Source organism: Manis javanica, chromosome 14 (genome assembly GCF_040802235.1).
Source record: "Manis javanica isolate MJ-LG chromosome 14, MJ_LKY, whole genome shotgun sequence".
Classification (NCBI taxonomy): domain Eukaryota; kingdom Metazoa; phylum Chordata; class Mammalia; order Pholidota; family Manidae; genus Manis; species Manis javanica.
This window is the reverse complement of record NC_133169.1, coordinates 20,268,005-20,412,183: the sequence shown is the minus strand read 5'-3', so window position 1 is coordinate 20,412,183 and position 144,179 is coordinate 20,268,005. Positions and strand designations below refer to the sequence as shown.

Below are 144,179 nucleotides of genomic sequence, written 5' to 3'. Positions count from 1 at the left end.
TATTCCCTAGCATGTGAGTCATTCCCCTGGTTCCTCATTGGTTGAGTACTACAGGGTTTACATTCTTTACTAGATGTCACCTAAGCAAGTTATATCTATATTAGGATTTCCCTTACATTGGTCTTAATTTTATTGGCTGGTTTAAAACTTCTCTCTTTTCCCAAATAGTCACAGCCCATTCCTTATTAGTTTCCTCCCTCCTTTCCCAGCCAGAGCAACTTCCTGGCATGTATTTCACCACATGGCCCTTTGTCAATACCTTACTGTTAAAATATTTAAACCTCCTGGTAGGAATAAATCACATTTAGGTTTTATGCTTTTCTGACATAAGGGTAGAATAAAGTGGTTTCTAAGACAAAGACTCAAAGAAGGGTCAGAACTAAAAGAGGAAATCAAATAAAGTTATTGTCTAGAATATGAAGGAGGAAGTGTTTTCAAGGATGGTGAGAGATAATGATTACATTTCCAAACTATGTACTAATCTTAAAAATGAACTTTTTCCTTAAAGTGCATCACACATATTACTTTTTAGTATAACTGGAACATAATTTAAGTTTTTATACTCTCAAGAATCATCACTATAAATAGTAATAATATCAATTTTCTATGTTTATTTTCTTAGCTTTAATTGACACTGGTATTACAATCCTTAAAATAATCCTTTTTTAACTTATGCAGTTGGCTCTTATTTATGTTCAGTGAGTTAAGTAATGACAGAGCCAAAATTAACAATGCATCTTAAAAAATCTGCTCTTAGTGGAGATCCATGGTTTCTCTAAAGAATGAGACACCTTTATGCTCTGCCGATGGTGCCCTTTGCTGTATGAAAGATTTGTAGCTTGTTGTGCCACTGCTCATTTTTTATTTTGTTTCCCTTGCCTGAGGAGCTATGTCCAGAAATAAGTGCTCATCCTTATGGTCCAGAGATTATTGCTTATGTTTTCTTCTAAGAGTTTTATGGCTTCATGTCTGACATTTAGGTCATCTTTAATCCATTTGGAGTTAGCTTTTCTGTATAGAGTTAGACAGTAACCAGCTTCATTTTCTTGCATGTAGCTGTTCATTTTTCCCAACACTAGTTGTTGAAGATATTGTCTTTTTTCCATTTGTATATTCATGGCTACTTTATTATATACTAATTGGCAATATATGCCTTGGTTTGTAACTGGGCTGTCTATTCTGTTTCACTGATCTATGGGTCTGTTCTTATGCCAGTACCATACTCTTTTGATTATTGTAACTTTTTAGTATAGCTTGAAGTTAGGGAACATACTACCCCCAGCTTTGTTTTTCTTTCTTAGGATTGATTTGGCTATTCAAGGTCTTTAGTAGCTCCATATGAATTTCAGAATTACTTGCTCATGCTCATTGAAAAATGCCATGAGAGAATATATTCATAAATGATTTATCTGATAAGGGGTTAATATCCAAAATATATGTATAAAGAACTTATATGACTCAACACCAAAAAACACTAATAGCCTAATTTTAAAATGGGCAGAGGACCTGAAAAAACATTTTTCCAAAGAAGAACTACAGATGGCCAACAGGCACATGAAAAGATGTTCCACATCATTAATCATCAGGGAAATGCAAATCAAATCCAGAAGGATCTATCACCTCACACCAATTAGAATGGACACTATCCAAAAGAAAAAAAAATAACAAGTGTTTGCAAGGATGTGGAAAGAAGGGATCCCCTCCTATATTATTGTTGGGAATGTAAATTGGTGCAGCCATTATAGAAAGCAGTATGGAGGGTCCTCAAAAAACTAAAAATAGAAATATCATTCAACCCAGTAATTCCACTTCTAGAAATTTACATAAAGAAAAGAAAATCCCTGATTTGAAAACATATATGCACCCATATGTTAATTTCCACATTATTTACATAAACCAAGATATGATGGCAATCAAAACATCCACAATAGATGAATGGATAAAGAAATGGTACATATACATTATGGAATATTATTCAGCAATAAAAAAGAAAAGAATTTGTGACATGTGCAAAAACATGGATGTACCTAGAGGGTATTATGCTAAGTGAAATAAACCAGGTGGAAAAAGACAAATACCATATGATTTCATTTACTTGTAGAATCTAAAAAGAAAACAAAAGATAAACAAAATAGCCCTAGACTCATAGACACTTAGAAGTGCCTAGTCATTGCCATGTGGGTGGGTTGGGATGAGTGAGTGGGGAAGGTGAGGGTGATAAATGGGTCACAAAATCCTCAATCATAATATAAGCTGGTCACAAGTATGGTAGTAGAGCACGGAGGATATAGTTAGTGATTCTGTAACGTATTTCTATGTTGGCAGATAGTAACTGCGCTAGTTAGGATGAGGATTTAATAACATGGGGAACTGTTGAATCACTGTTCTGTATCCTAGAAACCCATACAAGATTGTATATCAGGTATGTATCAATAATAAAAATAGAATAAGACATGTGTAGTTTAATATATTGAAATGAGAGGGGAATTTAAGTAGAAGGAGGCATTTAAAAATGCCATCATATTTGGCAGCTTACGAATCACCTGTGTTATTTGGTTTAAGTAGTTGTAATGTAGGAAGAAGAGAAGGCAGAACACAGGAGTGAAGGAGAATGAAGAAAAGGGATGTGGGGAGTGTGCTAAGGAAGAGGACAGCCAGTAAGATACAGCCTTGAGTGAGGTATTTGGAATTGTTAACTTTAAAAAGCATGACCTTTTAAAGATGATCAAATTTAAAAGATGCTGAAATACCATGCCACTCTCACCCCATCGCCCACTCAGAAAGAGTAGCAGTAATGTAACAGAGCAGATCCCCAAAGACAGATTTGGCATGGGATGTAAGGCACCAATGATGAGGTTGGTGAGAATCACAAGTATTCATCATTTAGATAGAAAAAAGGATGGATACAGGTCATGTATACAAAGGGAAGAATGCTCAGAGTCCCCTTGTGATACATATTTTCTCTTTGAAATGTTTGGTGTGTTCAAGTGACAAGAGTATATATGGAATTAAGGGAGTAAAGCACCTTTGAAGAGTGAAAAGTAGCCACTATGGAAAAAAATTAATAATATCAGATAATATAATTGGACGTTAAAAACAACCTATGCTTTGTTATTTAATCCAAATCCCAATATTACTTTATTGTTCATTCCAAGTGAAGACTTTGGCCCACAGATACACCTCTGTTGAATAAAGGAGATGAGTTTCGATTGCACAGCCTCTGACTTGAAATCTCATACTCTTCTTAAAATCCTATATTAGAATATCAAAGTGTCTTGTTCTTTAGGATTAGTAATGTAGAGCAAAGGATACAGGGTTCATTATGAACTGGAGTTTACATTTGGGGTGGCACTAGTTGTGCCCTTCAGGTTAGTTCTCAGAAGTGCTCAGCATCTTTCCTGGAACTGAAAGGGAAGAAGACAGAAATTCTCCCTGGCTGATGGGAGGTAGGTCAGTTCTCTAGAAGCATAAGGGAGCAAGTCCTCTGAGAGTAACAACGAGAGAGTGATTACAGTCATGAATTGTTAGGGCCCTCTTGGGTGGGACTGAAGTGAAAGTTGATTGAAAACTTGACAAAATATAAAAGTTTAATATTTTTTAAAATTAGCTTAAAGCACAGGTGTAATGAATAAAGGAATAAGAATAAAGGAATGAATAAAAGAATATAATGAATAAAAGAATAAAGAGGGATGAAAAGATCAGATATTGCAAAGAAGCTTTGACTGTACTGTTCATGATTTTGTGGCTTACTGAGGATCACTTGAAATCATTTGTGTAATGAAATAACAAATAGAAATATATGTCAATAATTACTGGTATTTTTAGAAATTTTGCAGATTAAAATATTTTAATGTATTTGGATAACATTAATATTTAAGAAAAGAGTTGAAAAGGGGAATTAAATATTGCATGCATGTGTGAAATGTAGGCTATTTTTATTCAAACTATTACTGCAGATTCTCCTACACCTGCAGCTTTCTAGTCATATCTGTGATTCACATTTTTAATAGTATCATAATGGCAACTAATTTGCAGAGATTAATTGAAGCTAATATTTAAACAATATGAGAATTTTAAGAAAAACTAAGCAAGTTTTCTTTTCAACAACATAAAACAGATTGAATGCCCCTGAATAAAGTTGTTGTTTCTGTCTTCCGTAATTGGATAGGCCCTAGTTTTCTGCTTTGTAAAGTCCTACTCAACTTTCAAAAACAAATTCATGTTTATTCTTCTATAAATTCCTGAATAGTCCAAGACACTTCATTAGCTGCATCTCAAGTGTGAGTTAAATCCTTGCATTGTAGAAATTCCTGCCATTTCAATTGTGATATTTTTATATATTTATTCATATGTGCTTTCTTTTAATGTGTTTTACTAATAGTTGGTTAACTATTTGAATTCATTGGTGGTAGCTTATTTATTTTTTGTCATGAACATCATAAGCATTTGATAAGTATTTCTTTAATGGTTCAGAATTTAAGAGGTTAAATTAGAAGAACAGAAACAAGAGAGATACTGTGTGTGCATATGTTTGTAGGCAGAGCAAAACCTTGAAATCTCAGTCCTATCTAAGGTCCTAGTTATATCCTGACCAATGATCTTTATTACCTCAAAAGACTAACAACAAAATTAAATATAGCAAATAACAAGTTATTTAATGGAGACATAAAAATGGAATTGGTTCCCATCACCTATTAAATATGTCAGGTCAATAAAAGGAATAAGAGGGAGCTTCTATTTTAGCACTATTTTATTAGTTCATATCTGTCACAATGGACATACTAATTAAAAAATAATTATTATTTTCATTATTTTCATGGGGGTTAATTTCAGAAATTTAGGTAAATAATATAATCTTAAATAATATTTAGACTAACCCTTTGTACAGTTTTCTTCTGCATAATTTCCCTGATTTTGAGGTTTTCCAGATTATATTTTAAGACCATTACATATTAAAATAATCGAACTTAAATCTATTTTTAATTACAAGATATTTATACAAAGAACCACTGATGATACACACTTTGTTTCTATAAAAAGTGCCAAAAACATAAAAAATTTAAATTCAAAAAATATTTTGATTTGATATAAACTTAGGATGACAACACAAAAATTTTGAGATTTAAAAATTATTTAAATGCCCCAATTAAAAAAAATGTTCTAGTGAATAATATAGAAATCTGGACAATTAATTGGGGAAGGAAGACATAACAATTTTTATGCCCAGTTTTAAAGGGTGCTTGTGGTTATAATGGATACACATTATAAATCCTAGGCCTGTGTTGCTTACCAAGGTGGCAAAAGAATAATGTACAAGTGGTAAGGACAATAAACCTTCCCATACATGCCCAACACATCTTTCTTTCCACCTGGGGCTTTACTGTTAACACCTAGGCAAGGGGCACCAGGTCCATCTTCAGAGGCTGTACATGCACATTCTAAAAGGGCCAGGGACTTAACACCTGGTAGGATTAATCTTTGAAAGGTAGGATAATAGAATCCATAGGTTAAACAACAATCAGTAGGATATATGAACCCATAGTTTACTCTGTTCCCTTTTCTCTATAAATTATCTTTCTTGATACATAGTCAATTAATTGGCTTTTCTGTTACTATTATATTTTATTGAAATATAGTTGACATGCAATATTATATTCATTTCAAGTACCCAGCATAGTGATTCAATAGTTAGCTACATTATTAAATACTCACCATATCTCGGGTAGTTCCTTTCAACATAGAATGATGTTACGGAACTATTGACTATACTCTCTCTGCCGTACTTTCAACCCCGTGACTAATTTATATTATAATTGAGATTTTGTGCCTCTTTATTCCCTTCACCTTCTTCATCCCCTTAACTCCTCCTCCATGGTAACCATCAGGCCCTTCTCAGTCTTGTGAGTCTATTTTTGTTTTGTTCATTTGTTATGTTTTTTTTTTCCAGATTCCACATAAACACATAAGTGAAATCATGTGGTATGTGTATATTTCTGTCTGGCTTATTTATCTTAGCATAACACCCTCTATGCCCACCCATGTTGAAAATGGCAAAATTTATTTCTTCTTTATGACTGAATAATATTCCATTGTGTATATGTACCACATCTTTTTTATCCATTCATCTATTGATGGAAAATTTGGTTGCTTCCATATCTCAGTTGTTGTAAATAATGTGTCAATAAACATAGGAATTTTATATCTTTTTGAATCAGCAATCTTGTTTTCTCCAGGTTTATACCCAAAAGCTGGAATTACTGGGTCATATGTTTTTCTATTTCTAGTTTTTTAAGGAATGCCTATACGGCTTTCCATAGTGACTGCATGAATTTACATGCCCACCAACACTGTAGTTGGGTTGCCTTTCCTCCACATCCTTGCCGACACTTTTGTGATTTCTTATTTCTTGTCTTTTAGATAGTGTCCCTTTTAACTGGTGTGAGATAAAATCTTGCTGTGGTTTTGATTTGCATTTCTCTGATTATCAGTGATGTGGAGCATCTTTTCATGTGCTTGTTGGCTTTCTGTATGTCTCAGTTAATTGGTTTTTATCAGGCCCAATTGCATGCTATAGCAATCCATCACACTGACTTAGGGATGGCTTGAAAATATATGTTTAAATAGTCTCAACTTCATTGTTGCTTCAATTCCTTTGACTTTTTACCTTCTCTGAGAGTGTGCTCACTAATAAAATAGTTGGACATAGCCTTTACTGAGACACTGATAGATAATTTATCTAATTGGACAGTTGAAGTCAGAAGTAGATTGGAATCTCTATTATGTTTACAATGATTACCACGGTAACTCTGTTGCTATCCTTGTGATAGTTACCATCAGTTTAATCCCTGACATTCAACAGGCTGAATTTGAGTCAAGTGAGTATATTTTGAACTGGGAAAATCAGGGTCAAGACAATGTAGCAGTGGAGTAGTGGTGATACTCATTTTATAAAGTGCAGTGAAATTTTATTCAGAAATAGCTGATCTATTGACTTGTCCTACTGACAATGATTCTAACACCAATTACAGATACCATCATTTACGGCCTGTTCAGATCTCGTTGTTTCCTACCTGCCCCAAACTCCCTTTGAAGAAGAAAGGCAATAATGCATTACAACATTTATGGAAACTGTGTTTATGGATTCTGTGTTTACGGGCATCATTACTGAACTTTTGCTTATTAGGGTTTATTTTTCTTTGTTTTTGCTTCTTAGTCAAAAGAAGAGTGTTATCAGGGATAATTCAATATATATCATTCAGTTATTTGCAAGTGAGTTGAATTAAAAAATATTTGAAAAAGAATAGTTACTTCAAAATTTACTATGCTTAATGATTTCAAAACTTAATATAAAGCCACAGTAACAGACCTCTCTCTGTACTATGGCAAAATGGTACACAAGATGGTCTCTGAACAAAGGAATTTGTCGTAAAGTAGACACACACTAATATGACAATCTATTTTTGAAAATTGAGCTAGAGGAAATTAATAAGAAAAGGAAGGATTTTCCAACAACTCGTGCTGGAATAATAGCATATCCATAAAATAAAACACAAATCCATACAAATATGCCCCTTTTATAAAATAAAATGATTTTAAATATTTATGTATTTATTTAATATAATTATTATGTAATATTTAAATAAATCTAAAAATACATTTATTAAAAAAATTTTAAATCCATCAAAATAATCTCAATCACTACCCCATGACATGAAAAAGTTAACATGAAATGATCACAGACCAAATATAATAACTAAAATTATAAAGATTCTAATGTCTCCTTTATTGGATGATTAGTTTTTCTATAGCTACTCTGTAGTGTCCTTTAACTTGCTATATTTATTTTGAGGTTCTCTGTGTGTAACCATTCCAATGTATCACTTGACAAAGCAGATTCCAAGGAATTAGGAAATAGACATTTATTTATTTATTCAGCATAACATAATATAAATTGAAGGTGTACAATTTTCAAGACCTTACAGGAACAGTCCCTGGCCTCATGAAGACTTAATTCATATAATATATATATATATATATATATATATATATATATATATATATATATATGTGTGTGTGTGTGTATACATATATATATATATATATATATATATATATATATATATATCACAAAATAGTAAATTAAAATTAAGAAATGAAGAACTACTGTTCATCTTGATCAAAATATTCCAAGGGATGGTAAGGGGCATGAAATATAATACAAGTTTGTTAGAAGAGAAAAAATAATGTGGATGGAGGGTTGGGATTACTGTTTCAGATAACTGTTAGGAGGTGGCTTCTTTGATTAGATCGTATTTGGGAAGGGACTTGATTGAATTGAAGGAGAAGATTATCATGCTATCTGTAAAGGAGAAGTTTCACAGGCTAAAGGAATATTGCATACTATAGCCCGCAGGCACGAGGGCAATCTTTGTATGTTTTGGAACTGGGAAGAGATCATCCATCCCTGTAAGAGGAAGACTGGTAAACGATACAGACAGAGAGACTGAGGAAATACCATCTTGTATTTCAAGGCATATGATGATTTTAGATCAGATTCTGAGAGAGTTGGCCAATTATTTTGAGCAGAGAATTGGCATCATTTGCTATCTTCAGTAAAAGTGAATTTTTATTTGGTAGAGAGTATGGACTATATGAGACAAAATGGAAAATAGGAAGCCTAATTAAAAAGCTAATTACAAGTGTAAGTAAGATACTGTGGTGGCCTAAACTCTGATGGCAGTGGTAAAGAAAATGTTTGACTTTACATATTATTTCTAAATGTGTTTTGGAAATAGCATGGAATATATTTAAATGGAAAATTCAGATTTAATTGTGGTACATTTTGGTGTATTTACATTTGCAGATTAGCATGGGGAAAACCAAGAACCAAGAATCACTTTATAAAATTAATGTAATTTGCTCTCACACTGAAAATATCCAAATACAGAATATCATTTTGTTTGAACAGATATGCTTTCAGAAATACCTATTCTTCTGATGAATTGTCTTAAATAAATAAGCTATTTTTTCATTCAGTAAAGATGACTTATGTGATACAACTTTTAATAGCTCCCTTCTAAGATTAGCTGAGTTATTTCACCTGTGGTAAAAAGAAAATACTGTTCCCTAATAGTAGGTGCAAATTTGTCAAGGGTTTTAGGAGAAGGGTTTCCATGTTGGAGGAGACCAAACTGAATTGCTTACTTATCCCTTGCTGTTATCAACATTCTGAAGGCTGATGCTTTTAGCAAGTGGCTTTTATTTAGCACTGAAAACTCTTATTGTATGTTTCCTCTTTTCACTGACAGGATCTCTTGGATCAAAACCTAAACTTTTGTTTTCTAAACTAGGAGTGATCTTTATAAAATTTGCTTATGGACAGAAAGTTTATAAAGGTTCTCTTTCTTCACTGGAAAATATATTTCATAGCAGTGCTTCAAGATAATAAATTGTTAACTGATTTTATTTACTGTAGTTTAACTTGGATGTTTTGTCAAAACATGAAAACTAAAGTGAAAAGCTGAGGAAGGTGCAGCTAAAGATAGAATCCAAACCTCCAAGACTCTTTCTACTGATCCATCAAGTATTTACTGTCTCCTATTTTAGACCCCAGGTCTTCAGCAGTTACTAACCCAAGTATCTATGGTCACATGACAATTACTTTTGAATTATTTATCCAGATTTAGTAATCATATCTTTTGTTTGAGTTATATAGGGACTTGCCTAAATGTTTTACGTTTTTTTCTGACATATAGATGCATATTCTAACTATGTTCTCATGGGACTATGCATTCAATTTCAATAAACAAAATTTTATTTTTCCTACTAGATAAATTCCCCAATGCAAATATTTGAATTATTTAAGTAGTGGTTGTTAGTCTTTAGTGTAGCGTTATGATAACGTTATGGGCTGAAATGCTGTTTTTTCCCAACATCTTGAGGCAATGAAAAATGAAGCCAACAGACAAGAGCACAGAACAACCTGCTAAGCTTTTAATGAGGGGTAAAAAGAGAAATGATCCTGCTAATCAGAAGACATTTGGGTGGCTGGTGTCTAGGGGATTATAAACACTGGAAAGGAGGAAGTCCACATGGTTGTTGTGGGTAAAATTGTAATATTTCCAGAATGTCTCACCTGGCTTAGTACATCTGCATATCAACAGATGCTCAAGGGTGGAGAAAAGTATGACTTTAGGGCATTTGCATCATTCCTCAGGGGTGGAGAGAAGTTCATGTCTGTATGAATGGGTAATTACCTAGGCAACCGAGGGCGCCTCTGAACCTGAGAGGTTAAGGGGAGGGGGCTGGCTTACTTGCTGGCTTGCTTCTTCCAGAGCAGAGGAGAGAGATGGCCCCAGACTGAAGTTTGTAGGTGAGGGGGAGGGCCAGTTTTGCCTCTGCTGGAGCAGGAAAGAGAGAAGGAAGTTTGTAAGCAATAAACAGATTTTAAATTTTATTTATCCCTTTGACTGATTTTGGTTTTTAGAGGTATTTTGCCCAGGGATTTCCTCTACCTGGATTTACAGTTTCCTAGGACTTGTTGCTAGGAATGGGCTGAAATCAGAAATTTCCATTGTCTCTCAGGCTGGCTATTCTAGGGAGTGGTTTCTTACTGGTTTCTTACATGTCATGCTTGGCTGGCGGACCACAATAGCTGATGTCAGCATCCTGCTTTTCTGATCTCCACCAAAACAATACATCCGGTTCTACCTATCCCACTGGTTACCTCCTGCCTCAACAGTGCTGTCGCTTCACTAGTGTAAAAGGAAGTTTTTCATTTGAACCATTACACCCTTATGTCTCATGACACATTTCTTTGCTCCCTTTCAGAGTAAAACACTTTTCCTAGAGCTATTTATGCTCAGTTCTCCAATTATTCATCTGCCAGTTTTTCTTCAGGCCATTCTGTTGGGGTGGTGAGTATTCTCTTCAGTCCCCATCACAACAAAGAACTGAAGGGCAGAGACACAGTAGGGAAACAGAATGAAATTTTATTTGAATATATTCTAAGGGAGGAACGGGCTAGAGTCAAGGTAGATTAAAGGCAGGTTTACTTGCTTATCTGGAGTAGTACAGGGAGAGTGAAGACTAAAGTCTGGAAAATAGAACAAATAGCAAAGTGACAAAGACACCACTGGGAAGAGCACAGAGACAAAGTGTAATAAGGAGCAGTAAGAAGTCTTTTGAAAATACACACTGCAAGAAAGGGGAGTGTGGGCAACCTCAGAGAGGAGGAGGCAGGGTGAAGGGCTTAGAATTCTATCTTTTAAGGCTTTCAAGAATAAAGATAAAGGGTCAAGGGGCATAGGCTTTTCAGGTGGTCTCATGACATTTATCTCTGGTAAATAGGACACATTGACATATAGACAATATGCCATTGTCCATAGCCAGTCCTCTAGGTAATTCAGTAAGGCAAACCTTTTGTTCCTCCCTAAGATAGTGACCACTCCCAAGTATTGGGAACACATCAGTTAATACTACTTGCTTTGGCTTAAAGTAAGTTGGCAGAGTCTAACTTCCTAATTTTCTTTCAAAAGTGGAATTTTAGCCTTAAGATAAGTTTCTCTTGTTCTTATTATGTTAACCTCAGCATTTTTTAGGAAAATTAATCATAGTGCTTGTGCCTTGTCTCTGCCCTATCTCACCTGCATTAGCTAGAACAAATCTCAATGTCAGCCCAGATTCAGAGCATGCGGAATGAACTCACATGCAAAGGGTACGAATCCTTTCCGGCTCTCTGGCTTAATCTGATTAACTCCCTGAGTTCTTGGTGGGCCCCACTCTCTTTTCATCCCACTCATATCTGTCTTTCTGTCTAATAATTCCAATTAGGCTTTAACTCCTAAGACTCAAACTAAACTTTACTTATTAATCTGGCTCCAAAGAGGAAATGAAAGCCACATGGAAATTTGAACAGGAAAAGATTAACATTGAAAAATTATTAACTATGCCATCATATTGGAGTAAAAAGGAACTGGGTATTAGGAAGTAAGTGATCTCTAAAAAGTATGAGCATATCAGATATAAGCAGCAGCCGATACCCTGATACCCCAGGGTTGAGATGAGGGGCCAAAGTTACAGTTTCCCCACTAGACCTTCAGGACTGAGATCTTTACCTTGTTGGCAAGGATAGAACTTACCTTGTTGGATGACAGAACAATCACAGTGATGCTGTCCTGGCAGAACTTGCTGGCATTTTCTGCCTTCAGGCATTTGCTGGAAGTAGGATGCCTATAACGCTGAGTAAAGCATTCATGAGAATGGCTGAGTAAAGCCATTCATTAAGAAAATCTGCTGCAAAATTTCATAATGGGAATGACCAAGAAAGGAAAGGAGGTACTGGGGGAAACTACCTGCCATGGGTCCTGCTGGCTGCCTGACTGCAGGAGCTAGAACTGGGAAAACCTTGAGTGCTGCAGGAGCCTGGTGCTGGACAAAAACATGAATGCAGAAGAAGCAGAACCAGAAAGCAAAACGTCTCCCTCCTGCAATGTCTCTTTAGTACCCTCCAGATTCAAAGTTTCAGGACCAACTCCCAAAGGATGAAATATTTAAAGAACCCAGATCCATTTCACAAAGTCATCAAAAAGTCAAGAAAAAGACAATAAATGGATAACCAGCACAATCACCAATATTCTCTGATGGTCTACAATGGCCAGTTGCTTTTAGTATCTTTTCAGTGTAGAGAAGTCCCTTTAACGTCTTTTGTAAGGCTGATTTGGTGGTGCTGAACTCCTTAAGCTTTTGATTGTTTGGAAATTTATCATCTCTCCTTTGATTCTGAATAGTAAGATTGCTGGATACAATATTCTTAGAACTTTCTTTAGGGAGCTACCTTGAATGTAAACAATTGTTTTTCTCAATGCTTTTAAGATTCTCCCTTTATCTTTAACTATTGAAATTTTAATTATAATATATCTGGTTTGCATCTCTTTGAGTTCATCTAATTTGGAACTTTTTAGGATTCCTGACATTGGACATTTGTTTCCTTCACCAGGTAAGGGAAGTTTGTAGCTATTATTACTTCAAATAAATTTTCAGCCCTTTTCTCTCTCTCTTCTCCTTCTTGGACTCCTATAATGTGGATGATATTCTACTTGATGTTATACTGTAGGTCCCTGTAACTCCAGGGAAAGGAAATCCCAGTGCAAAATACCTCTAAAACCAAAATCAGTCAAGGGAGAAATAAAGTTTAAAACCCACTTGCTGCTTACAAACTGCAGTCTGGGACTGTTTCTCTTTCCTGCTCTGGCAGAAGCAAACCAACCCTCCCCCTAACCTCTCAGGTTCAGATAAGCCCGTAGTCACCCAGGTAATTACCCACTGATATGGAGATGAATTACCTTCTCCTCCCCTGAGGAACACTTGTTGATATGCAGATACACTAAAAATCAGGTGAGATATGCTGGAAGTATTACAATTTTACCCACAGTCCCTTGAACTATTTTCACTCTTTAAATTTTTTTTTCTGCTTTATTTGAGTAAGTCCCACTGCCTTGTCTTTTAGGTGACAGATCCTTTCTTTTTGCTTCATCTAGTCTGATGTTGAACTCTTCTAGTATATTTTTAGTTCTGCTATTGTATTCTGCTCTGTGACTTCTGTTTCGCACTTTCTTTATTTTCCTTCTCTTTGTTGAAGTTCTGTATTCATCCATTCTTGAGTTCTGTTAGCACCTTTATTACCATCACTTTAAACTCTTTATTACTTATCTCTGTTTCATTAATTCTTTACTGAGTTTTTTCTTGTTCTCTTATTTGGAACATATTCCTCTGTTTCTGTATTTTGTTGGACTCCTGTTGCTTGTTTCTATGTATTAGGCAAAACAGCAACCTCTCCCAATCTTGAAGGAGTGGCCTTGTGTAGGAGATAAACCTTATTTTATTTCCTTGTCTTAGCTTGATTGTATCTTAAACTTTGTGATTTTCTAAGTAGCCTGGTTTATTCTTGATAGGTTCCAGTTGTTGAGGGTATCTAAAGACCTGCCAGTGTTTCAAAGAGAGTGATTTCCGTCAGAACCTAGTTTTAGTCCAGCGAAAACCAGATCCTCAGGCAGCAGCTTTTAAAGTATGCAAATACAGTCCTGTAGGACGAAGTCATAACCTCATTGATCTCCAGACTAGGAGATCTAGAGATGTCCCCTAAGCAATAGTTGTAAAAATCAGGGCTTTGATTTTTACAACTGCTTTTTTATTTTTTTGAGTGTATAAACTCCTTTCTGAAAACACCAGAAAGCTGTAGTGGGACCAAGGGGGATTTAAAATGGTGTCTCACTGCCTATGTTCCCTTATGGTGCTTCTGTATCCTCTAGATGTGTGGCAAACCTGAATCCTGTTCCTGAGGTTGAAGCTCCAGGACAAGTAGATGGGTGCTTTTCACAGGCAGACTGTGGTGTGTTTTAGTCTGCTGTCTGTGCAGTGCCCTGAGTGTGGTAGCCTGCCCATAACTATTTTCTATTGTTATAGTCTCATGGGACCCATCAATGTAAGCCTTTTTGACCACCAGGGCCAGGAGATTGAGTGATGTCCCCTGTGTGGACTGTACTTGCCTGATGGCTTTAGTAAGGCCACAGTAGAGGGCTGTAGGTAGGGTATGCCTGTGGAAGCACATCCCATGGCTTCAGGGATGCAGGGGAAGAGTGCTGGGTAGATTTCTGCCTCTTCTACCCATCACAATTTGGCTCTTTTATGCCTTGTTGTGGTAAGAGCTGTTCAATTAATTTTGAATTATTTTTCAGCAGGAATTATTCCATATGTAGCTTTACGTTTGGTGTGTCCATGGGAGGAGGTGAGTTCAAGGACTTCCTCCTCTGCCATCTTGGACTGTCTCCTCTTCTGTTAGTTTTTATTTCAAGACATTCACTACTACCCAGAGATAGCTCATTTTTTCTAATCTTTACTCATTGTAAATAATGTTATAATGAACACCCATCTACATATATCACTGCAGGTAATGAAGCATACTTCTGACAGATAGCTTCCCAGAAATGGAGTTGCTGATCTAAAGTAAATGAACATGTTATAATATTATCATTGCTTCCAAACTGCTCTCAGATATGCTGTTAAATTCATACTTCCATTTATTTTATATGAATACCAATCCCAATTTACCCACACCCATACTATAATTGTACACTTTCAATTCAATTAATCATTATCCACCTTATAAGCATCAAAATCAACTCATTTCTATCACAGCCTGAAATTTCTGATTCTAAATATTCCCTGTCATATTCTATAGGTTATATTAATTCTTTGTCTGTGAACTGTACTCCCAATATATTCACTACAAAATTCAAATGGAATATGTAAAGAAACAAAATTTGTTTTATGTAAAAATATCTTTTCCTTGTCTAATTGCTTGAATTAGGAAAGGACAAATCACAAATTTACCAAAACAATACAATGTCTTTTTCATTATAGCAATACAATATGGCTACAATCACTCTCATAAATATCTCCCATGGCAAAACAAATGCCTTCTGTATAACAGTCATTCATTTTGCATTGACAAATCTTTTTTTTTACCAGCTACATATGGTCAATTTATTCTTTTTTTTATGTTGTATCTTTTTCAATTGCACCTAAGAGTCATTTTAATATAGATAATTGAATTGCAGTTAATTCTCCATCTGGTGTTCCAGATTGGGTACTTACTACTTCTGATTTGAGGCTGATATTTTTCATTTATACTACTTGATCATTTTATTCACTGTCACATGTCTAACAGTATGTGACATTTACAAAGCATATCATGTAAACACAGCTTAAAATTCCCAGAGTATAATTCCTTTTTTAAACACTTGGTGGTCTTACATAAGCCCTTACATGGTGTATGCTTCTACTTTCAAATTACCATAGCTTATAATTTACTTGTGAAATGTAATCTTAAAAAAATTTCATAAGTGAAAAGATGTTTGGAAACTAGCATGTGGTCCATTATGTTTAGTGTACTACATTAACAGAATACATGATTGACACAGTAGACCCTATAAGCTGCATTACCTTTTGATTATTTAGGAATCCTGACATTATTTTGTTAGAAAACTGCATGTTGAAAACATTGCCTCATTAGACATAGACTTAGTATTTTGGATTTAACTGTGCTATGCATAAATAAACATTTTTAATGTGTGAAAGTGAATTATAGTTTAAAAGTACTTTGACTTGATTTGATCCTGTTAGGTAAGTAAACGATTTGCCATTTTTGTGAAAGAATTACCTTTGAGTCAAGGAAAGGTTAATTTATTATTAGGAATTTTAATAAGTTGGAAATTAGATATTTATGCCTCACTTTCAAAATTGTGTTAACTGTATTTTCATTTTAAGATTTTTTGGTACTAAATGAGATAATTTGTTAAGAATAAATTAAATTCAACATGTGTTTGTTGTTACATTACCCACTTTATCATTTCCCATTTCAAGGTAGATGAATCAAATCTCGTAGAAGTTTGAATTACTTGCCAAATTCAAAATATTTCAGAATCAGCAAGAATCTGTGTTCCTCATTCTAAAAACTACTCTGTAAATTGTGTTATAGATGGTAGACAGTAGGTCTCATCAAATCTAATCTGTTTATTTTACACCAGAGAAATTTGAGTTGCAGTGGTTTCAATGGATTAGCCCATGTGCAGGACACCAGGTTTTAACCAGGTCACAAATAATGATGACAACTTAGTGGTATGTTTTGAGATTTTTGATATTCTAAATACAGAAAGGGTTGCTTGATAATAGCTGAGTACATACAGTTCTAGCAAAATACATTAGATACTGAAATTTTGAGGAATGTGAACAATTTTCTTTTGCTTTAACTTATGTAAAATGCTGCATCTCACACTTATCTGACTTGAAATGTACATGTATATGTTTCCTTCATTATTTCCATTAATTTAGATTGAAGAGCCACTTCCTCCTGTTTAAATTTGCATGAAAAAACCTGAAAATGACCATATTGTGTCTATGAGACTTGATTCATAAACCCTGAAATGATCATATTATATCAAGCATCTCTATACCAGGTTTCTCCAAACCAGGAACTCTTCTCTACCCTTAAAATTATTGTATATGTTTTTTTTTGCCGTTATATGTATTATTTATATTATATGTATGATAATATAAGTTCATTAGCTCTATTCAGTATTTATTATTATTGCCACAGCTTTCCAAGTATAACTTAGCTATCTAATGTATCTCAATGACATATAATTTCTTGTTAAACAATTACATGTGGGAAATCATAAGGTCTTATAGAGAAAATAGCATTTTTACCTTGAATCAGATTTTGAAAAAAATTTAGTTGTGCTTTAAATATGCAAAATAGTTACTTAGTTTAAGTCTGCATATTTAAAAAATCCTAAAAAATGAATATCATAATTATTCACTAAATGCTCCTTTGAGTATATCTTGAAATACATGTCTACTTTTAAATACTGACACACACATAAAAACCCTTTTTATGGAATCCAAGTACTAATTGTAAAGAAATCCTGAGGCCTTGATTTTTCTCAAAAGGCAGTTTTGAACATCTATTCAATGCCAGGAAACTAAAATTATAAAAAGTCTTGCTTTCCTTGAAAAAATAGAGCATTCAGCAAAATTATTGTTTTATTATGATGTTTTTTCTATTTATAAATGCAATAGAAAATTCAATGTATTTTAATCTTCTTTCTAATTTTTTGTAAGTTTTTTAAATGTACTTTATAATATAAAGTCCAGCAATAATGCCTGTATTATCATAAGGTAATATATTGGATATTTGAACTTACATATATTTCCTAAATTTATTTTAACTTTCATTCACTAAAATAAATCATATAGATAATTTCCATTTCTATTTTTCTTCTGAAAGCATTGTTGCATCTAAAAAGCACACAAATAAAGAAGCACAAAACAAATGTTCAAGTACTAAGGAAATACTGTTAAGTTATCATACAATAAAGCAAATTATCAGGGGCTTTAAACTAAGGAGTTTTTCTATCTTGTGAAGGATTTGGGACATCAATGATTTATAGTGGAAACTGCCACATGTCAGCACTATATATCTTTGGAGGGGGCTTTATTTGTTGATTTTGGGAAGATCAGTTAACATATTTCTGACATTCAAAGCACTGGTATTTCTGGTTTCTAACCTATTTTTTCCTCATTAATCTTGCAAGTTCCACATTCTCACTGTTGCTTCCCCACATGTTATCAGTGGACTTGAGACTTATGGATATGATTTCCACAAGATGTGTTCATAAGAGCACATGAATCTCTATATTCACAAACAAAGCTATAGCAAATATTTATAAATACAAATAGAGGAATAATGTGTGAATTAATTACTCTAAGGCAAAGAGTAATACTGTTTTTGAAAATATGGCTCTCAAGTATTACATTATATCATACCACTGGGCATTCCTGCCATTCATGTTCAGCTGCTCTTATTTTTTACACTGTTAGCTATTGTGTGTCCATTTTTCTTAAATAAATATTTTCAATATTAAATTAGATAAGATCTTTCTCTTAAATCAGAATCTGAGAAGGTATATTCAAAATATATGAGATCATCTAACAAATTATTCTTTTTCTAAGGCTCAGACTGGCATATCCAGAACGGTTGTGGATTTGTACTGTGTTGATTTAGCAATGGCGGATGGGCTGTTTCCTGAGATTCTATCCTTATGGAGAAGTAGCCACACAGATGAGTTACAGAACATTTGAAATGTGGTGTTGAAGCATCAGAAATACTCTTTTCGTGCCAGGAAATTCAGTGCAGGGTCATGTGTTAGAGCAGTTCGCACTTGTTTTCCTTGATTTTCTGTCTTTTCTTGTTTGCATGGGCAGCAGCCAGACTTACACCTCTCCCAGCTCCTCTGGAAGTTTTCCATTATCTTCTTTCAGAGGCATGTTTAGATTCACAACAAATGGTGCCAGGTTCTCCTGTAGATCACTCATCATTGATGGTGGAGGTTTTGAGACAGCAAGTGACCAAAATGGATCTGAGATCATTCTCAGGGGCTCCATTTTTTGTTGGCTTCCGTAATTTTTCCTTCCCCATTATCTACCACGCTGACTCAGGCCCAGCACCAAATGAAAAAGTAATGGCTGTGTATAAACTGATTAATCATCTCCCACAATTGCATAAAATCCAATCCTGGTAATAAATCTATGTATCTATATATTTGGTATATGTATGAATATATAACATCTATCGTCAATCTATCATCAGATTAGTTGTTTTGTTTGGCATCCCTTGAACTTGAAATGATATAGTAGTTTCATAATAATAGAATGAAAGTTCCAAAGTTTGCATGTGCCTTCTAATAGATAATACCAGAGACTGAGGTCCAAAAACCTAACTACACTTTCATCATTATTAAGAGACCTGCTCTTTGGTATTAGATTAGATGGCATAGAATATGTATCAAAATTGAATTTGAGCATATCATGCATGGAAAATACTACTGATACTCCCCCACCCCCGCCAATCTCCTCATAGCTTTGCTATAGTTTTTATGCATTGATCCCATATCTTTACTGTGATTTGCATCTTAATCTATAATATTTTTCTGAAAACTGTGTTTGGGCTGTTGGAACTGTGTTGCCTGTATGACAAAGAAATGAAATTGCTTGGAAGTTTACAATCCACCCTATCAACTCAAATCCAATTACTGATTGCCTATAAAAACCCAGCTGTTTTCTCTCAATAGAAGCCAAATTTTGATGTACAATTTGTGCTTCAGAACTGCATTCTCATCTCCTCATAAAATCTGGCTGTAGATGGAACTTTCCTTGAATTTCCACTCATTTGGATTCTTCCCTGTCCAGCTTCCCATCTTGATTAGTCTCATTATTAGAAAAATTTCTTGATAAATTACTCATACATGAATTCTCATTCCTATATTAGATTTTGGTGAACCTGGTTTAAGATACCATGGAATAGACAAATAAAGATTGGGTATTCATTCTTAAAGAAGAATACATGAAAACAGGCCCTTGTAATAAATGTGGCCTTAACCATGTTTAATGGGTATTATGGTAACTTAACAAGAATTCTGGCAAGCAACACGTTTTTTTTTTTTTTAGGAAGTACTTTAAAAGTGTTTAGTTTAAAAACAAAATGAAATACAACCCAGAAAAATCTCTTTAAAAGTCAATGATATTTAAAAAATGTTTCATTTTGAAACATTGATGAAACTATATTATTATACCTCAACATATTGACAATGACAATTAATAGTATTGAATCAAAAATGATTTATTTAGTCAATACCATATGCAAAATGCATACCATTTATGTATTATTTAGTTATAGCTTGCATTTCTTTTCTAATATTATCCTTATGAGATGCAAAATGTATTTTCCATTTGTAAACAGAATTTGTTATTTAATCAAATATTAAATATATGGGAACATCATTATTTTCCTTTGTTAGTAAATTGTGCTATGATTTGATAAAGATGATGACATAATTTACCAAGATCACCTTGAATTTCTTTTAGCCCATATATATTCATTCTTTGTCCTTTTGAAGTTGCTTGTTTACAAGTAATGATTTCATTAAAAGTTTTCTCATTATTAATGGATCAGTGTACTTAATTATTAATGCTTTTTCATTTAGTATATTTGTTAAAAGTCTTTTTATTATGTGATTCCTTTGTCTAACATTGAATAATTTGAAATGCAAATGTTATTCAGTCTTTCATGGGACAAGGAAATGAGATGACAGCTAATCAATGACTGACTTTGTCCTTAAGTTGTTCAACTGTCAAGTATGAAACATGTCAATCAGTGAGAACAAAGGCACCATCAGTTATAGTTACCTAAGCAAAAAAGTCACAAGTGTACCATCAGCTCCCAAGTATTAAAGCTAAGTAATTGAATGTTCAATACATTTGTCTTGTATTTTACTTTAATTAACAAAAAGAAAAATTGAGTTAATTCTATATCTCAGGCCTAACCATTGATTTTTATAGGAGTATTTTCTTGTCCTTGACTTAGTAGTCAAGAGATTTTTAGCCTTTAATTATATACATAGATTAAAAACATATACCAATCTATTTAATGGAATGGTGTCAGTGGGAATGGTCATGAAGCTTGGAATTAGAAAACACTGCCACTTACTGCTTGTATGGCCTTGGGTGATTACTAAACAGTTGTCTAAACCTGTTTTCCCATTTCTACCATGATGGTTAATAATTCAAAATTCAAGAATTGTTTTGGAATATAAAGGAGACGTACAAGTGAAAACATCCAACACCAGTGCTATTCTGGGAAGTAAGAATAGATGCTGAGTGAATAAATACTTTTATGTGACAGATATTTTAATATAGTTCTTGATACTAAACCAAAGGCATTAGATAGGTAAATTTAACCCATCTTCCTGTAATGATTTACTTATATGTTCATGATTCAAAGAAAAGAAGCAAAAACAAAAAATAAAAACTTCATTTTACATTATAAACCTTACATAAATAGCACACACACACATATGCATGCACGTACACACAGGAGACATAGAGTTTTCAATAAAAAATGGAATGACAGATTATTTTTCCTCTGGAAGGTAAACCAAATCTTTCATGATTTCCATGAATATTGTGACCTTAAATTGATACTAGTTTATAAACTTTAAGTATTTTGCATTTTTTATATTGCTGTTGTTTAACATTCTTGGTTTTCTTGATAAAATATACTTAAACAATTTACTTAGTTAAAATTATTTATTTTTCCAAACATTTCAAGGTAGACACATTTATCTGTATGTGAATATAAACTTTTTCTCGAAGGTAACGCCTTGGAGTAATTTGTGGAGCAATTTGCAGCCTTGCAGAGTATAATTCATCATGTCAAATGCTCGCCATTCAGTCCCCCATGGGTTTGTAGTCCAAGGTTCTGAGCATGAGAGCTCTTGAGTATCATCAGGAGACAGAGGATTACAGAAATAGGCAGGCACTCTCCATCTTTGCTTCTAGACAGCCGACACATATGGTTGCTGTCACAAGGAAGCTTTTAGTGACCACTGGAGCCTTTCTAATGGTAATCCAGTGACCTTGAGCATACAGTTTGCCAACATCAGTACTTATTTAGAAATATCTTTGAGTGATTTTGAAGTGACTCAAAACATTGTAACTTAAGGCAAATTTTCAACCATGGGTCAAAGGGAAAACAATTAAAAGTTAGTGAAAGAAATAACTTAGCAGTTAACTGTGGAAAATTGACGAAGCATATATTCTTTGATACAAATGGAATTAAGTGTTATACCTATGATGGATAAAAAAAGATGAAGAAATGGATATTTGTGCTGTGGTAGAAATTACATAACACCATTTGGATACATGCTTTTGCTTTTTCTCTGCTGTATCCCAGAAATCAACTTAACAGGTATTTTCATTGATTGTTGTGACACAGTCAGGTCTGGGGTTAGGAAACAAGTGAGCTAATTTTAGAAGTAAGTAGTTTGCTGTTTCTAGGATATCTCCTCTTTCTCTTCTCCAACCTCTTGAATTGTAATTTCTATGGTTTCTGGGTTTAATGAAATAAGAACAGATAGCAATCTACACTGTAAGAAATTTAAAAAAACAAAACAGTATAACACAGCCCCAAGTTTTCTGGCATCATGCACAGTTTCAAGGCACACTTAGAGTAAATTTGGATGAAATATCTCTTTTCTGCCTCCTTTTTACATTAAAGTTGTTTTGTAGACTCCTTATAGTTTATGTCTGTCCCATTACCATAAAAGGCCACATCACTTAGTAGGCAATGGTGGGGTACATAGGGTTTTTGCTTTCTATTAAGAAACACTTGTACTAGATATTTTATCTTCTCATAGGCTCTTAGAGTCATAATGTCTAGTTACAGCTCACTGACTGGATAATTCCCCAGTGGGTGTGTACTCAAATGCCATGGCACCAATGGATATAGCTTAGATAGCATAGGTTGCCTGCCCTATTGCCAGTCATGATTAAAATAGGGCAATATTTAAATATAGTTTGCTCAACATTTCAAACAGGAAAAATAAGAATCCCATCGTCTACTTATACCCTAAATGTAAAAAGAAATATCCATGAACATACTTTTAGATGGATTAACTATACCCAAAACTTTTCAAAGAAGGAAAACAAGGAATTATCCAAATAAGAAAAAAGAAAAGGACCACAGAGCAAAAGGTAAACTGCTAAATCCCTTCATATCTCTTTTATAAAGGAATTATTCTAATGGTTAGTCCAGTTAAAAATTGAGCCTTTAAATATTTAAGGTCCTAAGAAATTAGAGGAACAGGAAAAAATTTTGCAGCTTCTTATGTTCCTTACACATAACATAATTTTGCAAAAGCAGAAGGGCAGCATTATGAAGCTCCATTCAACAATATTTTACTTTCATGATGAGAAGGACAAAGTAGGATTTTATTGGACTAGTAAGTATAGTTTCATTAAGTGATTTTATAGACTGTTCACCTAATGCTGGCACAAATGAAGCACCATGTCCAGAAAAATTATGCTGTTAGATAACACATGTGCCATTACTTTTTTTTTCTGATGTAGACACAACTTAATAAAGCTACTGTCAAGTAAACTACACACATCTTAGCTAAACATATTTCAAGACTGCTGAACCTAGCAAAACTTTGTTCAATCTTCTGTATTGCCTATATTGCAGGTTCATTCTTGCAGTATATTACCTATTATCTCAGTCTAAGTGCTGGATGCATTTTCTAGCATGCATTGACATTATCCTCTTATATAAATTCTAATGGGATGAACTGATAATTTAGAGCCTGTGACTGCATAAAGCCAAAGCTCTTGCCTAGGTGAAAGACAAGAATGTGCAATTATATAAGTGGTAAAAGAACTCAATATATATTTACATGTGATGTAACTTCAGAGAAAATTATTTTTTATCTAAAAATAAACAACATTTTGAAGTTTCCATCAACTTTTTAAATGCTTCACCTAACCAAAAGATAATGAGTTAGAATATTTTTCTGCTTATAGTACAAATTAATAATAATAATTATGAGGGAAGATTTTTAGAGGATATCTGAATTAAATAGACCAACAAATATAAAGCTATATTAAATATATTTCACAAGACATATTCTACTGTTTAAAATATTTTTTATACCTTGATAACTCAAAATGGTTTTGCCAAACAAATCAAATTTAGAGGAAGAACTTTATCCAGGTCACAGGTATTTTGTAGAAGAATTTTCATTGATTTAAAAAGTATATAATTAAAAATTATTTTTAATTGTGGTAAAATATACATAACATAAAATTTACAGTCCTAACCATTTTTTTTTTTTGAAGTTGAGTAAAATCTTTTTTTTTTTTTTTTTTTTTTTGAGAGTGCATCTCTCATATTTATTGATCAAATGGTTGTTAACAACAATAAAATTCAGTATAGGGGGGTTAACGCTCAATGTACAATCATTAATCCATCTCAAGCCTAATTCTCGTCAGTCTCCAATCTTCTGAAGCATAACGAACAAGTTCTTACATGGTGAACGAATTCTTACATAGTGAATAAATTCTTACATGGTGAACAGTACAAGGGCAGTCATCACAGAAACTTTCGGTTTTGATCATGCAATATGACCTATAAACCATCAGGTCAAATATGAATATTCGTTTGATTTTTGTACTTGATTTATATGTTGATCCCACATTTCTCCTATTATTATTATTATTTTTATTTTTAATAAAATGCTGAAGTGGTAGGTAGATGCAAGATAAAGGTAGAAAACATAGTTTAGTGCTGTAAGAAGGCAAATGTAGATGATCAGATGATCAGGTGTGTGCCTATGGACTAAGTATTAATCCAGGCTAGACAAGGGCAGCAAGACATCCACGGATGCAGAAGATTTCTCTCAAAGCAGGGGGGGTGAGGTTCTGAGCCTCACCTCTGTTGATCCCCAAATTCTCACCTGATGGCCCCCCTGCGACTGTGCCTGTCTTAGGTTGTTCCTCCCTTGAGGAATCTTACCCGTCTCTGGCTAACCAGTCATCTTCCGGGGCCATACAGGGAAATGTAAAGTTGGTAAGTGAGAGAGAAGCCATATTGTTTGCAAAGGTTAGCTTTTTACTTCTTTGCAGATTTATGCCCTGTGGCTTCTATGCCCAGCACTTGTCTCGAGGTATCTTTACCACCTGGAGGAATTATGATACTCGGTAAATTCGATATGAGGCACGAATTCTATTTAAGGGTTGTAATTAGGAAGGAAGAAGAAAAGCTATAGATGTAGCATATGAAGGAAACTTGGGAGGATTGATTATTTCTTTGACATATCTTCTTGTATAGTACCTTAAGTATGTATAGGTTTTAAACTACTAACTAATTTGCACACACATATTAACATAATAGCAGTCCTAACCATTTTTAAGTGCACAGTTTATAAGAACATTTATACTGGTGGCTGTGAAACCAATATCTAGAAATTTTTTCATCTTGCAAAACTAAAAGTCTACTCCCATGAAGCAATTCTCCATTCTCCCCTGCCCTTAGGCTCTGGCAACCATCCTCTTATTTTCTGCCCCTATGATATTGATTATTCTAAGTTCCACATTTAAGTGGAATCATACAATATTTGTCTTTCTGTGGTTGGTTTATTTCACTTAGTATATAGCCTCAAGGGTCATCATTTGTTTTGCAGTTAGGTATGTAATCTATTTTTAGGTAAATTTTGTGGAAACTGTAATGTCTGTATCTGGATTAATTTTTTCATGTGGGTTTTTCAACACCATTTGCTGAAAAGACTCTTTGTTCCATTATGCTGCCTTTCCTCTTTTAACTGTTAGAGATCAGTTGACTATATTTACAGGTGTCTGTTTCTGGACTTTGTATTCTGTTACATTGATCCATTTGCCTATTCTTCCGCCAATACCACACTACCTGATTACTGCAAGTTTATAGTAATCTTGAAATTGGGTAGTGTCAACCCTCCAACTTTATTATTCTCCTTTAATATTGTGTTGGTTATTCTGTGTTGTTCTCCATCCATATAAACGTTAGAATCAGTTTGTGCACATCTAGAATAAAACTTGCTGTTATTTGGACTGGGATTACATTTTAGATCAAGATGGGGAGAACTGATACCTTGGGAAGAACTGACATATTGATTCTTCCTAAGTGTGAACATGGACTCTCTTTCCATTTATTTAGTTCTGTATATTAACCTTGAATACAGCAAACCTGTTATAGATGCTTATTAGTTGCAGGAGGTTGTTGTTGTTTTTTTGGATTGTCTACCTGGACAATCATGTCATGTGCAAAGACAATTTATTTCTTCTTTTCTAATCAGTATACCTTTGCTTTCCTTTTCTTGCTTTATTGCATCAGCTAGAACATAAAGTACAGTGTTGAAAAAGAGTTGTGAGAAAGGACATACTTGCATTGTACTTAGTTTCAGAAGGAAAGATTCCAGTTACTCATTATTAAGTATGATGCTAGCTGTAGGTTATTTCTAAATATTCGTTATCAAAATGAGGATGCTCTCCTCAATTGCTAGTTTACTGAGAATTTCTATCAATAATTTGTGTTGGATTTTTTCAATTACTTTTTCAGCATCTATTGATATAATGAAGTGATTTTTCATTCTTAGTCTGCAATGTGATAGATTATATTAATTGAGTTTTGAACACTGAATCAGATTTGTGATACATCTGATTATAATATGATCATTATAAATGCCACTTGGTCAGGGTGAATACTTTTTTTATATGGTGTTGGATTCAATTTCATAATATTTTTTGGGGGATTTTTGCATTTGTGGTCATGAGAGATATTGTTCAATAGTTTTCTTTTCTTAGAATGTCTGGTTTTGGTATTAGTGTAATGCTGGCCTCATAGAATGAATTAAGAAGTATTCCCTCTGCTTCTATTCTCTGAAAGAGATTACAGAGAACTGGTATGATTTCTTTCTTAAATGTTTAGTGAATGCAACTGAGCCTGGTATTCTCTGTTTTGGAAGGTAAATTTTTAAATTCAATTCCCTCAGTAGATATTGGTCTATTTAGATTGTATATATCTTGTGTGAGTTTTACAAATTGTTTATTTCAAGGAATTGGTCCATTTCATCTAAGTTATCATATCTGTGGGCATAGAGCTGTTCATTATATCCATTATTCTTTTAATGTCCCTAAGATTTGTAGTGCTGTCCCTACTTTTATTTTTGATATTAGTAATTTGTATGCTCTTTCTTTTCTCATTGGCTAACGGCTTATTAATTTTATTGAGCTTTACAAAAAAACCAGTGTTTGGTTTCATTGATTTTTTTCTATTGATTTCTGTTTTCAGTTTCATCAATTTGTACCCAAATTCTTATTTGCTGATATCTTGAAACTTCATTTTTGTAGCTTTGATTCCTTAACTTTACACATTTATTTTAAATTTTTCTTTTCAATTGGCAAATTATTAAAAAGCTAAAAATAGAAAATAATAATCAGTTAAGAAAACAAACAATATTTTGAGTTATGCAACCTAAGCATAAAAGTTCTTGTTAGTTTCCCTATAATTATTCACATCAGAATTTTATTTTCTCAAAAAACCTAATGTTTTAGTATATTTCTTAACTATGTGCATAGTTTTGTTATTCTTTGTATTTGCTATAAAATGGTATGCTGTATGAAAAAAACACACTTTATTAAACTACTATACACAATAGATTTTCTTTATAAATTTTTTGCTATCAGAAGCACTATTGGCATGATTATTCTTGCAGTTATTTTAATGCATATTTTAATGTACTTTTATGAGATGGATTTCAACCAAGACTATTTTATAATCTGGCATGAGCATACTTCCACTCTAAGAGGGAAGACATGATTATTTCCCCAACCTGATTGCTGCGTAGTCAATGTCACTTCAGATCCTATATCCTTTGAAATCATTTATGTAATGTTCAGGTAAATGGCTGCCATATCCCTTTGGAGAAGGAATAAATAGATAGTTATTGTACATGGCAGAGTTTCAAAGATTTTTATCATGAAGAACTGGCTTCCCTTTCAATAGATGAGATCAGGGTTGGAAAACAATGTCAGTTCTGAAAATCAAGCAGAGGATGTGATTTTTCTAAGCTGCTCATCCACCCTTGATTGTATTATATTGGTTTTACAGATTATAGCAATTTTTGACTGCCATTTGGTCCTCTGGACTATTATGGTTAATACAACTATGATTCCTTTCATTTCAGAATCCTATCATCATTAAGATCAGTCTTACAGCAGAATCTTTATTGTCAACACATGGCCAACAAATGATAGCTCACGCCTAACTTCTTAACAATGCTGGAGCACTTTATCCATCACATTTTTTATAGCATAGGTGAAGTGAGTGGCTTTCTGAGGATCTCAGTTACCTGGTTGGTTTCCTGATCATACAGAACAAATCCATTCTAACAGACTCAGTTCTCTGAGTTTATTGTTTCTTTCTCAAAACTTTGTCACATTTTGAAATCTCTTTTCTTCCTCTCTCTCTCTCTCTCTCTCTCTCTCTCTCTGTATCGTGTGACATAAATATATGATAGCTCTTGTATTCCTTCTCAAAGTTTGATGGGGCCACCCCAACAGTGTGTTAGGTTTGACTGCAGGTGCACTTGAAAATATGTTAAATCCTGAATGTAGGTAAAATTTACACACACAAACACACACATACACAACCTGTGTAAAATAAAGCTCAAATTTGCCTTATCATTGCTTTGTAGTGGCACTGCTGTTAGTTACAATAATGGGAGATTAGTATGTGGGCAAAAGGGATTGCAAAAGGCTCTGCGATGCTCTGACAAGTGATTTCCTGTAGAAATAAACTTAAATGATCCTGTAGCTGTCAGAATGAAGCAGATTACACCAATAAATTATCTCAATATTGAAATGGCTATAAACAGCAAAGGTTCATTTTCTTACATTCCATGTCCATCCTTTTCCGCCTGGAGGCTATGATCCTTGCAGCCTTCAACTGGGGATGAAAACTGAGAGAAGCCTCCACACATGGACCTCAGCTCTCGTCAAAGCAGGGGAAAGAAACTGACCCATACAAGCCTCTGCTTACAGTTTATTGGCTGAGACAAGAGAGTAACACGACTAAATTAAAAGGGAGAGGACAGATACAATTCTCTTGTGCATTTGGAAGAAAAATAGTGGGAAATGCTGGTGAGAACAATATTTCTATTATGGGCTCGGAGTATTGTGGAGTCTAACTTATAACTCATGCTAGGCTAGCAAGGTATTGTAACAACAATAAATTCATTATAGTAATGCTAATATTATAAAGGCAGTGAATTTAAAAAAAAAAGATTAAATTTTCCCTGGTGCTAAAAGGGAAAAAGAGACCTTTTCTCCTCCTTCTTTTCTTGGAGAATTTCTGTGAGAAAATTTGTAAATGTAAATATTTTCTCTGTTTCTTTGATATGTAAGTCTTTTTAAAGCTTAAAAATCCTCTTACTAGTTTTACAACCTCAGCCATACCTTTGAAATGTAAACATTAAGGAAGATAGCATCCCTGTATTGTAATATTTGTTATAAAGACAGGATAAATTTTAATTTTCTTTTGGATAAAGGTAATTAACCCAGATGTTTATCCCAAATACCAGGTGAAATTCAGATGAACTGTGTAGAGAAAATGGTGTTGTCAAGTCTTCTCATATGAAGACAAGTTTTTAGTTATACTGAGAATGTGCATATAATGGATTGTGTCTGCCTGGCTACATAAAGAGATAAGATTTCATTCTGCAATCTCATTAACAGATTACCTGTGATGCTCATAACAGTTTGGCTTAAGACTTACTCAATAATAAGTGGAGAGGTCTTTTTTTTTTTAATTGCCAAAAATTTTTTTTTAAATTTTCCCCAACAGAATGATAGTTGAGTGAATACATACATGTCATTTATATACAGCTATATGAGGTATATCTAGAAGTCAGAAACTAATGGTTTTGAAAAATGAAGTTTCTTGTACATGACTTGTCAATAAACAAAATTTCCTTTTAATATTTGTGGTCTTATTCACACTGCATGCATACTAAGAACACAGTAATAATATGGAGCCTAAATAAAAATACAAAAATCTAATATGTTCATATATTAGTAAACTATTATGCATAATCAGACAGAATAATGATAGTAATATTGATAATTATATTAATATTCAGTTCATAATTTTTAAATGTATATGGAAAAAATCACATATATGGATAAATAAAACATGTATCTTTAAATCTGTGAATGCATACATGATATATATATATATATATATATATATATATATATATATATATATATATTGACTACACAAGAACATATGTGATGATATAATATAACAGGACACTAATTATTATCATTTCTGGTCATCATTATAACTAACATTTTTGACATTATTAGTTTTGCTTGTAAATAAAATATTTATATTTATATATAAAAACATACAGATAAATACAGAGAGAGAGATTTACAAAGTAAATGTGTTCCTATATTATAAAGCAAATGTATTTCAGAACAAGAATTAGGATATAGTTTTGTTTGACTCCACAGTACATTATACTTTCAAATATAGTGCACTAGGCAGAATAATGCCTGAAATATATTTGCTTTATAATATAGGAACACCTTTACTTTGTAAATCTCTCTCTCTCTGTATTTCGAGATACCTAAGCACAACCTGTAAATATGCTTTAGTGTATGTCTGTTTAATGAAAGGTACTTTGTATATGTGCACAAATTAAGAATTTTGAATTGGAATGATTATAGTACATTATTCATGTGGGCCTGATGAAATCACATGATGAAAGAGGGGACAGGAGAACTAGAGTCAGGGAAGGTGATGTGAGGATGGAAGCAGAGGTCAAAGTCAGGGAAGAGATGGCAAAAGCTTTGTTGTCGGCATTGAACACGGGGTGCAATAACACAAACCAGTGAATGGAGGAGGCATCTAGAAGCTGATACAGGCAGGGAAACAGATTCCTGTGTGGAGCCTCATGAAGGAATGCAGCCATACCGACGTCTTGATTTTAGCACAGTGCGAGTAATTGTAGACTTCTTCCCTTCAGAATTGTGATACTAATTGTGTGATAAATTTGTATTGTGTTAAGCTGTTTGTATTAATTTGTTACAGAAGTGCCAGAAAGCTAACACCTAGTGTGTGTTGAATGCTGCCATATACACTTCCCATGCATTCTTCTTTCTTCCCCAGCATCCTCTTTGCCCTGCATAGTTTTGCCTAATAATCATTTCTTTAGCTTTCATTTGGATAACCAAATTGGAGAGCATAGTAAGACATTCTTAGCATGAGAAGCAGGTGGCTTGAAGGGGTTTTCCTGTAAGCTCCCTCCTGTCAGCTCGCACACAGGTTGTATTCTTCCAATGAGGGTCATACAATTTCTCAAGTGGCATGTTATTCATATCTGTATTTGATTACCATCTATTACCTCTTCTCTCCTTTCCTCTTAAGGCTTAAGGGTACAAAGATCTCCCTGTTGTTATTGCACCGCATTATTCCTTAGATGGTTTCATTATACTCTGAGTCCTTGTAAAAAGTCTTTTTATTAACTACCTGAAATAACCCATTCATCAGCAAAATGGTACTACCTTCAAATTGTATCCTGAATTCAACTACTGTCCTGTCACTATCACAATCCTTCAGCATTCATAACTTGAAATATATCTGTACTTGGAGTAACTTGTCTAAAGTCCTATATACTTGCTTTCACTACCTAGAACCTGTGGCCCCAAACATAAGTTATTCTGCCCCAGTTAATACTGATGATTTATATTTACATGAGTAAATCCTTTCTAGAGATGACTTTTTTCACTCCTGTTTGGATCTTCTTTCCAGTTCTGAAACAAAAGAAAAGCTTTCATGATCAATTCTTCCTTTCAAAGTAAAACTGCCACTGCTTTAAGGCAGAAGTTTATTTTCTACTTGCTTCATGCCAAATGAAGTCCTTGGACTGGTTTATTAGCTTCTTTCTTCCACACTCTGCCAAGTAATGAGACTCAAATAGCTATGTAAATTCATTAATCTCATAAAGCAATTAGTGTAAAATCCGATGAGTGTTAAATTATTTCAAAACGAATTAGTTACAACATAACTTTTCATTTTCATGATAACCCTCATTTATTTACACAATATGATAATTTTGATTAAATAAATGCAAAGATGTATTAAACAGAGCAGCCAAAAGCTTGGTCATCCCTTGTAAAAGTGCTTTCTAAGACCTATGGCTAAGTGAATTAATGTATATAAGACATTTAGTATACTGGCTGCCAAATAGTCATCATAAACTGTGCAAGCCTCCTTCTTTCACCTACTGTAGGTAGTCAACACGGCTTGTTAAGAATGAAGTGAAATTTTCTGGTTCAGTGTATTCTGGAGAGATCTCATTTCACAACTCTTAAGAAGAAAAAAATACAAACTCCAGAAATTCCTCTAATATTTCACTTTTTATCCCTTTTACTGTGTTTCTTTTTATAATGTTTATACCACTCTAAGGTTGAAAATGATAATGTTGATAAAGCAGGATAACCCGATTTGAATGAGATATGGGAGTAATATGCAATGAGTGTTCAATTTCTTTAATTATTTGAAACAACCTAGCATGTGTTCAATCAACATATTTATTTAGCACTTCTGCTCTGATATAAATCATGACACATACAGCACTTAGATTATAGAAAAACTGATTACAATATATGCGTAATACAAAAAGCAGCATATATTCAGTGAGATTTGGGTATAAGCCTTGGCTCTCTCACTTAACCAAACAACATACCATTTATATCTTGATTTCCTCCTTTATAAAATGAATTATGGTGAGTGTGATGAATGCCAGGATGATCATATTCTTATATTTTATCTAGTGGCTGTGATTCATAGCTAGCATGCTTATTAAAATCCAATAAAGCAATATATGTGAAAGAAGTCTGTAAACTTTAGAGTATTTGCATGCTATAAATACTGGTTTGCTGTTTTTAGGGAATTAAATGTTCAGTTAGCTGAATGGAAACTAATCTGAAAAATATTTTTAGAAGATATTCTAGTTGTGAGTTGAGTTATTTTACTTTGAATGGTATGAGGTTTGGCTGGAGAAAGTGGATGATGACATGGTAGATGAGTTAAAATGCAATTACATAATATTTTCATGGTTTATAGGAAAAATAAATGCAGTAATTTAGTTATATTTGGTTCTTTTTCCAAACATGATGAAAAAATATTTATCAGCCACACTCTTTGGCTGTAAGCACTCATAATATTGGAAAACACAGCAGCTACGTTCAAATAACGAACATTTTGGAAACCTGGAAAACCAGATTACTTTAATGATGTCAGCCTACTGCATAGCGACAACAAATGCTGGTTTTAAAATCTTTGTCACAAGGAATCCAGATTGGTAAAGAAGAAGTTAAACTGTCACTATTTGCAGATGACATGATATTGTACATAAAAAACCCTAAAGACTCCACTCCAAAACTACTAGAACTGATATCGGAATACAGAAAATTTGCAGGATACAAAATTAACACACAGAAATCTGTGGCTTTCCTATATACTAACAATGAACCAATAGAAAGAGAAATCAGGAAAACAATTCCATTCACAATTGCATCAAAAAACATAAAATACCTAGGAATAAACCTAACCAAAGAAGTGAAAGACCTATACCCTGAAAACTGTAAGTCACTCTTAAGAGAAATTAAATGGGACACTAACAAATGGAAACTCATCCCATGTTCATGGCTAGGAAGAATTAATATCATCAAAATGGCCATCCTGCCCAAAGCAATATACAGATTTGATGCAATCCCTATCAAATTACCAGCAACATTCTTCAATGAACTGGAACAAATAATTCAAAAATTCATATGGAACACCAAAGACCCTGAATAGCAAAAGCAATCCTGAGAAAGAAGAATAAAGTAGGGGGGATCTCACTCCCCAACTTCAAGCTCTACTACAAAGCCATAGTAATCAAGACAATTTGGTACTGGCACAAGAACAGAGGCACAGACAAATGGAACAGATTAGAGACTCCAGACATTTACCCAAACGTATATGGTCAATTAATATATGATAAAGGAGCCATGGACATACAATGGCAAAATGACAGTCTCTTCAACAGATGGTGCTGGCAAAACTGGACAGCTACATGTAGGAGAATGAAACTGGACCATTGTCTAACCACATACACAAAAATAAATTAAAAATGGATCAAAGTACTGAATGTAAGTCATGAAACCATAAAACTCTTAGAAAAAAACATAGGCAAAAACCTCTTAGACATAAACATGAGTGACCTCTTCTTGAACATATCTCCCCGGGCAAGGAAAACAACAGCAAAAATGAGCAAGTGGGACTACATTAAGCTGAAAAGCTTCTGTACAGCGAAAGACACCATCAATAGAACAAAAAGGAACCCTACAGTATGGGAGAATATATTTGAAAATGACAGATCCTATAAAGGCTTGACATCCAAAATATATAAAGAGCTCACCCACCTCAACAAACAAAAAACAAATAATCCAATTAAAAAATGGGCAGAAGAACTGAACAGACAGTTCTCCAAAAAAGAAATACAGATGGCCAACAGACACATGAAAAGATGTTCCACATCGTTAATTATCAGAGAAATGCAAATTAAAACCACCATAATGAGATATCACCTCACACCAGTAAGGATGGCTACCATCCAAAAGACAAACAACAATAAATGTTGGCGAGGTTGTGGAGAAAGGGGAACCCTCCTACACTGCTGGTGGGAATATAAATTAGTTCAACCATTGTGGAAAGTAGTATGGAGGTTCCTCAAAATGTTCAAAATAGACTTACCATTTGACTCAGGAATTCCACTCCTAGGAATTTACCCTAAGAATGCAGCACTCAATTTTGTAAAAGACAGATGCACCCCTATGTTTATCGCAGCACTATTTACAATAGCCAAGAATTGGAAGCAACCTAGGTGTCCATCAGTAGATGAATGGATAAAGAAGATGTGGTACATATACAGAATGAAATATTACTCAGCCATAAGAAGAAAACAAATCCTACCATTTGCAACAACATGGATGGATCTAGAGGGTATTATGCTTAGTGAAATAAGCCAAGCAGAGAAAGAGAAATCCCAAATGATTTCACTCATCTGTGGAGTATAAGAACAAAGGAAAAACTGAAGGAACAAAATAGCAGTGGAATCACAGAACCCAAGAATGGACTAACAGGTAACAAAGGGAAAGGTACTGGGAAGGATGGGTGGGTAGGGAGGGATACGGGGGGGAAGAAGAAAGGGGTGTTATTATTAGCATGCATAATGGGGGGGAGTGGGAGAAAAGGGAGGGCTGTACAACACAGAGAAGACAAGTAGTGATTATATAACATTTTGCTATGCTGATGGACAGTGACTGTAAGGGGGTTTGTGGGGGGGACCTGATATAGGGGAGAGCCTAGTAAACATAATATTCTTCATGTAATTGTAGATTAATGACAACAAAAAATAAAGAAAGAAAGAAAAGGGGGATTACACCCTGATAGGATAAAACTAACTGTAAATCAATGATTAATACATGCTTTAAATATCCTTAATTTTGATCATTTAAAGGGTGTCAGATGATCAGCTATGGAAATACATTTTTCTGATAATATTCCTTTCTCTTTAAAAAAAAAAAAAGCAGTTCCTGTGTAGTGATCTCCAATAAGTTCCTCACAATGGTATAAAGGGCGTATCAAAGTGTGGCAAAGGGTTTGTTTGTGTTTATACAGAGGATGAAAGACTAATTTGGCTACCCAGAAAAAGAATTAAGATATGATATAAAGAAGAACTTCCAACATCAAGATTCTCTGGAAGAGTCATTACAGAAGATGATCATCAAAAAACTTCAGCAAAGATCCTGGTGCTGTTGCAGTTGTAGCTGCATTCGTCCCCCCGGTTCCTGGACTTGCCATTGGAATGAAGAAGGAGATATCTAAGCTGGCCTGTGCATACAGTAAAACAACAAATTTGACTGTATCTAAACTGTCAAAACTCAACCAAGAATTAGGAGAAGTGCAAGTTCCAATGCTCCAAAATCTTGTGACTACAGACGATCTACTGTTAGAAGAACATATGGAATGTGAACAGTTCCCAGGAATGTGTTGTTTTAATTTGTCTGATTCTTCTCAAATTATTCAAATTCAGTTAGACGATACCCACCATATCATTGATAAGTTTTCACAAATGCCTAAGGTGCCTAACTGGTTTTCTTGGTTTCACTGGAGATGTCTGGTAATTGTAGGTCTGCTTTGGTTATGTAGCTGTTTTCCTATTATGTTAATGTGTGTGTGTGCAATTTAATTTGTAGTTTAAAACCTATACATGCTTATGTTACTCTACAAGAAGATATGTCAAAGAAATAATCAATCCTCCCATGTTTTCTTCAATCTGCTACCTCTATAGCTTTTCTTCTTCCTTCCTAATTACAACCCTTTAAGTAGAATTCGTGCCTCATATTGAAATTGCTGAGTATCATAATTCTTCCAAGTGGTAAAGATACCTCAAGACAAATGCTGGGCATAGAAGCCACAGGGCATAAATCTGCAAAGAAGTAAAAAGCTAACCTTTTCAAACAATATTGCTTCACTCTCACTTACCAACTTTACATTTCCCTGTATGGCCCCGGAAGATGACTGGTTAGCCAGAGACGGGTAAGATTCCTCAAGGGAGGAACAACCTAAGACAGGCACAGTCGCAGGGGGATTATCAGGTGAGAAATTGGGGATCAACAGAGGTGAGGCTTAGAACCTCACCCCCCCTGTTTTGAGATAAATCTTCTGCATCCATGGATGTTTTGTTGCCTTTGTCTAGCTTGAATTAATACTTAGTCTATAGGCACACACCTGATTATCTACATTTGCCTTCTTACAGCACTAAACTATGTTTTCTACCTTTATCTTGCATCTACCTACCACTTCAGCATTTTATTAAAAATAATAAAAAAAATAATAATAATAATAAGGGAGAAATATGGGATTCACATATAAATCAAGTATAAAAAATCAAACAAATATTCATATTTGACCTGATTGTTTATAGTTTATAATGCGTGATCAAAACCGAAAGTTTCTGTGATGACTACCATGTAAGAACTTATTCACTATGTAAGAATTTGTTCACCATGTAAGAACTTGTTCGTTATGCTTCAGAAGATTGGAGACTGTTGAGAATTAGGCTTGGGGTTGATTAATGATTGTGCACTGAGTCCCCTATACAGAATTTTATTGTTGTTAACAACCGTTTGATCAATAAATATGAGAGATGCCCTCTCAAAAAATAAAAATAATTTAAATAAAATAAAATAAAATCTTTGTTAATAGAAAAGCTTATGTAAACCATTAAAAAAATAATTTCTCTAATAAGAGTACATAAGACCTGTTGAGTTTTCTTCTTTCCCCTCCCCTTTATTTACTCAATCATTTTTCTTTTTTGAGGTGTTTCTTAAATAACCAAAATTTAACTAATAACCAAATTTCTTGAAGCATCATCAATTAAATTGCTTGAATTCTGTCATCATCCAATTCTTGAAGACATCTTAGAGTCTACTGCATTGCTTGGCTTTATACATTGATGATTTTATATTAACAGATTGTTAGATAATAGGAAAACTGTTTTCATACTGGGCCATCAAAAAACACTATATGGGGTAAAGCAGAAGTCTTAGAACACAGCGATCTCAACCACAAAAAGAATTTACGAAAAATTACACAAATATCGACTCATTCATTCAGGTTATACCTCTCAAAATATTTGAATAAGATGTGGGAATAATACCCAATGAGTGTATTAAATAAATACAAAGATGTAATATATTAAGCAGAGCAGTCAAAAGCTTATTTGTCCCTTGTAAAAGTTCCTTCTATTACCTATAACCATAGGTTATAAGTGAATTAATGTATATAAGACATATTGCATACTGGCTGACAAATAGCGATCATGGATTGTGCAAGCCCCCTTCTTTCACCCACTGTAGAAAGTCAACTTGGCTTGTTAAGAATGGTGTGAAATTCTTCATTCTTCAAAAGGTTGAACTTTTGACTTGAATATAAAGGAGTCTTAGAATTCCAGTTTTTTGGTTCTCTGCATAATTAATTCCAATGTTACAAAAACATTAGACCTTTATAAGTTTACTGTTTAGGTTTTAGCAATTAACTTCATACCTTATCACTTATTAATGTACTTTATATAAGGTAGGAAGCTATAAGTAACTAAATACTGAGTATTCTATAGGAGAAAGAGGGGAATTAAAATGTAGGAAATCAAGAAAATCTTTCTGGAAGTATTAGTGCTTAAGTTGAATATTGAAAGATGAGCAACAAGTACTCATAAAATTAAATCTACTTGAAGCAATAACAATAGTTTATGAATGAGCTTCACAAATTTACGGTGTGTTCACCTAATGTTGCATGAAAAATCATCCCAAAATTTGGTGCCTATATCAATAATGATTTTATTTTATATTTTTGCTCACAATTCTGTAATTCAGTCTGAAATGGGTTCAGCAGATTAGTTTACCTCTGCTCCAGGTGGTAACAGCTGGGCTTCCATATATGTTTGCCTGTGATATGGAATGGCTGGTATGATGGGGGCCTCTATTCGTGTTCTGCCTTGCTCTCAAGGAGGCTAGCCCAGGGTTTTGCACATGGTAACAAAAGGATCCCCAGGAGTAAGAGCAGACAAATTCTGATACAGGAGAATTTATTAGCCTTTGCTGGTGTCACATATGCTAATGTTGGAAATCCCTTATCTATACAGAGGAAAACTGTACATGGACATAGATAAATGGAGGCATGAATCATTAAGGGAAAATTATTGTTAGGGACATTCTGTCACATGTGCTTTGACAAGAAAAGGGGCTAGAATGCTTGCTATGCAGAGACTATCATGCAGTGTGTTATGATAAGGGACTTAGAAACTGGAAAAAATTGAAATGTGTCTCATAATAATAAAGTGTAATAATAATATCACATTCTAAAAGAAACTCCAGCAATAGAGACTAGCTGAGATGACTATAAGAGAGGATACAAATAAGTCCTCTGCTTTTTGTGTAGGAAATATATTAGTTTCTTCATTGAATAAATTGAGATAAGATGGCTTATTCTTAATGGCATCTCACATAAAACTCTTATGTTGAAACAATCCCCAATATGATGGGTTTGGAAGGTGGGGCATTTGGGAGATGATTATGCCATGAGGGTTGAGTATTGAAAGGTAAGAAGAAGTCAGAAAAAATAAGATCATGAGGCTCAATCCTCATGAATGGGATCAGTGCCATTTTTAGGCGCCACAGAGAGACCCCTAGACCTTCCACCATGTAAGGACACTGAGGAGAGTTGTTTATGGGCCAGAAACTGGGCCCTCATCAGACACTGAATCTGCCTGTATTTGATCTTGTACTTCTGAGCTTCCAAAACTGTGAGTATAAATTTCTCTTGCTTATAAGCTATTCAGTTTATGGTATTTTGTTATAGAAACCTGAGCAGACAAGGACAGTAATAGTTTCAAATATGACCTGAATTAGATTTATCTTTTGGTAATTTTTAAAGTTGGAAATTTTTTGTTGCTTTCTGTGTGTGCACATGCTGTACTTTGCATAGATCTCTCTCTTAACTGATGCCCATACATATGTTCACCAGTGTTACTGATGCTTATAAGAATACATCATAATACCATTAGTTTTAAAATATTTTTACACAGGAATGAGTGAATTTCCATTCACTATCTTTTAATTCCCTTTCCACTCAGCACAGCTGGAGCCCATCATCTCTTTTACTGCCCAGCTGTCTGCATAGTCATCACACTACTGATTTGGGGCTGGTAAGTAACAGCCAAGAAGGAGGAACAATAGATGTATCTCAAGGACACTTCTGATTAATTTATCCTTGTCTAGACATGGAGATATTTTGTTTTAGTGTCACGTATTCTTTAGAAATATTTGTATATCAAACATTATATTTATCCAATATTCTTTGACTTGAATTTGCTTGAATAAAAATATTAGAACAGTAATTTTAAACTCAAATGCCTTTCCAATGAGTAGTAAAAGGTTTCACTCTAAATTAATAATAAGAACAAACTCTTCATTTTTAAGAAAATGGGTTAATGTGTGGTTTAGAATTCAAATGCTAATTCCAAATCATATATTTCCCTCCACACATAAATGCTAAAAACAAGCAAATTAAGTTTTCTTTTATGACTAAATCTAAATGCTTCCCAAGGTTTAGTATTATATTTCCCATTTTTATATCTAATTTTGTATTATAACTTTTCTGTAGTCTGGAGAAGTAGTAAAATTTTTTGGTAAAATCTAGAAAGGAGCTGAGTAGCCATCAAAAGTAGATTTAATAAGTAAACTGTGGCCAATTAATGCAATTCAAAATTATAAAATTTAAGTAACAAATGAACATGGATGAGTTTCAAATTATACATTGAGTAAAGAAGAAAACAACAATTAGCTCAATTGTGATTATATATGTATATGTATGTATTTCATATTTATATTTATACATATAAACATTAAGTCAAAAACCTTCAATATATACAATATTTATTTGTCAATTATGCCTCACTAAAGCTGGGGTACACAGGTGATACCAGGAAGAAAATCACACAAAAACCTTATAAATATATGTGTACATATATTTTTTAAAATACAAGAAAATTTTAGAAGAGCAGGTCACAGGAAAAATCATATAATATGTGGCTTTCATATAACATTCAAACATAAATAGAACTAAATATATTTTTTAAAGATAGGTATATATGTAGTGGTATATTAAAGAAAAGACATTTTAAAGATGAAAATTTCATTATAGTGGGTAGCTTTGGAGGATTGAAGGGGATGTAAATATGAAGGGCACATTTTGTGGGCTTTTAAGGAACTGGTGTCATTCTATTTCCTGGATATAGAAGGGTTTATTTAGTATACCTCTTTGAAATTTCCATAACTTCTTTGCATCATATTGTATGATATAACGTACTGTATAAAAATTTAAAAAGTAGCGGGGCGGAGCCACGATGGCGGTGTGAGTAGAGCAGTGGAAATCTCCTCCCAAAAACACATAGAGCTATGAAAATATAACAAAGAAAAATCTTCCTAAAATAGAGACCACAGGACACAGGACAACATCCAGACCACATCCACACCTGCAAGAAACCAGCGCCTTGCGAAGGGGGTAAGATACAAGCCCCGGCCCGGCGGGACCCGAGCGCCCCTCCCCCCGGCTCCCGGCGGGTGGAGAGAAACCGGAGCGGTTTTTTTTTTTTGGCCAGCGCTTTTTGGAAGCCTTAGAGGGACGGGCCCCGTTGCTGGGGAGGTAGGGTGGCGGGACCGGTGAGCAGGTGCCTGGGAACAGCGCTGGAGGACAAAGAACACCCCGCGTTTCTCCCTGCGGGACCGGCGGGCGGGTGCCTGACACCGGTGCCTGAGGACGGAGGAGGTCGCGCGTTTTTCCCCTTTTTTTTTTTTTTTTTTTTTTTTTCTCTTTTTGGCGAGCGCTTTTTGGAAGCCTTGAAGGGATGGGGACCCCAGTGCTAGGGAGGCAGGGTGGCGGGACTGGTGAGCGGGTGCCTCGGACCGGCGCCTGAGGACAAAGAATATCCCACGTTTTTCCCTGCGGGACCGGTGGGCGGGTGCCTGAGACCGGCACTTGAGGACAGAGGAAATCGCGCGTTTTTCCCCTTTTTTTTCCTCTTTTCTGCGAGTGCTTTTTGGAAGCCTAAAAGGGACAGGGACCCCGGTGCTAGGGAGGCAGGGCGGCGGGACTGGTGAGCGGGTGCCTGGGACTGGCACCTGAGGACAAAGAATATCCCACGTTTTTCCCTGCGGGACCGGTGGGCGGGTGCCTGAGACCGGCACTTGAGGACAGAGGAAATCGCGCGTTTTTCCCCTTTTTTTTTCTCTTTTCTGCGAGTGCTTTTTGGAAGCCTAAAAGGGACAGGGACCCCGGTGCTAGGGAGGCAGGGCGGCGGGACTGGTGAGCGGGTGCCTGGGACCAGTGCCTGAGGACAAAGAATATAGAGCGTTCCTTCCCTGCGGGACCGGTGGGTGGGTGCTTTTTGGAAGCCTTGAAAGGACAGGGACCCTGGTGCTAGGGAGAAAGGGCAGCAGGACCAGTGAGCGGGTGCCTGGGACACAGGCACCTGAGGACAAAAAAAAAAAAAAAAAAAAAATCGCTTGTTTTTTCCTTTTTTTTTTTTTTTCCATTCTTTCTGTTCCCTCTCTCATTGTTGCTGTTGTTGTTTTGGTTTGGAGAGTGCTTTTTGGAAGTCTTAAAGGGGCAGGACAGGTCACTTAGACCAGAGGCAGGGAATCTGGGGATCTCTGGGCACTCTAACCCCCTGGGCAGCAGGGAGCACAGAGGCCCCTTACAGAGATAAATAGTCTCCTGGCTGCTCCCCCTCCAACGGGGCTCCACCATTTTGGAGGAACAGCCCCAGCCAGGCCAAGCCCACAGCAACAGCGGATATAAACCCCAAAGCAACTGGGCAGGAAGCAGAAGCCCTGTCTGTGCACAGCTGCCCAGCACAAGCCACTAGAGGTCGCTATTCTCCCAGGAAAAGGCTACAAACCAACAAGAAGGGAAGCTCTTCCAGCAGTCACTTGTACCAGCTCTGCAAACTATCTCTATCACCATGAAAAGGCAAAACTACAGGCAGACAAAGATCACAGAGACAACACCTGAGAAGGAGACAGACCTAACTAGTCCTCCTGAAAAAGAATTCAAAATAAAAATCATGAACATGCTGACAGAGATGCAGAAAAAAATGCAAGAGCAATAGGATGAGATGCAGAGAAAAATGCAAGAGCAGTGGGATGAAGTCCGGAAGGAGATCACAGATGTCAGGAAAGAGATCACAGAAGTGAAACAATCCCTGGAAGGATTTATAAGCAGAATGGATAAGATGCAAGAGGCCATTGAAGGAATAGAAGCCAGAGAACAGGAACGTATAGAAGCTGACATAGAGAGAGATAAAAGGATCTCCAGGAATGAAACAACACTAAGAGAAATATGTGACCAATACAAAAGGAAAAACATTCGTATTATAGGGATACCAGAAGAGGAAGAAAGAGGAAAAGGGATAGAAAGTGTCTTTGAAGAAATAATTGCTGAAAACTTCCCCAAACTGGGGGAGGAAATAATCGAACAGACCATGGAATTATACAGAACCACCAACAGAAAGGATCCAAGGAGGACAACACCAAGACACATAATAATTAAAATGGCAAGGATCAAGGACAAGGAAAGAGTTTTAAAGGCAGCTAGAGAGAAAAAGGTCACCTATAAAGGAAAACCAATCAGGCTAACATCAGACTTCTCAACAGAAACCCTACAGGCCAGAAGAGAATGGCATGATATACTTAATGCAATGAAACAGAAGGGCCTTGAACCAAGGATACTGTATCCAGCACGACTATCATTTAAATATGATGGTGGGATCAAACAATTCCCAGACAAGCAAAAGCTGAGGGAATTTGCTTCCCACAAACCACCTCTACAGGGCATCCTACAGGGACTGCTCTAGATGGGAGCACCCCTAAAAAGAGCACAGAACAAAACACACAACATATGAAGAATGGAGGAGGAGGAATAAGAAGGGAGAGAAGAAAAGAATCTCCAGACAGTGTATATAAAAGCTCAATAAGCGAGCTAAGTTAGGCAGTAAGATACTAAAGAAGCTAACCTTGAACCTTTGGTAACCACGAATCTAAAGCCTGCAATGGCAATAAGTACATATCTTTCAATAGTCAGCCTAAATGTAAATGGACTTAATGCACCAATCAAAAGACATAGAGTAATAGAATGGATAAAAAAGCAAGACCCATCTATATGCTGCTTACAAGAAACTCACCTTAAACCCAAAGATAAGCATAGACTAAAAGTCAAGGGATGGAAAAACATATTTCAGGCAAACAACAGTGAGAAGAAAGCAGGGGTTGCAGTACTAATATCAGACAAAATAGACTTCAAAACAAAGAAAGTAACAAGAAATAAAGAAGGCCACTACATAATGATAAAGGGCTCAGTCCAACAAGAGGATATAACCATTCTAAATATATATGCACCCAATACAGGAGCACCAGCATATGTGAAGCAAATACTAACAGAACTAAAGAGGGAAATAGACTGCAATGCATTCATTGTAGGAGACTTCAACACACCACTCACCCCAAAGGATAGATCCACCGGGCAGAAAATAAGTAAAGACACACAGGCACTGAACAACGCACTAGAACAGATGGACCTAATAGACATCTATAGAACTTTACATCCAAAAGCAACAGGATACACATTCTTCTCAAGTGCACATGGAACATTCTCCAGAATAGACCACATACTAGCTCACAAAAAGAGCCTCAGTAAATTCCACAATATTGAAATTCTACCAACCAATTGTTCAGACCACAAAGGTATGAAAGTAGAAATAAATTCTACAAAGAAAACAAAAAGGCTCACAAACACATGGAGGCTTAACAACATGCTACTAAATAATCAATGGATCAATGAACAAATCAAAATAGAGATCAAGGAATATATAGAAACAAATGACAACAACAACACTAAGCCCCAACTTCTGTGGGATGCAGCAAAAGCAGTCTTAAGAGGAAAGTATATAGCAATCCAGGCACACTTGAAGAAGGAAGAACAATCCCAAATGAATAGTCTAACATCACAATTATTAAAACTGGAAAAAGAAGAACAAATGAGGCCTAAAGTCAGCAGAAGGAGGGACATAATAAAGATCAGAGAAGAAATAAACAAAATTGAGAAGAATAAAACAATAGCAAAAATCAACGAAACCAAGAGCTGGTTCTTTGAGAAAATAAACAAAATAGATAAGCCTCTAGCCCAACTTATTAAGAGAAAAAGAGAGTCAACACAAATCAACATAATCAGAAATGAGAATGGAAAAATCATGACAGACTCCACAGAAATACAAAGAATTATTAAAGACTACTATGAAAACCTATATGCCAACAAGCTGGAAAACCTAGAAGAAATGGACAACTTCCTAGAAAAATACAACCTCCCAAGACTGACCAAGGAAGAAACACAAAAGTTAAACAAACCAATTACAAGCAAAGAAATTGAAACAGTAATAAAAAAACTACCCAAGAACAAAACCCCGGGGCCGGACGGATTTACCTCGGAATTTTATCAGACACACAGAGAAGACATAATACCCATTCTCCTTAAAATGTTCCACAAAATAGAAGAAGAGGGAATACTCCCAAACTCATTCTATGAAGCCAACATCACCCTAATACCAAAACCAGGAAAAGACCCCACCAAAAAAGAAAATTACAGACCAATATCCCTGATGAATGTAGATGCAAAAATACTCAATAAAATATTAGCAAACAGAATTCAACAGTATATCAAAAGGATCATACACCATGACCAAGTGGGGTTCATCCCAGGGATGCAAGGATGGTACAACATTCGAAAATCCATCAACATCATCCACCACATCAACAAAAAGAAAGACAAAAACCACATGATCATCTCCATAGATGCTGAAAAAGCATTTGACAAAATTCAACATCCATTCATGATAAAAACTCTCAGCAAAATGGGAATAGAGGGCAAGTACCTCAACATAATAAAGGCCATATATGATAAACCCACAGCCAGCATTATACTGAACAGCGAGAAGCTGAAAGCATTTCCACTGAGATCGGGAACCAGACAGGGATGCCCACTCTCCCCACTGTTATTTAACATAGTACTGGAGGTCCTAGCCACGGCAATCAGACAAAACAAAGAAATACAAGGAATCCAGATTGGTAAAGAAGAAGTTAAACTGTCACTATTTGCAGATGATATGATACTGTACATAAAAAACCCTAAAGACTCCACTCCAAAACTACTAGAACTGATATCAGAATACAGCAAAGTTGCAGGATACAAAATCAACACACAGAAATCTGTAGCTTTCCTATACACTAACAACGAATCAATAGAAAGAGAAATCAGGAAAACAATTCCATTCACCATTGCATCAAAAAGAATAAAATACCTAGGAATAAACCTAACCAAGGAAGTGAAAGACTTATACTCTGAAAACTACAAGTCACTCTTAAGAGAAATTAAAGGGGACACTAATAAATGGAAACTCATCCCATGCTCATGGCTAGGAAGAATTAATATCGTCAAAATGGCCATCCTGCCCAAAGCAATATACAGATTTGATGCAATCCCTCTCAAATTACCAGCAACATTCTTCAATGAATTGGAACAAATAATTCAAAAATTCATATGGAAACACCAAAGACCCCGAATAGCCAAAGCAATCCTGAAAAAGAAGAATAAAGTAGGGGGGATCTCACTCCCCAACTTCAAGCTCTACTACAAAGCCATAGTAATCAAGACAATTTGGTACTGGCACAAGAACAGAGCCACAGACCAGTGGAACAGATTAGAGACCCCAGAAATTAACCCAAACATATATGGTCAATTAATATTTGATAAAGGAGCCATGGACATACAATGGCAAAATGACAGTCTCTTCAACAGATGGTGCTGGCAAAACTGGACAGCTACATGTAGGAGAATGAAACTGGACCATTGTCTAACCCCATATACAAAGGTAAACTCAAAATGGATCAAAGACCTGAATGTAAGGCATGAAACCATTAAACTCTTGGAAAAAAACATAGGCAAAAACCTCTTAGACATAAACATGAGTGATCTCTTCTTGAACATATCTCCCCGGGCAAGGAAAACAACAGCAAAAATGAGCAAGTGGGACTACATTAAGCTGAAAAGCTTCTGTACAGCGAAAGACACCATCAATAGAACAAAAAGGAACCCTACAGTATGGGAGAATATATTTGAAAATGACACATCCGATAAAGGCTTGACGTCCAGAATATATAAAGAGCTCACACGCCTCAACAAACAAAAAACAAATAACCCAATTAAAAAATGGGCAGAGGAACTGAACAGAAAGTTCTCCAAAAAAGAAATACAGATGGCCAAGAGACACATGAAAAGATGCTCCACATCGCTAATTATCAGAGAAATGCAAATTAAAACTACAATGAGGTATCACCTCACACCAGTAAGGATAGCTGCCATCCAAAAGGCAAACAACAACAAATGTTGGCGAGGCTGTGGAGAAAGGGGAACCCTCCTACACTGCTGGTGGGAATGTAAATTAGTTCAACCATTGTGGAAAGCAGTTTGGAGGTTCATCAAAATGCTCAAAACAGACCTACCTTTTGACCCAGGAATCCCACTCCTAGGAATTTACCCTAAGAACGCAGCAATCAAGTTTGAGAAAGACAGATGCACCCCTATGTTTATCGCAGCACTATTTACAATAGCCAAGAATTGGAAGCAACCTAAATGTCCATCGGTAGATGAATGGATAAAGAAGATCTGGTACATATACACAATGGAATACTACTCAGCCATAAGAAGTGGAAAAATCCAACCATTTGCAGCAACATGGATGGAGCTGGAGAGTATTATGCTCAGTGAAATAAGCCAAGCGGAGAAAGAGAAATACCAAATGATGTCACTCATCTGAGGAGTATAGGAACAAAGGAAAAACTGAAGGAACAAAACAGCAGTGAAGTTACAGAACCCAAAAATGGACTAACAGGTACCAAAGGGAAAGGAACTGGGGAGGATGGGTGGGCAGGGAGGGATAAGGGGGGGGAAGAAAAAGCGGGGTATTAAGATTAGCATGGATGGGGGGGAGGGAGCAAGGGGAGGGTGGGCTGCACAACACAGAGAGGACAAGTAGTGACTCTACAACATTTTGCTAAGCTGATGGACAGTAACCGTAATGTGGTTGTTAGGGGGGACCTGATATAGGGGAGAGCATAGTAAACATAGTATTCTTCATGTAAGTGTAGATTAAAAATTAAAAAAAAAAAAAAAAAAAAGAAAGAAAGAAAGAAAGAAAGAAAGAAAGAAAAGGGGGATTACTCCTTAACAGGATAAAACTATTGGTAAATCAAAGATCAACGCATGCTTTAAATATCCTTAATGTTGATCACTTAAAGGGTGTCAGATGATCAGCTATGGAGGTACTCTTTTCTGATAATATTCCTTTCTCTTAATTTAAAAAAAAAGAAAAAAAAGCAGTTACTGTGTGCTGACCTCCAATGAGTTCTGCACAGTGGTATAGAGGGCATGTCAAAGTGTGGGCAAAGGGTCTGTTTGTTTCTATGCAGGAGATCAAGGCCTAGCTTGGATACCCAGAAAATGAACTAAGTTACGATATGAGGAGGAGCTTCCGGCATCAGCACTCTCTGGAGGACTTGTGCCGGGGGATGATCATCAAAAAGCCTCCACAGGGATTCGGACGATGCTGCGGTTGTGGCTGCATCCAGCCCACCATCTCCTGGACTTGACATAAGAATGAGGAGGGAGATGTCTAGGCTGGCATGTGCATACAGTGAGACAACGAATTTGACCGGATCTGTACTGTTGGAACTCAACCAGGAGTTGGGAGGGGTGCAAGTTGTAGCACTCCAAAATCTCATGACTATAGACTATCTATGGTTAAAAGAACATATGGGATGTGAACAGATCCCAGAAATGGGCTGCTTTAATTTGTCTGATGGTTCAAGTACAGTTGGACAATATCCATCATATCATAGATAAATTTTCACAAATGCCTAGGGTGCCTAAATGGTTTTCTTGGCTTCACTGGAGATGGATGGTAATTATAGATTTGCTTTGTTTATGTCACCGTATTCCTATTATGTTAATATATGTGTGCAAATTAGTTAGTAGTTTAAAACCTATACATACTTAAGGTACTATACAAGAAGATATGTCAAAGAAATAATCAATCCTCCCAAGTTTCCTTCGTATGCTACATCTATAGCTTTTCTTCTTCCTTCCTAAATACAACCCTTAAATAGAATTCGTGCCTCATATCGAATTTACCGAGTATCATAATTCCTCCAGGTGGTAAAGATACCTTGAGACAAGTGCTGGGCATAGAAGCCATAGGGCATAAATGTGCAAAGAAGTAAAAAGCTAACCTTTGCAAACAACATGGCTTCTCTCTCACTTACCAACTTTACATTTCCCTGTATGGCCCCGGAAGATGACTGGTTAGCCAGAGACGGGTAAGATTCCTCAAGGGAGGAACAACCTAAGACAGGCACAGTTGCAGGGGGGCCATCAGGTGAGAATTTGGGGATCAACAGAGGTGAGGCTCAGAACCTCACCCCCCCTGCTTTGAGAGAAATCTTCTGCATCCGTGGATGTCTTGCTGCCCTTGTCTAGCCTGGATTAATACTTAGTCCATAGGCACACACCTGATCATCTGATCATCTACATTTGCCTTCTTACAGCACTAAACTATGTTTTCTACCTTTATCTTGCATCTACCTACCACTTCAGCATTTTATTAAAAATAAAAATAATAATAATAGTAGGAGAAATGGGGGATCAACATATAGATCAAGTACAAAAATCAAACGAATATTCATATTTGACCTGATTGTTTATAGTTCATAATGAGTGATCAAAACCGAAAGTTTCTGTGATGAATGCCCTTGTACTGTTCACCATGTAAGAATTTATTCACTATGTAAGAATTCGTTCACCATGTAAGAACTTGTTCGTTATGCTTCAGAAGATTGGAGACTGACGAGAATTAGGCTTGAGATGGATTAATGATTGTACATTGAGCGTTGACCCCCCTATACTGAATTTTATTGTTGTTAACAACCATTTGATCAATAAATATGAGAGATGCCCTCTCAAAAAAAAAAAAAAAAAATTATACCTGGATTAAGAAAAAAAAAAAAAAATTTAAAAAGTAACCAAAACCTGATTAAAAATCACAACCAACCTACTATAGGCTTAATTTTTTAAAGAAAAATGAAAAAGCATGGCAAGTAAAAAGACAAAAGGAGAAAAATAAAAATAATCTATATGCTACTACAAAGCATCTACAGCAATTGCATTTTAAAAATAAATAATAAAAGATGAAATATTATGTACCATGAATATTCACTAATTAAGCCTTGGTAAGCAATACTTAATATCAAAGAAAATGAATTCAGACAAAAAAATGTATAAATAGGAAAAGGAAAACTAGTTCGTAATTATAAAATAAAGAAAAATCTATGAAGAAGATATAAAAATCTGAACTTCATATACCTAAAATATAGCTCCAAATATGTGTGTGTTTATGTGTATAAATCAGGTAAAATCTCACTGTGATGGCATATGTATGATCAGCTTCTAACACATCTAACACAAAAACTTACAGATCTAAATTTAAAAACTAGAAATGGCATAAAATATGTGAATTAAACAATAAAAAGTCAAATCACATCTATATAAGTGTGTAAAACCATACAGCCTGACTGGAATATGCATATTCTTCATCTGTCCATTCCTCAGTAAGTATTACCCTTTCATATAAGCTTATATAAGCATAATATTTGCCACAAACATTGAACATTAAAATAAAACAAGTAATCATCATCTTTTCTTCAGACAGGGATGTGCCCCTGCTTATTACTTCAATGTATTTTTCTTTTCATTCTACCTGCATCCATTCACAAAGCATGGGTTGAATGCATTCTGTAATGTATCAAATCTTTATTGGCTGCTGCAGACACTGAGATGAACAAAATTACTTATGCTCTCAAGTATTTCACAATATACCTCACATTCTCATAAAAGATTATTACAATTTATGAAAAGAAAAATACATAACCAGTATAAAAGAGAGCAAGTAGGAACACATTGCTCATAGTCGGGATGGAAGCCAGTAGTTTCCTCTTTCAACAGTAAAGCTCAAGATGAGCTAAGATGTAGATGTTAAAGATTCTGGTTTTCTATCTATATCCACTGGTAGGAACAGGTCTAAAACAATTACATTAAATTTGTTAAACTCATTGATATGGTGCTATCTCTTTACTTACATTATTATTACCAAGTGTTCAAAGTATCAACATAATTCAGCCTCTCTGCTTTTAACTATACTTCATTTCACATCATTTAAATCCACAGTTGGCAGGCACTTTAGTTCCACTATCTTCTTGCCTGTCACTTGGAGGACTTGTATAAGAGATAAGTACAGAACCTTTCTAGTCATTAATTAACTGTTCAGAGAGGAGGCTACCTGCTGTTCATCAAGTTCTGTGTTATATGTGCTGACCTTGAAGCTGCTACTGACTGAAGAAGTCTTGAATAGAGTTTGTTTCAGATTTAGTTACACATTGTATTCCTGTATGGATCTACAGCTCTTTTAAATACCCATCACATTATTAAATTACTAAAAAGGAGGAAGTAGTAATGTCTCCATAAAAGAGGAAAAAACACACATTTACAGAGAGACGGGTATGAAATAAAACCAAAGCCAAACATCCATGAATGTCTAAATGAATCTTTGAAAGGATATCATGTACTGTATAGAAGAGTCTAGTCTTCCCCTTGTTACTCTGTTGGGATTCTTTCATATCTCACATGTGTTATCTCAGGGAGTAATGGTGGAGGAGAGCTTTGGGGAGGGAAGAGCTGCCTATGAGGTCATGCTGGTGCCGACAGAACCTGACTACACAGGGTATGTTGCTTCCCCCCCCTTCGAAATCTTACACTGAACCTACATTTCAATAACATGAATTCCCAAAGGAAAAATTATTTTACTTTGTTACTTCTAACAGGCTGTATTTGTATTAGTTTCCTAAGACTGCTCTAACAATTTGCCACATACTTGGCAGCCTAACACAACAGAAATTTTTTATCTCACTTCGGGAGGCCACAAGTCTGAAATCAAGGTATGAACAGGGCTGCACTCCCTCCAAACAATCTAGGGAAAAATCCTTTCTCCATTCTTTCAGCTTGTGATGGCTCCAGGAATTCCTTGGCTTGTGACATTGCAATTAGAATCTCTGTCTCCATCTTCACACAACATTCCCTTCTGTGTCTTCTCTTCCTATGAAGGCACTTGTCACTGGACTTAGAATAAGTCTAATCTAGGAAGATCTCATCTTAAATTCATTAATTATATCTGCAAAGTCCCTTTTCCAAATAAGATCATGTTTACAGGTTCCAGATATGCATATACTTTGGAAGGCCATCATTCAACCCACTATAGTAGCTAAGGGTGCATAAAAAATAATCTTAGGGTTAGCGAACAGTTTTATGCTTAGAATGTATCTTTGCTTTTAGTAACTTTGTTATGTTTATTTTACATTGTGATATTTACTCTAGGTCTTGTTCAGTTACAGATCAAAATAATAATAGAACAATTACATATTTCTAATGTACAACTGCTTTGTTATTGCCTGATAATTCTTTGACTAGATTGTACTTTATGTGCTTCCAAGAAAACTCCCAAAATATAATCTACACTGGCTTCTGTAAATCATCTCAGGAGTCCCCTCTTACTATTCCTGGCATCTTGTTTTATCTGCATGTTAGCTGGTGAATAGTAATGAGCATGCAAGAGATGTCTTTTCCTAAACTTATTTTATGAAACTATTTCACCTGACCAGAGATCATCACCATTTATTTAACTTTGTCCCCCTATTCATGGCCTTTAATATGTTTCATGAAATGTTATTGTTTTAGATTTTTAAAAAGTGATAGGGGTTGTTCAAATCTACAATGATAAAATAAATCTTGGGGACCAAATGCAATTTAGATAGGATGCGTTTGTGAGATGTTGTTTATATCTACAATTGCTATAGGAGAAATATGAAAAAAATGTGATGGCTATGATATCATTTGTAGCTGTTTTAATATATGATTTTGAGGTAGGCTTCCTGTAAAACCAGTGATAGGATCTTTTTTCCAGTAAATATTGTTACTTTCAAAAACAGAACAAGCTCCAGCTATTTTGAGAGAAATATAATTTATTTATGTTTCCTATATCCTGTCACCATACAACCTTCAATTTACTATTTTTAGTGATAATTAGGCAATTGTCCTTCCACTGAAATATATTGAAAAATAAAATAAAAGAAGACAGGGCAATTGTCAGAATCTTACAGAAAACGATGAAGGTCTTGTTGTCCCTGTGAGAAGAAAGTAAACTGCTCTGCTCTTTCTTGCAAAGGAAATAGCCCATTTATTATTTTTATATCACATTCCATAATGAATATTAATTTCTTACAGCAAAGTTGCCAAATATAGATAACACATTAGAATATTTCTAAAATATTTTGGTTAGGATATTCTAACCAAATATTGTGGAAGGGTATACATATTTTACTCTTCATGATTCAAATTCAACTTCCCACCACCAGAGTCCCTACAAGTCAAAGACTGAGAGTCAATTTTACCTCCTCTGTCCACTACAGTAATTGGCTTTAATTACTCATCCTGCTTTTTCCCTATTGGCTCTATCAATCTGAAACATCAGTTCTTCTAATGGTATCAGAGGCCCATTTCAATGGTGGCATCTCCTACCATCATTCCTGTCCTCCGACTCCTCATATCACCTTATTTTTATACTTTCCTTCATGTTATGGCATCTCTGGCATATTGACTTCACATACTATTCACCAGGGACTGATTTTGCCAAGCAATTTTAGATCAATCAACAAAGTCATTTAACCATATGCAGTATGGAATCTTGGGAAAAGGCACAAATATTATAAATTCCACATGTACTGGTTTTGTGTTTTGATTTTGGGTTAACAGATTTAGAATCCATCCCTCCATTTATTACACAAGTTTCTGAGAGTTTCTCTTTTGCCTAACTCCACTCAGGCTCACACAGGGAAAAGTAGACTGAAAAATATGTTTTCAGCTAGCGAAGCTGCCGCATAAACAATCACACTGGATAATGTTATTCATTACATTGTCAGTACATCCAACGGATTCTAATACTCCATTTTTCCAGTGCCAGTAATTCTAATGAAGAAACCTCTCAAGCTGGTTAGTGACATGATCTCTATAATTCATTATGAACAACTGTTTTATGAAATATTTTGGAGAGTCTCTGTGGATATTTTAATACAAGTAATTTAATTCAGGAAATTTATCACATAGGTTATGAAAGAGATGTCAAGTCAAACAGAGTTTGTTGAAGCAAGTCAAAGAACAAGATGTCAGTGGCCACTCTTTGGAATTAGAGGAGGTAATATTAATAGAAACTATAAATGGAATTCATCTGGAATATAAGGTCCTTTCAAGGGCTGTGGAGATCTGAGATCAGGGAAAGAGAGATTGTCTTACTGAGAGTAAGCCCCTGGAGGAGAATCAGCCACTTACTAGAATAGGTGAGAGATGTGAGTCAATGATAAAAGATGGAAAAACCTGCTTTTTTTACTTCTCTTGTACCTGGGAGGCTTTGTAAAGGGATTCTGGGGAAAGGAGAAGGGCGAGCAATAGTTGAAAATGATTAATAGGCAATGATTGATATACATCTAAATAGTTATATATATATTAGATATTATAGAAGAATTATATGAATGGATAACTAAATTAATTTATGCATACACAGTTGGATTGCCTTGAGAATTCTTTTTAATATACTCTAAACTTTGAAGATTTTTTTTGAATTATGTCCCCTGTAGAAATATGGAAAAAATAATCTCCTTGATAGCTTAACTTAAAGAAAATGAATATGAAGTAGTCTAAGAAAATAAATTTCATAATCTGATAGCTGAATATAACATATTTAAAAAAATCACTCAGATTTCAAATTTAAAATAATTTTCTAGTTGTTAATATGCTAAAATGTCTATACAGTAATGCCATGAAAGGGATATATAATGGTTAATAAAACTCAGAAAGCAATAGAAGATTTATTTTTCAAAAATACTGAAAGCCGTAATATTTAATACACATGACTGAATTTCCAGTTAAGACTATCTCATACAAGGTACTGCATCATGTGTCAGACCATAGAGCCTTCCAATGAGGAAATATGGATTAGATATGAAGCAATGTGCAAATAATCAAGTAGTTTTTACCTTCCTTGGATAAACAGCTGGGTATCATTTAACAGAAGTTATTAAAGTTGCTAAAACTTTTTTTAAAAAATTGACAAAGTCTTATTTTAGAATACAAACTTTAAACATTAAAATGAAAAGAAGTCATAATCATCTTAGTGTGGGCAGCATGAAAACATGCAAGCACATCAACTGACTGCATATAAGTAGGATCTAATAATAATAACAGCAACAGCTGCTAACATTTATTGACAACTATTTGATTCATGTATTTTTTTTCAGTTTCTAAGAAGGTCCTACCAAGTAATGCCACATATTCGTAGTTCTATAAGTTTGCACATATGAAATATTTAATCTACCCAATGATAATTTTTATGTACTCATGCTGGAGTATAAAAGCCCAATTATTCATTTCTGGGCATACCATAGAGATATTGCAAGTTTGGGTTCAGACCACTGCAATAAAGCAAATACTACAATAAAGCAAATCAAATAAAATTTTTGGTTGCCCAGTGCATTTAAAAGATATGTTTATACTGTACTATAGTTTATTAAGTGTATACTAGCATCATATATAAAAAATCAGAATATATACCTCAATTTAAAAATACCTTATTGCTAAAAATGTTAACGATCACCTGAGCTCTCAGTGAATTGAAATCTTTTTGGTCAAGGAGGATCCTGCCTCAGTATTCATGCTTGCTGAGTGATCAGCGTGCCGGTTTCTGAAGATTGGAATGGCTGTGGCAACTTCTTTATTTTTATTTTTACTCTTATTGAAGTACAATTGATTTATAATCTTCTATTGGTTTCAGATATACAATATAGTGGCTCACCAGCTACCCACATTATTAAATCCTCACTCAACTAGTGGAGATATTATATATTGGAGATATATATATTATATATATATATATATATATATATATAGTGGAGATATTATATATAATATATAGGAATATATTAAAGAATCATTTGCTGTATTCTCCATATGAGACTACTACCCCTGTCATAAACATATATTATGACCGAGAATTTTCATGAGTGGCAATTTCTTAAAATAAGACAATAATGAAGTTTTCCCATTGATTGACTTTCCCTTTCATGAATGATTTTTCTGCAGCATGTGATACTGTTGGAGAGCATTTTACCCACAATAGAACTACTTTCAAAATTGGAGTCTATCCTCTCAAATACTGCTGCTGCCTTAACTAAGTTTAGATAATAATTCTAAATCTTTTGTTGTCATTTCAACAATCTTCATAAACAACTTTACTAGGAATAAGTAACATCCCAATAAACCACATTCTTTGCTCTTCTATAAGAAGCAACTCCTTGTTTGTTAAAGGTTTTTTTATTAATAAAATGTCATTGATACATGACCTCCTGAACATGTCACATGACAACACTGTAACCACAACATTCACCCATATTATCTAGCCCCCCTACACACCCCATTAGAGTCACTGTCCATCAGCTTAGTAAGATGCTATAGAATCACTACTTGTCTCTCTGTGCTGTACTGCCTTCCACATGACCCACCTACATTATGTGTACTAATTATAATGCCACTTAATCCCTCTCTCCCTCCTTTTCAAACCACCCTCCCCAACCCTTTCCCTTTGGTAACTGCTAGTCCTTTCTTGGAGTGTGTGAATCTGCTGCTGTTTTGTTCCTTCAGTTTTGCTTTGTTTTTGTCCTCCACAGAGGAGTGAAATCATTTCATACTTTTCTATCTCTGCCTCGCTTCTTTCACTGAGCATAATACCCTCTAGCTCCATCCATGTTGTTGAGAATGGTAGGATTTGTTTTCTTCTTACAACTGAATAATATTCCTTGTGCATATGCACCACTTCTTCTTTATTCATTCATGGGTTGCTACCATATCTTGGCTATTGTAAACAGTACTGCAATAAACATAGGGGTGCATATATCTTTTTGAATCTGGACACTTGTTTTCTTCAGGTAAATTCCTAGGAGTGGAATTCCCAGGTCAAATGGTATTTCTGTTTTTAGTTTTTTGAGGAATCTTGATAATGTTTTCCACAACAGCTGAACTAATTTACATTCCCACCAGCAGTGTAGGAGTGTTCTTCTTTCTTTGCAATCTCGCTGGCATTTGCTGTTGCTTGTCTTTTGGATGTTGGCCATCATTACTGGTCTGAGGTGATATCTCATTGTGGTTTTAATTTGCATTTCCCTGATAATTAGTGATATGGAGCATCTTTTCATGTGCCTGTTGGCCATCTGAATTTCTTCTTTGTAGAAGTGTCTGTTCAGATACTCTGCCCATTTTTTAATTGGGTTATTTGCTTTTTGGATGTTGAGGCATGAGAGCTCTTTATATACTTCTGATGTTAACCACTTATTGGGTATGTCATATATTAATATACTCTCCCATACTGTAGGATTCATTTTTGTTTTTTGTTCTACCGATGATGTCTTCTGCTGTACAGAAGCTTTTTAGTTTAATATAATCCCATTTGTTCTTTTTGTTTTTGTTCTGCTTGCCCGAGGAGATGTGTTCAGGAAAAAGTAGCTCATATTTATATTCAAGAGAGTTTTGCCTATGTTTTCTTCTAAGTTTTATGGTTTCAATACATACTTTCAGCTCTTTGATCCATTTCGAGTTTACTTTTGTGTATGGAGTTAGACAATCATGCAGTTTCATTCTCTTACATGTAGCTGAACAGTTTTGCCAACACCAGTTGTTGAAGCTGTCATTTCCCCATTGTATATCCCTGGCTCCTTTATTGTATATTAATTGACCATATATGTTGGGTTTATATCAGGGCTCTCTAGTCTGTTCCATTGATCTATGGGTCTGTTCTTGTGCCAGTACCAAATTGTCTTAGTTACTGTATCTTTGTAGTAGAGCTTGAAGTTGGGGAATGTAATTCCCCCTGCTTTGTTCTTCCTTCTCAGGATTGCTTTGGCTATTCGGGGTCTTTTGTGGTTCTATATGAATTTTAGAACTATTTGCTCTAGTTCATTACAGAATGCTATCAGTATTTTGAGAGGGATAGCATTACTTCTGTAGATTGCTTTATGCAGGATGACACTTAACAATATTGATTCTTCCTATCCATGAGCACAGGATGTGTTTCCATTTATTGGTATCTTCCTTAATTTCTCATGAGTGTCTTGTAGTTTTCAGGGTAAAGTTCTTTCACTTCCTTCATTAGGTTTATTCCTAAGTACTTTATTCTTTTTGATGCAATTGTGAATGAAATTGATTTCCTGATTTCTCTTTCTTCTAGTTTATCATTAGTATACATGAATGCAACAGATTTCTCTGTGGTAATTTGTATCCTGCAACTTTGCTGAATTCAGATATTAGATCTAGTAGTTTTGGAGTGGCTTCTTCAGTGTTTTTTATGTACAATATCATGTCACCTGCTAACAGGGACAGTTTAACTTCTTCTTTACCACTCTGGATGCCTTTTATTTCTTTGTGCTGTCTAGTTGCTGTGGTGAGGACCTCCAGAACTATGTTGAAAAAAAGTGGAGAGAGTGGGCATCCTGTCTTGTTCCCGATCTTAAAGAAAAGGCTTTCAGCTTCTTGCTGTTAAGTTTAATGTTAGCTGTGAATTTGTCATATATGGGCTTTATTGTGTTGAGGTACTTGTCCTCTATAACATTTTGTTGAGAGTTTTTATCATGAATGGATGTTGAATTTTGTTGAATTCATTTTTAGCATCTATGGAGATGATCATGTTATTTTTATCCTTCTGTTTGTTGATGTGGTGGATGATATTGATGGATTGTCTAATATTGTACCACACTTGTATCTCTGGAATAAATCTTATTTGATCATGATGGATGATGTTTTTGATGTATTTTTGAATTCAGTTTGCTAATATTTTGTTGATAATTTTGCATCTATGTTCATCAGGGATATTGGTCTCTAATTTTCTTTTTTTTTTTTTTTGGTGTCTTTGCCCAGTTTTGGTATTAGGTTGATGCTGGCCTCATAGAATGAGTTTGGAGGTATTCCCCCCTCTTATACATTTTGGAAAACTTTAAGGAGAATGTGTATTAGGTCTTCACTAAATGTTTGATAAAATTTAGCAGTGAATCCACTGGGTTTTTTTTCTTAGGTTGTTTTTTGATTACCAATTCAATTTCATTGCTAGTATTGGTCTGTTCAGATTTTCTGTTTTTTTCTGGGTCAGCCTTGGAAGTTTGTATTTTTCTAGAAAGTTGTCTATTTCTAAGTTATCCAATTTGTTAGCATATAATTTTTCATAGTATTCTCTAATAATTCTTTGTATTTCTGTAGTGTCCATAGTGATTTTTCCTTTCTCATTTCTGATTCTGTTTATGTGTTCAGATTCTTCTTTTCTTGATAAGTCTGGCTAGGGGTTTATCTATTTTGTTTATTTTCTTGAAGAACTGGCTCCTGCTTTTATTGATTTTTTCTATTGCTTTATTCTTCTTAATTTTATTTTTGCCCTAATCTTTATTACATCCCTCTTTCTACTGACATTGGGCCTCATTTGTTCTTCTTTCTCTTGTTTCATTAATTGTGAGTTTAGACTGTTCATATGTGATTGTTCTTTCCTGAGGTATGTGTTTGCACATATATTTTCCTCTTAGCATGTCTTTCGCTGCATCCCGCAGATTTTTGTGGTGTTAAATTATTGTCATTTGTCTCCATATATTGCTTGATCTCTTTTTTTATTTGGTCATTGATCCATTGGTTATTTAGGAGTATGTTGTTAAACCTCCATGTGTTTGTGGGCTTTTTAGTTTTCTTTGCATAATTTATTTCTAGTTTCATACCTTTGTGGTCTGAGAAGGGTTGGTAGAATTTCAACCTTTTTGAATTTGCTATGGCTCTTTTTGTGGAGTAGTGTATGTTCCATTCTTGAAAATGTTCCATGTGCTCCTGAGAAAAATGTGGTATCCTACTGGTTTTGGGTGAAGATTCTGTAGATTATCCAGAACATTAACATTTACCCCATATCAGGAATAAAACTGTTTCACTTTCTTATCATTTATGTGTTCACTGGAGTAGCATTTTAAAGTTTCTTCAAGAACTCTTCCTTTGCATTCACAGGGCTGCTAACTATTTGGTGAAAGAGGCCTAACTTTCAGATATCTGTTTTTGATGTGCCTTCTTCAAAAAGCTGAATAAATTTTAGTGGTTGATTTAAAGTGAGAGATGTGTTATTCTTCCTTTCACTTGAACATTTAGATTCAAGGCCATTATAGGATTATTAATTGGCCTACTTTCAATACTGTTATGTCTCAGAGAATGGAGGCCTGTGGAGAGGGAGAGAGATAGGGGAATGGCTGGTCAGTTGAACAGTAAGGAAACACAAAATTTATTAATTTCACCATTTTATATGAGTATGGTTTATGGCCAATAATAAATATAATAGTAATGAAACATTTGAACTATTGTGAGAATTACCAGTACTTGACACAGAGATACAAAGTGAGCATGTGATCTTGGACAAATTGTACCAGGAGACTTGTTCCAAACAGGATTGATACAAGCTTCCAATTCATAAGACAAGAAATGTCTACAAAGTTCAGCAAAGCAAAATGCAATAAAACAAGGTGTGCCTGTCATACTCTATATTTCCTAATAATGTTCTAATCAAGAGATCTCATTACCTGAGGTTTTCTATTATAAGGGAAGATAAGAACCAGGTGTTTAGAAATCACAGAGCAAGCAACCATGGGATTTTTTGATCACCGAATCAGTTTGTTTGTAATCTATTCACATATTTCTTTCTTCCTGGGTCAGTCTTGGAAGTTTGTATTTTTCCTGAAATTTTTCCATTTCTTCTAGGTTGTCCAATTTATTGGCATATAATTTTCCTTTTAATTCTCTAATAATTCTTTGTTTATCTGTGGTGTCAGTCACAACTTTTCCTTTTTCACTCTGATTTTGCTTATTGTGTCCTTTCTCAGTTTTTCTTGGTAAGTCAGATTAGGAAGTTGTTTATTGTGTTTGTTTTCTTAAAGAACCAGCTCTTGGTTTCCTGGAATTTATTTTCTTAGTCACAATTTTATTTATTTCTGCTTTGTTCTTTATTATGTTCCACCTTCTCATAACCCTGTTAACAACTATTGTTATATCCTCTTGTTGGACTTCATCCCTTAATCATATATTGTCCTTATTTGTCTCTTGTTACTTTCTTTGTTTTGAAGTCTATTTTGTCTGATACAAACACTACTACTCCTTCTTTTTTCTCCCTTTTCTTTGCATGAAATTTCTTTTCCATACCTTCACTTTCAGATAATGTATGCCTTTAGGTCTGAAATGACTCTTTTGCAGGCAGCACATAGATGGGTCTTGTTTCTTTATCCATTCTGCCACCCTATGTATCTTAATTGGTACATTAGTCCATTTACATTTAAGGTTATTTTTGATAAGTATGTATTTATTCCAATTTTATTAATTGTTTTCTGGTTGCTTTTGTAGTCCTCTTTGTTCCTTTCTTCCTGTCTTATACAGTTCTCTTGTGATTTGATGGTTTTCTTTAGTATTAAATTTGTATTTCTTTACTTAAATTTTTTTATGTCTATTATAGGCTTTAAGCTTATTGTTACCATAAGGTTCATAGAGAGTTTCCTAAATATGTAACAGTCTATATTACATTCATGTTCATACTATTTCAACCATATTCTAAAATTACTTCTTCTTAATTCTACATCTTCTCTATTTCATGTATAAGACATCTATATAATTTGTGTATCCCTAAGTAATTTTTTTGTGGGTAATTGATTTTACTGCTTTTGTCTTTTGAACTTTATACTTGCTTTGTAAATAAGTAATTGGTCTACCACCTTTACTGTAGGTTTATTTTTACTGAAAAATATATTTAGACTCAAGATATTTCCATATAAAAGGTTCTTTAACATATCCTGTAAGGCTGATTTAGTGGTGTTGAATTCTCTTAACCTTCATTTATATAGGAAACTTTTAATCTCTGCTTCAATTCTGAATAATAACTTTGTTGGGTAAAGGCTTCTTGTTTGTAGGCTCTTCCCTTTCAGTCCTTGGAATATTATATACCACTCCCTTGTGGCCTGTAATGTTTCTGCAGAGAAATCTGCCAATAGCCTTATGCAGTTTCTCTTATAGGTAACTGTCTGCCTCTTGCTGCTTTTAAGACTCTCTCTTTATCTTTAATCTTTATCATTTGAATTGCTATATGTCTTGGTGTTGTCTTCCTGGGGTTCATCTTGTTAGGGGCTCTCTGTGCTTCCAAGAGCTCAGTGTATATTTAATTAAACAGATTGGGGAAATTTTCAGCAATTATTTCTTCAAAGAGATTTTTCTATTCCTTTGTCTCTCTCTTTTCCTATGGAACCCCTCTTATGTGAATACTGTTTCCTTTGGATTTGTCACACAGCTGTTTTAGCATTTTCTCAGTATTAGAAATTCCACCAAATCAGACTATGATTCATTCCCTCTATTTTTTCATTTTACTTATTGTATCCTTCAGCTCTAAGTGGCTCCTTTCCTATTTTCTATTCCCTCTTATATCATCTATTCTTTTACCCAGTTCAGTGAGCATCTTTATGAGTGTTATTTTGATTTGAAAATTGTGAATGTCCATTTCATTTAGTCCTTTTTCTGGTGTTTTATGTTATTTTTTTGTTTGAAAATATTCCTCTGTATACTCCTTTTTTCTGTTTTTTGTTTTTGTTTGTTTCTTCTTTTGTATTAGATAGATCAGCTATGCTTATTACTCTTGTAAGCAATTGCTTTATTAAGTGTGTGCCCTATACCAAGAAGCTCAAGACTCTTTGCTCACCATTTTATGGTTCTCTTTTGAAACCGAGCCAGTTGTTTTTAGTGGTTTCTGGGCTGGGGCCATCTTTCTGCTTGTTTGCTGGCAATGGCTGATCCCCACAGCTAGCTTCTGTGTGCCCTTTGTTTGATGTGAGGTACTTCTGCTGGGATTCAATGTGGTGTGGCCATCTTCTGCCTTCTCATTAGCAGTGGTGGATCACTGTTTGGCAAAGTGTTCATGGTGGGGCAGTCTCACCATGGGGAACTGAGGTTGAGCCAGTTGGGCAGTTGGAGAGTTTAGCATTGGCTCTGGCCAGCTGAGCTACACAGGGCTGGGAAAGCTAGGAAAGTGTAGTCCACCCTCAGTCTATCAGTCTGAAAAATCAGCCTGTTGCTGGACTGTGTGCGGGGTGTGCGTTATAATTAGGGAGGCCTGCCGTGTGGCTGAGCTACCAGCAAAAAGATGGAGAGTTTCAGAGCTGGATCCTGAAAGCCCTTGAGCAGCTGGTTTAAGGGAGGGCTGGGAAAGCCAGGAAGCTGTCATCTGTCTTCCACCTGTCAGTAATGTTGGACTACCGCTGCATCAAGTGACCTCAGCAGGGTGGGTACAGGGAAATGCCCCTACAGGGTACCTGACAGTGAGGAAGACGGAGAATTTTGGAGCTGGTTTCCACAAGCACCCAATCAGTTGGACTGAGAGGGTTAGTTAAATGTCATCTGCCTTCCCTTTCTCCTCTGGAGAAAGCTCCCTCCAACCCCTTTCTTTCAGGCACAGTTCCTGCTGCTGGAAAATCTTTCAAACTGCCATCTCGGCATTGGGTCTCAGCAGGACTGACAGAGCATGCCTGTCCTCCACAAGTGACAGGAGTCTCAGCCTTTCAGTGTGCTCCAACTCCACCTGGTGTCCTACCTCAATAATCACCAAGCCCAATGCAAGTAGACTTATATTCTCATAGCATATCTCCTGGGCCATATGTGCTGAATCCTGAGCCTTTATCTTCTCCCTAGTATGTTTCTCTCCATCCACCTGTGGGCTAAGATGAAGGAAGGCTTTGGGTCTGGACTGATCATGACTCTTCACATTTACTTTTCTCAGTCTGGTCTTTTTTTCTTCACCAGGTATAGTTTGTGTTCTGCAGTCTTCAGGTCATTTTCAAGGTTAGTTGTATTTGTTGTAGTTACTTCCCCAGTGTGTATATGGGTGGAGGTTTTCACTTTGCCATCCTACACTGCCATCATTTAATTGAGAATCCTATCACATTTTCTTTATCTTTTCATCTGTTGATGGACACTTATGTTGTTTTTAACATCTTAACTATTGTGAATAATGATGCATTGAACATGGATTCAGAATTCTTTTTGAGATAGTGATCTCATCTCCTTCATATAAATACTCAGAATTAGAAATGCTGAATTGAATGGTTGTTTGTTCCTTAAAACTAACACTGAGTCAACACAAGACTGAAGAAATTCCCTACCTTGATATCAAAGCAAGGGAGAGATCCTCTCTCCTTTTTGGAGGGTAGCAAATTATACATTACCCAGCAAATGAAGTCTTATAGAGGTTCAAATAGGCAACATACACTGCATTTAACATTATAAGATTTTCACTGTCTCAATTTTTACCATTCCATTTACTTTGAGTTAAAATCCTCTAGTGTGGCTCCTTTAAGGTAAGAAGATCCTACAAGAGTTTCTAGGAAGTGTTATAAATCCATAGGCTATTCAATATTTAACATGTATTAAAATAAATGAAAATTTAAGTGCAGATAATAAAAAATAAAACATTAAGATATACATCTAAGAGCAACAATATAGAAATATTTATTGACTAATGAATCTTACAGGCTGACTTGTAAAAAATCAAGATGAACATATATACAAGAAAAAACACTTCTATCAAACAATTGTAGAATGGATATTTACTTATAATGTGCTTGCAGGATATTAATAAAAGGAAGCCATGGGTATATAATACAGTGCAATTTCACTCACATTCAGTAAAAGCAAAAAGCAGAAACTACATTGATTATAAAATCACTATTCTTTTTCAATATTTTTTCTGGAATTTCCATAATTAATTTATAGGATTGTTCCTGTTCTTCTTAACTAAATGCTTCCTGACATGTAAATGATTCATTAAATTGGTACTCTTTATAGACAGTTTTAAAAATTCATATTGAAGTATCATCTGGGGAAAATAGTTTAGACTCAGTTCACATAAGGTAAAAATAGTCAACCATGTAATGTCAAAGGTGGCAGTGCGTGAATTCTTTTCAGTTCCAAGATTCTGTTAAGAATGATACCATGCCTAGAACAGCACTTTCAGTGATAAGTTATTGCTACAGAGAAGACAAAAAAATCGGTCAGGTCTGTATATAGTTTCAAGTTTCATTATTTACTTCTATGTTCAAGTTTACTCTAGATTATAGAGAAGAAATAAGAAAAATATTTATTTTCAGAGTTGCCAGAAGCCACAACTGCCTCTAAATTAGTATTAATGTATTATTATATTTTATATTACAAAATCTTGAAGAATAACTAAGAATATTGCATTTTTATGAATAATTTTACTTCAGGGTGATAACCACATTTGGATTACTTTTTGCATCTGCTGTTTTTTTTTTATTAGATAATTATTTTTTATTGAAGGGTACTTGACATACAGTATTACATTAGTTTCAGGTGTACAACACAGTGATTGAACATTTATATACCTGATAATTCTAGGTACCAGCTATCACCATACCAAGTTGTCACAATATTTTGACTATATTCCTTATGCTATACATTACATCCCGGTTACTTACTTATTTTACAATAGGAAGTGTGTACTTTATTTTATTTATTTCTTTATTTTTTTTTAATTTTATTTATTTATTTATTTATTTATTTATTTATTTATTTATTTATTTATTTATTTATTTTTTGTGAGGGCATCTCTCCTATTTTTTTTGATCAAATGGTTGTTAACAACAATAAAATTCTGTATAGGGGACTCAATGCTCAATATATAATCATTAATCCACCCCAAGCCTAATTTTCGTCAGTCTCCAATCTTCTGAAGCATAACGAACAAGTTCTTACATGAAGAACAAATTCTTACATAGTGAATAGTACAAGGGCAGTCATCACAGAAACTTTCGGTTTTGATCATGCATTATGAACTATTAACAGTTCAATTATGAATATTCGTTTGATTTTTATACTTGATTTATATGTGGATCGCACATTTCTCCCTTAATTATTATTATTTTTAATAAAATGCTGAAGTGGTAGGTAGATGCAAGATAAAGGTAGAAAACATAGTTTAGTGTTGTAAGAGAGCAAATGTAGATGATCAGGTGTGTGCCTGTAGACTATGTGTTAATCCAAGCTAGACAAGGGCAATAAAACAACCACGGATGCAGAAGATTTCTCTCAGAAAAGGGGGGGAGAGGTTCTAAGCCTCACCTTTGTTGATCCCCAATTTCTCACCTGATAGCCCCCTGCGACTGTGCCTGTCTTAGGTTGTTCCTCCCTTGAGGAATCTTACCCATCTCTGGCTAACCAGTCATCTTCCAGGGCCATACAGGGAAATGTAAAGTTGGTAAGTGAGAGAGAAGCCTTATTGTTTGAAAAGGTTAGTTTTTTACTTCTTTGCAGATTAATGCCATGTGGCTTCTATGCCCAGCATTTGTCTTGAGGTATCTTTACCACTTGGAAGAATTGTGATACACGGTAAATTCGGTATGAGGTACAAATTCTATTTAGGGGTTGTAATTAGGAAGGAAGAAGAAAAGCTATAGAAGTAGCAGGCGGAAGAAAACATGGGAAGATTGATTATCTCTTTGACGTATCTTCTTGTAGAGTAACTTCAGCATGTATAGGTTTTAAACCACTAATTAAATTGCGCACACACATTAACATAATAGGAGTACAGTTACATAACCAAAGCATACCTATAATTACCAGCCATCTCCAGTGAAAGCAAGAAAACCAGTTAGGCACCTTAGGCATTTGTGAAAACTTATCTATGATATGGTGGATATTGTCCAACTGAATTTGAATAGTCTGAGAGAAATCAGACAAATTAAAACAACCCATTCCTGTGGACTGTTCACATCCCATATGTTCTTTTAACAGTAAATAGTCTGTAGTTGTAAGATTTTGGAGCATTACAATTTGCACTTCTCCTAATTCTTGGTTGAGTTCCAACAGTGTAGATCCAGTGAAATTTGTTGTTTTACTGTATGCACAGCCCAGCTTAGATATCTCCTTCTTCATTCCAATGGCAAGTCCAGGAACTGGTGGGGTGAGTGCACCTGCACCTGTAGAAGTGCCTGGATCTTTGTTGGGGTTTTTTGATGATCATCTTCTGGCATGAGTCTTCCAGAGAGTGCTGAAGTTGGAAGTTCTTTTTCATATCATATCTTAGTTCATTTTCGGGGTAGCTAAATTAGGCTTTGATCCTCTGTATAAGCACAAGCAAACCCTTTGCCTACACTTTTATATGCCCTTTATATCATTGTGTAGAACACATTGGAGGTCACCAAACAGGAACTGCTTTTTTTTTTGTTATCATTAATCTACACTTATATGATGAATATTATGTTTACTAGGCTCTCCCCTATACCAGGTCCCCCCTATAAACCCCTTTACAGTCACTGTCCATCAGCATAGCAAAGTGTTGTAGAGTCACTACTTGTCTTCTGTGTCTTTCTCCCACACCCCATGCATGCTAATCTTAATACCATCTTTCTACTTCCCCTCCCTTATCCCTCCCTACCCACCCATCCTCCCCAGTCCCTTTCCCTTTGGTACCTGTTAGTCCATTCTTGAGTTCTGTGATTCAGCTGCTGTTTTATTCCTTCAGTTTTTCCTTTGTTCTTATACTCCACAGATGAGTGAAATCATTTGGTATTGCTCTTTCTCCACTTGGCTTATTTCGCTGAGCATAATAAACTCCAGCTCCATCCATGTTGCTGCAAATGGTAGGATTTGCCCTCTTCTTATGGCTGAGTAGTATTCCATTGTGTATATGTACCACATCTTCTTTATCCATTCATCTATCAATGGACATTTAGTTTGCTTCCAATTCTTGGCTATTGTAAATAGTGCAGCAATAAACATAGGGGTCTTTCTCAAACTCGATTGCTGTATTCTTAGAGTAAATTCCTAGGAGTGGAATTCCTGGGTCAAATGGTAAGTCTGTTTTGAGCATTTTGATGTACCTCCATACTGCTTTCCACAATGGTTGAACTAATTTACATTCCCACCATCAGTGTAGGAGGGTTCCCCTTTCTCCACAGCCTCGCCAACATTTGTTGTTGTTTGTCTTTTGGATGGCAGTCATCCTTACTGGTGTGAGGTGATACCTCATTGTAGTTTTAATTTGCATTTCTCTGATAATTAGCGATGTGGAGCATCTTTTCATGTGTCTCTTGGCCATCTGTATTTCTTTTTTGGAGAACTGTCTGTTCAGTTCCTCTGCCCATTTTTTAATTGGGTTATTTGTTTTTTGTTTGTTGAGGTGTGTGAGCTCTTTATATATTCTGAATGTCAAGCCTTTATCGGATGTGTCATTTTCAAATATATTCTCCCATACTGTAGGGTTCCTTTTTGTTCTATTGATGGTGTCTTTTGCTGCACAGAAGCTTTTCAGCTTAATGTAGTCCCACTTGCTCATTTTGCTGTTGTTTTCCTTGCCCGGGGAGATATGTTCAAGAAGAGGTCACTCATGTTTAAGTCTAAGGGGTTTTTGCCTATGTTTTTTTCCAAGAGTTTAATGGTTTCATGACTTACATTCAGATCTTTGATCCATTTTGAGTCTACTTTTGTATATGGGGTTAGACAATGGTCGAGTTTCATTCTCCTACATGTAGCTGTCCAGTTTTGCCATCACCATCTGTTGAAGAGACTGTCATTTTGCCATTGTAGGTCCATGGCTCTTTTATCAAATATTAATTGCCCATATATGTCTGGGTTAATGTCTGGATTCTCTAGTCTGTTCCATTGGTCTGTGGCTCTGTTCTTGTGCCAGTACCAAATTGTCTTGATTACTATGGCTTTGTAGTAGAGCTTGAAGTCGGGGAATGAGATCCCCCCTACTTTATTCTTCTTTCTCAGGATTGCTTTGGCTACTTGGGGTCTTTGGTGTTTCCTTATGATTTCTGAATTATTTTGTCCTGTTCATTGAAGAATGTTGCTGGTAGTTTCATAGGGATTCAATCAAATCTGTATATTGCTTTGGGCAGGATGGCCATTTTGATGGTATTAATTCTTCCTAGCCACGAGCATGGGATGAGTTTCCATCTGTTAGTGTCCCCTTTAATTTCTCTTAAGAGTGACTTGTAGTTTTCAGAGTATAAGTCTTTCACTTCTTGGTTCAGTTTATTCCTAGGTATTTTATTTTTTTTGATGCAGTTGTGAATGGAGTTGTTTTCCTGATTTCTCTTTCTGTTGGTTCATTGTTAGTGTATAGGAAAGCCACGGATTTCTGTGTGTTGATTTTGTATCCTGCAACTTTGCTGTATTCCGATATCAGTTCTAGTAGTTTTGGGGTGGAGTCTTTAGGGTTTTTAATGTACATTATCATGTCATCTGCAAATAGTGGCAGTTTAACTTCTTCTTTACCAATCTGGATTCCTTGTATTTCTTTGTTTTGTCTCATTGCCGTGGCTAGGACCTCCAGTACTATGTTAAATAACAGTGGGGAGAGTGGGCATCCCTGTCTAGTTCCTGATCTCAGAGGAAAAGCTTTCAGATATCCGCTGTTCAATATAATGTTCGCTGTGGGTTTATCATAGATGGCTCAGCTTCTATGGAGATGATCATGTGATTTTTGTCTTTCTTTTTGTTGATGTGGTGGATGATGTTGATGGACTTTCGAATATTGTACCATCCTTGCATCCCTGGGATGAATCCCACTTGGTCATGATGTATGATCCTTTTGATATACTGTTGAATTCTGTTTGCTAATATTTTGTTGATTATTTTTACATCTACATTCATCAGGGATATTGGTCTGTAGTTTTCTTTTTTGGTGGGGTCTTTGCCTAGTTTTGGTATTAGGGTGATGTTATCTTCATAGAATGAGTTTGGGAGTATCCCCTCCTCTTCTGTTTTTTGGAAAACTTTAAATTGAATGGGTATTATGTCTTCCCTTTATGTCTGATAAAATTCTGAGGTGAATCCATCTGGCCCGGGGGTTTTGTTCTTTGGCAGTTTCAGTGCTGGTAATTGGTCTGTTTAGATTTTGTGTTTCTTTCTGGGTCAGTCTTGGAACGTTGTATTTTTCTAGGAAGTTGTCCATTTCTCCTAGGTTTCCAAGCTTGTTAGCATATAGGTTTTCATAGTACTCTCTAACAATTCTTTGTATTTTCGTGGGGTCCGTCGTGATTTTTCCTTTCTCGTTTCTGATACTGTTGATTTGTGTTGACTCTCTTTTCCTCTTAATAAGTCTGGCTAGAGGCTTATCTATTTTGTTTATTTTCTCGAAGAACCAGCTCTTGGTTTCATTTATTTTTGCTATTGTTTCATTCTTCTCAATTTTATTTATTTCTTCTCTGATCTTTATTATGTCCCTCCTTCTGCTGACCTTAGGCCTCATTTGTTCTTCTTTTTCCAATTTCTATAATTGTGATGTTAGACCATTTATTTGGGATTGTTCTTCCTTTTTTAAATATGCCTGGATTTCTATATACTTTCCTCTTAAGACTGCTTTTGCTGTATCCCACAGTAGTTAGGGCTTAGTGTTGTTGTTGTCGTTTGTTTCCATATATTGCTGGATCTCCATTTTGATTTGGTCGTTGATCCATTGATTATTTAGGAGCGTGTTGTTAAGCCTCCATGTGTTTGTGAGCCTTTTTGCTTTCTTTGTACTATTTATTTCTAGTTTTATGCCTTTGTGGTCTGAAAAGTTGACTGGTAGGATTTCAATCTTTTGGAATTTACTGAGGCTCTTTTTGTGGCCTAATATGTGGTCTATTATGGAGAATATTCCATGTACACTTGAGAGGAATATGTATCCTGTTGCTTTTGTATGTAGAGTTCTGTAGATGTCTATTATGTCCATCTGTTCTAGTGTGTTGTTCAGTGCCTCTGTGTCCTTACTTATATTCTGCCTGGTGGATCTATCATTTGTGGTGAGTGGTGTGTTGAAGTCTCCTAAAATGAATGCATTGCAGTCTATTTCCCTCTTTAGTTCTCTTAGTATTTGTTTCACATATGCTGGTGCTCCTGTGTTGGATGCATATATATTTATAATGGTTATATCCTCCTGTTGGACTGAGCCCTTTATAATTATGTAGTGTCCTTCTTTATCTCTTGTTACTTTCTTTGTTTTGAAGTCTATTTTGTTTGATATTAGTACTGCAGCCCCTGCTTTCTTTTCACTGTTGTTTGCCTGAAATATGTTTTTCCATCCCTTGAGTTTTAGTCTGTGCATATCTTTGGGTTTGTGGTGAGTTTCTTGTAAGCAGCATATAGATGGGTCTATTCTATTACTCTGTGTCTTTTGATTGGTGCATTAAGTCCATTTACATTTAGGGTGACTATTGAGAGATATGTACTTATTGCCATTGCAGGCTTTAGATTCGTGGTTACCAAAGGTTCAAGGTTAGCTTCCTTAGTGTCTTACTGCCTATCTTAGCTCATTTATTGAGCTGTTATATACACTGTCTGGAGATTCTTTTCTTCTCTCCCTTCTTATTCCTCCTCCTCCATTCTTCATATTTTGTGTGTTTTGTTCTGTGCTCTTTTTAGGAGTGCTCCCATCTAGAGCAGCCCCTGTAAGATGCCCTGTAGAGGTGGTTTGTGGGAAGCAAATTCCCTCAGCTTTTGCTTTTCTGGGAATTGTTTAATCCTGCCATCATATTTAAATGATAGTCGTGCTGGTGGATACAGTATGCTTGGTTCAAGGCCCTTCTGTTTCATTGCATTAAATATATCATGCCATTCTCTTCTGGCCTGTACGGTTTCTGTCAAGAAGTCTGGTGTTAGCCTGATGGGTTTTCATTTAAAGGTGACCTTTTTCTCTGTAGCTGCCTTTAAAACTCTTTCTTTGTCCTTGATCCTTGCCATTTTAATTATTATGTGTCTTGGTGTTGTCCTCCTTGGATCCTTTCTGTTGGGGGTTCTGTGTAATTCCATGGTCTGTTCAATTATTTCCTCCCCCAGTTTGGGGAAGTTTTCAGCAATTATTTCTTCAAAGAGACTTTCTGCCCCTTTTCCTCTTCTTCTTCTGATACACCTATAATACGAATATTATTCCTTTTAGATTGGTCACATAGTTCTCTTAGTGTTGTTTCATTCCTGGAGATCCTTTTATCTCTCTCTATGTCAGCTTCTATACGTTCCTGTTCTCTGGTTTCTATTCCTTCAATGGCCTCTTGCATCTTATCCATTCTGCTTATAAATCCTTCCAGGGTTTGTTTCACTTCTGTGATCTCCTTCCTGACATCTGTGATCTCCCTCCACACTTCATCCCATTGCTCTTGCATTTTTCTCTGCATCTCATCCCATTGCTCTTGCATTTTTCTCTGCATCTCCGTCAGCATGTTCATGATTTTTATTTTGAATTCTTTGTCAGGAAGACTGGGTAGGTCTGTCTCCTTCTCAGGTGCTGTCTCTGTGATCTTTGTCTGCCTGTAGTTTTGCCTTTTCATGGTGATAGAGATAGTTTGCAGAGCTGGTATGAGTGACAGCTGAAAGAGCTTTCCTTCTTGTTGGTTTGTGGCTTTCCTCTCCTGGGAGAATAGCGACCTCTAGTGTCTTGTGCTTGCCAGCTCTGCGCAGATAGGGCTTCTGCTTCCTGCCCAGTTGCTATGGAGTTCATCTCCACTGTAGCTGTGGGTGTGTGGGTGTGGCCTGGCTTGGGCTGCTCCTCCAAAATGGTGGAGCCCCTTTGAAGGGGGAGCAGCCCGGAGGCTATTTATCTACATAGAGGCCTCTGTGCTCCCTGCTGCCCAGGGAGTTAGACTGCCCAGAGATCCCCAGATTCCCTCCCTCTGGGCTACGTGTCCTGTCCTGCCCCTTTAAGACTTCCAAAAAGCACTCTCCAAACCAATACAACAACAGCAACAACGAAAGAAAAAAAAAAAAAAAAAGGAAAAACACGTGATTTTCTTTGTCCTCAGGCACCCGCTCACCGGTCATGCTGCCCTGTTTCCCTAGTATTGGGGTCCCTGTCCCTTTAAGGCTTCCAAAAAGCACTCACCAGAAAAAAAAAAAAAAAGCCGCTCCCGTTTCTTTGTTCTCCGGGTTCGGCCTCAAGCATCCACTCACCAGTCCTGCTGCCCTGTTTCCCTAGTATCCATGGCCCTGTGCATGCACTATGTCTGCGCTCTGGTCCAGAATCCTGGGGCTGTATGTTCAGCAGTGGTGTGCTCCCTCTCCCTCCCTGTTGACTCCTCTTTACCCGCCGGGGCCGGGGGGAGGGGTGCTCATGTCCCACCTGGCTGCAGCTTGAATCTTATCCCCTTCGCAAGGAGCTGGGTTCTCACAGGTGTGGATATGGTCTGGATGTTGTTGTGTGTCCTCTGGTCTCTATTTTAGGAAGAGTTGTCTTTGTTATATTTTCATAGATAAATGTGGTTTTGGGAGGAGATTTCTGCTGCTCTACTCATGCTGCCATCTTCTCCCCACTCTGCATCTGCTGTTTTTGACAATAATTTAATGATATATTAAAAATCTTCAAACTTTTGTCAACTTAGTAAATAAAATAAATGCCAGTAAATATTACTGAATGAAGTTTAATTGAAAGGAAACATAAAATGACAAATAAAACTGACATACTATCAATGATAGGAACATATTAAATTTTTTGCAATATATCTAATTTTTGATATTTACTTTGGTACGAAAATGTAAAGTAAGTAATGTTTGAAAAATATAATCATGTATGTACTTAATAACTAATAAATATTAATCTGTGAGTATCAGAAGACCTATATACAGTTGGACATGGCCATGGTTTCCATAACAGTTGTGGAAAATACCTATAGCATTTTCTTTTCTGTACTTTTCAAGTGAAATAATAGAATAAAAACAGATAAAATAAAATAAAATATCTATACGGGTAGATTTTTAAAAATATTGTTTAGTTATTAAAGTATTATTTAGTTTGATTTTTAATTTGCACTCTGAAAAGTAAAATTTATGTGATTTAGAGTACATATTAATTGATTAAAAGTTTAATATTTTCTAATATTGATTTTGTCATATTTCTACGTGTCTCTTGCTTTATAACTCTAATATCAGATTAATCATTCTTTAAAAGATGCCCACATATCCTATACATGAATTAATAGCATCATATTAATGAAAACCCAGAAAGTGTATCCTTATATTCAGCATCTAATAGTATTAAATAATATTAGCCAATTAGTAGAGACAAACTGATTTCAGGAGATTTAAAAATATTTTAAATAAAATGTACAATTGAATATTATAAAACATTTTATTTTTTATTTGAGAACATTTCCTTATGTCAATATTTTCTCAGTGAGTGCTAGGTAAAGCACATGGAATAATTGAAGGGGTAATAAATTTCTGTGTTGACAAAAGGTGTAGGTCACTCGGTTTTCCCACTTATGATTCTACATGTGGTTCCTTATACTATGGAAAAAGAAAGACAGGATTGAAAAATGATTTGTGGAGAATTCTGACAGAGGTTAGATGTCCACACTTGTTGGTGTTTAAGCAGATGAAATGATAGTATATGAACTCTTTAATCATAATTGAGCCCCAATAAGTTACAGGGAAATTTTACACATCATAACAAAAATGTAGACATAGCTGGTTCTTAGTGACCTGAAACTTAGAAATAGTTACTCATCCTTGTCCACTCATATGTCTAGATTTATCATTTATGTGTAAGAAAAAAATTATTAAAATGATCATGTCCTCTAGCTTCTTTTTTTTTTTTTGCAGTGTTTCATAAGTATAAAAACATGTCTTCACAGATATTTTTTTCTAATTACTCATTTTCCATATAAGTAGATATTAAGAATTTCATTTGTAGTCATGGGGTAATAACAAAATTTGTACTTTTACTCCCATGTAAATAACTAGAAAGATGGACGTAAATACATGACATTGCAGTTTTCAGCCATTGCAAAAGAATCAGCATAAAATCACGAATGGTAAGAGAAATGACGTTTCTCTGGACTTCCAGGGAGGAGAGGGAGGCACAGAATGGGACAGGTTTGTTGAATCGAAAAGGGAAATAAGGAGCTTAGAAAGTGTGAAGTAGAATGTCATGAAAAGGTGGCGATTTGAAAAAAAGAGCTCTAAAAAGTTCTCTATTGGGATGCATTTGAGTATTTAGTTGGATACTTATCTGTGAAATTGTAGGAAGAAATTCCAAAACACAAGAAAAAATTAACTTCCAGGTAAAGAACAAATACTTGAGAGTTTTAAATTGAAAAATCCTCTCTTAACTAGGAAAGGACCAGAAATTGTTGGAGATGCCAGTAGTCAGAGTTCAGAGACAATGTTAAATACAAGGAATAATTAATCACTATCCCAGAGGAGGCTCATCGCAGTAACAGGGGTGAACTAGCCGCAAAGAAAGTTAGCGCTGGTCTGCCCAAAATACTTAAAATATTAAATATCTTATTTTATTAAAACATTAAAAATAAGCCTCGATTTATGAAAACTCATGTTCAAATAATGTAACTTCCTACCAATAAAAATTGCAGCTTTTCTTAAAAGAATACAGAAAAATCAAGCTTGCAGTGTCATAAAAATCATGTTTGATGTCAAAGTATTATACTTGTGAGGAAGTAGATAAAAGTGATGTATAGAAAAGAGATAAATCAGACAAAAAAAAAGGTATGATCGGATTAGCTGAAAAAAATGTTTAAAAGTTTATGCTCAAAGATTTAGACATGCTCAAAGATTTAAAGAAAAACATGTATGTATGAAGAATTTTAAAATAGCCAAAAGCATTTTCTAGAGATAAAAATACTCTGTTATTTAGATTTTATATTAAGATTTGTGGGTGTATTGCTAAATTTTTTTACTGTAGTCAGAAAATCTATTATGCTTAATTTCATATTGTTTTCAAATATTGCTGTTACCTATTTTATGTCCCAACAGATGGTTTATTTAGTTCACTTGATAACAATGTAAAATATAGAATTGTTGACTGAAATTTTATAGAAATGTTACTTAGTTAATAAATAAACCAAAGAATAAGAACATTGGAAAACAGAGTAATAACTGCAAATGACCATAGGAAACAACAAATAATGATGGTCTAGAAAAACAGCACTAATGGACAGATGAGATACATTAATAATATTAAATTGTGATTAAAGCTAAGATTATTGTGAGGCATATGTGATCACTTGGGCATTTCACAAGTGTACCTATGCACATTTGCACTATGCACACATACATACATCAGCTAGCAGCTTTCTAGTATTTAATTTCTACCTGCCTTATATCAGCAATGTGGTGTTCCTCAATGTTTCATATATTAGTTCTTTGCTCTTTTCAAGCATAATATCTTTAAAAGCTTATTTTACAAAGCGTCATGACCTCAATGGGATGCACATTTTGACTTATAACAACAATAATCAAATATAGGTATGCTATTGCTGGGATATTCAAGGGAAAATTTGAAATGTGCTCTCCTTTCTATAATATTCTTTTGATAATATATTCTTCTTCATCTCTCAACTTTGGCTTTAAATAGTCATTCATCTGCATGAAGACATTCATTTTTTTCTTTATATTTATTGGCAAATAGTATTGAACATTAAATATGTTCTTTTGATACATCTATGTATACCATCTCACTTTCAACAGTTTTATGGAATAAATGAGATACTTCCATAAAAGTATCTCTTTTTCTTATTGTTTTGCTTGTTGATTCCACTCCTTTCTGGAATACAGCACATGGATTTTAATCCATATTTAAAGTATAACTGTAATTGACATATAATATCCTTTTAGCTTCAGGTGTTCATCATAGTGATTCAATATTTTATACCTTTCAAAGGTTCCCCATAAGTCTAGTTACCATACAGTTATTACAATATTATTAACTACATTCCCTATGCTGTATGTTATATCCTTATGATTTGTTTATGACTGGGAGTTTGTACCTCTTAGTCCCCTTCACCTATTTTGCTGTTCCCCAGCTCTTTCCCCATCTGGTAACCAACACTTTGTTTCCTGCGTCTATAAGTAGCATTTAACTTTTTTGACTTTTTAGAGTTGGGTCTTTGAGGTCTTGTGATGTCCTTTATGTGATAAGAAATGAAATGGTATTTCGATATAAAGGTAAAAATTTTATGGACATTTTTATCCTATTATCCTATTATCTTCATCCTCCTGTCATAGGTGTCTCTTAAAATGTGTTTGCATTCAGTGGTTGATTGCTTTAAAGTTTACTGTAACTTTGAAATGTAAATCTTTTGAAACACTTCGAATGAGTAAGAGTAGGACATTGCTTGCTATTCGTAGTGGGTATTACCAGCTTAGATCTCTTTCCTGAGCACCAAATAATAATGTGGCATTGGAGGTACTAGAGTTACCTCAAATATTATTTGTCTGATAGGAAATTCTCTCTGTCCACACAACTAATTTTCTTTTCTTCCTGAGATATACATATCAGCGATTTGAACCAGTATACACTCTGTTGTCAGAACCAAAAATCCTAACATTGAATGTTGGTGTACCCTCAAAAATATGTTGAAACCAGTCCCCAGTGTGATGGTATCTGGGGGTGGGGATTTTGGGAGATGATTAGGGCATGACAGTAGAGTCCTTATGAAATTAATGCCCTTATAAAACATACCTCAGAGGAATCCCTCTCAGTTTCATCCAAATGAAGACAGCAAGAATATAATACAGTGTATTACATCATCTGTATATTATGTTGTCTTCGAATTAGGCAGGTGGGGTCTCACCAGACACTGAATCTGCCAAAATCTTGATCTTGGACTTCCTAGCCTCCAGAAGTGCGAGAAAGGTATTTTGTTTATAAGCCACCCAGTCCATAGTGTTCTGTTACAGCAGCCTAAAGGGAATAAGACATCGTGATAATTTCTTTTTTACCACCATTATCTTTATTTTAATATCATTACCAAGTCTGTAAAACTTTATGGTTCAAATCCATTGAATTTCTTCACATCCATACAACTAATGTTAGTTTGTCTTTCTCACTCATTTAAGTTATTTCAACAGCCTATTAGTTGCCTCCTGTTCCCAGTTTCACTGTTCACCAAAACATTTTCTACATTATACGTAGAGAGATTTTTTAATTCAGATTGATTATGCTAATTACCCTTTTACACCTCCTCAAAGACCTTGCTATTGCTGATGGGAAAATGCTCAAATTCTTAAGTATGACAATATGAGGACCTCCACTATTGTACTCAGACTTATCTATATATCTACTTTATCTCATTTTCACTGGACGACTCTTTTCACCCTTCTTTAAGCTTTTACACTCAGCTCCCACAATCTGTATTCCAATTGCACAATTTCCTGGAATACCAAAGACAATCTATATTTTCTTTTGCTTCCTGGATTGTACACATGATTACTATTTTCTTAGAATACTATTTTTCCAAATAGCTACTCTTTTATCTAATTCATATTAATAATTTGTTCAGGGATTCCACATTTTCCTACATATGCATAGGTTTCTAGCCTAATGCATTTCAATAGCCCATTGCTTTATTATTTAGCCCTTTTTATAATTGCTTAACTACTTGTCTACATATCCCTCTACATGTTAAGTACTTGAAAACAGACACAATTTATTGTTCATTTTTTAAAAATATCCTGCTCCTACTTTCATCAATACAAGGGTACAAAAAGGAAATCATAAAAGATATTGTCATGAGTTATATTAACACCTAAAATTTGTGTCTTTTTTAGGATCCTATGCCATAATAATAAATGTGTTCCTAAATGTATTTAACTATAAGATAAAGTTATTATGAAGCAGCAGAAATAAATACTTTAAGCACAACTAAAAATCTATATTAAAATTGTAGCATACATTGGTTGAACCAGAATCAGCTTAAAATCTCAGATATACCATTTTCTTATCATGACAAAGTAGTGTATCCCTCTGAACTGTATGCCTGCTATTTCCTGTCAGATCAAAAGAGGTCTCTTGACATCAAGAAAAAAAAACTGCAAAAAAGTGAGAGAAATACATACACAGTAGCTATTTACATTGTCACAGATTATCTATCATTTTTAGTGCCTTGTGCCTTGAGCAGATATGCAGTGATAAAATATTGCTGAATACTGACAGAAATGGGATAAAAGGTGCTTCAACCCTTGACTAGAGTGTAACCTAGGGCAAGTGCCTTGCCCATTCTAGGATGCACCTTCCTAGACTCAGAGAGATGAGGATAAATAGCCCACCCCATGTGGTTGTAATGAGGATTCAATTAAGTAGGAAATAATATTAGTGAAATTCAGTAGTAGCATTTGCTCAATAAATGTTACTTGATATTCATATTTAGAATGATGTGGTTTTTTATTTTCTTCTGGCTCCACACCTATCAATTTTGTTCAGATGTTCAGGAAGATCATTCTCTTACCATATTTAAATTCCTAGCCTAGACACCTCATTCCTAGGTCTCTCTCTATCTGAAGCTTTGGGCAGAGAGAGATCTTCAGGGACCTTTGCTGAGGTCTCCTTATGGGGCAAGATAGAGAAACCTTGAAGATGCTTTCCCCACTTTGACTCAATACTCAGGACCCTTCCATTCTTAGCACTCTTAGGTTGTGCTGCACTCTCCCAACTCAGGAGCCATAAAACTGGTGGAGCCTTCTATTAAGGGATCATCTCAGAAGTGATATCCTCTCAGAAATGATAAGTGTTGATCCATCTGACCCTCAACAGTTTATTCCATGGAATAAAATGCAATGGGGTCATGTAACTCTGGTGGGGGGAAATATGTTCCCAGCCTGGGGCAAATAACCTTTCATGTTGAAATCAGACAAAGGAAAAAATAAAGTGGGATAAACCCATCTACTTCTGTTGGCCCATATCTCTCATGACCCAGCTGCAAAATGACCCTGCGAAACATCTCTAGTCCAGATATGGCCTCGCTTGTCCCCTCTTATAATCACCAATAGACATGGAGATGGACTAGTTCACTTCACCGCTTGGAAACACCAACTGATATGGACATGCACTAAAGCCAGGTGAGAGATTCTGAAAATATTGCAATCATACCCATAGCCTATAAGGAACCCCATAAGGAGACCTTCAGAAATCTTACCTCACAATCTATTCTCTCCACATCTTCCGCAATCGCACCTGTGTGAAAAAACTGGAGCACTGCAATCAGACTAATAGCCTACAATAACAACAGCAATAAAATCATGATAATCCTCAAGATGGAGGATTCACCTGGTTCAAGTCCTGTGCGGATTAATTCCAAAGCTTTCCCATTCCACAGGTGGTCAGTAGTTCAATGGGTAGGGAGTTCAAAGCAATCATTAGGAGGCAGCTGCAGCCAGGGGGTGAGTCCAGGCTACAGGGACTGGAGAAGAAAATAAACTTAAGGTTGATAAGATATATGTTTTAATGACACCAGCATAGGCAAATCTTGACCATCCGGTAGGATGCTTGCAAGAGAGGGTTCTATGTAAGGATAGTGTCAGGGATGGGATCTCATCCTGGTCTAGCATACCATACTTTCACCCCCCCCTCCCTGTGGGAGTTACAGATGGGTCAGTATGTGGGGCTATGGGAGGTAGATGCACTAGCCGTAAAGATAAAACAAAAATTCTCCATAAGATGCTCTTACCTCCGAACCACCTTGGATATACTACCATGATCTTTGGGGGCCACTCTGCTGTTCTTCCAGGAACACACAGGAGGCCAGCTTCAGGCTTCTTCCCCAAGGTAACAGAAGGGCCAACCATCCCTGGTCCATGTGTCAAAATAATCATGGCCTCATCCCCTCAACAGAATCTGCAGGGTTTAACACAGTTGAGGCTGGCAGCAGGATGTTGCCCTCCTGGCTATATCCTGGCTTCAATAACTCTTCTTTGGTTTGCACATACAGTTGCATAGGAGAGGCACCAATGTGTGTTAGCATATCCACAGGGCTCAAGGCTCCTTTTGGGGGCTTCTCATTCAAATGCCATAGCACTGTCCATAAGCAAATTGACCAGCCCTGGGGATCATTAGTGTCCAACTACAGGCCAAATTTCAACAAACCATTGTGCCTCTCTATCATTCCTTCCCAGGTATGGTTATATGTACATTAAATTTCCAATTTATGTCTAATTGCTGCACTCATTTTTGTAACACATATCCAGTAAAGTGGGTACCTTGATTGTTTTCCCTCACCTGCGGCAAGCCATAGGCTGCAATGAGAAGCTTTAGGCCCCTTTTGGTGGTTTGCTTATCTGCATGACATGCAGGAAGATCAGCCAACAAGTTCAGGATCTGTGTCCACACAAGTTATGGCACACTGATATCCTTCTGAGATGGGGGGAGGTCCGATATAGTCTATCTGCCACCTGACAAGGGGTATCCGCCCCATTATTCTTGTCCCATGTTTCTGTGAGACTCTGTGTAAGTCCCTCCTAGAGCACACAAAGCACTCTTTGTAGCTCTGCTGGCTTCTTCAAAGGTCAGCAGCAAGACCCACTGATGGGCTACAGCCCACAGTGTCTTTTGCCCCATGTGCAAAAAATGCTGATGCAAACATTGGGCTACATCAGAGACAAGCTTTCCTTCTAGCCAGCGCACCTGGGCCAGTGTGTCTGCTTCATCATTCCCTGGGGATGCCAAAGACAAATGGCCAGTCACATGATATACAGTAACTGTCTTAGTCTGACCAGAGGCCCATAAGCCTTGCCAGCACTCCTGCTCCCAAACATGCCTGTGGCCAACCATCCAGTTGGCATGGTACTATGTCAGTAGCCACAAAATCAAGCCCTGATAGATGGCCCAGGTCTCAATGCACTTAACTATAGGGTAGGGCTCCGGTGTGATCATGCGCCATGCTAACAACAAATCATCCCCTCTCCATCCTCCATCCATTCTATCTTAATCTTAGGATGGAAAACCACAGCCCTCCACTTCTGGGGCAGCCCATGACTGGAGCCATCTGTGTACCAAGCATCTTCAGGTATAGGGGCTTTTCCCTTCTGAAAAAGACTCTCAGTTACCAATGGCTCAAAAGCAAATTCTTGCTACTTTCCATTGGTATGTTACTGGCCCCAGCAAGCATTGTAGTTCTACACTTAAGGGGCTAGTGGAAAGGGCACTATGCTGCTATAAATATGCACCCTATTTGGCCAGCATAGGCATCTGTGCCAAGCCACTGTGTGGCCTTCAGTTCCAGTCTCACATCCACCCTGAGATGGGATAGGTGGTTCTTACCTTGGTTAGAGCTGTTCTGGTGATGGGCTCTGTAGCCAGCAAACCACATTATTGAGAAGCCAGTTGCTTATCTATCAAGATGTACCAGGCCTCTGCTCCTTTCCATAGTTGTGACCAGCATCTGATGAGTGGGCAGATCCATTCAAGCTGCTACCAAAGGCCCCATCCATAACCATCTTTGGTTGTATGAACACGTAGCTCACAGGGCTTTGAGGAGTCCATTACACTGAAGGCCTGTACGACCTTGACTGCCCACTTGGCAGTAGTTAAAGCAGCTGTACATGTCTCATCTCAGTCCCACCTGATGCCCTTTCATACCAACTGTTATAAGGGCTTCAGAATTTCTGCCAAGTGTGGGATAAACACTCTCCAGTAGCCCCAAAGACCCCAAAAGTCTTTTAATAACTGCCACAGTGGTAGGGGTGGGGAAAGCCTGGACCTTGTCTATGACTTCTTCAGGAATAATTTTAGTTTTACCCAATCAGGAAACCCCCAAAAATTTTACAGACAAACCAGGTCCTGAACCTTGGTGGTGCTCACAGCCCATTCTTTTTCCTGTAGATGTTGCAGCAGTCTAGGAACTGCCCCTTCTAAATCTCTAAGAGAATCAGACGTGAGCATAATATCATCAGTGTAGTGATACAACAGCACCGTTTGCAGTTTCTTCCATGTGGCCAAGTCCTGGGCTACAAGTCCATAACAGATGGTGGGACTGCAGAGGTGTCCCTGTGGAAGGACAGTGAATGTCCACTGCCAGACTTCCCATGTGAAGGCAAACTGTTCCTGACTTTTCTGTGCTATGTCAATAGAGAAGAAAGCATTAGCAAGGTCTACTACACAATGATTCGTTTCCAGCTCATGGCTGAGGGTGTCCTGAATGTCTGCTATGGAGGGGACAGCAGCATGCAAAGGGTTTGTGACTTTATTCAATTCCCTGTAGTCCACGGTCATACACCAGGAGCCATTGGGGTTTTTCACTGGCCGCACTGGGGAATTAAAAAGACTAGGAGTGGGCTGTCTCACAGATGGCTAATTCCACAGCTTCTGGTGTCTCCGCTCTTCCTCAGTTCTTGGGAAAGTCCTAGCCATCTAGGAGGTGCTTTACCATAGACGTATTCCCCACTAGGGGCTTTCCAGTTGGAAGTCCTATGGATAGAGGCTCCTGGGTGAAGCCACACCATCCACTGCTGTCAGAGGGAATGACAAGTCATCACCTCCTACGACAGAAGCCACTGGGGCCTCCCCACCATCCGCAGGCAGTGTACCAAAGCATCACACCTATGAAAACCAATTTGGGGTTTAGAAGTTCTGTTGACTTTCTTCAGGTATAACTCCAGGAGAATAATATATTCCCTGCCAGGGGCAAATAGCCTTTGAGCCAAAATCATTCAAATAGAGAAATAAAGGGAGAGCAACCCATTTATTGTGTACAAGCAGTCATCTACTTCTGCTCATTGCAGCTCTGTATAATGACTGTAGATGGTGTTTCATATAAGAATTTTCCCCTCTCATAATAGGAAGATGTGTATATTCCTGATATATGTGATTCATACAAAATATCCAAATGAACATATTAAATTTAAGCCAGATGTCTACTTTTTATATTGAATCATTTTAATAAATGCTATTGAATTTAAAAATCTACAATATTTAAAACGATGCCTAATAAAAATATCTATGAGGTAAATATATAGTTTTACATTTTGTTCAAATGTAACTTTATTAAAATAGGAATATAAAATGATATGCCTCTGTTTTTGATTTTGCTTTAATAAGATTCTGGAGCTCAGCTGAACTAGGAGAGAGCTGAGCTACAAGATTTCAGAGTAGCCGTTTAAAGCAACAAGTCAGAAATGAAATAATTAGAACTTTAAACACTTAATGCAATGGTACGAGCAAAAGGCTAAAAGTGGAGAAATTTGACAACCTGTGGGTAAAATTGCAGTATTTCCAGAATCTCTTGTCTGGCCTTAGTGCATTTCCGAATCAGTAGGTGTTTCCAAGGGGTAGAGAGAAGAAGGCCATCTCCATATTAATAGGTGATTACAAGGTGGAGCAATGAGTGATGTCATGTCTGGATCAGAGAGGTATTTTTGGTGTCTTTTTGCAGCCGGGTTGTGAGGGATATGCGAGAGCAGAAGTAGATGACTCTTTGTAAGCAATAAACAGATTTCTTCCCCTTTATCTCTCCCTTTGCCTGATTTCAGCTTCAAAAGTTATTTGTCCCAGGCTGTGAACATATTTTCCCCCAGAGTTATTCCATTCTTATTACCAGCTACATAGTGGTGATGCAAGACGAAAAATATCCCTTATCTCAGAGGTTTTACATCTTAGTGAAGTGTAGATGACAGTTGGAACTTACAAAACCATACTCTAATGACCAAAGCAGTAGCAACCCTGCTCAAATTAAAGGGGAGGAAGCAGGACCCTATCTCTAGGAGAAGAATGTAAAACAATTTAAAGAGATGTTTTTGTTTGCTTGTTTTATTTTGCCATCATGATATTATTAAGGACATTGAAGTGGCAAAAGTACAGGGGATTTGGAAAAGTGTATTTATTATTAGGCACCAAACCAGACATTTTTTTCCCCTGTCATTGTTTTAGGTTTCCCACTGATGAAAAAAAATGTAAAAGCCTATGAACAGGAAGATACATTTGAGTCTTGTTTCCCTGCCCCAGCAAGCCCAAGATCCCTCAGGGATCTCATTAATAAAGTGGCATTTGTCTGAGACTGAGGCTATAGATAGGTACAAGGTGGGCTCCTGTCAGTTTACAACACCGTGATTTTGTGTATCTTTATAAATACAAAGTGTTAAAGTGTTTTAATTAAATATTTTAGAGCAAAACTCATTAAAAAATTAGATACATTGAAGATGTTTCCTTTGTTATTCAACATGTAACCTATTAGAACAGGCTTTTCTTTCCATAAATAATTGATTTTTAATCAAATACTGAACATTTGTAGAACTTTTTTTGATGCAATAAAGCAATTCCATCAATATAATTATATATTAATTATATGATCACATTTTTCCTACCTGTTTAGGTTAATGAATCTAATATATCATAAACCTTTTGATGTATATATGTATGTATATTCACACTTCTTATTAAATTATATATATACAATTAGTTGATACTTTTAAGTCATCTGATTATATCTTCAAGGAAGTTATTAAACTAGCCAATAAAAGTGATTTTCATATTATGTGTTCATTTTATATAAGAATAGATTACAAATGATTTATCACACTGTTTTGACTGATTTGATGATCAAAATAATCTCTAAGTTATTTTTCTTCCAATTTAAACAATTTACCTTTAGTTTACATAAATAAAATTACATAATTAGACAAATTTTACATATACTCAAATCGCTATTATTTATTATTTGTGTCAAAATCTATTTTTTATTACAGTGGTTATATTCTATTATAAACTCAAAATGACCAATGATGTGAAGCTTTATTTATAAATTATTGCTGGATATATGTTTAATCTAGTAACAGATACTCATACTAGGGACATAATATTTACTAACTTGTTTTTTTATTTTACAGTCATATTTCTGACATCACTTTTCTACAAATCCTAAATAAAGAACTTGCAGAACCTGTTTGGGTTAATGAATCTAATATATCATAAACCTTTTGATGTATATATGTTGAAAGGTGAAAAAAACTATTTCTGAGCATAAAACATTTTTTAATTTCAGATTTGTTTGTGTAAAGGGTTAAGGTTATGTGAATGTCATCTCTTTATGAAGAACTACACTCAAGTTTTATCACTAATTCCCCTCTGCATCAAATCAAACATTGCATATGGTTATAACATTGATTTCTTAATTTTATGAAAATTGCCCTACCAACAGCTGGTCTCTTGAACAAATGAATATGTCAATGGCTGATTACAGATTAATGATATAGCTATTCATCAGAGGTGCTTCAATTCACATTCAAATTTAGCCTCATAGTAGTTTAGAATGCTTATTTAAAAGGAACACTCTTTAACTTTTTATACATTTAAAATATTTTATAGATATGAAATTGAATGCTTTTGAAAACATAACAAACACAGTTGAGAAGAAAAAAAATGACTGAAATAATTTAAATTTAGGATTATTGAAAAGCACATCTGCTTTGAATGTGATGATTTATTAAGACTAGCATGACACAACTGCTAATCAAATTTGCCTGAAGGCATCAGACAATGAATGCTATATTATCAGACAAGCTTATTTTGGATCCATTTTTAAAGCATTTATTCAACTTGTACAAATTTAAAAGTTGAATTAAAAATCAGAAGGGGCTCTGAAATTCTCTTTGTGAAGCATATTCTGAAAAATTGTGTCATGCATTTAAAATGATAGAATTTATACATTTTCTTACATTTGGGACACTACTACATCATTATTATGTTACAACAATTTCTGAAAGTGTTTTTACCTTTTCATTTATCTGCCTAACAGTTAACTGTCATAAGCGATCTAATTATCTATTGACTCTATTAATTGAAAAATAAGTTTTTTATTGGGTCCCAGTCATTAATTAATGTTGAGATAATAGACAAAACAAAATTAAAAAACAAATATATTCTCAGTATCAATATTTTGAACATAGTGCTGAGACCCTTCCCAGTTTTGAAGGATTTTGCTTTTCTGTATTACTGTGATTGACATATTGAAAGTTGAGCTTCATTTGAAATTCCCATCACCTGACATTAGGTTTGAAGAAAACTTTACTGATACTAACCACACAATGAATTTAATACATATAGATAAATAAAAGATCTCCAGAACTAAGAACTCCCCTAAAAAAAATGCAATTATTGAACATGCTCCCATAAAAGCTGTTTTTTTCACAAAATTGCTATTTAAATTCCTATAGATTATTAAATTTCTATTTAAGCTAATCTACAAATTTTGGTTACTGTAGTATGAGTTTTTCTCACATCACTTTTACACAAATTAATTCTAATTACAAAAACATCATATCAAAAGTATGGGGTATTATATAATCTTGTATAGAAGAAAAACTCTTTCTTCTAAGTGTATATTAGGCAAGTCTCCCAAAATTGCCAAGGCTAATGAGCAATGTGCTTACACACACACATGCACACAATCAAATTAGTCATGTTGCCTATGAGTTCATAGGCTACCTGTGCAGCAGTCAGGGTCCTCCAGGACCAAAGCTCTCAAACTCTGCTGTTGGTCTGAAATACTCTGTAAATGAGGTGACCAAGAAACAGGGAGCATAATCTGTCCATGCTCTCATGATAATGAATTGGTGGAGCTAGGAAGACAATTTAAAGATTGAGACAATTGAGGAAATGCTTAAAATTGAATGAATTAACTTTTTATTTGAAGGCTTTCAAAATAATATTATTTTGAAAGACCCTGTCTTAGTTTGGACTGCTTTAAAAAAATACCATATCTCATTGTGGTTCTAATTTGCAATTCTCTGATGATTAGCGAAGTGGAGCATCTTTGCATGTGCCTGTTGGCCATCTGAATTTCTTCTTTGGAGAATGTCTGTTCAGCTCCTCTGCCCATTTTTTAATTGGATTATTTGCTTTTTGTTTGTTGAGGTGTGTGAGCTCTTTATATATTTTGGATGTCAACCCTTTATCAGCTATGTCATTTATGAATATATTCTCCCATATTGTCAGATATCTTTTTGTTCTATTGATGGTGTCCTTTGTTGTACAGAAGCTTTTCAGCTTGATATAGTTTAACTTGTTCATTTTTGCTTTTGTTTCCCTTGCCCAGGGAGATATGTTCATGAAGAAGTTGCTCAAGTTTACGTCCCAGAGATTTTTGCCCATGTTTTTTTCTAAGAGTTTTTTGGTTTCAAAACTTACATTCAGGTATTTGATCCATTTCAAAATTACTTTTGTGTATGAGGTTAGACAGTGATCCAGTTTCATTCTCTTATGTATAGCTATCCAGCTTTGCCAACACCAGCTGTTGAAGAGACTGTCATTTCCCTATTGTATATCCATGGCTGCTTTATCATATATTAATTGACCATATATGTTTGGGTTAATGTCTGGACTCTCTATTCTGTTCCACTGGTCTGGGCCAGTACCGAATTGTCTTGATTACTGTGGCTTTGTAGTAGAGCTTGAAGTTGGGAACCGAGACCCCCCTGCTTTATTCTTCCTCCTCAGGATTGCTTTGGCTATGGCTATTTGGGGTCTTTTGTGGTTCCATATGAATTTTAGAACTATTTGTTCCAGTCGTTGAAGTATAAACAACAGAAATTTATTGTTCACATTTTTTGAGCCTGGAAGTTGGAGATCAAGGTGCCAGAAGGATCAGGACCTGGAGACCTCCCTTCCAGGTTACACACTGCTCGCTTCTTATATCCTCATGTAGCAGAGTAGAAGGAGGAAGCAAGCACTTTCCCTGACTTATATGGGCACTGATTACTTTCATGAGGGCTCTACCCTCATGACCTTATCCAATCCTAATTAATTCCTGAAAGCTTCACCTTGTAATTCTGTCACATGGGAGACAGGGTTTGAACATAGGAATTTTCAGCGGGACATAACCACTCAGCCCATAACTGTCCTTATACTAGACATTAAAAACAGTATAAGAACACTGGAGAAAAATACTGATTGAATTATACTTCTTGTAAAATTAGTCCTAGAAAACATATAATTAATATGATTCAAATGTTAGAATTAGAGACTAAATTAATAATTAAAGCATAAACTAAAAATATTTATTTTTGTTCCTATTAAAAACATAGCATGCTCATAGCTTGGGCTCTGGAGCTGGGACTGTATTTTCTGTTTTTTTTTAGATGTTTTATAAAACCAGGAAAATCATTTGCAAGCATAGAGTGGAAATAATTTACTTTAGTTAATAAAATTATTTTTCTATGCAGTTCGATTTATTTCATAATTCCCATTCAAACTAGAAATAACCATAAAGAATCCTTGCTTTAAATACAAAGCTGAAATTAACACTTTCCTACTGTTTTTCTCATTTTTACTTTTTATATTTATGCATGTATAATTAATAAAATTAATAAGCTACTGATACACAATTCTTACAGCATCCTAAAATATTTATAGTTTTATCAAACTAGTTATTATTTCTAATTACTTTACTTTAGTAAGAAATATTCTAAATAGTAGAAGGTTTGAAAAGCTTGATACTCAAAGAAAAATATGTATTCAGGGAGGAATTAGGGATGGAATAGCAGATGGATAGAATTAGAAAAACCTTTCTGCTGGGCTACCATATGTAGCTTGCTCAAGAGCTAATAACAGGGGGGGAGGTTATGATGATATGTATTCTCAAATTTTTAATTCATTAGTTTAAAGTAACACTTTATTAGTAAAATATCAGGGACACATTACCCCCAAAACATATGAACAAATCATTATATTTTTGTCATAGAAAACAATACAGTTTTAGTGTTTGTATTTTGTGCAGAAGTGATCATTTCTCTAAGAACAGAATCAACACAGGTATTCATAATTATGTGATCCATCTATATGTTATTTCTTTTTTATTGTAATAATTCATTACTAACATTTGTGTCATATTTTGATTCACAGATTTCTTAAGAGGAACTTTCATATCATCTTCAATGGCATACCGTTACTACTAGTCATTACTGCTGGTAATATGTGAGTAACTTGTTTATGTATTAGAGTGTGAAGTAGTTAAGTATGGGAAACTTTGTACACTAAAATTAAAAATACCCATGAATGCATAGAAATACAGCCTACATTAATATTAAAATAATTATAATACTTATATTTTATACAAGTTTACTCAGAATCCTTACATATATACATTTCAATTAACAGGATTAATATGCATAATTTATTTGGCCAAGGCATTTAATAAATTGTAAAGGTAAAGTAGAAACTATGTGAGCATGTAGAGACCAACTATCTATATATTTTTTGTATTGACTAGTGCTTTAATTTCAATGGAAGAACATCTTGTAAGAGTCAAATCCTTGCTTCCATCTGTTCTATTGCTTTCTTGTGTCCGAGTGTTCAGTGTCCTCTTAGGTCTCGAGAAGCTCCTAAGCTGATTGTCTTTAGCCAGTGTAAGCAACCGAGAATTTCCAATAGACCCTTATTGACAAAACAACTTATATGAAACAAAGAGAATTTTTCATCGGGTTCCCTACAAAATCAGTAGCAACCAAAGAATGTTGAGAGTAATTTCCATGAATATAATAGAACTTAATGTGCCAATAAAACTTTTGACATGATTGTGCTGAAAGAAGGCTGTTTTTGTTTGGTCGAGAGGGAAAAAAGGGCATGGTTTGACTTGCTGACACTCATGGAGCTCATAACATGAAGGACTTTGACTCTTCACTTGATAGAGAATTAGATTATACATATTAATAAAGACAAGTGTTATGCATATCTAGTATTTAAACATTATTCCCACCATTGAGTGATATACTTCAACAGACATCAACATTTACCTTGTCTAAATAAACTATCACATGTAATTCTATTTTTGCTTAAATTATTAATGGATGGCAGTTACAGAAATTACACACCTGTGCCCTTTGAACTGGATGTCATTGAAGCAACCTAAAGGTTTCCCCTGCAAATGGCCTTTCAGACTGCTAGGAGGGAAGGTATGTTTGCATTGAATTCCTTTTATTTTCATATTGTGATAGGAAAAGAATAGACATTTTGTTAAGTCTAAGATTAAGTTGTGCCTGAATTTATTTTTCATGTTCCAACTTACCCTGTTTTTCATGCCATTCAGTGTTTTTTCCTGATCAGCTATGTCCAAGGGCCAAAATGAACAAACTGTTTCATTTGAATAACCATGACCAATGGTTACTGTTTGTTTTTCTGCTGGAAATCACTAGTAGAAGATTTGAAGGTAAAAAAAATAACAGATCATGGCACTTATTCCCTAATTTTTTTCCCTGTCTTCCCATGTTTCTGAAACTGGCAATAAGGTACGTTACATCTCCTGTCACTTATTACCTCTTCCATGGATAAGTCTTCCAAATCTGGGATTTGGGATGATTTCCTTCATTTATTTTTCACAAAAAGGGATTGACGTGACTTTGGCCACTCCAAACAAAGAAATAAAATACTGACTAAACTGATAGTTGGAAAATAAATGCACACTAAGGAATGTCTATTAAAAATTAATTTGTCACTGTTAAGAGAATTATTTTTTGAAGTTTTATTTCAAATCCAAGGAGGAAACAACTCCAATATTCTAAAGGAAGGCAGAAAAGCTAGTGTATTTTGAAAAGTACTTGCTTATTGGTACTTGTTTTGATTGTTGACATTTTCATTTTGACTGGTCAGGTCTACACTACAATGACTAATAAAATTGCTTAGTATTAGCCCTAATTAGAAATACTAAATGCATTCTTTCTCCAAGATTTATTGAATCTATAGCATTATCAAAGGCCCTGGTTCTTCCCAACTAATTTGGGCAAACTTAAAACACATAATCTAAACCATGTTCAAAGACTGGGATGAATAACAGGTTTGCCTCATCTTAAGTTGCTTTCACTTCAACTTAATATGAAAATAGCAGATGAGGAATGTCAAAGATACGAGACATTAAGGTCAAATCAAACAGATGGCAGTAATTACCCCATGACTCACTCTTCACGGGAATACACACTGATGCTTGAGGTTCGAAGCAGGCCGAACAGAATGAGGAATCTACCTGAATGATGCTTTCAGAGCTAGGAGACTGCTGCCTTTTACTACCTTAAGGAGAGGTCATTCCAGCATTCGCGGGTCACAGAATCACGTATAAACCAATTACTTGATAATATGTAGCAATGTATTTTTGTGTCTTAGTGCTTTCTCAATATTTCACTTTTGTCCTTGGTATTGACTTCTTTCTCAGATATGTAGCTAAACAGCAGTACTAGTCATCATATCCAGAAATCCAATGTCTCAATGATGAAGAGAGCACAGTCCTTCCTGTAGCTGTCTTCTGGGAGCAAGGAACTGTTTTGTTTCTGCTATAAAATGGCGAGAGGGGATCAAACTTTATCTTATGTGACATATTAAGTATAAGGTAATTTTTAAACAACTTTATTGGGATATAATTCACATATTATATACTTCAAAAATTTAAATTTGAAAATTCAAAAATTTTAATATATTCATTGAGTTATGAAACCATCACCAAAATCAATTCCAAAGAAATTCTGCACCTGTCAGAAGTCACTCCCCATTTTCCACCAGACCATTTTCCTACAAAACTACTAAGCTATTTTCTCTCTAAATAAAATTTTCTATTCTTACATTTTAAATGAATGGAATTATAGATAATACAGTCTTCAGCTTCTTTCACTTAGCATAATTTTTAAAGTTCATCTATATTACAGCATATATCAACCTTCATCCCTTTTTATTGCCAAATAATATTCCAATGTATCTGTATACCACATTTTATTGAACTATTCTTGGGTCATTTCCACTTTTGGGCATTATAACTGACATTGGCATGAATATCTATGTACAGTTTTTGTGCATACATATATTTCCATTTCTTTTAGATACATAGTAAAATTACTGTGTCTTTGAGTAACTTTGTATAAAACATTTTAAGGGACTACCAAATTGTTTTATACAGAAGCTATACCATTTTATATCCATACTAGAAATAAATAGGTTCAAATGGTATCTGAATCATAAATATTCAATTTTGGAAGGAATCCAATTATTTATTTTTTCTTTTGTCACTTATGGGTTTGGTGTCATACTTATAAGGGATTTTCTTTATACAAGGTCTGGAAGATTTGCTCGTTTCTGTAGAATAGTTCATTACACCTCTTCCATTTAGGTCTATAGTCTCTCTTTTGAGTTAATTTTTTTATGATGTGATCTGTAAGTCCAACTTATTCTTTTGCATAAATATATACAGTTGTCCCAAAATCATTTATTGAAAAATTATTCTTTCTTCACTGACTTCCCTTGTCACCCATGTTGAAAATCAATTCACCAAAACCGTAAAGGTTTATTTATATTCATATTTTTAGTTATATTCATTGATTTGTAGGTTCCTCCTTACGCCAGTTACACTATTTTTATTTAGTTTTGATATCTGGAAATGTGAGTCCTCTGACTTTGCTTATCTTTTCAAGATAATTTGACTTTCTGGATAGCTGGTATTTCCTTATGAGTTTTAGGATCAGATACTTAATTTCTGCAAAAAGTCTGTTGGACTTTTGATAAGCCTTCTTTGATGTCTTAGAACAGTATTTTTTAATTTTGAGTGTATAAGTCTTGTATTCTTTTCATTAAGCTATTCCCAAGAATTATATTTTTTATGTAATTGCAAATGGTATTATCTTAATCTAATTTTCAGATTGTTATTGGTAGTGCACACAAAGAATTGACTTTGTATAATTATCTTCTATTACAGAACTTTGCTAAATTTATTAGCTCATTTTTTTTCAGATTCCTTACTATTTTTTATATACAATATTATATCAACTGCAAAAAAGATAATTTAAATTCTCCCTTTCCCATTTGGAAGTATTTTATTTCATTTTCTTGCCTAACTTCACTGGCTAGAACCTCCAAAAATTATTGAATAGATGTGGTGAGAGCAGACATCTTTGAATTGTTTCTAATCTTAGGTGGAAATCTTTGCCTTTCACCATAGCCTAATGTTACTAGTTTGGATGACTTTATCTCTTTATTTTCTCTGATTGCCATGGCTACGACCCTCAATACTACGTTGAATAAAAGTAGCATGAGTGGACATCCTTTTGTTATTTCTGATCTTAGAGTAAACGTATTCAGCTTTTTGCCATTGAATATGATGTTATCTGTGGTTTTGTTGTATATGGCCTTTATTATGTTTAGGTACATACCCTCTATACCCATTTTATTCATAAATTTTATCACGAATGATGTTTTGTCAAATGCTTTCTCAGCATCTCTTGAGATAATCATGAGTATTTTATTCTTCTGTTTGTTAAGTGGTGTATCACATTGATCGATTTACCAATATTGTACCATCGTTGCATCCCTGGAATAAATCCCATTTGGTCTTGAAGAATGCTTCTTTTTATATATTTTTTAATTCAGTTGCTAATATTTTGTTGAGGATTTTTATATCTGTGTTCAACAGGGATATTGATCTAAATATTTTTAGTAGTGTCTGTGTGGTTTTAGTTGATTATGCAACAAAATTCATCCATATCAGAAAGTTTCCTGATCAGGGTCACCAGAAAGTAGAATGGAAGGGCCAGATATGCTGAATTTTGAAAGACCCAAATCTTGTGCTTCACCATGATAGTATCTATGAAGAAAAATTTCACTGCCTCATGGCTGACTTTGTTACTGGCAGGGATCTATTTAAAGACACTGTAACTAGTGAGTACTACGGTGAAGATGACGCCAGCCATGTATACATCAGATTCTGGAGTGTTAACCACATCCAGCAGTATGAGATTGTTCCCCAGAAACTGACGCCTAGAACCTACTGTCGGCAAGTAAATGCAAGGGTGTCGCTGTCAATATAGCTGATTTTGCCTAGCCATCAAAGTGCAGGTTTTTTACCATTTTACCAATCAGACTTGGTTTGCTTTTTGTGGCACCGAAAGTTACTGGCCCCTTGAGGTTATGAAGAAAGATCCCTATGGAAAATCTGTGGATATTAGGGCCTGTGGGGTCATCCTGTATGTCCTCCCATTGGGATAGTCTCCCTTATGGAATGAGTGGTGGATCAAGGCTGTAGCCTATGATTTCCCATCAGTAGAGTGAGACACAGTGACTCCTGAAGCCAAGGATGTGATCAACTAGATGCCGAGCACGACCCCCGCAAAGCACCTCACAGTTCACCAGGCTCTCAGGTACCCATGGATCTACCAAAGAGTGTTAGTGCTCTCAATGATGCATCATCCAGAGACTGGGAAGTGCTTGCTCAGGTTCAATACCACGAGAGAGCTGAAGACAGCCATCTTTAGCTCCAGGAAATTTTCAGCTGCCAAAAGCCTATTGAACAAGAAGTTAGATAAAGTCTAACTGATGGTAGATGTAACAAGAAGTCACATAGTCCAAATCACCTAGGTGTACAAAGCAACAGATCATATTAAGAGTTCCACAGAGAGCTGCAGCACCACAGAGAGCTGCAACACCACCACAGATGAAGACCTCAAGGTCACAAAACAACTGATTGAAACTGTCAACAATGGGAGTTTTTGAATCTTATGGGAAGATTTGCCATCCAGGCCTCACTTTCCTTGAGCCCCAGGTCCTTGGTAATATCGATGAGGTGAGCAATTCCCATAAGTTTTAATTGAGAATCTCCTATCCAAGAGCAGCCAGCCCATGCACACCAGCATCCTGAACCTGCACACTCACATGATCTGGGCTGTTGTAGCTTGTAATGCCTGTGTCTGCCTCATATAGTATAACCATGGGCCTCACACCAGTCAGAGACCTGGGTCTGGAAACTTTTGAGATGACAAGGGTCTCAGTGCCCACTATGACTGCCATCCTCTTCTTTTGAGGTTTAAAACAATTAAATTACAAAGCAACAGCAGCCTAGTCATGCACTGGCATGTAGTCCTCATGTCTGTTCTTCTTGTCTGTCTCTGCTATACTGGAGTATCTTTTACATTTAAGGAAAAAAATTGCTAAAATAAAGAAACCTATATGGTAGTTCTAGTTATAATTTTTCATAATGGCTGAACCATTTTATAGTCCCAGCAGCAGTGTATAAGGGTTCCCTTTTCTCCACATCCTTGCCAACAGTTATACTTAATCTTTCTGATAATAGCCATTCTAACAGTATAGGTGATACGTCATTGTGGCTTTGGCTTACATTTCCCTATCCAAGATTAGTGATATTGAGCATCTTTTCTTGTGTCTGATGATCATCTGTATGGCTTCTTCAGAAAAATATCTAATCAGCTCTTCTGCCCATTTTTTAATCAGATTATTTTTATGTTATTGAGTTGTATGAGTGCCTTATTTCTTTAAGATATTAACTCCTTATCAGAGATGTGATTTTCAGATATCTTCTTCCATTTAGTAAAGCATAGGGAATATAGTTAATAATATTGTATCACCTTGAATGTTGACAGATGTTACCCACATGTTGTGGTGATCAATTCGCAATGTATACACCTGGAACTAATATAATATTGTAAGTCAATTATACCCCAATTTAAAATAAAAATAAAAAGAGAGTAGCTAGACCAAAAAATAATAATAATCCAGGCTATAAGTACATTTTTTGAGTTTGATCTGACCCCAAGCAGGTTTTTCACCGTTGTCTTTTGCCTGGTTCTCTCTGTTAAAATCCTAGTTGGCTGAAGTCTTGATTGTTGTTACCATGGAGCTACCAGCCTCTTCGTAATTGCTTATTACCAAATTTCCATTGTTTCAACAGTACCCTTACATGTAAACTTACCCATACTCTGTTCCAAATGTGGCCTGTTCCTTTGAGGACAGCCTCAGAGCTCTTTGTTCTCACCACCTTTCTGTCCCACCATGTAAATCTTGTGCACCATTGCTGTGGCACTGGAATATGGGCAGAGGCAGTGGCACAATTCTCTCAGAATGAAATTGTTGCTTTACAAGCAGGGCAGTAGCTTGCAAACTTCTCAGCTTGCTAAACTGCAAAAACCTCTGTCCAGTGAATAATCTTAAGCAAGGATGTTAGGGTATTTTTGGGCTGCTGTACCTGGAATACAGACTCCATGTGAGGAGATAGATTAAAGAGGGGAGTCCCGGCTCTCCCACTTATTACCTCAGAAAGAGTCTTTGCAAGATGTCCAGCATTTCCTGGACAGATACTATAGTGCTGTACTGGTGTCTGGAGGAAGAGAGAATCTTTCGATCTTGGCTACGCCCACTTGCGTCAGGATGCCATCATAGCAAGCTGGCTAGGTTTGAGAGCAGTGTGGCTCAAGTGCCACAGTCTCTTGATATTCTTACTAATATTAGTATATTCCCTTTTTCTTTCAATAATTTTTCTTCATTTGTGTCTTTTTACTATATTTATACACTTTAAATGTTTGCTTTATTATTTTCACCAATTATGATTATTTATCTAGGGAGAAGGCTCTGTGCCATTCCAGATATTATTAAAGACAGTTTTTCTTTTTCAAAACAAATATACTGCCACAAGGAATATGATGCTTATAATTTTATTTGAATGCTGGAAATTATAATGTCTCATTTAATTTATGCAAGTGTGAACTACGTTTAGTTATATATCAATAATTATGTCTATGCTAATTTTCACATATGAATGTTCTTCTTACATCTGTTATTTATGATTGAAAAAATGCATCCAAATAGTACCTCTAATCTTTATTGAGCCTTCAAAGAACTATGCAGGAGAAAGCCATCTTTAACATCACAAGACTGCCTATCTCCTTCTAGGTTTACCCCTTGCTTGATTTAATTTAATCATTCCTATCCTGTTATTGACCTCTAACACTGCCTGTAATTTGACTTTTAGTCTTTGAGATTTGTGCACTGATTTAAGTTTCTCTGCTTTACCCTTTAAAGTTAATTACGTAACTGAGATGTACCTTGTTCAACTTTTCTCACTTTTACTTATTTATGAGATTTTATTTTAATCATGGGTTCTCCCAACCTGCCATGAGAGGAAGTTAAAAAATTAGATTCATCATTTTGTTAGCTCTGTAAGCCAAACACCACTTTCCAAATATTGTGAATTTTTATAAATGAAAACATATTTTTTAAAATGCTTTATCATTTTAGTGAATTATTAAAAATTTCTTGAATTAGACATGCACTTTAAGAAATAAAGTGAACTGGAATTTTTGTCTTAAAAAGTGTTATAGGAGTTATAAGGAAAACATTTCTCAGAAGTATGATAAGATAAAGATGAAGAAGAAGGTGAGGAATAAGCCAGACATAAAAGGGTTTCAATTAAAGAAGAGAATCCTGAATGAATTAATGAGCATATAGAAGTGAAAACATTAGAATGAATAAAACATGTCAGAGATACTTAGTAACTAAAGATTTACTGGTAGCAACATTGGAAGATACTTTTTGAAAGACAAATTGAGTCCAGAATGTGGAGTTTAGAGTTTAGAAAGCTTACAAGTGTCTTTCCTTTAGGAAGGAAGACCTCAATATGTGTTGCAATTACTGCTGCTTTGTTTTTTTCTCAACCATAGAAGAAGCTGATACATTAGGGAAATATCAATGAGTATTAACAATCATAGATAAAAATAAATGGGGCCATAGCCACAAATTGGGGGCTAGTTTCTATTATCTAGATATAAGTTGGTAAAGAACTAAACAAGGGAGTAGCTGTGTGAATAGAAAGAAAGGAACAAGATGTGAGAGTAGAAAGGGCCAGCAAACCTTGAGATGGGACAGAGAAGCACCAAATGTGACCAAAACTTTAGCAAATTAGGGAAGAAATGGAAAGTGGTTGGTCATGAGGACTTCAGATCTATGCAGTCTATGAACAAATAATATTTTGCACTGTAAGGAGATCAAAAATCTCATGCAATAAGCAGAGAATGTGGTATAAATATCCAGGGATAATAAAACTGCATAGCCTCAAGTATCTGCTGTGAAATTTCCTTTATAAAACATTAATTATATGAAAGTGTCACATTAAGCAGTTCTTGGAAAGAATTCTTATGTCCCACTCAGACAGCTAAATTGATTTTTTTTTTTTTTGCTCATGAACAGTGCAAATTCAGGTAAAATATTGCTTCTCAAAGATTTTACTTCCCTGTGTAAGGGATTATTTAATATTGGCCATAAATTTAGTTAACAATTATTTCCAAGAGGCAATCTGTTTTTAAGATATATGGAACTGATTAAAAAATCCCTGTAGGTTGAATATTTAATTATGAACAGTCTAATTAATTTAATTTATCCTTATAGCTATAGTCTGAAGTTTTGCAGAAGTCAGATACATACACTTCCCCATTCAAGACACATAATTTGTCAAAAATTTTCAGTGTGAAAAAATACTATAATTCCCCATATTCTAGAAGTTTATACATTTGGCAAAATGTAATAGAGCTTGTGATTTAGCTTACATGAAATTTATTCATTTTCATTACTAGAACTAATTATGGCCTTTTCTACTTACTATTTCCCTCGTTAGAAAGCTCTAATGCAGGTCATCAGTCAATTAATGAGTCATTGATCTCACTATCTTATCTGCTGTGTTATATTAACTTCATGAGCAGTGAAGGGTTTAAGCATTTGACAATTTTGATTATAAATATTTGTGGTGAAAAAGCAACTAAAAATGTAATAAGGTGATCTGCATTACCTCCCAGTTTTCTCAGCCCTGAAGCTTATGTTTTTGAAGATACTTCATGCAAGATGTAAAATTTCAAATATATTTATAAAAATATCAATAAAAATTAGGCTCATGGAAGACAAGTAGGGACTCTATAGCATCTTACTACACTGATGGACAGTGACTACAATGGGGAATGGGGGGGACTCAATAATAAGGATGAATGTAGTAACCACATTGTTTTTCTTGTGAAACCTTCATAAGAATGTGTATCAATGATACCTTAATAAAAATAAAATAAAATAAAAACTTAGGCTCATATAAGTGAGAGATCCTAAAATGTATGCACCATGATAAATCTGCCTCTAAAACGATAATTGGCACTATGATGTTTAAAGGGTGAGACAAATCAATTTCAAGAAAGGAAAAAGGGTTATACTGTGATGTACTAGAGAAAGTAAATGAATTAATAACCCCTTTTTTATTATGTCTTAATAAAGCCTTTGCTTAGAAAGTGGTATATCCCATCCTTATATTTTGTATTACCAAGTTAGCTTACAGAGTGCTTAGCAAAATCTAAAACCTATCACCCTTAATGCTTTTAATATATGTTGTAGTTAATAGAACACCCAATTTCATATCAACATATACCTTGGAAGAAAAAAATAACTGTGAGCAAATAATAAAAAGCAGATATCATCATAGAGAGGAATTGTTTGCAACACACATATCTGAAAAAAGGCAAATATTAAAAACATATATAGAATCCCTAGACAGCAACAATAAACAAGACAGATGCCAATTGAAAAATGAGGAAATGATATGGATAGTTCAAAAAAGAAGTAATGCAAATGGTCAGTAATTATTTAAATGAGACCAACTTCATTAATCATCAGAGAAAGTTGATATAAAGAACAACTTCTATGGCTATACCATTACTAGAATGAAAAAAATGAAAAATAAATAGATAAAACTAAGTTTGGTCTGGTTGTAGAGTGGCTATTATACATTGCTATATGTGTCCATCTATTTTTAAACACTTTTTTATACTACCTACTAAAGCTGAATGGTACCTACCCTATGATCCTGAAATTCCAATCTTAAATGTACACTCAACAGAAATACAAGTATCTAGCCTCCAAATAGCATGTGCCAGAATGTCCATAGCAGTGCTGTTCATAATATAGCTAAACTTTAAAGTTCTAATGTCTTTATCTGTAGAAAGATCAGTAAACTGTGGAATATTTGCATAATCAACTACACAGATTAAAATAAATTAGGTAATACACAACATGGATTATGCTCACAAATATAACATTAAGGGAAAGATGCCACACAGAAAATAATACATACTGAATGATGATATTTAAAAAATTTAAAATCAGCAAAACAATTCTGTAGAAATTGGTTTTGTAGTGCTCCCTTTGTGGAGGAGAGAGGTAATATGTGAAGCCTTCCGAAATGTTGGAGGTCCCTTACTTGATCTCTTGGTTATCACAACACTGCCTTTATGGTCATTTATTTATGCTTTTTACATTTCTCTATATGAATGCTAAGCTCAACAATAAGAAATCAAAAATTGACAAGTCAGAAGGAGGGAGATGAAAGAAATAGAAGAATAAAAAATTGTAACTTTTTTAAATTTATTTTTGCTGTTTTAATCATAGAAGATGGTTGCACAAAGTAACAATGGAACATTTGGGAATATTAGTATTTTTTACACATGCTCAATTTAGTGCATATTAAATATGAGGTCTGCTTATATGTAAATGGATACCTCAAGGACCTACATGAATTCAGAGTTGCTTAGAGTAGAAATGATAATTATTAATTAACGTTGTGCTTTGTTTTGTCATCCACTGTAAAAGTAAGTATAGTGCATGAATTTGAACTACAGTATTTGCATTGAATCCAAAACATTTCAAATGCCTTATAACTGTGAAAAAAAAAGGAAAATTTTGAATGAAAATAGAAAGAGACTTAGAAAATGAATTTCTCTGGAAGAAAGGTGACCTAAGCAAAATTTTGGCCTAATGTTGTAATCATAAGAAAAACAAAAATGTAGGCCATGGCATATTCACAAATCCTAGAAAATGGCTTTCTGTACTAGGTTTATCTTTTGTTTGAACCAGATAACCTTATATAAATGGTGTTCAAAATGTATATGATTGAAGCATGAGTATTTTAAAAGGTGGAAATGAACATTAGAATTATTTTAACTTCTAAAGAATATTGAATTTAATTTAAAAAATATTTTTATCATTTCAAATATATGTGAATCCTACTGAATAATTAGGATAAGATAATAAGACAATATATATGTAGGTTTCTATGTATAGAAGCAATTTAAATACTGATTGAATTTTGTGGTTTCCACATACTTAAGAATAGAAAGGTCATCAAATAATTAAATACAATACATAGTTTTCTCAGATTAGATAATAGTGCTGTCATGTAATGGTGCAATAACAGTAGGACCATATACCTGAAAAAATGATAAGGAATAAAGAATAATAATTAGCTGAAATCTTTGTCTCATTAAAATTTATTGGTTGATTGAAATTTAACTTGGAAGAATTATAGGGTCACTGGTAAATGTAGTGATAGTAAGGTAAAATTTATTCTTCAGTTTAACAGGTGATTTAAATATTAAAAAAGTTAAATAATAAGAAGGTTTGGGGAGTGTACATAAAAAAAATCCTAGTATATTTTAATGCCTTTATATAATGAATGAACTTTTGTGAAAAATCAAAATGTATAAAGAAGATTAAAATGTGGACTTGATAAGAAACTGTTAAATATTTCTAACTAGCAGAATTATATTTCCAGAGATGCTGTGACCGAGTAGATGTGAAGTTTTGATTGACAAAGAGAGAAAGAGTGTCCACTTTTTTAAGGATTAATCTCTTTGGTTTTATTCTGTTTGGGAACAGTTTCTGTCAGCTTGAAATAGGAGGAACAATATAAAAATATTAAAATGATTTGCTAAGGGAATTGTTGCAAATACAGATCTCAGGGATTTCAGAGATGACAAAGATCTATTTAAAGGCTGACCATATAACATCATCAAACTAAGAATGAAAGAATTCCTATTAATAATTATCCTAGATAAGCATAAACCTGGACTGCCCTGAGTAAACGAGAGCTTATGTCCACCTTACTCATGTAGGAACTGAGGGCATATTGGTTTAATGGATACTATCCACTAGAGATAGTTTAGCCAAAATGCTCTATGAAACCAGAGCTATTTTAAGACTTAAGAAAGTCTTAAGATTTTTTCAGTAATATTATGGACAATGTGTCTATAAGGTTCATTGCCTGGGTTTAGAAAATTAGAAAATGCAACCACTGTGATAACTGAATTGGAGTCAGAGGGAAAAACTGAAGTCCTAAGATAATAAGGAGACCTGAAATACATTACCCAGGACAGGTGAACAATAGAACCAAAAAATGATTTTTGAAACCACTATTACAGCATGTTGCCATCTCCAAATAACCAAGATAAGTGAAAATGAAGAAAGGACAGACATGTGTCTGTTACCAAGCCTTAAGGAAAATCTTAACATCACTTGCCTATTATAATCTTGATATGAAAGACAAATTCTAAATATTCAGTAGTTTTTTAGGGTTTGCAGCAGCTGGCAATGGAGAACACTGCTCCCTAAAGTAGAAAGAATTTTATCATCAAAAGCATTTAAAGAAAAAGAGAAAGGAAAACTCATAATCAATGAGTGTACATGCAGTTTTCTTTAACATGGAGTATTGATTTTCTGTAATGCCAAATGTTAAAGAACTACCTCTATTTATATTCTAATCTGTGGTTTCTCAAATAATGACAAATTTGTGTAGTAATTGCAACAAATTGCCAATGGCAGTAATTATCCATCATGAGAGGGAAATTTTTCAATATTAACTATTGATTACTACTCTTAAATTTGGATATAAAGTTCTATGTACAAAAGTAAAACATGATTTGGATTATCTAGATTAGCAACCAGAACTCTAATTAGCTTTAACATGATGTCCTATACAACAACTTTACATCTATTTAAATAAATTAGATTTTAAAAGTTATAATTTGTATCAATTTTAATGCATAATTTTGAATATATTTGTAGAGAAAATTGAAAAAATATTTGAAATATACTTTAAAATTTTGAGTTTCTACTTTTAATTCATACCTTTTCATGAAAATATATTTAAATTTTGTATACTTGGAATTATATTAAGATTTTAAACTTTATCAACAAATTGTATAAACCTATGGTTAGACCACATAATTAATGAATTTGCTGATATGTATTATAGATCTCAATGTACTTCTCTTTTAGAGCATTTACAAAAAAATACTGTTGTTTGTCACTAATCATCTAAATGTTTCCTACAAGAGACTCATTTAAGACCTAAAAACATATAGACTGAAGGTAAAGGAATGGGAAAAAGGTATTTCATGTAAGGATAAGGGACAGAAAAGAAGGTGCAGCAGGACTTATATCAGAAAAAATAGCCTTCAAAACAAAGAAAGTAACAAGAGACAAAAAAGACATTAAATAATGATAAAGGGGTCAGACCAACAAGGGGATATAATTGTTATAAATATCTATGCACCCAGCATAGGAGCACCCAAATATGTAAAACAAATACTAACAGAACTAAAAAGAGAAACAGACATCAGTTCAATCATATTAGGGGGCATTAACACCCCCCTTACATCAATGGACAGATCAAATAGACAGAAAATAAATAAGGAAACTGAGGCACTGAACAACGCATTAGACCAGATGGGCCTAACAAATACCTAGCGAACATTCTAACTGAATGATTTATCTCAAGTGCTCATGGAAGGTTTTCTAATACCACATATTAGGACACAAAAAAGAGCCTCCATGAATTAAAAAAGATCAAAATTGTATCAAGTATCTTTTCAGACCACATGGTTGAAACTAGATATCAGGTGCATGAAAATAACAACAACAACAACAACAAACCCACAAACACTTGCAGCCCACACAGCATGCTCCTGAATGATCAATGGAGAAACGAAAAAATTGAAGGAGAAATCAAGCAATACATAGAGACAAATGAAAACAAAAACAACAGTCCAAAATGTGTGAGATGCTGCAATAGTGGTTCTAAGAGGAAGGACATAACAATACAGGCCTACCTCAGGAAACAAGAACAGTCCCAAATAAAAAAAACTCACAATTAAAGAAACTAGAAGGAGAGAAACAAAGGAAACCCAATGTTCATAGAAGGAGGGACATAATAAAGATCAGAGCAGAAATAAATTTAGAGAAAAATTAAATAGAAAAAAATAAAATCAGGAACTAGTTCTTTGAGAATATGAGCAAAATAGACAAATTCTTAGACAGACTTGTCAAGAAAAAAAGAGAGGACACAGATAACCAAAATCAGAAAAAAAGGAATTGTTACAACTGACACCACAGAAATACAAATAAATATTAGAGAATTACTTTAAAATTATATGCTAATAAATTGGACAACTTAGAATGAATGAACAAATTCCAAGAAATATAAACTCCCAAGACTGACCCAGGAAGAAACAGAAAATTTTAACAGACCAATTACCAGGAATGAAATTAAACTTGAAATAAAAAATCTCCCAAGAAATAAAAATCCAGAACCAGAAAACTTCACTAGTGAATTCTACCAAACATTTAAAGAAGAGCTAATACCTGTTCTTAAAATATTACAAAGAGGAGAAAAGGAGGGGATGCTTCCAAATTCATTCAATGAATCCAGCATCACTCTAATATCAAAGTCAGATGAAGAAACTACAATAAAGAAAATTGTAGAGCAATATCCCTGATGAATATAGAGGTGTCAAAATCCTCAACAAAATATTTGCAAAACTGAATTCAAAAATACATGAAAAGGATCATCCATCATGACCATGTGGGATTTATTCCAGAGATGAAAGGGTGGTACAATATTCATAAATCAATCAATGTGATAACACCACATTAACAAAAGAAAGGATAGAAACTATATGATCATCTCAACAAATGATGAAAAGGCATTTGACAAAATTCATTATCCATTCATGATATGAACTCTCAACAAAATAGGTATAGAAAGCATGTATCTCAACATAATAAAGTCCATATAAAACAAACAAAGCTAACATCATACTCAATGGCAAAAAGCTGACAGCTATTCCTGTATGTTCAGGAACAAGACAAGGATGCCCACCTTCACTACTTTAATTCAACATAGTACTGGAGGTCCTAGCCACAGTAATCAGACAATATAAAGAGATAAAAGGCATCCAAATTGGTAAGGAAGAAGCTAAGCTGTCCCTACTTACAGATGACATGATACTGTACATAGAAAACTTAAAGACTCTATGAAAAATAAATAATTAAACTGTCAGAAATAACTGGATTCAACAAAGTTGCAGAATATAGAATTAATACAAAGAAATCTGTTGTATTTCTATACACTAACAACAAAAAGAGAAATCAAGAAAACAAACCCATTTTCAGTTGCATCAAAATAATAAAATGCCTAGGAATAAACCTAACCAATGAGGTAAAAGACTTGTGGTTTGAATACTATAAGACACTCATGGGAGAAATTAGAGAAGACACAAATAAATGAGAATTTATTCCATGCTTATGAATAGGAAAGATCAATATTGTCAGAATGGCCATTCTTGCCAAAGCAATTTACAGATTCGATGCAATCCCTATCAAAATACCAATGGAATTTTTCAGTGAACTAGAGCAAATAATCCTAAAGTTCATTTATATCCACAAAAGACCCTAAAGAGCCAAAGTAATCATGAAAAAGGATGAAGATAAAAGCATCATATTTCCTGATTTCAAGCTATACTACAAAGCTACAGTAATTAGAAGGATATGGTATTGGCTAATGAATAGACATGTAGATCAATGGAACAGAACAGAAAGACCAGAAATAAACCCACTGATTGATGGTCGGTTAACATATAATAAAGGAGACATGAATATACAATGGGGAAAACACAGTCTCCAATTACTGGTGTTTGGAAAACTGGACATCTATGAGCAAGAGAATGAAACTTGATTACTGTCTAACTGCATACACGAAAGTAAACTCAAAATGGATCAAAGACCTAAATGTAAGACATGAAACCATGAAAGTCTTCGAAGAAAACATCGGCAAAAATATCTTGAACACAAACATGGCAATTTTTTCCTGGACACATCTCCTCAGGCAAGGGAAATAAAATAAAAAGAACACGTGGGACTACATGGAACTAAAAATCTTCTGTACAACAAATGATACCATCAGGATAACAAAAAGGCAGCCTACAGTATGAGAGAAGATATTCATAAATGTTATGTCCAATAAGGAGATAATATCCAAAATATATAAAGAACTCATACACCTCAACACCAAAAAACAAATAACCCAATTAAAAATAGGCAAAAACAATAGAAAAATAACCCACTTATAAAATGGGCAACACCAAAATGACAACTCAATTAAAATATGGACAGAGAACCTGAACAGAAATTTTTTCAAAGAAATTCGGATGGCCACCAGGCACATGAAAATATACTCTACATCACTAATCATTAGGGAAATGCAAAGCAAAACCACAATGAGATATCACTCATATCAGTTAGAATGGGCAATATCCAAAAGACAAGAAATAATACATGTTAGCAGGGATGTGGTGAAAAGAGGACCCTCCGACATTGTTGGTGGGAATATAATGTTGATGCAGCTACTGTGGAAAGCAGTATGGAGGTTCTCCAAAAAACTAAAAATAGAAATACCATATGACCCAGTAATTTTGCTTCTAGGAATTTATCCAAAGAAAACAAGACCCTGATTCAAAAACATATTGCATCCCTATGATTATTGTCACATTATTACAATAGCCAAGATATGGAAGCAACCAAAGTGTCCATTAATAGATGAATGGATAAAGAAAAAGTTGCATATATACACAATGAAATATTATTATGACATAAAAAAGAAAGAAATCCTGCCAGTTGAAACAAGGATGGACCTAGAGGGTTAGTGAAATCAGCCAGGTGGGAAAGGACAAATACCATATGATTTCACTTACTTGTGGAATATAAAAACAAAACAAAATAGCAGCAGACTCATAGATACTGAGAAGTGAATCATGTTTACCACGGGAGCGGGTTCAAGGTAGGTGGGTGGCGAGGGTGAGAGAGATAAAGGGGCACAAAATTCTCAATCATAATATAAGTTGGTCACAGGGATGGTAGTACTACCTGGAGAATATAGCCAATGGTTCTATAACATCTTCCTATACTGACAGATAGTAACTGCACTAGAGGATTTAATGTGTAACTGCTGAACCACTGTGTTGTATACTTGAAACCAATATAACATTGTGTATCTACTATACTTCAAAAATTTTTTTAAATATGGTTGTTTACTCATGATGACATTGTAAATATCAAGGTATATTCCCAGGTGGTAGTAAAGTGTAGCATTTTCCTGCCCTTCGTCTCTTATCTCTTAGAAAGATTTATTATTCTTTTAGGGAAAACTTTCCCCTCTTGTACTAAATCAGAACTGATTGTGCTTCATAACTCATTTCTGCTTGTAGAAAGCAGAAGTCAATATTTTATAAGATGTGAATAAGCAAATAGAATGATATAAAGTATTTTGTAACTACATGTACCTTAACTGGCTTCAAGACATTTCAATAAAATAAATATTGGCAAATATTTTTCAATTTTTTGTTGGCAACTTGGGAACCTCCCATGTGAAACCTGAAATGCACACCCATAAACACAGGGCAGGGAGAGACAGAACAAAGCAACAGGCCACTACAGACTGGTACATGGGAAGTTTAATAAGCAAAGGAACTTGCAAATGAAGCTTGTCTTGGGCAACTGTAAAACAAGTAGGTAGATATTACACTCACGCACTGGAACATTACAGTTTCTATAGAGGCGTTAACTGGACTTAGTCACATGTACAGTCCTCATGGTCTCAACAATACATTTTTCTCCTGAGGCTATGTCCTTAGGACAGCTCCCGCTGTGGGAATACAGGACAAAATGTACATCCCAAGGACAGGGGTTGAGCTAAGAAGCCTCCCATCGCCTGGTTCCAGTTTATTGGTCAACTGTTGGTCATGTTCTCTCAATTACCTCTTCCAACACAGTCCAACATATAAACTTTTTATTTGATATGTTTTTGCAAAGAAGATATTCTCTTTAGAAAAGATAAAAGTTTATAGAAATCTCATAAATTTATTGAGAAATAATCCACATAATTAATATTTGCAGAAGAATTCTAAAAATTTTTGTATTTTATATTACTTTGAACTGTACCTGATTTTAAAATAACACCTCTAAGAGTAGTACTCAAAACAGATTTTTTGGAATGATTTAACTAATACATAAATAGATTTACAAAGTTTTAGGGGCAAATAAATCTGTAATTTGCTAAATTAAAATTTTATATTTTTGAGAAGGTAGTCTATCATGTAAATATGACTATGGTAGCTTCAGTGTTTCTCATTCCATTTGATTTGCTGAATCACCTATGTCAACTGATGCTTCATAATATTCTAACAAAGAAACACTTCCTCAGGGATTATTTGTAACATACTTGGAAAATATTGTGTTTCTTATAATAATGATCACGGAATTGAGGACCAAAGAGCTTAACAGACTTGTCTTAGTTAAGAAGTGGCATTAGGACTATAACAATAGTTCTTAACCCATGTTTTAATAATCAAACAACAGTATGTCTCTACTCAGGATACATTAACAACAATAACAAAAAAAGTGGGCATGAAAATGACTGAATTTGAGTTCTGAATCCAACCCTTAAAAACCATAGAGCACAAAATTTTATACTTTGGCTTCTTCATCTACAAAATAAGTGAAGATTGTCTCTCACATGGTGGTATTTTGATAATCGTAAAGGATGATGCATTATTTTTATTACACTTCAATACATTTATACTAATCCTTATCATCTGTTGCAAAGTCAATATTACCATTCTAATATGGAAATTTTAAATCAGAAAGCTTAATCAATTTGGTCAAGGTGTTACAGTTAAATTTTCACCACATTAATTTCATAGTTTTCACTGTATTACACTCCTCTCAAATTATTTAACTTATGTCAAAGCTGACATGCTGTAGTTATCTAATAAATATTGTGGTTTTTTTGCCTTTTGAGCTATTTTCTATATAGCAATCATTTATCTTTGTATAGCAAATTGCCTACATCAATCTTTAAAATAGTATTCACAGGTACAGGGAGTATGAAAGATTTATTGTAAGTTGCCAGGCAAGTCTTTATGCCTCCCAGAAATTTCCTTGTATCTTTCTACAAAAGCACTTTATTCATTTTTGTTGATGAAGGTATTCCTCTTTTATAGGAGATTTTTAAATATATCATTAGAATTTAAATAATATTAGTGTTCTACTTTTGAGTTAACAATTTTCTGTTCTCTGAAAAAAATATCTCAGAATGTGACACTGAAAGGTATGTAAGTACCTGTGCTGATAGAGTGGAGAAAGTAGAACTCCGAATTGTGGAGCTGTGTAATTCAAAATGAAGTCCAGAGAAAGAAGAAATGTTCAGAGAATGATTAGAGCAGTCCTCACAACTAAAATAAAGTCAACTCTGCTGTTATATAACTAAAAACATATTTGAAATAATAAATGTATTTTGTGCACTGTTTCCTGCTGTTGTTCTATAAATGCTAAATAGTTATTATTTGGCCAGTTCATACTAAAGTTCAAGCAAACACAACAGTAAATCACTAAAGCACTAAGAAAAGCTAAATTGTATGTTTCAAAATATCTTAACATTCATGATGTACAAAAAGCTTCAAATTTCTAGAGTGCTTAATTATTATTTAGATCAGGCTTTTGCTGAATATTTATTCATAAAATAAATATTGAATCAATTGTAAATTGAACATCTAGTAATACCATATTTTAAAACATCCTATCAGTAAAAAATGTGAAGAACTTGGTGAAATTTCCACCAGAGAAACTCCTAATGAGCTATTCAAAATTAGCAAAGATAAGTATTCAATATTTTGGGAGACTGAACGAAGAGTTTACGATAAGCTGAGAAGCACTTATTTCACAAAGTCTATGGAAATTTTTTAAAAAACTGGAAAGCTATTCACTTCAAGATAGGGTCTACAACTTTCTCCTGTGAAAAACTACTCCCATAGGTCAGCAACTAAATATTTACTCTCAACTCCTCCAGCTCTCTGGGGCAAAAGAGCTCTTTTGGGTGGATTTGGCATCAATATACCCATCAATAACATCAATATATCCCATCTCCAGACACTGTAATATAGAATACATATATAGAGGAGGATATTTGTGAGAGCTGGGCAGCAGCACAAGTTATATCCATTCTTTATGTAGGTATACACACAGCAACTTCTCCATAGGAGGGGTCTGGGGAGGAAGGACATTGAAGAAAAAACTCCCCGTCCCTCCCATTTCTAGCACTGCTCCTTAGAGCAGATGTTCTGTCCTGCCCAAGAAGAGACAGAGTAAACCTCAGAAACTGCCAACCCTCTGGGCTTATCTGAAAGGCCTAAACTTATTTGGATTACACTGTAGAGCAATTAATGATGCAGGGATTTGCTGAAAGCAGTAATCATCTAGTAATCAGTGAAGACTAACAATTTGGTATGATAATATAAAGGCATTCCAGTTGGAAGTTAACAAGATTAGGGAAAGATACAGTCCAAGAGCACTGGGCTAAAATCATAGCCATCCTATGTGGTCCAACAGGCTGTGTTCATGCTCAAGACTATGCATTGCCAGAAGGAAATGTACAGCAAATTCTACAACCTCTTCCTGGAAAAGTGACATATACAACAAACGCACAGCTCCCTGAAGTATGAAAGCAGTCACCAGGCTGCATGCACACCCACTGGTAAGTGGTGAAACTTTACTGACTCAGGGCGCTCAAGCGCAACCTCTTATCTCTCAGAAGCTTACTGCTAAACTGTGCTGACATAGGGGCAGCCCCTTCGTGGTAAGGCTTAAAGATGAAAACAAGAGAAAAATCGGGACAGGGTCATGGGAGACTGTACAACATGGGTAAACAGACCTCCCAAAATTAGTTAATGCCATAATCAAGACAATGTGGTACTAATAAAAGAAAAGATAAATCGACCAATGGAACAGAACAGAGAGCCCAGAAAAAGAGCTACGTAAATATAGTCAATTAATGTTTGACAAAAGAGCAAAGGCAATCAAATGGAGCAAAAATAATTTTTCAACTAGTGGTGTTTGAATAACTGGCCATCTATATATAAAACAAACTCTAACCACACACCGTATATCCTTCACAAAAGTTAACTCAAAATGATTAACAGACCTAAATGTAAAATATGAAATTTTAAAACTCCTAGAAGAAAGCCTAGATCACCTTGGATATGGCAGTGAATTTTTAGACACAACACCAAAGGCACAATCCACTAGAGAAGTAATTTATAAGCTAGACTTCATTAATATAAAAAATGTCTGTTTATTAAAATATGCTAAACCAAGACAATAAGCAAATCGAAAAGTTAACAAGAAAATAATAACAAGCTCTGATGTAGTGTAGAAAACAATATCCAGTATATCTACAGAAGATTTTTTAAATGTATAGTTTTTAACAAAAAAATTATAAGACATGCAAAGAGACACAAAAAAAGTATATCACTTTTCCAGGGAAGTCGGCATGCAAGAGAGGCTGCAGTTGACTTGGGTCTTGAAGATACACTTAGAAGACAAAGTCTTGGAAAACAGCTATTGTAAACATATGTTCAAAACCCTAAATGAAATCATTTTTAGAGAATCAATGGATAAATGACAATGAGTTATCAAATAAATAATGTAAATTTAAAATATTATGAAAAATACAACATCATAAAAACATAATCAAATGGATATAATGGACTTGCACAGTAACCAAATGAAAAATTTACTAAAGGAGCTCAAGAATAGAACTGATCTGGTAAATAAAGAATCCTTAACCTGAAAGATTGATAAATACTATGCAATCTGAAAGGACAGAAGAAGAAAGAATGAAATAAAGTGAACAGCATCTAACAGAAGTGTGGGCTAAAAGTAAGTACACCAGTATATGTGTAATAAAAGTATCAGAAAGAGAGGACAGAAAAAAGGTGCAGAATAATGACTGAAAAATCCCCTTATTTGAAGAAACATTATATAATCAGGAATACTAACAAATCAAAATAGTATAAACACAAGGAAAACCATACCATTGATCAGACATAGTCAGATGTTCAATGTCATAGGTAGAGAACTTTGCAAGTAGTAAGATAATTATGAATCAAAATGCACAAAGTATCTATTAATATTAATAGCTGACTTATTAGCAACAATGAAGCTGGTGGAGTAATATACTCAAAGTACTAAAAGAAAAAATTCTGTCAATGTCAAATTTTAAATCCAGCAAAAATTCTTTAAAAAAATGAGGCTAAAATAAAGGCATTCTTAGATAAAGAAAAACTCAGAGTGTATTGCTAGTAGTACTAAAGGAATTTTTTTAGGATGAAAGCAAGTGTCAACCTAGTAATCAGAACACACATAAAATATAGAATGCCAATTCAGGTAATTAAAATAGACAGTATGATAATACATTACTTCTCCTTTACTCTCAACTGATTTAAAAGATACTGCATAAAACAATAGTGATATAATTGTAGGGCATATAACATATGACAACAGATGGTAACTCAAATCTACAGATACACAAAATCAAGAATACTAGATGGTGACAAGTTAGTATAACATATTCGATAAATATATCTTTGCTGTCCTTTTTTCTTGCAACTTCATTAAGGTATGTAATTTCAAATAAAACAATAGTTGTAATAATGTATTGTTAGGCTTTTAACAGATGTAATATTTATAAAAATAATAACACATAAAAGAAGACAAGGAGTGGCGCTGCTACATGGGTGGAAAGTTCCTATAATTTATAAGATTTTTTTAGTATAAATTTAATATAAATTCTGATGTGATTAACATTTAAATGTAAAATGTACATTTTAATTTCTAGACCAATCACAAAGAAACTACATATGCAAATGAATTTAAAAAATCAATTAAAATAATTAAAATGATATATGAGAAATAGCCAGTTAAAAATGAAAGAAAGCAATAGAGGAGTAGCTGGAATAAAAATACATGATACATGTAGAAAACACCATGTCCATTATAGCATTAAATGTGAATAAACAATCCAACCAAAAGTTAGAGATTTTCGAACTGGATACAACAAAATAATGCCCTATTATGTGTTATCTACAAGAGACGTACTTAGACTCAAAGACACTAACATGTTGAAAGTAAAAGAAGGGAAAAATATATGCCATGAAAACATCAGTCATATAAGAGCTGGAGTCGCTTTCCAAAAGCAGGAAGAATTGAATTCTAGACAAAAACTTTTACTAGACAAAAACTTTAACTAGAGATAAAGAGGAACATCTTATGATGAAAAGTTCAATTTATCAAGAACATAGAACAAATACAAACATTATGAAACTAAGAACAGATCTGAAAAATATGTGAATTGAAAATTGACAGAATTGAAAGCAGAAATAGACAATTCAACAAAATAATTGAAGACTTCATACTGTACTTTCAACAATGCATAGAACAACTAGACAGATTAAACAATATAAAAAACTTGAAAAGCACTTATAAATGAAACCTAACAAGCATCTATACAAACCTCCACTTAACAACATCAGAATACACATTCTCCTTAAAAACGCATAGAATATTCTCAATATTGAACATCAGCTAGGTCATAAAACAAGCCTCAGGAAATTTATAAGGATTGATAACATACAAATAATAATGTGATCAAATACAATTATATTTTAAATCAACCGAAGTGTATTTTGGAAATAAACACATATGCAGAAAATATGCTACATACACTTTACAACCACTGAGTGAATGAGGAAAATGAGAGGCAATAAACCCAAAGGAAAATATACTTAAACTGATGGGATGCAACTCAAGAAATGCTTAGAAGGAAAAATTGCAGCAAACCTAATATGACACACCAATGAGAAAGAAGATAGACCTTAACTCAATAGCCTAACTTACACCTTATGAAACTAGAAATATAAAAGAAAATTCAACAAAAGGAGACCAGAAGGAATGAAGGTATAAACAGTAGAGTTGAAATAAGTGAACTACAAAATGAGATAGAAAATACAGGAAATTAGTGAAATCAAAACTTATTTATTGAAAAGGTAAAAAAAATCTACACCATTTGCTGGATTGCCCAAGTAAAGATGATAGTCTTTTAATAAATTAATAATTTGATTTTAATCAAGATAATAAAATTCACTAATGTATCTTGGTATATCATTACTTAGAAATTTTACAGAAATAAAAAGAATTAATGCAATACAATGAACGACTGTTTTCCAAAACAGATTATTAAGATAAATGGACAAATTCCTAAAAAGATAAAGAAACCCCACCAAAACTGAATAAGAAATAAATATAAAACTAAGTACACCCATAACTGTAATAACCATAATCTAAATTTACCCATAAAGACATTGAATTAGTAATTAAATGTTTTCCCTTATATAAAAGCCAAGGATAATGTATCTTTACTGGTGATTTCTTCCAAATATTTCAAAAAGAATAAATATGAACCATTTCCTAAGTTTTATAACTGTAGAAGGAAGAGAATACTGAAATACTCTACAAATCATTTTTTTAAGGCTAGTATTAGTGTGATAACAAAAGAACACTATAGAGCAATATCACTTTTGGACAAAGTTGCAAAAAGCCTTAACAAAAATACTAGCAAGGAGGATCTAGTAATATATAAAAAGGTTAATACAATGAAAAGTTTATCTCAGGAATATAAGATTTGTGTGTGGCCTAAAAACCAATGAATGCAACACACCATATTAATGTAATAAGGATAAAAGCTGCTGATTAGCAATACATGTAATAAAAGCATTTGAATTAAATCTTAACACCATTTCATTCTAAAAACACTAAAATGAAAGAAGATAAGGGAAATAACTCAAACTAATACAGAGCATTTAAGAAGAACCTACAGGTAACATCATATGTAAGGACAATGATTCCCCTCTGCCAGGATCAGGAATAAGGCTAGAATGTCAATATTCACAACTACGTATGAATCTTGGTTTAAACCAGGGCAATTTTGGGAAATAAAAAGAAATAATAGCTACTGAGGTTGGAAAGGAAGAAGCAAAACTATCTTGATTTAGAAATGATATGATCTTACATATAGAAAATACCAAGATTTCTACTAAAAACCTCAAAACCTACAGGATGCAAAGTCAATATACACAAATGTGTTACAATTTAGAAACTTCAAATTTACAATCCATAACTGAGGTTAAGAAACAATTTCATTCATTCACAGAAGTCACAGAAAGAACAAATGCTTCAAGGAATAAGTTTTTAAAAGCAGCCCAGGACTTATTACTGATTACTACAAAACAGTGGTGAAAAAGGTGAATGACTTCCATATATAAATGCATTCATACAGGTTTTTTTTTTATTTCTTTTTTTGACTGTGGTCAGATTATTCCACTAAGCACAATGTCTTCTATGTTCAGACATGTGTTGCAAAGAGAAGGATCTCCTTTGTTAAGGCTGAAAAATATCCCATTGTATGTTTATACATTTTCTTTATGCATTCATCTGTTAATGGACATTTATATTGTCTCCATATCTTGGCTGTTATGAATAATGCTGCAGTGAATGTGGGAGTACAAATGAATATTCTAGAAAATGATATCTTTTCCTTTGGGTGCATGCTTAGAAGTGGGATTCCTGGTTCATTTGGTAGTTACGGTTTCAGTACTGTAATGGCTGTAAAAAGTTACATTCCCACAAACTGTATACAAGAATTACCTTGTCTCCACATTCTTGCCAGCATTTATTTCTTATCTTTTCAAATAGCTATTCTAACCTGTGTGAAGTGATACCTCATAGTGTTTTTGATATTCCATTCCCTGTTGTTTAGTGATGTTGAATATCTTTTCATGTACCTTTGGGAAACGTCTTATTTGGAAAAATATTCAGGTCCTTTTTCACTTTTTAAAATCAAGTTACTATTTTGCTATTGATTATAGGAATTACTTGTATATTTTGGATACTAGCCCTTTATTGGACATATAGTTTGTAAATATTGTCTCCATTTCATAGGTTGCCTTTTCATTTTGTTGATGATTTTCTTTGCTGTATAGAAGCTTTTAAGTTTGATGTAGTCTTATTTTAACTTTCATTGCCTGTGCTTTTGGTGTCATTTCCAAAAAAATAATTGCCAGGACTAATGCCAATGGATTTTTTCTGCATGTTTTCTTCTAACAGTTTTACAGTTGTAGGTCTTCTGTTTAAGTATTTAATCTATTTCAACTTAACAGTTTTAAGTTGTGTAATCAAAAGGAGAAGTTTTTTTCTTTTCCATGTGAAAAATCAGTTTTTCCAGCACCATTGACTGAAGAGACTTTCCATTGCCCATTGTGTGTTCTTGATAACCTTTTCAAAGACTAATTGACCATATGTGTGTGGACTTATTTCTGTTCTTCCTATTTTGTTGCATTGGTCTGTGTGCTTATTTTTATGCAAGTACTATACTCTTTTGATTACTGTAGCTTTGTCATACAGTTCAAAACCAAGAAGCATGATATCTCCAACTCTGTTCTTTTTTTCTCAATATTACTTGGCTACCTGATATTTTTGTGGTTCTGTATGAATTTTAGAATTGCTTTTCCTACTTTTGTGAAAAATGACAATGGAATTTTAATAGAAACTAAATTGAATCTATAGATTGTTTTGGATAGTATGCACATTATGAAATTATTTCAGTTCATAAACAGAGGGTATCTTTTCATTTGTATCTTTTACAATTTCTTTAATCAATGTTTTGTAGTTTTCAATGTACAGCTCTTTAACATGCTTGGTTAAGTTTATTCCTAAGTACTTTATTGTAGTGATGCTGTTGTAAATAAATGAAACTGTTTCTTAACTTCTTTTTTAGATAGTCCATTGTTAGCACGTAGAAATATGAAAATATTTGAATGCTGATTTTGTATCCTGCAACTTTACTGAATTTACTCATTAGTTCTAATAGTTTAATTTTTATGGAGTTTTTAGGATTTTCTATATATAAGATCATGGCACTTACAAAGAAAGACAATTGAATACTATAAATTTGGTAAGAGAGTAGATATCAAGTGCTGTTACCATACATACAAGAAATAATGATAATTATGTGAGAACATATGTTAATGAGCTTGACTATAGTAACCCTTTCACTATGTATATTAAATCAACATGTTGCACACCTTAAATAAATTCCATTTTTATTAACTTAATTTAAAAAATTTAAAAATATCTACATAAATGGAAAGACAATTCATACTCATGGTTGAGAAGACTTAATATTGTTGAGATGGAAAAATTAAGCAAATCTATCTACAAGTTTTATATAATCCATATCAAAGTCCTGAAAGGTATTTTTGTAGAAATTGACAACCTGCTCCCAAAATTCATATGATCTCAAAAGTCCCTGGATAGACATCACAATATTGAAAAAACATAAAGCTGAGGAGTCATAATTTCTGATTTTAAACCTTACCACAAAGTTATAATAATGAAGAAGGTGAGTTATAAAAATGGATATATAGAGTAATTAAGTAGAAATGGCAGTCCAAAAATAAATCTTACTTTTATGATCAATTTGCTTTTCACAAGGGTGCCAAGAAAATTCAACAGGTAAAGCATTGTTTTGTCAACAAGTGATGTTAGGACAACTGTCTATCCATATGAAAATAAGTGAATATGGGCCACTATTTCACAATATATATATATATATATATTTTAAAAAATTAAATGGAGGATAGATCTAAGCATTATGGACAAAACAATAAAATTCTTAGAAGAAAACTCAGAATATATTTTCCTGATCTTGTGTTAGTTGGCAGCCAAAGTAACCAATGATAAAAGAAAAAATATATAAATTCAACTTCATCAAAATTAAAAATGTTTGTGCTGCAAAGTGTACCATCAATAAAGTAAAAAGACAACCCAGTTGATGGAACAAAATATTTGAAAATCAAATATCTGATGTAGGCCTTGTACCTGGAATATGTAAAAAAAAAACTTTTAACTCAATAATAAAAGGAAATATAACCGAAACAAAAATTTGGCAAAGTGTCTGAAGAGTCGTTTAGTGAAAGAAAATATATGCATGGCTAATATCCCAAGAAAATATGCTCAACATCATTAGCTTCTGAGGAAAATCAAATTAAAAACAGTGAGATACTACATGATACATTTACTATATACAAGAAGGATATTAAAGTATTCAGATGTAATGCTCTGCTTAACTGACATAATATAATACACATCGACAACACCAAAACTGCTTGGAGAAATCCTTTGCATAATGTATAGATCTACACATGGAATGTGATGTAGGGTAGGCTTTGGATTTTGATATATAAAGAAAAATCATGTACAAATTTTAAGCAGTTATTTTTATTCCTATTTTCTTTTGAGGACTTTTACTTTCTGACTTCTAAAAGTATAAATATGAACTGTAAAGATACTATACATTATTACTTTCTTTATTGGTAAGAGAGTAAGTACAGCTCTAAATGTTGTACTCTTGTGGCTAGAAAAAATATTGATGTATTAAATAATATTGGATCCCCTTACATCAGAATTTCTCTTTCTTTGTCTAATGTAGAGATAAAATAAAGTCTGTGGCTTAAAAAAAATAGCCTATTAATATACAGAAGTTGCTAATTTCAAGAGCCAGATTTTCCATTCAAATACTAATATGCTTTTGTGATAGGATGACTTTTATCCCCTAGATTTTTGTCTCCTGCTCTTATGACTGTCCTGTGTTAACTTACAGGGCAAAAGAGACTTTGCAGATTTAATTAAGGTCATTAACCACCAGCTTTTCGATAGGGAAATGATCATGGATTATCACGGTAAAATCACCCATTGCAAGCCCAGGAACTCTTAAAGACGTGAGAGGAAGTCTTAAGAGAGATTTGAGAACCTAAGGAGATTTGAGTATATTTGCCCAGCTTAGAGATGGATAAGGAAGACACACAGCCTCTGGAAGAGAGCATCCCGGGCAACAGCCAGCACAGAACCGGGATCTGGAACTGGAACTGGAACTGGAGCTGGAACTGGAACTGGAACTGGAACTGGATTGGGTCAACAACGTGAGTTTGTTTGAAAGTGGATTCTTCCTCCGAGACTACAGATAAGGGCTTAGCCCAGCTTGATTTTGGTCTAGTGAGACCTGAAGTAAATAATTCAACCCTGGTGTGTTGGATTTCTGACCTAAAGATCTGTGAGGTAATAAATGGACACTGCTTTAAGCAGCTAAATTTGAAGGTTATTTGTTAAATAACAGAAACTAATATGCCTGGGCCACTGAGATTTACATTTTAGAAGGAATTTTACATGGAGCTCAGCTATGCAGAAATAACGGCATTACCATCTACTCAAAATTAATCTGAGAAAGTTCATTACATTACATTTACTCTTTCTCTTTAATTATCATTGAAAAACAAAATCGATATTACATTTAATAACTTGGCAATAATCAATATTCCTCCAGGCTACTAAGGAACCCTTTACTTCTATTACGTGGGTGCTTCTTTTAAATAATTGATATGATTTGTAAGTACTTTTCTATTGAGTCTAACTAATACATAAATGGTTTTCAAATGAGTGAGTTACAAATAAGGTGAGCTGGCAGCTAATGAATGGACCACCACCCAGGTCAAAAAAAAAAAAGGCTGAGACATACAAAGGACAAAGGAAACCACCAAATGGCCTCTGTCTTTGGTATGTGTGTTTTGATGATTTCCTCCTCCTGAATATGGGCAGGGTGAGTGACTTGTTTCTAAGGAATGAACTGTGGAAAATTGATGGACTGTCACTCCATGATTATGTCATGTCTTGCTAGCAAACTTGCTCCAGATACTTTCATGAAATAATCTAGCATGACTCTTAAAGCAGTAAGAAAATTAGGCATGCCAACACATTAGCAGTATGGAAGTGGACCTTTTCCCAAACTAGCTTCCAAAGGAGACCCAGGTCCTGGCCAACATTTTTCAACATGTAGAGAATCCAACTAAACTGTGCCAGACTCCTGACCCACAGAAACTGTGAAATAATATATGTGTGTTGTTTTAAGCTTCTAAATGTTTGGTAATTTGTTATATATTATTAGAAAGTTAACATAGAGTCCATTAACAATACCAGGAAACCTGTTCTTTCCATTTTGATTACTTTTCTCTACTTATTCCCCAAATATAAGCTTTATCCTGACTTCTAAAACTCAGCATTTTTGTTTTAAAATTCCATACAATTGGAATAATGTAATTAATAGTCTTTGAGACTGGACTTTTTTTTGGTCAGTATTGTATTTGTAAGATTCACTCATTGTTGTATGTAGATACAGTTCATGTGTTCTCATCATAACATATTCCTTTATATACATATGCCACAGTATATTAATTTTACAGTTGGTGGATATTTGGGTTATTTCAAGCTTCTAACTTTTACGTAAAATGGCATTCTTTTACATAATATTTAGCATATATGCATATGTTAAAAACGTAGTGTTAGGTACGCTATTTTGACAGGTTTAGTATCTGCATTTATACCACTAATTGACAAAGCCCTGGATTACAATTGTTAATCTTTGGCCTACAAATCACTACAAAATTCTCCTAGCTAGAAACATATTTTGTGCAACTCTATGCTACCATTGCTTAGCATATTATTTGACATCTATCATGACTATATGGCAAAAATGAAAAATAAGTCTAGGCTTCCAAAGTAGACTAAACAATAAAGAAACATTGGAACTCATAGGCAAAATAATCAATTCCAATTTGTACATACATTGTATTTATCATGATTAAAATAAAAATAAATAATAAAATCGAATCTTTAGAGATTTGTAATCTGATGGCAAAATAAATACTTCCATACATAGTTCTAGATTCTAAGCAATTACTGATATGCATTAACATTTGGCCTTTGAGGCAGAGGGTATTTTGCCATGTAACGTCTTACACTGGTCACTGCCGCTGAGTCCACAGTTTCAACATTTCTACAACTTGGCATCTTTTCAGCTAAAAGAGTAGCTTCGACTCCAGGAAATTATAAAAGTCTGTATTGACCAGGCATGGAGTCACTAAACAAAGTATGGAGAACAAGATTATCTTGGTTATTCAGCCAAGCACTGGGGATTGTAATTATTCAGGTAATATTATTTCAGAAGCCACTGTACTGAAGGTACCAAAGAAAATTGAATCACTGGGAGAGAGAGTAGGAGGAGATAGAAGAATCAAATATAAGTGGAATAAATATAAATAATAGGAGCAAAAAACAGAGCACAGATACTAAAAGATACACTCTGAGAAAAATAAATTTATCTGAAAGATAATAAACTTATGTAAATATAAAAATGCATTATGATTATTGATTTAGTCAAGAGTATATAAATATGCTGCCAGTTTGATTGATTGCTTTAAAATATAGTTATAAGTATGAAGGTATATCTTAAGAGTGTACATTTTTGTTGCTATAAAAATATATTTTATGTTTTGTTATTTGATTTGACTGAAGTTTTAGTAAGTGAAAAATATAGCTTTTTTAACAGCTTTACTGATTGACAATTGGTGCATAATACAGTGAGCACCCTTGACATACATAATTTGATGTCTTGACATATGCATCAACCTCATGAAATCATCACCAAAATCAAAGCAGTGCACATACATATATACATATTGACATTTATTTTTAACATAATTTTTTATCAAATATTTGCTATTTCATCTTTCATTTTCCTTAGAGAAAAATGTAATGTTCCCTAATATGTACGGATGAAATGAAGAATCATGATAAATTAATGCCATGATTCTCTAGAAGAAACAATATTAAATGTAAGTGCTGTCAGTGTGTTTTTGTGCAAACACATTTTATAAAATAGATACAATATATGAGTTTTAAAAGTCAGCACTTAATAGTATCCATGGACATAAATCCAATGAATGCAGCCTTCATGGTTAATCATTTTTAAAACATTGTCTGCATAACCAGAGATATTCCTTCTATTTTGAACTATGATTCCTTTGCTTTCTGTGAAAGCAAAAGCTTGCAAACAGGATATTACATGAAAATAACCTTTCACACCTTTGGGAAATAAGGTTATAAAAAATTATATCTGCATATTATATACAGCCTTATATCTGGCTTAAGGACACTCATTCAATCACATAAGAGTAATTTCAAACACATTAGTGAAAACTCTATTTCCCAAGTACCTCCCCCGCTGCCTTTGCTGACACAATTTTTCCACCTTGAATACCTTTCAGACTTTATATCTCTTTTTAAAGATTCTAACTATTCTTCAAAATATTACAAATACATTATCTTTTATAAATCCTTTTTATTTACTAAAAAAAAATTGCACTTCTCCTTTTCATACCTCAAGATTTAAACCTTGATATGAGGACTTTGCTACTTCGGAACATATAAACTCAATCCCTGCTCCCATTGAGATTGCATTTTGGTAAGAAAAGCACAGATAATTTTACCAGCAATCTCTTCATAATATGACCAGTACTATCAGAATGAAAATGCATGGGCATTTAACCTGGATATCAAGATTGGCTTACAGGAAGAAGATACATCTGAGCTAAAAATAACAAATGACAAAGAGGTAGATCAAGTATAAGGACTGTGAGGTTTATGTAAGTGCAGCACAACCTCCACACACACAGAACAGAGAGAAGAGAAGACACATTTGGTAAAGTGGACGTTCAGTGTGACTGAATTTTAATATTTGATCATTGTATCAAGATATCTGACAAAAGAGAAATTTAAGATCTTTTCAGGGCATTTTAAATAAGCCTAGCATTTATGTCTTATATATATATATTGGTAATTATCTATTTTACAAGTCTTTACAAAATTATTGCATTAGAAGGAACCATTTTCCTATGTTTTTTGGTATAGAAATTTGTAATGATGAATCAGTAGCAGTTAAAAAAAGCTATTGTTTATTGACCCCTCCTATGTGCCTAGCACATTATATATAATGTCAAATTTAATCCCCAACCTGCTGATTATGGAACTTATTATCATTTTTCAGAAGAGGAAGGGTAAGTTTGGAGAAGTTGTGTGTCCCCTGTTGCTTAGTAAATACCATAGCTGAGATTTCAATGTTCTCTAACTCCAAAGCTTATGATCTGTCCACTTGTGTATTGTCTTCCATAAATAATTATATATATATTAAATGAACTCTTCACTTATCACTCAATTTCTTGTCCATTTTTCTGTATATTTATTTTCACTATTTTTGTATCATGTATTTATACACAATTGTATTTTCATAACTTATTTATTAACTAAATTTTTAAATGAACTTTCTCCAGGAAAGCTTTCAGGCATTCAAATTATATTATATAGTCAGTTTTTAATATAAATATCACATATTTATGTTTACAAAATTTGATTAAATAGATACAATTTAAAAAGTGAAATAGAATCTTCTCCAAACTAATTACATTTTTATTAAGCACATCCCAAGAAGTCAGTAAATAAGTTAAAATATATAATGAAAATCTTGCAAATTAAGCTCAAAAGGAAACATCTCAGGATAGAAAATAATTTTGAATAATAAATATTTGATTAAAATTTTAGAACTATTTAACTGTGAATAGGAAAATCTTCACTATTTCTTATAAGACCTGAAGTATATTATTAAAATAAATTTTCTAAGATACAATTTTCACATAACAATATATTTCTCCAAATAGTGATTCATGTAAGATTCCTAGATATTGTCAAGATTATCGGACTTGAACAGATTGAACCCAAAAAGCAGAGATTGTCCTCTAGTTCCAACATAAATCAGAGAACATATGCATCAAGAATATTAATTGCAAAACATATTTTTCAGATAATGAATAAAAGTAATTTGCTTGTAAATCCTACTTAGCAAATATTTGGGCAGGTTTGGACACCTTTCTGTGCGTGACAGAATATGTTCTTCATATATCATCTAATTTCTCTATTTGATAGTATTATTATGTACATATTTTTAATGAAGTTGCCAAAACTTTTCATGCCAAAACATTTCAAGTTGATTATTGTGACAACAAACAGTTTTCAGGAAAATAGATATTTGTATTTTGAAAAAGATACATATTATAATCCAGATTATTTTGTATTACTCTAGTACATGCTTGCTGCTGTTATATCTAATTTAGTTATTTATTACACAGACTTATTTGTGATGGTGGTGAGCGTATTAGAAAAAAAATCAGGCTCTAGAAGTAAACTTGTACATTTAAATGCTGGCTTAATCTTTGATTTTGGCATTAAGCAAGTCATTTAACTTACCTGTGGCTTCCTTTTCTTATGCATAATGATACTACTAAAGATCCTTTGTGGAACACTAATGTGTATATATATATACACACGGCCATTATATATTATATTTTATGTGTACATATATATAATATATATACAATGTGTATATACACAATATATGCAATACATAATATATAATATATAGTATGTATATATAAATATAACTTTAATCTTAGAAAGATCACTTGGCATAGGTCACGTAGTAAATGTTATATGTCATTATTAACATTATATGCTTAATATTACAACTATTTATGAACATTATTGTTATTATGCAACTTGTATGTTTCTTCCTACTTTGAATTCAGTAAATGAGTTTTGTTAGATTAGTTGCTAAAATGCCACTCATATGACTTGTTCCCATTTGATATTTTTTCTAAAATCCTTATCTTACACTGCATTTGTAGCTTTTGAATAAGATTATTATTTCCTATCCTTTAATTTATAGTTTTTTTAAACCATAATGAAGTACTTTAGGAATCTAGCACATATTAATTCTTTTTTCTTAAGCTATTTATAACTCAGTTCAATTCTGTTTGACAATAACTTCTTGAGCTATGGGCATTAAGTGTGAAAAAATAAGGAAAACATCACTTTCAGAAGATATTATGTTGTGCTATGGGAGATGGGTATATAAACAGACCATTTCAATCTCTGATATTTAATCTAATTAAAAGACATAGGATTTATGGGGAATGTACTGATAAACTAAAATTCATATAGCTTGGAGAACATACTAGAAGCAATATCTAAGAGAACATCAATAAAGAAAGGAAGAGATCAAAACTAGAATTATTTATTTTGCTTGCATTAACTAGTAGCATTACACTGTGTATTTTTATCTAATTTCTGGATAGTATACATTTAATCCTAAATCACATTTCAGTTTCTGTGACCTAGAACCTGTGGTTTTTATTATGCTTATATATTTGTATAAAAATACCAGTGAACAAAACAAAACAAAAACATACACGGCATATGGCCTAGATTCATTAACTCACAGCTACAAACAATAATGGACTAATTAATTTTACTTTTTTTTCTGAGAAAGTTGTGTTTGTGTGTTATTTTTTTATTAATAAAATTATACAGACATATAGAAAATGTAGATAACATTTCCAGTGCACTACCTTCATTTTTGGTATGTAACCTTAATTATTTTCTATGTTTACTTCTGTGTATGTGCTTTTTTAAATAAAATTGAATGCTGCTGCTATATTGCAAATACATATTAATCAAAACAGCACAGTACTGGTAGAACAACAGACACACAGATCAATGTAACAAATCGAGAACCCAGAACCTATGCATATATGGTCAATTAATTTTCAACAAAGGAGTCAAGAATACACAATGAACAAGGGACAATCTCCTTGATAAATGCTATTGAGAAAACTGTTTATCCAGATGCAAAAGAATTGAACAGGGCTCCTATTTTACACCATATACAAAAAAGTCAACTTAAAATGGATTAAAGAACTGAATGTAATAATGAAACCATGAATCTCTTAAAAGAAAGCCTAAGGGAAAATCTCTGATATTGGTCTTGGCAATGAATTTTTGGATTTGACACCAAAAGCACAGGCACCAAATGCAAAAATAAATAAGGGAGACTAAACTAAACTAAAAAGCTTCTGCACAGCAAAGGAAACAACAAAAGGGCAAAATCTATAAATGGGATAAAATATCTTCAATCCACATACCCAAAAAGCTATTAATGTCAAAAATATATAAGGAACTCATTTAACTCAACAACATAAATATGTAATATATATATATATATATATATATATATAATGCATATATAAAATCATCTTAATAGATCATCTGGCATATGGCACTTAGTGTTAGATAACATTGTTAATTGAAAATTAGAAAAAGTATCTACATAGACATTTTTCCAGAGAAGATATACAAATGGTCAAGAGCTCCATTAAAGGTGTTCAACATCACTAATCATCAGGAAATGCAAATCAAAGCCACAATAAGATATCACTTCATATCCGTCAGCATGTCTAGTTTTAAAAAAACAAAACATAAGAAATGCTGGCAAAGATGTGGAGAAGGGAAACCTTTGTACACCGTTACTGGGAATGTAATCTGGGACAGTCACTGTGGAAACCTGGAAGGAGTTTCTTCAAGAAATTAAATAAGCAACATTATATAAAATAGAGAATATTAATGAGAAAGGACACACATCTCAGTTCTCACGTAGGCAATTGGTCCTGAGGCAACAAATGACAGTCAGCGTCCCCCTCCTCTATTAGCATTCCTGCTGATTCTTTCTCATGACAGGCATCCCTGCTCGGATCTGGGTTCCTGTGCAGTGGAGTAAATCAGATCTTTGAACCCCAAAGTCACTATGTTCTTGCCATTCCATGATTTTTGCAATTTAACATTTATGGGGAGACATCCAGATTAAAGCCACGAATTCAGGACAGACTCTTTTTTTATGGCAATACCTATGAGAAATGATGTCTCCTTCTCATAATTAGAGTCAATTAACTCCTTCCCAAAGAGTCTCCTTTTTTCCTCCCATTGGAACCTATACTGTGTTTCTGGCATAAGCACCAACCACCATCTCAGATTAAGACTTTTGTCCCAGCAGTCTAAATATATAGTGAAAAAGGCATGTTTTTGGTGTTGGTCATTGGAAGTGATAAGGAAAGAAGTTACTCTTCCACCTTTGGTTCTCAGGCCCTTGTATTTTACATTTTGGAAGTTGTGATAGATTATTCCCAGCCATTCAGTAACAATTCTCATTAAATGTCACTGTTCGCAAAGCTACCTTGACACTTGTCCCTTCAGGGGTGAAATGTCCTCCCCTTTCCCTTGTAGCTGATGTCCCTGTGACTAGTTTCAACAAATAAAATGCAGAGAAAACCCTTTACAACTTCTAGTCACAGGTTTTAAAAGTTACTGGAACTTCTATATTCTTACTCTTGGAAGGTAGCTACAGTGTAGAAAAGCCTACTGGATAAGCCATGTGAAGAAGGACCCTGGAGATCTCATGGGTGCTTTAAGCTGCTAAGATGAGGACACGGGGTTGAATCTATGACCCACTAGGCAGACCTGTGAGTGAAGCCGTTGTGGCTGTTACAGCTCCAGCGAGGCTCCCAAACGCAAGCAGCAATAACTGCCACCATCCGACAACACATGGAATCATTCTGCTGAAGTTGCGTACCCACAGAAGAAGTAATTTTCTGTTATTATAAAACATTGTTTTTAAGTACATTGTTATGCAGCAATGGATGACAGATACAAGGATATATTTACAGGATAGAGGAAATTACAAAATAATATTAAATTGCGTTTAGTAGCCTTAATGCTATCTGTAATATGTGTTTTGTTATTTTGGAAATATTCTAGCTATACTGTAAAATACAACAAATTACTATGATCATGTCACTAGGAACTAATATGCTTAGCATCATAGAAAAGGAAAAAGAAAATACATGAAATAAAACAACTTTAAATTTAAATTGGCAATATTAATATAAACAGTATTTTCCCCTCATACTTATATTCTGTATCTGTCCAATTAAAAAAAACAAGAAACAATTACAACCATGTAGCAATAAGCTCATTAGGAATACAGTACGTGTTTTCTAAATACTATTTTTTTAAAAAAGGAAACAAGTTTATTTGCAGAAATGTCCTAAAGCAAAGAAACTCTCAAAAATAAATGAGGTCATGAACAAAACAGCAGCACACTTGTAGACACTGAGGAGTGACTAGTGCTTATCATGCGGAGGGGTTGGGGTGGGTGAGTGGGTTGGGGTGGGTGAGTGAGGAGGCTGAAGGAGATCAGGGGCACAAAATTCTGTCATAATATAAGTTGATCACAAAAATAGTAGTACAGCATGGAAAATATAGTTGATTCTGTAAGATCTTTCTATGTTGACGGGTAGTAAGTACACCAGTGGTGTGAGGACTTAATAATATGGGTAACTGCTAAGACACTGTGTTATATATTTGAAACCAATATAAGATTATATATTAATGATACTTCAATAAAAACAAAAAAAGTTAAATAAATAAATGAGGCCATATTAAAATAATGTAGAGGCTAACTTGGAAGTGCTTCAAACGCTCCAAGAAAAGGGCAATATGAAGATGAAAAAAGTAATGACTATGCTGGATCAAGCAGTACCAACATACATATGTTTTTAAATAATTCATAATTAAAAATCATTCATATGTTTGTAAAATTACAAAGATGTCTCACATTAGCCAACACTGATATTGCAAACAAATTATCTTTTACTCTAAAATAATTAATGAAAAGTAAGCAAGCCCTTATTTTAACTTCACTGTCTAAAATAAATCTTTGGCTAAACAAATAAAATATTTGATAGAATGCTTTCAATTAATAAGTCAAAAGAATAGTAAGATTAGAAACCTCTATTTTGTAACATCTAATGAAATATTGAATGCTAGTACTGGTTTTCAATGGAAGTTAACATTAGGTGAAATACTGATGAAGAATTTTGTGTTAGGAAATAATTGTAACACCAATGCACTCACTGGTTAATAAAATTTGGGCAACTACTTTATTGGAATCAGAACATGATACCATTGGAAATTCACTATATCGCATATGAAGAATTCTTCATTATGAACTTGGACCTAAATGTAATGAAGCCTCTCTGAAGTGGCTGTTTTTTGAGAAAGATGTAGAGGGATGGAGGAACAAGCATACAACTAAACCCAGAATGTGTGACATTCCACAAGAAAATGTTGTATGGTTAACCAAAGATGACTATTACAGAATTTTTAAAAAGTTAAAAATAACAAACAAAAAGAAGTTAAGAGAAAAGAAATAACAAAGTGCAACAACACAAGCCCCCGTTTTGGTCCTAATTATTGAAATCCAATTGCAAAAGACTCCTTTGAGACAATCATATATTTTAATATGCTCTGGGTAGTATACAGCAACAAATGAATTTTATTAGTTTTATTAATGGGGTGGTTGTTATTAAAAAATGTATCATGTGGAGATACATAAGCAAGTATTTAATGAGAAATTGTCATAAAAACTGGGATTCTCTTCAAGTTACTCCAAATGAAACCAAATGCAAAGAGAACAAAAACAGTGCAGTAGTCAGAGGAACAGTATTGGTAAAGTGGAGGTAATTTATACATAAAATTACCATTTCTCTCCATCTTCCATTAATATCCCTGCTCTGCCACCTTTTCAAGCATCATTTCACTCATGTGTATTTTATTCCCTAAGATGTCTTACTTTGTGACAACATATAAAACAACCCATCACCCACCCTTCTCTGCAATTAGAAGGTAGTTGTCCAGCATGTATTGTCTCTTTCTCCTGCATCATAAATTTTTACTTCTCTAATGGATCATTGCTATCAGCATATAAACAGGCTGTGAGTTTTTTCCATCTTGCCAAGTTTCTCTTTGGACCCCAATCTTTTCTCAGTTTCTCTTTGCAGTAATACTGGCTGAAGCAGTTCTCATTAACATATTTTCATGTTTTCTACCCTTACTCCACTCCAGTCAGATTTTTGAACTCTCAGTTCATAGACATTACCTCTCTAAAGATCACCAACACCTCTGTCATTCTAAATCTGATGGTAGTTCAATATTTGAACAGTTTTTTCACTCTTTCATTCTTAAAACACTTCATTTGTTTGGTTTCCTCAAACATACAATGTGTGCTGCTATCCTCAGAGTATCTTCTCTTTTACTACATTGCTCTTCACCAGATTTCTGTAGAGCTAATTCCCTCTATTTCTTCAGCTCTTTTCACATATTCCCAAGTACCCATGACTTGCACTTCTCTTTTCTCCTATACTTTTCTTTTAGAATAAATCGCTATTATTATATGTAGTATTTCTTCTTATATGTTTATATATCCTCTACGAGAATATAAATTCCACTATCCCATATTACTTTTATTTAATCTGATTTATACTTCAATATAACATTACCTAAAGTATTGCCTGGCTCATGACTGGTGCTCAGTATCAGATGAATAAATGAATGACCAACTGAAGGAACAGTATTTTTATAACTACATTCATTGCAACATATACCACACTGTCTTATCATTTATTGGGTATTTTTTAAAGGGGCAATATGTAGGAACCTGTTAGCTCCTTCATTTCAATAAATATGTCTTATTACTTCTGTGAGCCTAAGCGGGCAATGATTCTAAAATGTGTGAATGTAGGGGTAATTATCTATTTTTATTACTGTATTGAAGAATGTACCTTTATAAATACCTTTATAAATGCATGAAATGTGAATAATTAAACATTTAAGTAATAGTCAATTAGTTTATGGAAAGGTGAGCATATAGGAAGTTTCTCTGCATGCCTCAAAATTTTGTGTTGAACAAGGCCATTCTTTTTATGTTATCTTGTAGTAAGACTGGAAATAAGGTGTTACCCTTCACTAGGATTTTTTGATGCTGTTGATGTTACAGTTGTTTGCTTCTTTTTTTAGTGACTTTTCTCAACTAGTTATATGAAGTAAGTATTCTCTGTTGTGTGTGACCACTGAAGTCTCATTTCATTAACTTAATGTGACTGGACAGATATTTCCTTAATTGCCTAATGAGAAAATAACAAACAACAGTCTTTGCATATTGATTCCATGTGTTTATTTTGGAGTACTCTCTACACTCAGCTGTCAGCTTATAATTCTGCCTTATTTTTTACTTCTTACTCAAGCAGAACCTGAAGATCAGCCACAGGTGACAGCTCAGCGCCTTCTCATATCTTTCTTGGGCATTCACCCAGACCTGGACTTGCACGTGACCTTGCAGAGTCCTTTGCTTGTGTCAGAGCTTTTCCATGTCCTTATTTCTCAAAGCGTCTCAATCCCCAGCCTCTCTTCACATTTTTGGTTATCTATTATTATGCCGAACTTTATCAATTGATCTGGGAATCACAGAGTAACCTGTTTGCCCTTAAATAATTTTTTTAACAAACAACTCCTGTGTTGTTACCACAGAGCTAGGAGAGTTCCAAGTTAGGGGAGATCAAAGTAAATACTTTGAGCTTATGGGGAGGCACAGGACATGTCAAAATAACAGAAATTCTTTGAGAATAAGATCCATTCTGCTCTTTCAGTATCATTTCCTGTATCAGGAACATACATTGTTGTTCAGTAACACTGCTGAACTAAAGGGGACCAGGCTTAGGTAAAATGCCACAAGGCTTTCTTACTGAGATTCAGATGTTTCTTTCTTGATTCTATTGTTCACCTGGTTGTTTCAAACTTCTAGTTAGTTTCCAGAAGTCCAGAAAAATGTATTCATTGTTTTTGTGGAAGGATGAACTTTTAGAGTTACTTTACTTGACATTTTCATGGATGTTCTTCCAAAATCTACTTTATTTTCTTAAGAAATTTAAGTTTACATGCAAATACAGAATATTATATGTGGAAGTATTGTTGACACCAGGAGACTATTTTTAAACATTTTTCACATATGTAAATTTTAATTTATCTTAGAAAATATTAAGTTTAACAAATAATGGATACTGCCTCAATTTTTTTGTGGGAGAGTTATTTCATATTAGCTGCTATTATATTATGAAGGAATATTTTGAAATATGTATATGAAAAATTCATATGCAATAAATTATTTTAATGTTTTGCCATTCCATATTTATTTGTTTGATTTTTTAATAATCTCATAATCATAGACTTATTTTTTTATTAACTTACAGATTCCTTTCTCATCCATAGAAAAAATTTCACAAAGCAGAATTCAACATGGAATTGCTACTTCAACACTTCAGGAATATCATACTCAAAAAGAAAATATTCATAATTTTACATACTTATCCTGAGATGGGATAATTAAAATAACGCTGTTTAAATCAAAACAACTTTTTATATTCTGGTTTCATAGATAAAGGAAGTACAAAATATTTCCAATACTAATATATTTTAGACATCATAAACCATTATCCAATTAACCTAATGAAATACATGTGATGTCAGAAAGCAGAGTAATTGTTGTATTTCTTTATATTTAAAAACTTGCCAGGAAAATGGTTAAGTGCTGTTCCATAGGCATTAAGACATTAAGTAGAAGTTATGTTGAGAGGTTCTACATTTGTTCTTAAAAATCATTCTACTCAAGAAAAGCTGTGATCAGTGATCTTGAAAAACAAAATCTAAAAGCTACAAATAAAAAGAAATATTTGCAAATTTGTTTGGCTTCTAAGACTCAAATGGCATTCATGAAAACTTTGAGAAACAGTCTTAGAAAAAATTTTAATTCATAGTAACATTAGCTTTAATAAGATTGAAGACACCATAACAATATGTTCTTTATTTACTTGAATCATCAGGTAATTGGAAGAAAATGCTTTTATTAATTTAAATGAATAACAATTACCTGTTAGTATTTTCTTTTGACTATCTCGCCTTTTTTTTTGTTAGTTGGCATTCTTATTAGAAATTGTATCATCTGAAAAGATAGAAACAAGTGATCTTTTAAATCACTTAAAGCAGTCTACTATTTTATTGCCTTGGAATAGAGGTCAGGAAATATGGATTCTAACTCTCCCTACTTGCTGTATAACAAGATTTTGTCTCGTCATGTTGCCCTTACTGTCCTTAACTAAGAAATTAGGTAGACATCTTTGACTATAAAATTATATGACTCTGTAGTTCTATAAATAATTAACAATGTTGTTGAAACTCATAATAATTTTATTTTCATAAGGAAATTGAAAGGAAATTTCCCAGTTCTGTAGATTACTTAATGTTAACTATTAATTCAGAAACATTATCCTGTAGCTCTTTGGTTGAAACTGGCACTTAATTAATACACTCATATTTTATGTAAGAATTAATACACTCATATTCTATGTAAGAATTATCAATATAACCAAATATTTTTTCTTGAAATGGTTATGATATTTGCTAAGGGTACACATGGTACCTAATAAATATCTTGAGTACATAGAATTGCATTATAAAAAAGGCAACCATGTCAATGTTTTTCATTCCTAAACATCATGTCCTCACTGGTTCTCTGTTATTTCAGGTTTTCACTTCTTCTATTAGGTTTTGTAAAATTAGTACAATGACAAATGAAGCTTGCTGATTAAATTTATCTAATTCTAGATGTGTTTGCTTTAAAATGTCATTAGATGAAAACATGGAGGGGAAAAATATGGAACAATTAAATAAATAAAGACAAACTGAAACAATTTCATGAACAATTCAACATTCCTCTCCTAAGAAGTAACTAGTTAGAGATAAATCCTTTCTTTCACAATTGTTCCATTTCAGATAATCTTACACAACTTGAATTTTATATGAGGCAAAAACAAATAAAAAGGCCTTTAAAGCATGTGGGGATTTTTTTTTTTTTTTGTAATAAGCAAGCTGTGCTGCCTACTTGCAATCTCCCACTTCCCGCAAGTAAAAACCATAAGCCTAATTTCCATAGCCTTCAACCCTAGTTGGGCTATTTTCTTTTTAAAAATGAGGTTCTAACAGGCACTTTTCTCAAACAATCTGGTTCCATCCATATGTAAACTTTTACAGCTATAATTCTGTTAACTATGTATTTTTTTCAAACCACTTTAGTTTACTTTGCTGCTGTTCTAGATATACAATTACAATGAATATTGCCACCAGTCTTCAATCTTACCAGTCACAAAATTTGCCTTATATTAACTTTGTCTGGCTTTGCTTGTATCATCAGATATTTTTATTATTATGCTTCATTAATATTGTCAATGCATGGCTCTTTTGGAAGCATCTAGGATTTGTATGTATACAAAGGCAATAGACATCTGAAAATGAAAATTTCTTTACTGCTGATGTTCAACATTTATTTTTATAAAGTAAGACCCACTCACTAGAAAATGTTTTGTCAAAGTACAAAAATGTATATACATACTTTATTTTGTACACATGCTATTTTACATATATTTATACATATGTTTACATTACACACACACACACACTTAATTTTTAAGAGAAGTTTTAGGTTCACAGCAAAAAGGAGAAGAAGGTACAGATATTTGCCATTTGTCCCCTTTCCTTACACATGCATAGCTTTCCCAATTATCAACAAGTCCCATCAGACTGACATTCACATTTTAGGTTATCTATTCTCAAGTCAAACTTTTATCAATTGCTCTGGGAATCACAGAATAACATGTTTGTTTCTTCATTTGCTATAATTGGTTGTAGCATTGACACATCATAATCTCTCAAAATCCATGATTTACATTAGGGTTTGTTTTTGGTGTTGTTCATAAAATTGTCATGTCCCTACATTATGGTATTATATGGAATATTTTCACTGCCTTAATAAATAAATATTATCAATTGTCTACATGTCTAAAATTTTACTATATTCTTAACAAGATACTCTGTATGAAGTCAATTTTTAAAATCATAGACTATCACATTCTGGGTTTTCATTCAATAACTTCTAATTCATCTCTGAACCTTAGACTATTATTTTGTCAGGATAATCAGTGCCAGCTCTTGTTTTCCTTAGCCTCTAAGGTTTCTGAAGAATCTAGGAGTACTCTGAGGTTCCTGAAAATATAAGAGAACTTCAATTATTTTTCCATCTTACTGGTCTTTGAGCTGCCATTGTTAAGGACTACTCAATTCCTCAATTATCTGGGATACTCAATTCTTTGTCACAGGTATCATGTGAGAAGCTTTAGAACACAAAAGCTATATGGCTAGAACTGAGCCTTTCAAAATTTCCTCTGCAGTCACAACTTGCAGAAATCACCTCATCCTTTTCTGCTGTCCTCAAAGGAAAGTTCTCATCTGCCTTTTCCTTTTATTCCAAGATGCCCATATAATATTTTCTTGAGAAACATCTTTGGACTTTATATAATCTTTACATGTTGCTTGAGATAAGACAGAACAAAATCTGGCCATACATTTAAAATAGGAGAAAATTTATTTAAAAAATAATAAATCAATTGGTATATATTCCAATAAAGTGTTTCACTAGTTTTCGACTTAGTGTTCTACAACTCAGAAAGCAACTGTATTATCCTGTATAATGCTGATTCTAAGAAATGTTATTAGTGCCAATTTCTAAATAATGGCAAAAATTTTTCCTTATCCCTTCTTATCCTATTGTTTCAAACTGTGTTGAGTTTAAATCACTCACTTAATTCATTCAATCCTTTACCTCACTCTTTATAAAGTGATACATATATCAGATAGATAAGATACTTATAACTAAAGTAAAAACAAATATATAATTTGTACCAGGATTCCTACTAAGCACTGGGGAAAAAAGGCTCTCTTAGACATTATATTTTAGTGAACATTAAATCAGAAAGCACTGTGTGTTTTTGTTTACTTCAATGTGTGAAGTATACTGCAAAGAACATTGTTTAGATAGTGTATTAGTAACTGATATATATATATATATATATATATATATATATATATATATATATATATATATATATATATATATTACTGTTACATAGAATATAAACAGATAGATTTCATGGCCAAATACAATGGAAGAATAATACATTAAACATAGTCATAGTTTCTTTTCTGCAGAACTACTTTATTATGTTAATTTGAATAATGAATCTCTTGCAGAGGATATAGTCTAAGTAACATTTCCAGGCATACTTGGCTATGGAATACTTTCATTACAGGAAGGACTTATATTTGTGGAACACTCTTTTTTTTGGTATCATTAATGTATAATTACGTGAGCAATATTATGGTTACTAGATGCCCCCCATTATCAAGTCACTCCCCCACAGAACCCTTACAGTCACTGTGTGGAACACTCCTTATAAAATATTTCAATGTTATTCTCCTGAAAATTCCGGAGCCCACCTCAGAGCCCCTATTCCTTCCTTCAATAGTCTTCCCATGCTCCTTAAATTCTGCCATACCCTCTTTGAAGCTGGAACTCTGCCAAGAATGCTATTTTGTAAGAGAGGCAAAGATAGAAACTTAATGCTAAGTACAAATGTTCTTTTATAAAGTTTAACATTTTTACAATGTGAAATGTGTGAACTTTAAAATTGCATGTACTTGTAAAGTTTCTGTACAGCAAAGGACATGATCAGCAGAACAAAAAGGAATCCTACAGTATGGGAGAATATATTTGTAAATGACATATCCGGTAAGGGCTTAACATCCAAAATATATAAAGAACTTACACGCCTCAACACCCAAAAAGCAAATAACTCAATTAACAAATGGGCAGAGGATATGAAGAGACAGTTCTCCAAAGAAGAAATTCAGATGAGCAACCGACACATGAAAAGATGCTCCACATCACTAAACGTCAGGGAAATGCAAATTAAAACCACAATGAGATATCACCTCATACCAGTAAGGATGGCCAGTATCAAAAAGACTAAGAACAACAAATGCTGATGAGGAATCAGAGAAAGGGGAACCCTCCTACACTGCTGGTGGGAATGTAAGCTAGTTCAGCCATTGTGGAAAGCAATATGGGAGGTTCCTCAAAAAACTAAGAATAGAAATACCATTTGACCCGGGAATCCCACTCCTTGGAATTTATCCAAAGAATACAACCTCTCAGATTCAAAAAGACATATGCACCCCTATGTTTATTGCAGCACTTTTTACAGTAGCCAAGATATGGAAGCAGCCTAAGTGTCCATCAGTAGATGAATGGATAAAGAAGATGTGGTACATATACACAATAGAATACTATTCAGCCATAAGAAAGAAACAAATCCTACCAATTGCAACAACATGGATGGAGCTGGAGGACATTATGCTCAGTGAAATAACCCAGGCAGAGAAAGGCAAATGCCAAATGATTTCCCTTGTTTGTGTACTATAACAATGAAGCAAAACTGAAGGAACAAAACAGCAGCAAACTCAGAGACTCCAAGAATGAACCAGTGGTTACCAAAGGGTAAGGGTGTGGGAGGGTGGGTGGGGAGGGAGGGAGAAAGGGATTGAGGGGTATTACGTTTAGTACACATGGTGTGGGGGATCACGGGGAGAACAGTGTAGCACAGAGAAGGGAAATAGTGGATTTGTGGCATCTTGCTGCACTGATGGTCAGTGGCTCCATTGGGGTATGAGTAGGCACTTGATAATATGGGTAAATGTAGTAACCACATTGTTTTTTTCATGTGAAATCTTCATAAGAGTGTATATCAAACATAACTTAACAAAAAATTAAAGGGAAAAAAAGGAATGTGTGGAGGATATGACCACTTTCCAGACAAAAAATTCAGATGGCCAAGAGACACATTGAAAGATGCTCTACATCACTAATCATCAGGGAAATGCAAATTAAAACCACAATGGATATCACCTCACACCAGTTAGGATGGCCAGTATCGAAAACACTAAGAACAACAAATGCCTGCGAGGATGCGGAGAAAAGGGTACCTTCCTACAGTGCTGGTAGGAATGTAAGCTAGTTCAACCATTGTAGAAAGCAATATGGAGGTTCCTCAAAAACCAGAAACAGAAGTACCATTTGATCTGGAATCCCAGTCCTTGGAATTTACCCAAAATATACAAGTTCTCAGATTCAAAAAGACATATGTACCTTTATGTTTATCGCAGCACTATTTACAATAGCCAAGATATGGAAGCAACTTAAGTGTCCATCAGTAGATGAATGGATAAAGAAGATGTGGTACATATACACAATGGAATATCATTCAGCCATAAGAAACAAATCCTACCAGTTGCAACAACATGGATGGAGCTGGAGGACATTATGCTCAGTGAAATAAGTCAGGGAGTGAAAGACAAGTGCCAAATGATTTCCCTCATTTGTGGAGTATAACAACAAAGCAAAACTGAAGGAACAAAACAGAATCAGACTCACAGATTCCAAGAAAGGACTAGAGATTACCAAAGGGTGGGGTGTGGGAGGGCAGGTGGGGGAGGAGGGAAAAGGGGATTGAGGGGTATTATGTTTAGTACACATGGTGTGTGGGGTCATGGGGAAAACAGTGTAGCACAGAGAAGGCAAACACTAAATCTGTGACATGTTACTATACTGATGGGGTTTGGATGGGGACTTGAAAATATGGGTAAATGTAGTAACCACATTGTTTTCTCATGTGAAACCTTCATAACAGTGTATAGCAATCATACCTTAATAAAATAGAATCCATGCTAAAAAAAGATTGCATGTACTTCTTAAGAAGTATTTCTTTTCCTATAGTATAAACTTCTTAGTATACTATTATTTTTTGGACTTTTTTTTTCATAAAGTTCTAGTGACCTACATTTTATAAGCAAAGTCTTCATAAGATGTGTTACCCCTTAAAATGTATCTTTCAAAACTGAGATTGAGTAAATTTAAGATATTGATAGAGAAATAATAACATATGGAAAAATCTATTTTGCATATTTGAATCTTAAGATGTCTCCATTTTCTACTGAGCATAATTGGATTTTGTTGCTTAATCCAAATTTACAATCTCTGAATTTTGATTGGAGTGATTAGTCCGTTTAATTTTGATATACTCAATATAGTTGGCTTTACAACTGCCATTCATTTTATAGGTCTCTGTTCTATGTTACTCCCTTATTCTTCCTTTACTAACTCCTTTTATACAAAACAAATATTTTAGAGTATGCCATTTTAATTTCTCTATTTACTCCAGGATTTATAATATGCATCTTAATATATTATCTTCACATTAATACTGACTAAATTCCAAGAACATATTGTAAGTTTGCCTATTATTCCTCCACATGATTCCCCTTGCTAGTGCTATGTTGTTTATGTATATACAGTAAGCTCATAGATACAGAAAACATATCGGTGGTTGCTACACTAGAGACAGAAGGTAGGGGGTGGGAGAAATGGAACTACTTTTGTATTTTGTTTTTTGCTTAAATAAATTAAATAAAAATACATTTGTATATTATAAACAAAAGCAGAATATTGTAATCACTGCTTTAGGTAATCTTATGCATTAATAAAATTAAGAGAAGAAATATTATGTATAACTATATTCTATCTTTACCGACATATCTACCATTCCAATGCTTTTCATTTCTTCTTGTTGATTTGAGTTAGTTGATCACTCTGGCTAAAGAGTTATCAATTTCATTGATCTTTTAAAAGAGCCAGTCCTTTTTATAAATTGATTTTTCTATTATTTCTATGTCCTATTTCATCTTTTCTGCTTTTATATTTATTATTTCCTCTTTTCTATTTGCTTTGGGTCTAATTTTCTCCCTTTTTTTTTCATTGCTACCATTAGAGGATTAGATACTTGACTTATGAATATTCTTCTTTCTAATACAAGCATTCAGTGCTATTTGTTTTATTTGTAATGTCCTTAAGCACTGTTTTATTTATATCCCACAAATTTTAATTTATTGTTTTCATCTTCATTCAGTTCAAAACATTTTCTAATTTCTCTTATGAATTTCCATTTACCTCATGGGCTATTTGGAAGTATTTGTTTAATTTCAAATATTTGTCATTTTCCCAATTCCTTTCTATTGTTGATATCAACAATACTACCATTGTGGTCAGAAAATATACCTTGACTATTTTTAGGTCCTCCAAATTTATTGAAGTTTGTTTGATGGCCCAGAAACATGTTCTATTTTGGTAAATATTCTACAAATATTTTTACACAATGCATACATTTTACTTTTGCTGGTTGGAGGGATTTACACCTTGGTTGACTTCTGTTTCTCAGGTCTTCCATATGTTTATTGTATGTTTACTTGTTCTATGAATTTCAGAAAGAAGAGTAATAATATATCCAACTGTAATTGAAGATTTTTTAAAATTATTTTTCAGCCTATCAGGTTTCCTTCATTCATTTTGAAGCTTTGTTGGGATTATTATGTCTTTTTCCCCAACTGACTGCTTTATGTCTGGCAATATTCCTTGCTCTAAATTCCTTTTGCTGATATAAGCCACTTGAACTCTCTTTGCTTAATATTTGCATGTTATAACTTTCATATCATTTACATTTAACTTTTCAATATCTTTATATTTATATTGAGTTTCAGAAACAATATATACATCTGCCTTTTTGTTTTAATCCAATTTGACAATCTATATCATTAATTAGGTATTTAGACTGCTTATATGTAATATGCAATGTTTTATATATTTGAAGTTAATTAGAGTATCTTACTTTTATTTGTTATCTTTTATCTGTCCTTTGTTCCCTTTTCTTCTTTCCATGCCAGCCATGGGGGTAAATGTTCCTTTTTTATTCCACTATGTCTCACTCTTGGTCTCTTTATAACTTTTAAAAATAATAGTAAACTTACAACAGTGTAAGTCTAGTTCCTCCTTCTGTTACTATATGCTTTTTTAATTATGTATTTTATGTTATTAGCCATTTAATTCATTTTTACCATTCTCCTTTAGAGAGTCAACTCTCTAGCTAAAACAAATCTGAAGGAAAAAAACCCTCTATGTATTTATTGTCATTTTTAGATCTTTATTTATTGGGCAAAGCCAGATTTTTGTCTGGTGTCATACTGATTAGACGTAAAAGGATCATTTAATACTCCTTGACCCAGATCTGCTGGCAGTGAATTCTCTCACCTCATATTTGGCTGATAAAAGTCTTTTTCCCAATTTTTTCTCTGTCTGCAATATTTTGCTGCTTTTAAGATTTTCTTTTTATCATCACTTTTCAGCAGTTTAAATATACTGTGTCTTTGTTATATGGTATGATTGAAAGTGTGATTCTTTTCTACCACTATACCGAAAATTTCCTCATGTTCCATAAAGTTCAACCAATTTGAAATTTAATTTTGTCAGCAGAAAAATAATAGATGTAATAATAATATAACATGTTATATAGACTGCAGTTAATTTTTTATTTAGTATTTTAACTTATTTATTGAGGTAGTGTGATTTATTCATTAAACATTACAATTTCTTGTAATGTTTCAAGTATTTTCTTTCAAATCCTTAAAGCAGCTTTATAGGGTGTCAACTTGTCTGACTTGGATAGTAAATAACTTGCTTTTTGCATCATTTATCTTGTGTGAAAACTCATTAACATTATCCCCAAACTGTGTGTGTAATCCCAAGATATATAATTAAAATAAAAGACAATGTGAATGAATTCATAGTTCAGGATGCCAGAGATATTTGTTCAGAAAGGGAGTGTCAGAGGAATAATGCTTCATTTTTTAAGGAGACATTGACTTGGAAGCAGGAACAGAAAACTAAATAATACTGGTTGCTAAGGGACTTTTACCTGTACCACAACTCTCAGAAGTAAATGTTACTTCCTTTTTATGCATGAAAAAACTGAGTTTCAGAGAGGGCCACATGGATATTAAGTGGCAGATTTTACAGTCCAAAATACATGTGTTTCTTTAATAAAATTGTTTTCGCTATTCCACACAAATTTTAGATTTTGAAGATTTATGTTTAACAGGTATATTTAAATTCTATGAAACTTTCGATACCCTAGTATATCTGCAAAGGTAGATTTTTAATTAGGTCAATGAATGTAAACACAGTCCTATGTTTACTGCTTGGCCTAAGAGCAATCATACATAATCACCAGCGGAGAAGCAGAAGAAAGGAATTAGAGATTGACAGACTTTGTCTAGGAAAGTGATTCCCAGGGGACATCGGAGATTTGAGATGCACCTCAGGATATTTTTCAAAATTAATATGCCTCGCCACTCTTGGCGGAGTGGGCATAGTGATCGATGGAGACATAAAAAGAAACACCTTTGCTTGAAGTTGTGGTCAAGGTAATTACAGCTGGACAAAAGCAACTTTTGAGGTTGTATTCTGCCCCAGGAAACACTGAGTGCTCAGCCGGTAAAAGCTGGGATTCCTGGGGTAGAGAACATACATTCGTGAGGAAAAGTACCTGCGTTAAAATACACAGAACATTAATGACATTATTCTTTATTACATTAATTTATTAGGCGACCCCAAATCTAGTTAAAGTAGTTTTATATGCTTAGTTCAAAATAGGGTGGACAATTCTCTATATTTGGCAGAGAAAAATAGAATTAAAGTATTAACTATACCCACCAAATTAATTCTGAGATGATGTGGGAATTTGAATAATGTAAGCCTAACTGTTACTCTCATAAGGTTCTCATTCTCAGATAAATACATGGGCCACATAGTGCTCATTTCTCATGTTATCCCTAACTTCAACTTCTAAGTATATGAGCATCTAACTATTTATATGTTATCCATTGTTGAATTGTTATGAGTTAATTTTGGAATATTTCTTCAGAGGGTGTTGAAAATATATTATGGGTTTCTGATGCTTTTCAAAACATTTCCAGTGAGAACATGCTAATGAAAAAACAGAAAGAAAGGAAGGAAGGAGGGAACGAATTAAAGAATGAAGGAAAGAAGGAGGGAAGGAAGGAAAAAAATGACATTCAAAGGGAAGAGTGATTAAAGACTACTATTTTTCACCATGTACATATGAATTATCTCCAAGAAAGAAAATTAAAAACATAATGTACATCTTGTTTAAATGCACAAATGTTCTTTATATATGACTTCTGGCTTTTTAAAAATAATAGCTGACAAACACATGCTTCTTATTTTAAACCTTTACATTATATAAATGTAAATCTACAAAAATGAAGAGGTATTTTCATATGTAATTATCATCAACGATAGAGAAAGGATATGATTTTGCTTGATGCTATTTAAATTTGGATATTGTTATGCTCTGAATCCATCATTTTTCATGATAATGGAGAAAAGAGAGTAAAATTATTCAAATGTGAGCATTTCTTCCCACAATTCGGGGACTGCAAATTTATATTCCTCTTAAAACTGTTAATGGTGTTGTAGGCAGAGGAAGTTTTCCATGTGATTTAACAAAGACAGATGATAGGGAATGTGCTTAGAAATATTATATTTCATTTACATTCAAAGAGTTTAAAGAATATTTTTGGAAAGATAGAAGGAATTATTTTGCCAATCATTTGAAAATCCAGCGAATATGGCCAATCCTATCCACTTCTATGCTCAATTTGGCTAATCTCTGTACATAAATCTTAACTAATCCCCTTTTTCTGTCAATTCTGTAGCCAATGGTTTTTAAGATTCATTGTCTACCATATGTTAGCACAAAAAGTTTTCCAGAAGGAGATTTGAATTTCCAGTTCTGAGTACTCATCTGGACATATGTCAAACATCTGTTCTTCCTTGAGGATAACCAACTCCAATTTCTAAGTGTCTGTATAAGCTCTCAAAATTTCAAAGAATGTTAACAAAGGCAATATTTCAAACTGTCTTTCAAAGATGTTCTAGACTAGGTCTTGAAACATGTAGCATATCTGAGTAAGTACAAAATGCACTTTGGAGAATATGTTAAATGTATCATCCTCTATACATGCATCACTTTATCATATTAAAAAAATCTCTTTAGGTCTCATGAAACCAAGAACACCTACCTATTATCATTAAAAATGGGCTTTACCTGAAAGTATGATGTATGTCTACTTTTATTTAAATTTACT

At 34.2% G+C, this 144,179-nt stretch overlaps 1 pseudogene; it reads left to right on the top strand.

Moving 5' to 3' along the window:
• The first annotated feature begins 51,462 nt into the window (after window positions 1-51,462).
• LOC118971674 (calcium/calmodulin-dependent protein kinase type II subunit gamma pseudogene) lies at window positions 51,463-95,393 on the top strand (annotated as a pseudogene).
• Window positions 95,394-144,179: the final 48,786 nt, after the last annotated feature.